Below are 137,366 nucleotides of genomic sequence, written 5' to 3'. Positions count from 1 at the left end.
ATCCAAGCTGAAGCCAATCAGGGGCATGGAGAAGGCAATGGCAAGCCACTCCAGTACTCTTGCCTAGAAAATCCCATGGATGGAGGAGCCTGGTGGGCTACAGTCCATGGGGTCACCACGAGTCAGTCGTGACTGAGCGACTTCACTTTCACTTTTCACTTTCATGCAAAGGAGAAGGAAATGGCAACCTACTCCAGGGTTCTTGCCTGGAGAATCCCAGGGACCGCAGAGCCTGGTGGGCTGCTGTCTATGGGGTCGCACAGAGTCGGACACGACTGAAGCGACTTAGCAGTAGCAGCAGCAGAACTGGAATAAAGTTTGTAGACTCTGAGGGAGAAATTTTGATTTAAGGTCAGTGAACAGCGGGCACCCCAGGAGGAGGTGGGAGGGAGGTGCGGTGTCACAGGGCCTGTGGGCGTGCTGGACACTGCTTGACCTCTTTCTCTAGTCCTGGCTTTGAGTCCTGCTTCCTCCAGGGCTCGAGGAAGAAAAGGCAATTGCTGTTTATTTTTTTGTTGTTGTTTTTTAGACTGCACCATGTACTCCAGTAGCTTCCCTAGTAGCTCAGATGGTAAAGAATCTGCCTGCAGTGCAAGAGACCTGTGTTTGATCCCTGGGTTGGGAAGATCCTCTAGAGAAGGGAATGACCACCCACTGCAGTATTCTTACCTGGGAAATTCCATGGACAGAGGAGCCTGGCAGGCTACAGTTCATGGGGTCACTGAGTCGGACACAACTGAAGCGGCTTAACATACACATACATGCAGCATGTGGGATCTTGTCCCTCCACCAGGGAAGAATCCCCCAACCAACGCACTGGGAGCATAGACTCCTAACCAGTGGACTGCCAGGGAAATCCCAGAAGAGATGCTGCCCAGCACCCTGAGCTACAGCTGAGACGCCCGTGCAGGGAGTTCTCTAGGGAAAGCTCAGTATTAATGTTATGCCTCAGATAACAGAGGAGCATGTAGAAAATGGCAATAATGTGGTTTACTCTGAACCAACTGAATCAGGTGATTCAAGGCCAGCAATATTTCTCAGAGGCCCTCAGCACCTGGATCTTCTCAGATCCAGGAAAAGAGTGTGACAGGATATGTGACCAGTGCAAGTTCAATGCGTGAAGCAGGGCACCCAAGGCTGGTGCTCTGGAACAACTCAAAGGGACAGGGTAGGGAGAGAGGGAGGGGGGTTCAGGATGTGGGGGACACATGTATACCTGTGGCCGATTCATGTTGATGTACGGCAAAAACCATCACAATATTGTAAAGTATTTATCTTCCAATTAAAAAAAAAGAAAAGAGTGTGACAGGGAGCCATGCACAAGAGCCAGAACCTGGACCAGCACGAAGTCTAGAACTTGGCGCCGTGCAGCCCCGAGCAGCCCTGAGCAGGTCTGACCACACCCGCTGTGCTGGTTGTCGTTGACTCTGAGCCTAAATTTTCCCAGTTATTAAGCGCCTATCATAATAGAGGCTGTTAGACCCAAGGGCTGCTTTGAAGAAGCAGACAGACAAGATCTCGATCCAGAGGAGGAATAAGGAAAAGGATCCGCTCTCCACACTTTCTGTTGGATTAATTTCTCAACTTCCCATCAAGCCTGTGGGAGGACACGTGGGAATGTGTCCAGAGAAGCACCCAGGACACCATAACAGGCACAGTAGGGCAGCACTTCCAGGTCCCAGAAGATCCTCCCAAGAGGTGGGGTTGGGGGGCAGGGAGAGGCATTTATGCTGGGACCTGGTTGCCTGTCTTAGGTCTGGGTGGCTTTAAGAAAGAAAGCTGAGTGGGTCTCAGCTTTGATCTGTGGCCCTCAGGACTGGAAATTCCCAACAGTGAAGCCCTTTCTACCTCCCTCCACTCCGCCCCCACTCAGACCAAGTGTCCACAGTCACCCACAGGACCCAACCCACTGCCAGACCAGTTTGCCCAGTTTTAAGATGAGGTGGTTGGACAGCATCACCGACTTGATGGACATGAGTCTGAGCAAGCTTTGGGAGTTGGTGATGGACAGAGAAGTTGGTGACGGACAGTGCTGCAGTCCATGGGGTCGCAAAGAGTCGGACACGACTGAGTGACTGAACTGCAGGAGACGCTCACTTCCGGTTGTCAGATGACATCCAGTCCAGAAGTTAATAGACAAGACCAAACCATTAAAGTCTGTGGTCAGCTTTGGGGGGAAACTGCAGAGCTTTATGTTGAGAAGAGTCATGCTAGAGAATTCGAGGCCTTGGCCTTCTTAGCAGGTCCGTGGGGTTGGGGGTGGGGATGGGGTGGGGTGGGATGGGGGCGTCATCTCTTCAGAGCCGGGCCTTCGGCTTGCCCTCGGACGGCAATGTGGGCGGGTGTGGTGGAGCTTGGCCCAGACAGGCGGAGAAGTCAAGTCCTTGCGTCCGGCGACCAGCGCGGGGTTTTGGGTTTTGACTGCAGAACCGCGGGCAGCGGAGCGGCAGCACGGCCACCCCCGCTCCGCTCACCGCCCACCCAGCCTAGGTGGGCGAGGCGCAGGCCTGAGGGTTTTGGAAGGAGCTGCGCGTGTTGGGGGGAGGTATCTCGTCCGGTGGAAGGTGGAGGCTTCTGAGGCGCTGGGACCCTCGTCACCCCGAACCTGCTCCCGGGGACCGTGACCCAACAAATAGCCGACCTCCAACTTTTCCCAGGGCGGAGGTCCTGCCGCGCCCGTCAGTCCGCAGGCTTCTGGCCGGCAGCTGGAGGCCGCGTCCACGCGGGTCTTTCGCCTGGGTCGCCTCCGGACAGACGCGCGGAGGGACCGTTTGTGGTCGGCAAGGGCAGTGGCGACCGGACGGGGCGTGCCAGACCCCCCGGGGGACCGCGGCCCTCGGGTAGGGGCTGGCAGAGGGGGCGGGGCGCGGCAGGCGGGGCTGCCCGAGCTGGGGGGCGGGGCGGCCGGCGCGGGGGGCGCGGCCCGGTTCGGGGCGGGGCGGCTCCGGGCTCCGCGCTCCGTCCGCCCTCGCTCCCGCGCCGCGCGCCCTCCCTCTTCACCCGCCTGTGCCGCCGCCGCGGCAGCCGGCGAAGCAACTTCCGAGCGCCCGCGACCGCCGGACCCCGGCGCCGCCCCCGGCCCAGCGCACCGCCAGCCGAGGCCATGGACGAGCTGGCCTGGCTGCTGCCCCCGCTCCTGCTGTTCTGCGCGCAGCACCGCGGCGCCAGGTGAGCGAGAGCCGGTCCGCCCTGCGGCCGCCCTCGGTGCGGATCCCGCGCCGCCGCGCCCGGGCTGCGAGATGGAGCCCCGCGCGAACCCTGGTCTTCAGGGCCCCGGTCTGTCCCCCGCCCACCGGTTCCCACCGTGTCTGCCCCCATCCCCTCCTCCACGACTCTCCCAGCGCCGGCCCTCCTCTCTCCAAACTCGCCGCGACGATGCCCTTGGGCGCGGGCAGCGGCGTGTTCTAGGTTCCGGCTGCCCCGGTGCTGTCCGCCGTCCCGGTGCTGAACCCGGCCGCGGGGCCGGTCGAGGGCGTCACAGCAGCTCTCCGTTCCTCCCCAGCCGGGGCTCTTCTGCTGAGCTCGGGTTCCTCGGCCCCGGCCGCCACTTGGCCGGTCCCTGGCTGGCTGGTGTCCTTCCAGGCGCGGCTTGAGCGCTCAGCATGGAAGAAAGGAGGGGTCCTGAGAACACGGGGAGCGGGTTGTGCCCCTTCCCCTGACAGCATCGCTCCCCGCAGCAGCTTCCGTGCAGCTAGCAGTCTGGGGTGGACACGAAGGCGCGTCCTCATAGCGGGTCTGGTTGTGGGTCTCCCTTCTGGGGCCATTTCAAATGCCACCCAACTCTAGAGAATGCGAATGGGGGAGCCAGGTGCCCCTGGCAGGAGAGAGACTCCAGATTTCTCCTTAATTCTGTCAGGAGAGCGGATGAGGAGCCCTGTCTGCCCTAGAGAGGGAAGAGGCTAAGAAGAAAGGTCCCAGTGCTGGGGCTCCCTCGCTGGCTCCCAGGGCCAGTGCAGTCCCAGCTCGCTTTTTGCATCTCTGCAGGCTGGACTTGATGTGGGCCCCAGGTCACCCAGTGTCCTGAGCACTGAGTCTGGTCACCTTTGAGGGGCCCTTTTGAAAATCAGCTGGGTGCAAGGACTGCAGAAAAAGCAGAGCAAAACCAGCTCTCCCCACCCCTTTCCCCAGCATTCCAGACTTCGTGGTCAACCAGCTGATGCCCCAGACTTTAAAAGCTAGAAATGGTTGAATGCTGACCTGTGTTTTGGCTGTAGGTGCTCGGTCAACATGTAGCATGGCTCTGTGTGTGTGTGTGGTCACACCTTCCTTGTTGCTGGGTTGGTGTAGAGTCAGGAAGGCCTGGGTCTGGCTGGAGAGGCGGACATCCCGCTGAGGTCACAGGCAGTGTTGATGTGGCCCCCGTCCCATTCCTTGTTTTTATCAAGCCCGATGGGCCGTTCTCCTCTCTCTTCTTCTGTTTCATGGTCCCAGGAAGGACAAAGTGTCCTGGTGTGGCCATAGGCAGATATGCTGGGAGCTGGGGGTGGGGGTGGGGGAGGGGTCAGCTGCTGGCTCATGCCCTCAGTCTTGTAGCCCCAGTTCTGAAATACAAGCTGCTCTGAACTCCCAAGTCTTTACCCAAGTTTGACACCGAAACTCACCTGGCAGCAAAGCCTGCCCTGCTCATTTTGTCTTTATTCATGCTACTCATGGGGCATATTTACATGTTTGCTGCTGGAAAATTCTCCAAACACCTCTTTCCCCCAACCAAGTCCATAAGTGCCTCATATCACCCTTCTCCAGTCTACAGTGTTCTGAACTCTGGCCCCATCTGGATCCTAGGTTGTGGGGTGAGGGGGACCTGTCTGCCTGCAGGAAGGCTGAGGCCCCAGTTGGGACAAGAACCTCCAGGCTTTCGGGGCCTTCATCCATTCAGGCCTCCTTTCCCATCTGCTCTGTGTCCCTCCACTCGAAAACAAGAGGAACAGTGTCCTCACTTCCGTCATCACCTCCCTCCACCGGGGCACTGTGGGGGTGGACCGTGGGGCTGAGGGAAGGGCCTCTCTGCTGCAACTACTAAGCGAGATCCCAGGGTTTCTGGTGGGATGAGAGGGGGGTGAGCCTCACAGACTTTGTGTGTTGGGTCAAGGCCATGCATCCCTGAGTTTGAAGGTCCGCTCACACAGCGGCCTCCTAAGCTTGCCGGCTGCACACCTGAGTGGGTGGCCTCCCCAGCTGCTGGCACCTCCGTCTCCCTGGAGAAGCTGCGCCTGCGGCTCCCGCCCGCCTTCACCTCCCGTGCGAGCATCGTGGTGTTTGCCTTGGTAACTGAGGTGCCAGCACGGTGGTGGCTGCTCTAGAAGCAGAGCTGTCAGGGATCTGTGGACTCGTGTGTGCACAGGGGAGGCTCCTGGGGGGCGCCTGCTGCCTCGTTCAGCTACGCCCACCTTCCCTTCCAGTCCTCAGGGGCACAGGCAAGTGATGGGCTGGGCTCTCTCTCAGGAGAGAAGAGAGGAAAGTGAAGCCAGGAGAGGGCGGGGCCTGGCTACACCAGGGGTAGCCAGGGTGGAAGCTGCCTGTGATTTCAAGGCACCTGCTTCGTTCAGGAGCTTGAGCCTAGTGTGTCTCTGAGCTCTAGGCCAGCGCCGGCCAGACCTCTTCTCAGGACAAGGTCGATGTCCCTGCTTTCTAACTCCATGCAGAGCTCCCAGCAGTGGAGCTGGTTCCCGGCCCACCCCCACTGACTGCCTGAACCAGTGGAGGTGGGCGGGGTCCTCCAGGACTCAGAGTAGCACAGTCCTCGGGCAGCCCCAGCCCCCACATTCCTTGATGGCTGCAGAAATACCCATCCTCATCCCAAGTGAGATGTGACCCAGGGCAGCCTGCTCCCTTCTCATCCCTGGAGATGGCAGAGGCTGACTGGGGTCCTGACACTTTCTGGTGAGTTTCAGGGGGGTGCTGCCCTTGACCTTGCCTCTGTGCCCCTGAGTGGATGTGGGGGCCCTGGCCAAGGGCAGGTGTATCCACCTGTGTGCCAGCCTGAGCTCAGGAATGATGGCGTCTCCTAACAGCCTGGCTGCAGGTAGGCCAGCCGCTACACAAGACGGCATCTGGGCCGGTCCAAAAATAAAGCCTTGTTCAATCCCTTCATATCCGACCTTCAGGGTGACCTCCATTTGCATTTTTAATTGTGCTTTACTAGGGATCAGGGCTTCAGTTAATTCTGTCTTTTACTTTGTCACCAAAGAACCTGCCCTGTGCACATGTCCCACCCAGCCTTGCCTGGAGGGACCCTGTGGGCCTGCAGGGTGGGGCAGGCTTCGCGGGGCTCACTAGCTGAGGACCTCCTGTCATAGTCAGCCTCCCCACAGGCACCCGGCCTGGTGCTTCCCAAGCCCCCGGCAGCCCCCAGGGCTTCTTGAGCCCACCTCTGTGGATGGCTTCAGGGCTGGTCCAGTGGGTTGCTCAGCCCCACGGACTGCATCCGAGTTTGCTCCTGGCCCCTCTCTTCCCCCACTCCCCCACCGTTGGTCTGGACTAGGCCCCTTCCCGTCTCCACGGCCTGGCCAACTCAGCCCAGCTTCCCCCACCTCCACAATGGGCCCCCAGTTTATCCCCAGGACACTCCCCAGCCCCTCCCTCACCAGTACCAGTCCCCCCCGTCCCCCGTCCACCCCTTTCCACTCTCTGCCCAATGCCTCCTGCCACCCTCCAGGCCCCTCCCAGGGCCCCCCATGCGGAGTCCTCGCCTGCCTCCCACCTCTTCCCATCCCTGAGACTCCCATTCTCTCTCTTTGAGCTCTAATGTCACTTTCCCCAGGGGGCCGGTGTGGGGTGGCTGTCCCTGTGTCCCCAGTCAGAGGACTCCTGACCTCACCTTTCAGTGACTCTGTTCACACTCACAGCCCTCGAGTTGCCACCCCTCATGGACACTGACCATGCTGGGCTTGGCCCACAACTGCCCTTGCCTGGCTCAGCCACATCCCTGGAGTAGGGCGGCACTGAGGGTCTCGCCTGCCAGATGAAGGGTGGATGAATACAGGAGTAACCAGGCAGCTTCCTGCAGGGCCAAGAGCAGGACCAGGAGAGGGATGGGGTCAGTGAAAGTGGGGGGAATCAGCTTGAAGATATGGGTATGGTCAGAGTTAGGGCTGGAGAAAGGAGTCGGGGCAGAGGGCAAGGTCTGGAGGGTGAAGCAGGCTTCTAAGGGGAGATGGGAGAGGAGAGTCAGGAAGCACTGGCAGCCTGGGGGTGCTGGGGTGAGGGCAGAGCTGGGAGGGGTGGGCAGCAGCCCTGAGGGGGCCCAGCGGGGCCAGGGGTCTTCTCAAGGTTGCTAGAAGGGCCCAGAGTGGGGACCCAGGCATGCGGCCACACCTGACTCGGGGACAGGGAGGAACAGCCTCAAGGCTCCTTGCAACCTTCATCCAGACCTGGCCAGTCATGTTCCTGTCCCCTGGGCTGTGGCCAGGCTCTGGCCAAGGTGACCAAGAGGCCTTCTCTGCTCAAGGGGAGGGAAGTGACTCAGACGGAAACTCGAGGGTTGCTCCTAAATGTCCCTCCTCCTTCTGGCTGTCCAGTTTAGGAGAAATACCACTCCCTCACGGTGGGCCAGAATAAGAAGAGGGTCTGAGGGTCCCATGGCTGCTGTAACAGTGGCTGCAAGCTGGAGGATGTAACAGGAATTTATCCTCCAGTAATTCTGGGGCCAGGAGTCTGAAGCCAAGGTGTTGGCAGGGCTGGGAGAGTCTGTCCATGCCTCTGTCCAGTCCCTGGGAATGCTGGAGTCCCCCATGTCCCTGGGCTTGTGGCCTCATCACTCAGACACCCGCCTCTTTGGGCACATGGCTTCTCCCTGGACGTCCATTTCCTCTTCTTGTAAGGATATTCATCCTGGATTTAGAGCCCACCTAGTCTAGCATGACCTTATCATAATTAATAATGTCTGTTAAGTCCCTATTTCCCGTTAGGGTTCCATTCTGGAGCTCTGGGTAAATATGAATCTGGGGGGCACTGTTCCCAAGAGGATGGGTAAGCAGAGGAGAGGTGGGCCAGCAGAGCCACTGGGACATCTGGCAGTCAGCGTGTCCAGGCCACAAGATGCCTGTGTGTGTGGGTCCCTGTCTGGCATCCCTAAGGACAGATATCACCAGCACCGGCTGACGGTAGGGTTCACCTGAACCAGCGGACACGGCCTACATCTGCTCCGGGGTCAGGCTGAGTCCCAGAGGCACATGGTAATTTAGGGACTTCTGGGGCCTGCCTAGGAGGGGACAGAGCTGGAAGCCAGACTATGGCCTCCCCACAGGCCCCAGCCTGGCCCTGGATCTCCCTCTCCTGAGCCCTTAGCCTCCTTGTCACATGTTTTTTTTTCTCCCATCACCTCCTACAGGACACTTGGCCCTCAGAGCTGAATGAGAGGCCATGTGCTCTTTGTGGGGTCCCCCAAGGCCAACTTGTTGAGGAACCCCAGAAGTGGAGGTGCAGGCTGGTTATGGAGGGAGGCTGGGGCCTCTGCTTGACCTGGCATCCACCCTCAGGGCCGGGGTGAGGGGGTGGGGGAAGAGGTCAAAGAGTCCCGGGTCCTGCACCTCCAGGGGTCCCTGTGTCCCCGGAGGGCCTTCTCCCTGTCCACTCCTAGCCTAGCTGCCCAGAACAGGCTCTGTCCCTGGTGCCCTGCCTGTGAGGAGCGGACCTTGCGTTTCCAGGGCAATGAATGACATTGGCGACTATGTTGGCTCCAACCTGGAGATATCCTGGCTCCCCAACCTGGACGGCCTGATAGAAGGCTACGCTCGCAACTTTCGGCCCGGCATTGGAGGTGAGAGTGGCTGCCGGACTCGGGCAGACCCTGGGTCTGGCCATGATGTGAACCCCACTGGGCTCTGGGCTGGGGCAGACCCTGGGTCCCCAATAGTGCATCAGAGCACCAGTGCCCAGGAAGCCAGCTGGGAAGGTGAGTCTGCTCAGGCCTGGGCAGATCTGCACCAAGACAGCCTCCCTGCCAAGCTCCCAGCTGTCCCCTGTCCTGCCTGTGGGGGCATTTGCTGGCCTGGTCGAGTTCTCGGGGATGCTGGGGCCTGGGCTCAGCCCAACCTGCCTCCAACCCTGCTGTTTCCTTGCAGGCCCCGCTGTGAACGTGGCGCTCGCCATCGAGGTGGCCAGCATTGACCACATCTCAGAGGTGAACATGGTAGGTCCCGTCGGCACCCCAGACCTGCCCCGGCTGCGTGCCCCCGGGAGCGGAGGGGCTGACGGCCGGGCCTCTGTGCCCCCAGGAGTACACCATGACAGTGTTCCTGCACCAGAGCTGGCGCGACAGCAGGCTGTCCTACAACCACACCAATGAGACCCTGGGCTTGGACAGCCGCTTCGTGGACAAGCTGTGGCTCCCGGACACCTTCATCGTGAACGCCAAGTCTGCCTGGTTCCACGATGTGACAGTGGAGAACAAGCTCATCCGGCTGCAGCCTGACGGGGTGATTCTCTACAGCATCCGGTGGGCTGCCTGCGAGCGCCGCTGGGAGCTGGGGGTGGGGTTGGGGGGACGGGGTGGTATTTATATCCCCAACAAACAGCAGCTGTGCAGGAAGCAGAGGTTGCTGGCCAGCAGCCAGCACAGGCTGCTTTTTGGCTAACACGTGCCCTTTTCTTTTTAAATTGAGGTGAAGTTCACATAACACCAAATCAAGCATTTAAAAGTGAACAATTCTGTGATTTTAGTACACTCCCCACGGAGTGCAAACACCACCTCCAGCCAGTTCTAACACACTTCACCCTCAAAAGGAGACCCTGTCCCCATCAGCAGTCACCCCCTTCCCTCCTCCTGGCTCCAGAAACCGCCAATCTGCTTTTCAGCTCATAGATTTGCCAATTCTGCACATTTCACACAAAATTAATCCTATGCCATGTGACCTATTGTGTTTGCTTTTTCCCACTTAGTGTAGTGTTTTTGGGGTTCATCTGTACTGTAACATTTATCAGAATTTCCTAACTCTTTATGGCAGAGCCACATTCCGTTGTGTGGACACCAGTTTGTGTATCCACTCCTCCATCAATGGACAGCTGTGGGGCTGTGGACACACGTGTACGTGTGTTTGTTTGTTTTCTGATACACGCCATTTAAAAGTGGACTTAATCGCCCACATTTTAAAAATCAGATTTACACAAAAACCTGAATTCTCTTGGAAAATCAGCCTTTTTACAGGCTGCAGGGTCAGTGGAGACACCTTGAGGCCATTCCAGTGATAGGCGGGGGGAGGACGCTCAGGGTGGACCTGCCTTCTTGGCTCCTGACTTAGGTGTTCTGAAGGATGAGTAAAGTGAACAAAATCCAGTTATTGATCCCTGAAGCGAGACTCACAAATATCTGTAAAGTGGCCACAGTTTCTGCCCAGATGTCAGCAGCTTGCTGACAAAACCAGAGGCAGCCTGGCCACTGCCCCCGCAGCAAGGTCCCACTGGCCGTATGCAGGGGCGTCTCTGCCGTGGGAGGCAGGGGAGCCGCCGGTGGCCCTAGGCTGGCCTCAACCCGGCAGACTGGTGTTGTCTGGGCAGAATCACGTCCACGGTGGCCTGCGACATGGACCTGGCCAAGTATCCCATGGATGAACAGGAGTGCATGCTGCACCTGGAGAGTTGTGAGTGTGGCTGGCCTGCCAGTGGGAGGGAGAGGTTGCAGGGGGTCGGGGGGTGGGGGGCAGAAGGCAATGGGGAGGCGGGGCACTGGAGGTGGGGGAAGGGGGCTAGGTGGGGAGATGGGGGAAGGGGGCTGGGTGGGGAGGTGGGCAGGGGGTGCTGGTGGGATGGGGTGGGGTGCATGTGGGGGATGGGGGTAGGGCACTGGAGTTGGGGCACTGGAGTTGGGGGTGGGGGCAAGGGGGCAGGGGGCACTGGGGGAGGGGTGGGCTGGCCTTGGGGTGCGTGGGGGAGAGGAGGGGGCATGGGAGAGGGGCAGTGGGGTGGAGATGGGCAGCAGAAGCATAAGGAAGAGAAAGGAGCAGGCTGGCCCTCCTCCCTTGGGTCAGCGTCCTGCCTGTGACAGCTGGCCCCAGAGCCCAGATGAGACAGATACCTATGTCATTGTCCAGTATGGCAGCCCCTGTGGGCCACCTGGCAAGGGTGGCCTGCACTTTTGCCAGCTCCTCTGGACTTGCCTACCTTTCCAAGGCCCCAGGTGTGGCCCCAGGCTCCTTGTTCCCTGTCTCTGTGTATCGAACCCTGGTATAGTCAGGGCAGTCCTGTAGGAGCCACCAGGGGCTGAGGAGGGGAGCTGCAGGGGCTGGGGAGGGGGTGCCAGGCCCTGCAGCCCATCCTCGGCCTCTCCTGCAGACGGCTACTCATCCGAGGACATCGTCTACTACTGGTCCGAGAACCAGGAGCAGATCCACGGGCTGGACAAGCTGCAGCTGGCCCAGTTCACCATCACCAGCTACCGCTTCACCACAGAGCTGATGAACTTCAAGTCGGGTAATGTGGTCACTTCCTGTGAGCCCTGCTGCTGGTTTTCTAGTGTTTTCCGTGGGGCCCCTAGTCAGCTCTGAGGGCCCCGAGGTTGCAACTAGAAAATTGCTGGTCAGTGCAGGCCGTACCCAGCCTAGCTGCTCGGGACAGGCCACAGTGCAAGCCCAGATCAAGTTTCCTCCATCTTGCTCCTCGGCCCTTCATTACTTCCCAGAGTTTGGGGGATATCTGGTGGGGTTGGGGGTACCTTGGGGGTACATTGTCTTCTGGCCTCTCCTGCCCCTTCCCACTCCTGCTGCCCATTCATTGGAGCCAGTGAGCCCAGACTGGCTCTTTCTTGCCGCTCAGCTATGCATGGGGAGGGTGGGGAGAAAGGGGTGGGGGACCATACCCTGGGAGGGTCCTGGTGGGCCAGCAGCCACACTAGGCTCTCCTCTCCTTTCTCTGGTGGCCCTGCAGCAAGGCTGGCCCTTTCCTGACCCATCAGGCTATTGGGAGGTGGGGACGAGGGCCCTCCTTCCTTTGGAGGCTGGCAGTGGCCCGGCCGCTCCCCCAGCCCTCCTCTCCCGGTGCTGTTGAGGGTGGTGGGCCTGGTGCTGATGCTGTTGGGGGTGCTCTCCGGCAGCCGGCCAGTTCCCCCGACTCAGCTTGCACTTCCACCTGCGGAGGAACCGCGGCGTCTACATCATCCAGTCCTACATGCCCTCCGTCCTCCTGGTCGCCATGTCCTGGGTCTCCTTCTGGATCAGTCAGGCAGCAGTGCCCGCCAGGGTGTCTCTAGGTAGGGGCCCTGGCCTGTCCTCCGAGGGAGCAGGTGGGAGGGTGGGGGTCGGGCCTGGACCTGTCCTAAACACTGGCCCATGTCCTGGGGCAGAGGCCAGCTAGGCCAGCCCCGGTAAGAGGAGCCTGACCTGCACTCAGGTTGGGTGGGGTGGCAGGGCTCCAGGGACGGCACCCTCTGCGCCCCCAGGCATCACCACAGTGCTGACCATGACCACGCTGATGGTCAGTGCCCGCTCCTCCCTCCCACGGGCATCGGCCATCAAGGCATTGGATGTGTACTTCTGGATCTGCTATGTCTTTGTGTTCGCCGCCCTGGTGGAGTATGCCTTTGCCCACTTCAATGCTGACTACCGGAAGAAACAGAAGGCCAAGGCCAAGGCCAAGGTCAAGGTTAAGGAGCAGAGGGCTGAGGTGAGGCTGGGCAGGGCAAAGGACAGCCCCTCCCCCAGCACCGCCAAGGGCCAGCATTGCTGGCAGGGTGGGGGGCATTTTGTCCTGCGCTCAGCCCGGCCCCCCTCTCTCCTGCTATGTGGATGGAGCCACTGGTTGGGTTGGGGTCCCCCGTGCTGGCTGGGTCAGGGGTCCCCCTGCTGGTCAGGTTTGGGGTCCCTCTAGCTGTCTGAGTTGGGTTCCTGCCCTTGCTGTCAGGGTCTGGGTCCCCCCTGCTGGCTGGGTTGGGGTCCCTGCCCCCCGCTTTCTGGTGCTCAGCCTGCCCCCTCCCCATGCAGATGGACGTGAAGAATGCCATTGTGCTCTTCTCTCTCTCCGCTGCGGGCGTTACTCAGGAGCTAGCTGTGTCCCGCCGGCCATGCCGCTTGCCCGGGAACCTCATGGGCTCCTACAGGTCTGTGGAGGTGGAGACAGGGGAGACAAAGAAGCAGGGGAGCCAGGGGGGCCTCCGTGGGCTTCTCAAGCCCATCGACGCGGACACCATTGACATCTATGCCCGTGCTGTGTTCCCCGCGGCCTTTGCTGCCGTCAACGTCATCTACTGGGCCGCATACACCATGTGAGGCCCACGGGGGGCTTCACTGGCCCAGGACCTCCTGGGGGAAGGATCCTGGGCAGCTCTGAGTGTTTCAGAGGAGGCAGGACCATGGGCCAGATGAGATGAGAGGAAAGCTTCGGTCTCGCTCAGCGCTCCCAGGCTCTGACTCCACATTTGCCAGGACCCCATCTGCAGACACCTCCTCTCCAGCAGCCCAAACGCCTGACCCAGTAGCCAGGCAGGCACGGCCCTGGGAGCTTCACGTCAACTTGGAGACAGATCCTGACTCAGGGACTGGCTCTGTGGGTCTGGACCAGGGAGGGGGAGGAGGCCGGGTGAGGATGGTGCTCAAGTCTCGCGAGACCATGGGAAGGGCATTCCCGGGCATTGGGTCCCAGCATGAAATAAAACGGAGCCTTTGGCCATCACTCACACTGTGGCTGTGGCCTCCTCTCCTGGGGCCTGCACGGCCCTCCTCCACTGTGGGCTCCACAGGTTTGGGACAGAGGGGCTCCGGGTTGGGATGTAGGGGCTGAAGGTGTCCCTGGGGTTCATGGCGAGGTGCCACCATAGTGCCTTCTGAATGTGGTGATGGGACAACAGTGGCCACCGAGTCCCCACAAATGCCCAGCCCCTCCCACCTCTGCTGCCACCAGGGACTCAGGGTGACAGGGCCACTGCTCTTAGAAGGGCTCCAGGTGCTCCCACACCAGAGCAGAGCAGGCTGTCACACTGGAGGGAACAGAGGCAACCATGGGGCAGCTGTGGGTGAGCTGTCTACTGCGAGGTCAGGAATGCCAGGCCCAGGGCCCTGCTGTGATCAGGTGGCAGCCAGGCCATGACCCCACTGGCCTGAGGTCCTCCCCAAGCCACCTTGAGGGGTGGCAGTGACTTTGTGGGAATCAGAAAGGGTGCCTGCTGGGCCACCTGCCCTCAGCCAGCACACATGCCCAGGATGTGCAGTGTTCCCAAGCTCTGGGGGCAGGTGCTGGGGACCCTCACCATGGGCAGGCTGAGCTGGCTGAGTGACCCAAGGGCAGCTGAGCCCACAGCGGGCTCCCACAGAAGCAGCCGTGTCTGAGGCCTGTACCTTCCCAGGGTCCACACCTTCAGCTTGAAGACCTTACCTCCTGAAGACGCCTTCCTGAAGGGCTGCCCTCCGGGCCTCTGCTCTAAAGGACTGGCCTGCAGGGCTGGGCAGGGTCATCCCAGGGGCGGGATCGGCCAGGGAGTGGGACCCCCAGACCCCATCGTGACCCACATGAGAGCAGGAGAAAGCAGGAGGCAAAGTCTGGACACACAGGCCCCGGGCCAACTCCGGACAGTGGGGGTGGCAGGCCATACCCGGCCAGTTCTGAGAATGAGGACAGCGAGACCTTTTTCTCCACCTCCCAGATGGGTACCTTCTGGCCTGCATGCCCAGCAGGGTCACCACGCCCTCCTCCTGGAAGGTGGAGCATGGCCTGGGGGTGAGATGTCCAGGCCCAGCTGGCACCCTGAAGCTACTGAGCTGGATCACAGCACCCCTGGCACCTAGGGTCCTGCCCCAAGGCCTGCCTTCCCCGGGACCTCTGGTGGCCACACAGGTGGGTCCAAGATATCTGGAACTTCTGTCCTTACCTGGTTCCAGAAGCTGGTGAGCCAACCCCCCTCTGCTGCCAGGACCCTGCCCACCCGGCGCCACCTCTCCACACTGTCCCCACCACTCCCAGGCTGCCCTCCTTCTGCTGCGCGTACCCACAGGAGCTATTTAAAGCCGGCTTTGTGACTGCCTTGGGCACCCACGCAGTGAGGCCCGCCCGGGCAGGAGACTTCTCCTGATTCCAAAGCCAGCAATCACTCCCTCTAGCCTGCAGGCTGCTATTTCTGCCCACGTGTTTACAGGGCTGGAAAGAGGGATGGGAAGGGTTGATGCTCTTTAAATGCAGTTCTGTGCTGGTGCTGTTGACTCGAGCAGATTGAAGGCCAGGGGTGGATGGAGATTTGCAGTTGAGAGGAGCCAAGTCGGGCAGGGGGGCAGTGTTCCCTGCAGGGGCACCCAGGCTGGGAGTAGGGTGGGGTGGCAGGGAGTGGGCCTGGACTCTGTCTATGGGGACTGGTGACTTTCTTTGTGACCCCAAGAGCTGTAGCCCACCAGGCTCCTCTGTCCATGGAATTTTCCAGGCAAGAATACTAGAGCAGGTTGTCATTTCCTACTCCACGGGATCTTCCCCATCCAGGGATTGAATCCACATCTCCTGTGTCTCCTGCATTGGCCGGCAGGTTCTTTACCACTAGCACCACCTGGGCTTCCTTGTCTGTGGTCTCCTGTGGAGGCTGGGACACCTGTGTTATCTGGGTAGATGCCCAAATGCTTCCCTGAGAGCTGGACCAGCTCTTCCCCAAGGCTGGAGGGGCCGCAGTGTCAGGGGACAGGGCCTCAGCTTCCCTCTGCCCCCACTTACCCTTCCTTCTCCCTCCCTGTGAGGCTGACAGCCTGCCCACTGGGCGGAGCCCACACCTGGGAGGCATGGCTTGAGACAAGGACCTGGTGCAGGGAGTTTATTTGGGGGAAGATGTTTCCTCAGGCAGCTATTACAGAGTACCACAGACTGGTGGGCTTAAAATTCAGAAATTCAGGGACTTCCCTGGTTGGCCCAGCGATCAGCACTCTGAACTTGCGGTGCCTTAGCCTGGGTTTGACTCCTGGTTGATGAGGAAGTAAGATCCCACAAGCTGCAAGGCACAGCCGAAAAATAGAAAAAGAAAAAAGAAGAAAACCTGGTGCTTTCAGAGTTCTGGGGACCAGGTGTCCAGGACCCAGAGGCGGGCAGGCTGGGCTCCTGAAGGCTGATGGCAAGCCTGCCCCAGGCCTCTCCCCAGCTCCCCGTGCTGCTGGCCATTGCCGGCACCCCTGGATGCATCACCCTGTCTCCGCCTCCGTCATCATGTGACCTCTCTGTGTGTCCCTCCTCTCCTTGTAAAGGCAGCTCTCATTGGACTTGGAGCCTTGTAATCCAGTGTCCTTCATCTTAAGTCATCACAGCCGTGAAGACCCTATTTCCAAATATGGTCACATTCTGAGGTTCTGGTTAGAAGTGAATTTGGGGGTCACTGTTCAACCCAGTACAGAGGGTGACACCCCAAACACAGGAGCAGGGGTGGGGGACACAGAGGTAGAAGGCAAGTGCACAGGTGCTGGACTGGCCTGGGGACCCCTGCAAAGCCCTGGGGAGTGGGCCCCAAATTGTCCTTTTGAAGGAGAGGCTAGGGCTTCACCGACTCCCACCCTCAGGCTGCCTGCCTGCCAGCTGAGCAGCACTCTGGATGCTCCAGAGGGTGCTTGGGGCGGCAGCGGGGGTGCTGCCCTTACAGCGGGACAGTGGCAGGCAGTCACCCCCATGGCGCTCATGTCTGCCAGGATGGCACTGGTCCTCCAAGGTGGTGTCTGTCACAGCAGCAGCAGCAAAAAAAGCGAAATTTAGTGGAAGAAGCCACGGTCAGTGCCGTAGTGCCTCCAACCGGGGCTGTGATCAGCCATTCCCACCCCCCTCTCCTGTCCCCAGCCAGCACTTCTGCTTGCTCAGGGCACCTCCTGGAGCAGGGGCCACCCTGATCCCGGGAAGCCTCGGTCCTTTTGCCCTCACCAGGCGCCTGTCTCTGTGGCCCACTCTGCGCCCACAGGCCACGGGAGCCCGAGAGGTGACTCCTGTAAAACTGAAAGGGTGCCACTCAGATTTCCACCTGGGGTGGGGGAGAGGGACTCTCCACCTGCCGCTGTCACCACTGTTCTGTGATGGCACCCTTGGGCAGGGCTAGCGGCCACCACAGGCCACTGGCACCTTTGATGGATGTGGAGCTGGCACCTCTGTGAACCAGGTTGCCTTCTCTGTCACTTGGTTTAGGGGCTCAGCCCCCCATGAGGCCACCAAATCAAGCTGAGCCAAGGTGTCTGTGCCATGGTGTCCAAGTACCTCTTAACATAACTTCTTCACCCTTGAGAATCACTTGGTGCTAAGCTGCAGTACCGGTGGTTCCCCCTGTTGCTGGACAGGGCCATGCCCATGTGGCAACCCCATCTGGCAGAGGGCAGCTCCTGGTGTGATGGCACCCACATTCCGAGGTTAGGCACCCAGCCCCCCACCATGAGGGCCTGGTCGCACTCTGGGAGCCACTTTCATATGTGAACCAGTCTTCATGCCAGAGGTTCTGCTCACCCCAGAGCCCTAGGGAACCCCCAGACATTCCCCAGCTGGGCTTTAGCCCCAGGTCAGAGGGTCCAGGGGCAGGATGCCCTCACCTCAGCCCAGACCACAAGGTCTAAGAGCCAGGGCTGTGGTTTCCTTGAGGCCCCTCCTCCCATTGCCATAACTATGCTCTCGTTGCCTGGATGGCTACAGGCTGCAGGTCTCTGCTCTCTTAGGACCCGGGAGCGTGTCCTCCCATCCACATGGCCACTCGGGCCAGCGCACCTTGTGCTCCTTGGCAGTCCTGCACCCTCTTGCCTATACTTTCTTGTTGTTTCAGCGAAGGCCTGTCTCCTAAACCCTCCTGGGGACCCAGCAGGTGGTGGTTCCAGTGGATTCATCCTCACAGTGCCCCCTGCTCCCCACTCCCGAGTCTTCAAGCTCCTCACACACAGCCCAGGGTCTCCACCATCACACCCCAGCTTCAGGGAGCTGCCCCAACTGTACGAGGTGCCACCTCCTTCGGATGGTCCACCCCACTCAAAGGTGAGCACTCACATCAATAAACTGTCCCCTTTCCAGCCTTATGTCCACCCTGCCCCCATTCCAACATCCTGGAGAGCCACCCCCACGCGGCCAAGCACGGGCAAGCCAGGGGTTGTAGGTTCCCCATGTCCGTGCTCAGGCCACTGAGACTCAGTCCTCGCTGTCGGTCTGGACACTGAGAGGGAAGGCGGGGGGAGGCGGGCAGATTCTGAACAGCATGAGATAGTGGGGTGAATCGTGTCCCCCAGAAGATGCCTTAGGACCTCTTCATGGCGCCTGTGAGAGTGACATTGGGAAAAGGGTCTCGGAAGATGCGGTTAAGATGCAGGTTTAGATGAAATGGGTCTCGGGCCCACCCCCCGCATCCTCAGTTAAGGAGCGGACACAGTGAGACGGGACAGAGGCAGGGAGGCATCCACAGGCCACGGAGCCTGAGGCAGGGGCTGGCAGGGGTCCTCCCTGGAGAAGCCTCCAGCCTGCCCCGCTCTCGCCGCAGGCTTCTGCCCTCGACCGTGGGAACGGATTTCTGCTGTTTTCAAGACTCCCTAGTCTGTGGCCCTTTGTTACAGCAGCAGTCCCCAACCTTTCTGGCACCAGGGACTGGTTTTGTGGAAGACGATTTCTTCCATAGAGAAGGAGCTGGTCTCAGGCAGATTCTCATGAGGAGCAGGCAAACTAGATCCCTCACGTGAACGAGTCTCAGTTCACAGTAGCGTTCTGCTCTTCCAGGGTCTGATGCTGCCACGGATCTGACGGGAGGCAGCGCTCCCCATGAGAGAGCGATGGGGAGCGGCTGTGAACACAAAGCTTCACTCCCTCCCCTGCCTGCTACTCACCTCCCTCTGCGCAACCTGGCTCCTGACAGGACCAGTACCAGTCTAGGGGTCTAGGGATTGGGAACCCCGGATTACAGCATCCATAGGAATCTCATATGGCAAGTGCCCTTCGACAAAGGTATTGTTGCTGAGTCACTCATTTGTGTCTGACTCTTTGGGACCCCATGGACTGTAGCCCCCCTAGCTCCTCTCTCCATGGGATTTCCCAGGCAAGAATATTGGAGTGGGTTTTCAGTCCCTTCTCCAGGTGATCTTCCCGACCCAGGGATGAAACCCGCATTTCCTGCACTGGCAGGTGGGTTCTTTACTGCTGAGCCACCTGGGAAGCCCACGTGTATTTTTAGGGACTCCCAAACAAGTGCAATACGACTAAGATTACAAGACCCTCAGGTGGACTCGCTTACATGGACCGTGAACCTCAGGCCTATGCCTCCCAGTCCAGGTCCGGATCTTAGCACAAGGTCTGGCAAGGGCTCAGGTCAGCCCTCTCGAGGGTCTAGGATTGGACCCGGGGCCTGATGTGACATCAGTACCCCCTGCCCTCCAACTGCAGGAGATGGGGTGACCTGGAGAACTTGCCGGCTCTCCCTGCCCCCAAGGCCGCAGCTGGCTCTGGACACAGTGGCAGGAGGTGTGCAGGCCTCTTCTCACCTCTCACATCCAACAGCAGAGCTGGGCCCTTGGTGTCACTCTCGAGCAGCAACCCCAGGTCTCTTCCAGGACCCAGCAGTGCATCGGCCTCAAGGACCTCAGCGTGTGCAGTGACCTTGGGAAGTGACCCCAGGAGGCAGGAGCAAGCTGGGGCTGGGTGGGGGAGATGGAGGGAAAGCTGGGGGAGTGTGGTCTCCATCCCCGGAGCCCCTGAAAGGCCCCTTGCCACTGCCCTCTGAGGGTGATCAGCTGGGTCTCTTACTCCTGGCCGAGGGCAGCCCCTAGGGATGTTAACCCCCACTCTTTCAGGCTGCCCCATCCTGGGTCGAGCAGGTCAGAGGAAGTCCCAGGTGGGACAGTTGTGGAGACAGGGCACTGGCCGTGTGCTCAGGAACTGTCCACCTGCTGCTGAGGATGGAGGTGAGCTGAGGGGCCCTGGCTGAGAGCCGAGAGCCCCCACAACTAGGAGGTTCTGGATTTCCTGTGTCACAGGTAAGGCTTGCAGGGAAAATGAACGCGTTGTCTCCTGTGCCCACCCTCTACTCCCTGCCCAGTGTGGCTCCTGGGTTGAGAAGTCCTAGAACATGGTGGCTATGGTGTGGGCTCCTGACCCAGTGCCTCTCATGTAAACTTGGGAGGTGACTCACCCACCAGGGGACCCTCAGCTGCTAAGTAGGAGGTGATGGTGTGTGGTCGTTGTGAACGTGAACTGCTGTGAATAATAAAAAGAACCTGCAACAGGGCTTGCAGTCTGCTTCACTCAGTTGTTGAGTCGCTGAGTCGTGCCCGACTCTTATGCAACCCTGTGGACGGCAGCCCACCAGGCTCCACTCAGGAGGTGCTACTTAACAGCTGTTGTTGCCCAAGGTACCCATCTGCCCAGCTGGGAGACGATTAGCCAGGTGGCGGAGACCTGCAGGAGAGCCTGGTTAGTGTTTGGGTTTGTTGTTGTTGTTCAGTTATGCCCAACTCTTTGCGGCCCCATAGACTGCAGCATGCCAGGCTTCCCTGGAATGCTTCACTATCTCCTGGAGTTGGCTCAAACTCATGTCCATTCAGTCGGTGATGCCATCCAACCATCTCATCCTCTGTCACCCCCTTCTCCTCCTGCCTTCAATCTTTCCCAGCATCAGTGTCTTTTCTAACAAGTTGGCTCTTTGCATCAGGTGGTCAAAGTGCTGGAGCTTCAGCTACAGCCTGTCCTTCCAATGAATATTCAGGGTAGATTTTCTTTAGGACTGATTGGTTTGATCTCCTTGCTGTCCAAGGGACTCTCAAGAGTCTTCTCCAACACCACAGTTCAAAAGTATCAATTCTTGGGCGTTCAGCCTTCTTTATGGTCCAACTTTTACATCCGTACATGGCTACTGGAAAAACTATAGCCTTGACTGTTCTTCACTTTGTGACTAGTCACTTTGTGACTACTACTTCATTTCACAAAGTGACTATTCATCACTTTGTCAGCAAAGGGATGTTTCTGCTTTTTAATACTCTAAGTTTGTCATAGCTTTTCTTCCAAGAAGCAAGTGTCTTTTAATTTCATGGCTGCAGTCACCATCCACAGTGATTTGGGTTTAGACACTCGAAATAGGGTTTGCAGTGATGACAGTGGACTTGCAATCTGGGATGTCTTGAAAATTCCCTGAAGACGTCTAGCAGAGCAAGGGCAACTCCAGGAGACGTTGGCCTCTTCCTCAGAGGGGGCTGCACTGCCCTCTAAAGAAGGATCGGTCCTGAGAAATGGAGGAGCCCCCTTTCCCAGCCTGGGAAGCTCTGCTCCCATTTCCCGCTGGGATGCTGCTCCCCTTGGGCCTCAGGTCTCTGCACCTCTTAGGAGCAAGGTGCCACCTGCCTGTCACCCTGCACTGTCTCTCCAAGGAGGCCTGTGCCCACTCAGCATGGACCAACCCCTTGGGAGAAGGAGCAGGTTGTCTGCCTAGTATAAATACCTGGGTTCCTGGAGCTCAGGTTCATCTCCTGTAAGGGACCAACTGTGCATGCAGTGCCCACCAGGGCTGCCTTCCTCAGGTGCCCACCAGGGGGCCGAGGTGCCCGAGTTCCTGGTTGGGGTGGCCGTGGGTTTCATGTCCTCAGCCTGGGGCACCAGCAGCCCCACTCTCCTGGGTACAAGGGCCCCAGGCCTGGCCTTCATGGGTCCTGGGAACTCTCCGGCCAGGCTGGTGGCTTCCTCTCGGAGTTACCCTGAGGTACTGTGCTGGGGGGTAAGGGGGGGCATGGAGGGGCCTGCCTTCAATCTGTGCTAGACCCTCTCAGGGCCGAAGAGCCCCACTCGCCCACCTGGTGGGAGCTGCGGAGGTGAAGTGCCATGCATCCTGAGGGCATCTGTCAACTCCAGCTGCTCTGCCTGGTGAGCGCCGTCAGGGGTCCGTGAGGGCTGAGGGTGCAGCTGGCTGTCCCGAGGGGACAGTAGTGAATCAATTCCTAGGTAGGTTGATAAGAAGTTCGGGGTTCCTGAGGAGGAGAGAGGGGTCTGGAGTTCTCAAGGAAGAGGAAAGAACATTTTTTTGTGCATTGCTTTGTCTTAGTCAATATAACAGTGTATTTCTCCTTAACAAGAACCTTCTGACTAATCCTATCGTCTTAAAATGTATGTTGTGGGAGTGGGTCTGGTAAAACCTGTCTATTGTTAGTTCTAATCTTGTTAATTTAAGATGTTGTGAGAGTGGGTCTGGTAAAAGTATATAAGGCCTTGATAAGGGTAGTAAGTGGGGGCACTCTCTGTCCCCCTTCTGATGTCTATGTCAGAAGCTTTCTCTGTCCCTTTTTCACTTTAATAAAACTCTGCTACACAAAAGCTCTTGAGTGATCAAGCCTGGTCCCTGGTCCTGAAGCTAAATTTTCTTTGGAGATCATGAATCCAACATCATTTCCTGTAAGCCAGGTCCACGCCCAGAGGAGGCTGCTGACCCTGGGTGACGATGAGACTCCAGAGGGTCTTCTCCCTGTGTGGGAAAACTTTCTTCAGACTGATGCCTGCACACAGCCGGGCTGGAGCTCCCTGCTGGACAGTGTCCTGCTTATCCATCTGCTGGTCTGCCTGGGCTACTTGGCAGGGGTGCTGGCAGTGCTGCTCCTGCCTGGCCGCGTGTGCTGCATTGCATGTGTGTGTGCGTGCCTGAGTGTGCACCTGTCTATCACAGGGTCACGTGGAGCCTGTGGCCAGGCGGGTCACCATCCACCTTGGACCCTGCAGCTGACATGGGGATGTCTGGTTTGGAACTGTTGGCACTTGTGGTTCTTTCCGTAAAGCAGATCCCCAGGAGCAGAATGACGGGACCTGCCGATGCAGGCATGCTCTGTGCACCGGTCTCCCCGGAAGGCAGGCCCTGCTGCGCCTTCCCTGCTGGACAGGGGCCTTCTGCCTGCCCCCACCCCCACCCCCACCCCCAGGGTTAAGGACAGCAGTTCAGAAGCAATGATGGGCTTCTAGCCTTGCTCACCCACCTTGGGCCACAGCCTCGGGCTCCCATGGGCAGGGCTCAGTGATGTGGGGGCAGTGCAGCCAGGTGGGTCCTGATGCAGGTGGCCCACTGAGGACAGGCAAGGGGCTCAGGCGGAGAGCTGGGGACCTGTCCCAGCTCCACCACCATGTTTCCCTGTGATGCCTTGTGGCTAAAATAGCCCTGGCTCAGTATTGCCATGGCGACCGTGCTGGGTGCTGCCTCCCCAGCTTGCTTTGGGTTTTAAATATAATCCCAGGCAGCTGAGGGGATGGGGGAGCGGCTGTTTCCCGCAGGAGGGGGAGCACCCCTCCCCCACGGTGCTCTGACGGCTCATCTTAGGCCCCGTCCAGTGGGCACGTCCAGCCTGAAGGGAGAGATGTGTGTGTGTGTCCCCACTGTCCTGGGTAGGGCTGGTCTCAGCCCTAGAACCTGGACAAAGCACTGGCCAACCTGACCTCGGTGTCCCCCTCCGGAGAGAGGTCATGTCCTAGGTAGGTGCCCGGGGCTGAGGCTGGCACAGGGCCTGCCCTGGGGTGCCTTGCCCGGTGATCTTCAGCTGGGTAATGGACGTGAGGTCAGCCATGAGCGTGTGGGATGTGCCTGCTCTGCAGCGACCAGCCCTTGCCAGCAAAGCAGTCGGTGTCCTGCCAGTCCCCCTCCAGCCTGGACACTCACCCCCCCGCCGGCTCCGCTGTCCTGCATCTGTGGACACGGCCTCTCCTAGAACCTCCAGCAGCACATGCATGTGGAAACACATGCAGGCCCACAATCACGTGCCGTAGCACACACACACACACACACACACACAGACTGTCTGGGTCCACAGACAAGCTTTGTGGTGCCTTCAGACAGGGAGCATCAGTGTAACTGATGGCTGAGATGAACGCGTTGCTGTCGGGGGAAGACAGGGCTTATGCCATCGGAGAGATGAACTTGGAGGGGCCCCTCCCAGGTGGACTCCTGGTCTGAGCATATGGTGAACATCCTTAGCCCCGGGCCCAAGACTCCCACCGTGTCCAGCTGCGCCCTCTGCTGGGAACTTGCAGCACTGCGCCTGAGGGAATGCGCTGGGGGTGAGGCAGGCCCAGATGCTCCTCCACACCCGCAAGATACTGGGTCACTGCGGTGACCCACCTGATCCAAGTGCCAGCGGTGCTGGGGGAGAGACCCTCAGGATCACCTGGAAGGAAGCCCGTCTAGGGTTACAGGTAGAAAACGGTGCCTGAAAAAAAAAAAAAAAACTGTGCCTGAGTCTGATAGACACACGGCTGCCCAGACATACACACACCGACGTGCCTGCGTGGACACAGGCACCCTCCCAACCTCCCTGCTCCCCAGGACCCAGGGCCTTCCACAGGCTCCTCCACCCACCACTCCTCACATCCTCAGGTCCCCTGGGCAGGGTCCCTTCCAAGGCCGTGGGCACACCCCACTGTCTCCTGTCTCTCTGCCAGGTCTGACCTGCCCCGTGCCACCTGGGTGTAGGCTCTCATCTGCACAGTCAACGGAATGAAGGAGCAGGTAAAGCGAATGTTGTCACTGAGCCAGTCTCTCCAGACCGCGAGGTCCCAGACGAGGAAAGGAAGCACCTTCAGTCGTCCCCCGACAGCTGTGTGCCCAACGCCTGTCAGCGGGTGCCTGGGCTTTCTAGTGACCTGTGTGGTCCTCACCTGGCCCTGCGTGGGTCAGTGTCACACCTGAAAGGATGACCAGTCCCCACCCCCTACCTTCCAGGCTCAGGGAGATGCCAGCTCCGCCAGTCATCTCTTCCTGGGCTGCCCCAGGGCTGGCCTGGCACAAATGTAGCCCGTGAACCTTCCTGGCCGGGGCCTCGCAGTCTGGAGAGACTGGCTCAGTGACAACATTTGTTTCACCTGCTCCTTCATTCTGTTGACCGTGCAGATGAGAGCCTGCACCCAGGTGGCACGGGGCAGGTCAGACCTGGCAGAGAGACAGTGGGGTCTGCCCACGGCCTTGGAAGGGACCCTGCCCAGGGGACCTGAGGATGTGAGGAGGTGGGTGCTGAGACCAGCCCCTCAGGCAGGACCACTGACCCCCAGCGGAGGCCTTTGCTTCTGTCTGATGGGGCTCACTGAGCATAAATTCCACCTGACTTTTACCTTTCACCTATAAGGGCTCAGTTGTTGATATTATTTCATAAAGAACATTTATCAAAGAAAGTAAGGGGGCCAGCCATGCACCAGGGGTGGGGGCACTCTGTCTTGCCCACCTCCTCCCAAAGGGCCCACAGCGGGTGGGACGCACATGCAGCAGCCCCGCCCTGGGTCCCAGGTGACTGGAAGGGCAGAAGGCCCAGTTGGGTTTGGGAGGGGCGTCAGCGCAGGAGGAGGTCTTCTCTGCCTGCACCCACTGCTGTCAGAGCTCTACAATGAGCCTCTGTCACTTTTATAAGCAGCTAAAAACAACACACCTTTGTACTTTCCACTTTGGAGATAATAGGTGTTTGTGATCATGAAAGTTTATGAGATCTTTGTGGAAAACTGGGAAATAGAGAAACTGCCCAGAGGTGGAAAGGACTGGCCCTCAGCGGCCAGGCTGTCCTCAGGTCTGTCTCTGCTGTTCCGCACCCAGGCGCCGGGCGAGTCCTCTCATGACCTCATCACACTGCAGCCTGCTGGCAGGTGAGCCCCAGAACAGGCCCAGGGTCCAGGGGGACAACTGGCCCCAGCGTTTCCAAGGGGTCTCCACCCTCTCACTCATCGTTCACGCCAGCCGTGCCAGACGCTGGACACAGCGGTGACTCAGGCTGATAGAGTCCCAGCCTGCCAACCACTGGAACACCCTGTGCCTGTGGCCGGGATGCAGGGTGAACGGTGGACACCAGACAGGCACACCTGCCTGTCACTCACTGGGGACCAGCCCTATGCCCTCGAGGCCCCGGGGTGTGGGAGACTCAGCGGCCTCACCCTCTGGAGCTGGGTCCATTGGCCTGAGCTGCCTGGGGTTGTTTTGCAAAGCTTGTTGGGGAGTGGGGGAGGGGCTCAGGGAAGTGTTCTGGGCATTCTGGACAACCATGTACCCTCACCAGGGCCTGGGGCTGGTTATGGTCGGAGACCCCAGTCCCAGAATAGGCTTTTCCCCTCCCCCAGCCCTCTTGGAGAACAGAGGCTCCACCCTCCAAACCCACCTGACCCCGAGTGGGCAGCAACAGCCCCCTTTGGACTTCCTCACTAAGACTGGTGGCCCCAGCTTCCAGCCTCCTGGATGGAGGGTCCCACGTGGCCCTCAGGTTTTCAGGCAAAGGCCAGTATCCATGGGGCCACTTGGATGTGGAGGCTCCCATTGCGGCCAGGGCTTCCTTCCTTAGAAAGGGCTCTTGTGTTTGGTAGGGCCTTGGATGGAGCAGGTCCAGGAGATGGTGCCCAGGGAAAGGCTCTGGTTGGCCAGTGCTGCCTTCAGTGGGCATCAAGGACTGGACCCACTGACCCTTCCTCCTCTGTCTCCACCCCACTCTGGGGCAGGAACGTGGGGAGAGGGCGCAGTGGGGCATCTTGCCTAAGGCCACATGCCAGGCTGGGCTGCCGATAGCCCAGGGGACACAGCCCCAGTGCTGGCCATGGGGCCAAGAGAGGGGGACTGGGGACTGTATCCCACACTCTCACCCCTGGACTGCAAGTTCCTGCGCCCTCCTGTGGTGGGCGTGGAGGGATGTCCATGGGGTGGGGCTGAGAGCAGACTCACACGGGCGTCAGAAATGTTGAGTGGGCGCTGTAAGTAAGTGTGGGTCTGGGCAAAAGTGCCACCACACACACAAAGGCCCGGAGGCAGAAGGCAGCCGGGGGCTGGTGGGGATGAACCAGAATGAGGCCGGCGGGAGGCAGGGCAGGAAGGCCTGGGGTCCCTTAAGATGATGGGAACCACTGCAACTCTTACGTCCAGAGAGATGGACATGGATGGACTGAGGTTTTAGGGAAACAGAAGGCTGATGCAAAAATCCCAGCTGGACCAGGTGGCAGCAGTGGATGTAATCACCAAATGGAGGTGACCACCCCACACCAGAGAACTCTGAGCCGAGAGTGGAAAAAGGAGGGGTGGGCACCCTGAGATGGAGAAGGGCCTGTCTGAGGGAGGCCTGGTGGGATGAGAGATGGTGGAGGGTGAGGGGGATGGTCAGCCCAGTGGGGCCATCGAGCTTGGGAACGAATCTTGAGCCCTAAGTGGACATGAGCAGCTCAAGGGTCTGAGAAGCATCAAAGACTGAGGCGGATGTGGTGGGGGCGCATTTCCAGGCTGAGCAGCTCAAGGGTCTGAGAAGCACCGAAGACTGAGGCGGAGAGGGTGGGGGTGCATTTCCAGGCTGCCGGAGGAAGCAGCAGAGGGAGGTGCAGGAGAGGTGGGAGATGGCAGCGTTCAGGGGTGAGTATGCTGCCAGGGGTCAGTTCAGAAAAAAGCAGAGAATTGGCCAGTGTATGTAAAACACAGGAGTTGGTGGTGACAGTGGGGGACGAGGAGGGCTGAGAAAGTGGAGATGAGGCTGCAGATAGTTGGGAGGGGGGGCAGGCGGGTATTATGTTGTAAAGAAGAGCAGAGAAGTGGGCAGGCGGGTGTGGTATAGAGAGGGCTTTGTTTTTTTAGGATGGGGAGTTCAAACCACCCTAAGTAGGAGAGAGGTGGGCTGTCAACAGATTTGTGTGTCCATCTCTAGGGAGGACAAAGGTTCTATGACCATAGGGACATGGTTCTTCAGGAACACCCAGCACCCTGTGCTGGGAGGCGCCAGGAAATGTCTGTGGAATGAAAGGTGAATGAGAAAGCCTCACACTATGCAGGTGAGGAGTTGTGAGGGCTTAGCCAGGACTGGAGGCGAGGGTCAGAGGTTGCCAACGGGGTAGCGGTGGGGGAGGGGAGGGAGGCAGGCAACAGGGGTGTGGCCCAGCGGAGGACCGGGCTTGGTCGGGAAGGCAGGAATGCTGGGTCTGCAGATCCCCGAGCCCCGGTGGGCACCCGGTGCCCGGCTGAGGTGCTACAAATTGCAGATTTGGGTCCCTGTGGATGCAACCAGTTAAGGACGTGCTCCTTGGAAAAACCCCATCCCAAGGTTAAGGGGAATGGGCCCAGGATAGAGGCACCTGGGGGGTGGCGGCGTGGAGAGTGTTCCAAAGAGACAGTCCCGGACAAACGCCCGGTGTTAGTAAGACCCAGAGAGGATGTGGATTCAGAAGTGAAGGTTTCAGGCGGCCTGGACAAACGCAGTCCTTTTGTCCCGGACCGAGGAGTGAACTGGAGCAGAGGGAGCAAGCCAGCGAGTGTAGACAAACCTTCTGCACGGAGAGGAGGGCCGCTGAGTCCGGACCTGACGGCTGTGACCTTCGCCGGGTTCTAGGCTCTTTGCAGTCTGTCTCCGCATCTCTAAGCTGGTAGAACGCGTGTCACTCATTTCGAGCGCCGTTCGGAATCCAGGGTCGAAGGGGCGACCCGTTGCCGCTGTCCCCTAGCCCGGGAGCTCGCAGACTCGCGCTCACCTGAATTACCCGGACTGTGAGCTCAGACTGCTGGAGTTTCAATGCAGCGAGTCTGGGCTGGAACCTGTATTTCCAAAAGTTCTCGAGACGCTCAGTGCGGGAGCCCACCTGGGAACAGCGGCCCCGGGAGCCCACTGCACCCGGGGACAGACGTGCCGGGCGGGCAGGGGGCGCGCGTTGCCGGGCAGAGCCGGGCCACGCACGCTCCCATTGGCCGCAGGTGGGGCCGCACCCCGCCCGACAGGTAGTCCGCCCCGCGCCCCGCCATTGGGCTGCAGCTGCGGGGTCCCCCGGGGATTGGCCCAGGTGGCGGCCCCGCCTCGCCCTCATTGGCCGCAGGTGCCACCGCCCCCGCCCCGGGACCGCCCGCCCCGCCGATTGGCCGCCGGCGGGGCCTCGGGTCGGCCATGTTCGGACACCCCCCGCCCCCGCGAGGCCTGACGCTGGACTCCGTGCGCGCGCCCCCCGCGCGCGCCCGCCGGCCGCGCCCCCGCCCCTCCCCGCCCCGCCCGCCGCCAAGTTTCTAGAGTTGGACCCGTGTCCCTCGGTCCGTGCGCCGCGCGCTCCCTTCCGCGTTCCGCCGTCGGCCCCACCTGCGGCCCGGCTCGGCCGCTGGGGCCCCGCGCCATGGCCCGAGTGTCCGGGGCGCGGCGCTGACGGCGACCGGCGGAGCGCGCAATGCCCAGCAGGACGGGCCCCAAGATGGACGGGAGCGGCGGCCGCGGCCGCGTCCGCCTAAAGGCGCACTATAGCGGGTGAGCGCGAGCGCCCGACGGCGGGGCTCGGCCGGGGCGGGGGCTGTGCGAGTCGAGGCGGCGCTGCCGAGTGCAGAGCCGGACGCAGGAAGCTGCCCCCGACCGCGCTGGCCGTCGGGGACTGTACTGCCTCCGCTCGGGAGGCCGAGGTTTGGGGGCAGCGGGCGGTGGCGCGGGAGGGCGGGGACAACGAGGCCCCTCCGGGCCCAGGGGGTCCCAGGAGCTTTGGACGCGCCCGCGCTTAGAGACTGCCCCAGGCGATGCGGGCGCACCGGCCTCACTAGGACTTCACAGACGGGAAAGCTTGCGGGCAGGGCTGGATCAGCGTGCACCCGCCCTCCCGTCCCGACCCCGGCTCGGAGTCGCCGGCCCAGCTCCGAGCGCCGCTGCCTCTCGGGTCAGCGGGTCTCTCCCCGCTCCGACGGGGTTGTCCTGGGCTGGAAGTTGCCCGGAGGGGGCCCGTGGCGCGGAAGACGGGCACCTTGAGGCTCTCCGCGTCTCCGAGCCCCGTGTTGACATTCTCCCTGGGAAGTTGGCCGGTATGTTAAGGCCACAATCTGTAAGGAAGAAAGTTTTCGTCAAATTGTGAAGACTGCTGGCAGGTTTTAAAAGCAGAGGTTTTCTAAACTTTTCCCAATTTACCCGACCGGATATCTCAGTTTAAGACCAGTTTATGTGCGGGAGAAGGGCAGGTGCGGTGAGCCGTGGGGGTCGCGCGAATGGAGGGCACCTGGAGGGCCTGGGGCCCTGCGACTGTCCACACTCGGTGCTCTGGATTTGACCTGCCTCCCTGTGAAATGGGCGAACCGGCGTCCACAGGGGTCAGTGGCCAGACCCCTGGACCGGCCCCGGCGCTCGCTGGATTCTTGGCCGCTGGACAGTCCTGGTGGGGGTGGAGAAGCCTGCGGCCCCCAGCACTGTGCACGCAGATACTGGGGGAGAATGAGGGTATTTGGCTTTTGCAGCCTTCTGCTCCTGTTGGTCTCCAAGAGCCCCCAAATCGGGCGGCTGCCCCCAGGGTCGCCTCTGAGGGGTTGGGGGGTGGGGAAGCTGAATGCCACCTGCAGTTGAACTTGGTGGTTGGGTATAGGGCCTGGAAACCCCAGCTCTTGACCTGGAGAGCACACCTTGTTTGGGGTGTCAGTCAGGACGCACCTGCCCTCTCTGCTGTCCGCAGCCTGACTGCCTTGGGAGTGTGGGTGTGGGGTGAGGTGGTGGGAAGGGAATTGGTGGTGGTGCCCTAGAGAATAAGGATTTGTGGGGGGGATGACTGGCCATCCCACCTGAAGAGGATGAGGGATCGTATCTTCTGGCCTGTCAAGGTGGACTGCAGACTGAAGCTGGTGAGGTGTCAGCTGGGTCCCGGCTTGTCCGAGAGGGACGAGTGGCAGTCATACATCAGACAGTCCTCTTTTCTGTCTGGAACCGTGGGATTGAGCAACTAGTGACTGACTGTGGAAATCAGAGCTGATCCTTAGCCAGAGGAAGTCCACACCCGGAGAGGCAGAGGGCAGGTGGGAACCAGACCCCCAGCCCTCCACCCAGGGACGAGTTCCAGTCGGCACTGCGCCCAGGGAGGGGAGGGGGAGGTGGACTCGGCCGGTGTCCGGGCAGTGCTCTGGGAGTCCCTGGGAGTGCTGGCCGAGCAGCCTGTTTAGCCGCCCCTCGCCATCCCCACCCCCTAAGCTTGGGCCCCTGGAGAGCGCTTTGGTTACCTTGGGAAATGTGACCTGTTGAGTCCGGTTTCCTGGAGATGAGGCCACACCCTACACTCTTCCCTCTTCTTCCCCTTCCAACCTGTGCCCCTTCCTCTCTCCTCCCCAGCCCCCTCCTTTCCTCCCCTCCCCCTCTTGGTTCCTCTTCTTTCCTCCCCACTGAGGCTCCCACCTCTTTATGCCTCCTCCCTCCTTCTGCATCCACCCTCCTTGTTTCTGCCCCAGGCTAACTGTCCCTTCCCTGTCTGAGCTCCTCTTCTCTTCCCAGTGCTTTTCCTAAAGGCTTTGCACTGTTGCCTGGGGAGGGGCCTGGGTTGGGAAACTTAGTCCTCAGGGATGGTAGACCTGACGCAGGCTCCAGAAAGTGTCCGCCAGAATCCTCGCTCACTTATCCAAACCCCAAGGTCCAAGTGAAATTTTGTCCCTGCCCTGTGGCCCGTGGAGGGAGGTTCTGTTTAAGCACCTGGGCGAGGAGCTGAGGGTCAGATACACTGGAGACACTATTGTTAAAAATAGGGGTCTTCAGGGCCCCCCCCGCCCCGGAATGGCTTCTGCAATCACCCTTTCCCATCCCCTCTCCTCCCCAGGCCCTCCGGAGGCTTGAGATTAGGGTCACCCCCTCGCCAGTGGGGCTTTTTGAGGGTGTGGTCACTGGAGTCTCAGGCGTGTCCTGTGTTTTGGGGGGTTTCCGGGTGAAGTGTGCTGGGTTTGGAGACCCTGCTCTGCCTGGTTTTCTGAGATGACAGAAAGACCTGGCTGGATCTTCTTCTCTCCAGCTCAAGCCTGGTTTCCAGAACTCAAAGCCTGGGCTGCATATGAGGCTTGGGTGGCCTCGTGGGTGCTGCCCCTGCCCAGGGCTCTGTCTGAGCTGTTTGCTCAGAGAGGCTGCCTGATTCCGGTTTGGGGTGATGCTCGGGGTGGTGGTCAGAGACCTGGTCAGGGAGTGGGACGACCTTTCCCCGCTGTGCTCAGGTTGTGGGGTGGAGGGAAGAGCTAAAGTGCTGTCACTGGGTGATGACCTCAGCCTGGTGTCGGTTGCCTCCAGACCACTGGGGAGCCATCCACCTGACCTCTAGGCCCTGAAGCACCGGGCAGGGGGACTAGCTACCACCTGGGGGTGGAACTGTGGGGGAGGATCGTGGGGCAGGGATAGATAGTTTGCCACCCAGGGATAGATGGGTGGCAAACTCAGTTCCAGAGCTCCCTGTGACAGGGGGACTGATGGGTGTGCCGGGTGGCACAGGTACAAGGTCTGGGAGATGTGGGAGTGGGGGGGCTTGGTCTCTGGGGCCCCCACTGATAAGCCGTGAGACCCCTCTATGCCTCAGTCTCCCCATTTGCCAAGATGCCACAGGCTTTGGTGAGCTTGGCGCCCTGGGGTGGGCGCTGAGGGTCTGAGCAGATGGGGTGGGTTCCAACTGTGTCCCCCCACCCCCTAGGGAGCGAGCCATGGGCTGGACACGGGCTGCCACGGGCATCCAGCAGATGGATCCTGGATCCTGGTGGCCCTGGGTCTGTTACCTGGTGGACCGAGACGCTCTGTCAACACGCGTTTGATAGAATTCAGAAGCCATTGGTGTTAATGCTCAGTGGACCCTGTGTTTCTCTTGTTGGGGGTGTTTCAAAACTTTTTTCAGAGGCTCCCACCCTTGTGGTGTCAGATGTGGATAAACTTCCCCCAACTTCAGTGTATCCTGTGTGATTCCTGCTCAGAGTCTCAGCAGACGTACGTTTACCCATGTCAACACCAGCCCTGCTTTGGGTGGTAGGTGATGTGGGGACAGTGCATGGGGGTGGTGAACACCCCTCCCTCCCTGTCCTAGGGAGTCGAGTGTTCCCTGGTGCTGGCTTGCCTTACCTCTAAGGGCCATTCTCAAAGACTGACCATGAATCCCTGGGCTGTCTTCAACCATCCAGCTTTTATATCCCAAGTGTGGATGAAAAGATAAAAGGCAGTGGCATTCTGGGACTTGGTTTTCCCAACAGACTGGGTCTGGAATTATGTTGTGGCCCTACCAAAGGCAGTTGTCGAATGGTGCCTCCAGGGTTTCAAGAGGCTGTGGCATTGGGATGATAAGTTAGTCCCCCTCCCCATACCCCCCACCACTTCCCACCTCTCAAAGGTCTCACACCCTGGATACCATGTGGCCCTGTTGGCACCATCGAGGTAGTGGGACGATGTAATGAGGCCTGCGGGCTTGAACTGAACAGTCTGTCCAGCTGCGCCCACCCCTCCTGGGTGACTCCCCCTTACCCTGTCCTTCTGCCCCTCGGAGGCACGTTCAGGTGCCAGGATGCGTGTTTCTGCACCAGGGTACTCATGGTGTAATTCACATGGCCTGTGGGCAGTGGTTCCGGGGTGCGGGGGGAGCTATCATACCCTTGGGGACAACACAGCTTCCTGTATTTGATCAACAACTTGGTTAGTTGATCATCAGTATCTTATGTGACTTAAATGTGCTCCCTGGTGAGACCTGTGTGTCCTCTGCGCCCAGGGACCTCCTCATCACCAGCCTGGACTCCGCCACCACCTTCGACGAGCTCTGCGCAGAGGTGCGGGAGATGTGCTGGCTGCACCCGGGCCACCCGCTCACCCTTAAGTGGGTGGACAATGAAGGTGGGCCTGGGGGGTGTGGTGGTCGGGCAGTGGCTTTCTAAACCTGGGCGCAGCCCCTTCCCTGTGGAGGTGGACAGCCCTGGGGTTAAGCGATTCAAATTAACTAGCTTCTTGTTTCCAGGGAAGAGGCTGTGGCAGGTCATGGAGGGACTAGGGGGCGAGGGTGAGGGTCCCTCGGGGGTGGTCATCCCCGTCAAGGCCAGCTCTGGTGCTGGGCCCCAGGGAGAGGCTGCAGGAGTCCCCCCCACCTTGTGTGGGTCCTAACCTTCCTGACCCCGTTCCTCATGTTCTGGATTTTTCTGGCGGGTGATTTGCTAGCTGAATTGTGGTTTCTCAGGGAAATGGGGAGGGGAGGGTGGCCAGCTCCCTAGGGTCCACCTCTCTTTTCCTTTCCCTCCCTCCTTTCCTGTAGCCAGACACACGTCTGAGATAGTGGAGGGTTTGGAAAACAGTTCAGAAGGGCCTGCCCAGCAGCTCTCAGCCTGGATATGGGAGTGGGGCAGGGTAGGGGCAGGCAGACCTCTGGTCACGTGCCTTTCCGCTGAAGCCAGGCCACGTTGTCCTGGCTCTGGCTGTCCAAGCATCTGTGCTCCTGTCCAGCCTCAGTAGACAAGGAGCCCTTCCTTCCGGTCTAGGACTGGATAGGAAGGGTGCTCATTCTCTCTCAGGCCAGGAAACCTGCCCAGCTTGGCACCCCATGTGGAGCTGTGGGTGAATTCATTGCCATTCTGGGGCTCGTTGGTTCTGACCTGGGCCTTTGGGTTGAGGGGGTGACTCACTCTGGGACCGGCCAACTCTGCCCTGAGCGGCTGGTCACTAGCAGCTGCACTTTGCCCTCCCAAGGTTGGGTGCTCACCACCGTGAAGCCCTTTGCCTCGGGCCTGCAGTGGCCTCAGCTGTGTCTCTCGTCTGCCTAGGTGACCCCTGCACTGTGTCCTCCCAGATGGAGCTGGAGGAGGCCTTCCGCCTGTCCTGTCAGCACAAGGATGAAGGGCTCACCCTTCACGGTCAGTGCCGGCCAGTGGACGCTCTGGGGGTGGGGGTGGGCACTTGGGCGCTTTGTTAGACCGGAAGCCACACAGATCACGGTTTAAGATCTTAGGATGCAGAGGATTTAAGAATGTGGAACAGGAAGCAATCTGGTTTCATTTTTTGCTCTTAGGTCTTATTATCCCAGATAAAAACCGCTCTTACTTGTCAGGAGTCAGTCAGGTGTCATCTCACTGGACACGGAAGCCTGGGTTCTGGTGATCGGCCCTCACTCCCTGTCCATGTGCAGGGTTTCCAAGGTTTTGCCTTAATAATTATCTGGCAAGAGCAGGCCATGGGGCTCCATGGGCAGTCAAACTCAGTGCAGGGCTCCTTGCGAGGCCACAGTGGTCACTGACCTTCACTCTTTTTCTGGCTCTCTCTGCATGCAGTTTTCCCCAGCATCCCCAAGGAACCAGGCATGCCCTGTCCGGGAGAAGACAGTGAGTACCGTCCTCCTGCCACGCGTGTTCTGGTTGTGGGTTGACGTGTCTGTTACGCCAGGGAGGGGAGAATGGGAGCCGGATGGCCTGGGGCTCAGTGCTCCTCGTGAAGTGTGTGAGGACAGAGTGGGCAGCTGGTGTGGCCTCACAAGGGGTTCTTACTGGTGCCCCTGCCCTTGGCTGTGTGTGTTCAGGCACCAGTGCCACCACTGGACAGGGCATCGGCTTGGCCAGCGGTGCCATGAGGAAACATCCCGGAAACACCCTGACCTCCCCAGGCAGGCAGGACCCTGGCTGGGATGGCTGGATGCGGCTCCCGTGTGTCTGTCCCAACTCCTACTGGCCCCATTCTCCTTCGCGGAGGGTCTGTGGGTTGAAGGTGAGGTCCCAGGAGCAGTGGGTCGGAGAAGAGCTTCTGACCACACCCCAAAGGCCCCTGACCCTGGGCAGTTTGGTCCACCTTGTCCTTCAGGGCAGCCTCTACTGACTGGAGCACAGAGAAGCTTATAGGACTGTGCTTGGCCCCTGGCATGGGGCTGAGGGCATGCCATGGTGCTGGAGGACCTAGCTCAGCCCCTTTCCTGGCAGGGGTCCTCAAGGGTGGGAGCAGATTCCAGCAGAGGCCGGGCTGAGTTTGTGTGCACCCCCCAGGGGTGTTCAGTGGGCCCTTGTGTTTGTGAGTCCTGGATTTAGGGGAGAAATCAGGGCTGAAGAGAAGTTTGGGGGTCTTTGAGACCGAGGGTCGGAGTGGCCAGTGAGCAGGGCTGGCCTGGGGTCCCACGAGGAGAACAGGGGACCCTGAAGGAGCACCAGCAAGGCGGGGAAACATCTTGATTGTGGAATCCTGGCAGGAGGGGAGCAGGCAGCCTGAAGAGGTTGGAGCAGCCCAGGGGTGGCAGAAGGTGCTGCCCCAGTGGTGGTCGTGGGGGTAGACGTGAAGGGCAGTTTTGGGGGAGCAATGTGAGGAGCCCAGGAGGTCCCAGCTGGTGTCAGACTATGGTAAATAAAGTTAAAGGCGGCAAGGGGAGGGGCCTGGAGATTCTGAGGCCTGGAAGTCGCCTAGAGAAGTGGGGGTGGGCGGCAGTAGCCAGTCCTGCAGGTGAGACTTTCTGGCCAGAGTGGGAGGAGCTGATGGGAGGCGCCTGTGCGCATGTGCAGTTTTGCTATGCGTGTACTTGAACCTGCAAGGATGTGGTCAAAGCAGGACCTTGGGGGGTGGGGTGGGTAGACAGAGAGGAGCCTGTCAGTGGGGGGCTCAGAGATGGGTGGGCTGCACAGGGGCTTCGGGGTCCTCATCCCCATGTGGCTGCCCCCACCTGACCTCCTGCCTGGGTGCCCACGTCTCCTGGAAGGGGCAGCATCACACTTGGTACATCTCACCTGTGTTTTCAGACACACGGAAAGGTAAAATGAGAGAGGTGTTCCTGTTGGAGACGAGGCCCTTTCTACTGTGCTCTGTGGGCAACTCTCAGCCAGAGTGACAGGCTGGCTCACTGTCTGCCCAGAGCCGTCTCTAGCAGCCAGAGCTGACCTGGGGCACAAGGGACATCCAGCACCTCCGCGTCTCAGCATCCCCGGGGCAGGAGCCAGCCATTGGCTTAGCCCAGGGCCCTGGCTGTGCTGCCTGAGGGCTCAAGTCTGCCCTTTCTGTCCCTGCCTTGGTGCCCTCCTGGCTTGATCCTCATGTGGATGTTGCCCCATCCGGGGTCTCACATAGGGGATGGCAGTGGGGGCTGCACTCAAGCACCCCGGTGACCTCCTGGTGTCATGGGGTCTCTACTGGAGGTTGACATGGGATAACGTGTGGGAAGGGCCGTGTCCCTGTGTGGGAATTCGGGGAATGTGGTGCCGTCTCTGCTCGCCAGCAGGCCCTTGAGATGCTCACCCGGGGCGTCTCCGAGGCTCCAGGCCCCTTGGTGTTGTTGGAACATTCCAGCAGTGCTGTGGGGGGTGGGGTGGGGGTGGGCAGAGAGGAGAGTGGACAGAGTGTGAGAGGTGGCATCTCCTCCGAGTTCTGCTTGTCCGGCTTCTTTGTGACGGTGCCCTTGGGCAGTCAGGACGGCCGCACTGTTCCCTTCAGGCAGTCAGGACAACTCCCACTGGTCCCACCATGGCCCAGCTACAGGTGTGATTCTAGCACCTGCATCTGTGTTCCCTGCCAAGGCCGTGGTCAGTGAGAAGGGATCAGTGGCAGCCATGATCCGGGTCAGGACCCCACGCGGAGGGCTGACGGTGTGACAAGCCGTGGCTGGAGAAGGACGTGCTGTAGAGATGCCGATGCAGGGGTGCCTGGGTGCGTCTGGCCGGAAGGGCCGTGCCACACCTGCCAAGCCTGCGTTCCTGGCAGCAGAGCCCCTTCTGTGCAAGTCCACAGCCTGAATTTAATCGGTTCTCTCGGGTTTTTAAAAAGTTGTGTAAAGACACCTAACATAAAACCATTTTAACCACTTTGAACAAATTCAGTGGCGTTTAGTAAGTCCATCACCTCTGCCTGCTTCTGAAACAATTTGGGAAGAAAAACCTGAGCCCCCGAGCAGTTGTGGCTCCTCCATGCAGCCCCTGACGGCAGCAGACTGTGCCATCTCTACGGAGTCACCCTGTGTAGACATTGCCTGGAACGGAATGTACAATATGTGGTCTTTTGTGGTAGCTTCTTTCACTTAGCGTGATGTTTCTGAAGTTCATCCATGTTGTAACATGTATCAGAACTTCATTCCTTTTTTTTCCTCCAGTTTTTATTACCATGGTGAAGTACACGTAAATTCACTATCTTAACTATTTTTAAGTATACAGTTTGTTGATACTAACTAAATTCACATTGTTGTGCAACCATCCCCACCATCATCTCCAGAACTTTCTCATTTTCCCAAACCGAAGCTCTGTCCCCATGAAACTCTCCCCACCCGGCCCCCAACCCCTGGCCCCCACCCTCCCACTCTCTGTTTCTATGATTTTGACGCCAGGGACCTCCTAGAAGTGGGATCACACAGGATTTTTTTCTTTTGTGTCTGGCTTGTTTCATTCAGCATCATGTCCTCAGGGTTTATTTGTGCTGGAGCAGGTGTTAGATTCTCCTCACTTTTTAATGCTGAGACATATTCCGTTGTATGGACAGACTGCAGTCTGTTTATCTGTCATCTGATCACGGACAGCTGGGTTACTTCGTGTTTTAGCTACTCTGAATAATGCTGCTATGAACACAGGTGTGCAAATATCTCCTTGAAACTCTGCTCTCAGTTCTTTTGGGTATATATGCGCAAATGGAATTCCTAGGTTGGAGGATGAAATGGTTGGATGGCATCACTGATGCAATGGACATGAGTTGGAACAAACTCTGGGAGATGGTGAAGGACAGAGAAGCCTGGCATGCTCTACTCCACAGGGTCGCAAAGAATCGGACATGACTTAGCGACTGAACAACAGCAATGCTGGCTCTGTTTGTAATTTCTCGAGCAACTGCTGTGCTGTTGTCTCCAGTGGCAGCACCGTCTTCCGTCCCACCGGTAGTGTGCGCAGTGGCTCTCCTCGCCCCCTGCGTTCACCAGTGCTCATCTCCTGTTTCTGACACTGGTCTCTCTGGGCTGTGCGGGATCTTCGTTGCTGCCCTTGCAACCTTCCTTGTGCAACATGGGATCTCTCGTTATAATTGGGGTGTGCAAACCCTTTACTGCGGCCTGTGGGATCCAGTTCCCTGACGGGAGATGGAATCTGGGCCTCCCGCGTTGGGATCGTGAAGTCTAAGCCACTGGACCACCAGCGTAGTTCCTCCCTGGTGCTGCTTGTTTTCTGTTTTGTTGATGGTACCCTTCCTGACGGATGTTAGGTGGTGTCTCATTGTGGTTTTGATTTTTGTTCCCGTGATGGTCAGTGATGTTCAGCATCTTTTTAGTTCTTGTTGGCCATTTCTTTGGAGAAATGTCTACTCAAGTTTTTCACCCACTTTGAACTGGGTTGTTTTGTTGTTGAGTTTTAGAAGTTCTCTACCTACTCAGCATATCAGATACACAATTTGCAAGTATTTTCTCATATTCTGAGGTTTTTTTCCTATTTCGTTTGTGGTGACAAAATTATAAAATTTTCATGAACTCCAATTTGTTTCTTCTTTTGTTGCATGTTTTGCTGTTGTTCAGTCGATAAGTTGTGCTGGACTCTTTGCAACCCTGTGGACTGAGGCACACCAGGCTTCCCTGTCCTTCACTATCTCCCAGAGTTTGCTCAGACTCACGTCCGTTGAATCGGTGATGCTATCCAACCATCTCATTCTCTTTCACCCCCCTTCTCCTCCGGCCCTCAATCTTTCCCAGCATCAGGGTCTTTGCTAATGAGTCAGTTCTTTGCATCAGATGGCCAAAGTACTGGAGCTTTAGCTTCAGTCCTTCCAATGAACATTTAGTGTTGATTTCCTTGAGTTTTGACTGATTTGATCTCCTTGCTGTCCAAGGGACTCTCAAGAGTCTTCCCCAACACCACAGTTCAAAAGTGTCAATTTTTTGGTGCTCAGCTTTCTTTATGGTCCAACTCTCACATCCGTGCATGACTACTGGAAAACCAGAGCTTTGACTCTATGGACCTTGGTCAGTAAAGAGATGTCTCTGTTTTTTAATATGCTGTCTAGGTTTTTCACAGCTTTCCTTCCAAGAAATCATTGCCAAATCCCCTGTGGGGAGGCTTTGGTCCTTTGTTTTCTTCTTAGGGTCTTTGGTACATTTTGAGTTGACTTTTGCACATGATGTTAGATAAAGCTCTGGCTTTGTTCTGTTACATGTGTATGTCCAGTTTTCTCAGCACCATTTGTTGAAGACTGTCCTTTCCCCATTGAATGGTCCTGGCACCCTTGTTGGAAATCATTTGACCAAACTTGTGAGGTTCATTTCTGGGCTTTCTGTTCTGGCCCATATGTCTTGTCTGTATGCAGCACCGCAGTATAGATCACTGTAGCTTTGCAGTAATGTTTGAAACCAGAGAGTGTGCATCTTCCAGCTTTGTTCTTTTTCAAGAGTGTTTTGGCTATTCTCGATCCCTTGTGATACCATATGAATTTTAGGACGTTTTTCTGCAAAAAAATTGGAATTTTGGTAGGGAATACACTGACTCTTTACTGTGAGTAGTATTGGGACTTCCTTGGTGGCTCAGACTGTAAAGAATCCGCCTGCAATGCACCACCCCACCTGAGTAGGGAAGATCCTCTGGAGGAGGAAATGGCAACCCACTCCAGTATTCTTGCCTAGAGAACCCCAAAGACAAAGAATCCCAAAGAACCCCAGGACAAAGGAGCCTGGCAGGTTATAGTCCATGAGGTCACAAAGAGTGGGACATGACTGAGCGACTAACACTTTTTTGATGTCTCAACAATATTAAATCTTCTGGTCCATAGACATGAGATCTCTTTTTGCTTATTTTTGTCATTTAATGTCTTTCAGCACTGTCTTATAGTTTTCAGTGTACAAGTCTATCACCTCCTTGTTAGATAATATTGTGAAGTATTTTATTCTTTTTTAAAAATTATTTTTGGCTGTGCTGGGTCTTCATTGCTGCATGGGCTTTTCTCTAGTTGTGACAAGCTGTTAAGCTGTTTTGGTGAATTTGTTTATTAGTTCTAACATTGTTTGGAATTTTAGGGTTTTCTATATTACCTGTGAAGAGACGTAATTTTACTTTTCAGTTGATAATGCTTTTTATCTCTTTTACTTGCCTAATTGCTCTGGTTAGAACCTCTAGTACTTTGTTGAATAGAATGGTGATACTGGGCATCCCTGTCTTGTTCTTGGAGGAAGAGCTTTCAGCCTTTCTCCATTGAGTGTGGTGTTTCCTGTGGGTTTTTTGCGTATAGTTTTTCTTGTGTTGAGGTGGTTTCCTCCTGTGTATAAGAAGTGTTTATGGTCTTCCTCCCTGGTTTATGGCAGGGAGGTCCTGAAACCCTTGGAATCTCCTGAGTGATAGGTGTGTCTTGTCATTCATTAGCAGTGGATTCTGGGTAGGGCCCCTGATAGCCTCAGGATGGGGCTGGTCACTGGAAACACCCAGAGATTAGAGGGTTGGAACCTGACCTCCAGGGAGAGGCAGGGGGCAGGATGAACTAATCTCTGATGGCCAGTGATTTAATCTATCATGCCTCTGTGATGAAGCCTCCATAAAACCCCAAAAGGATGGGGTGCCGAGGCTCTCTAGTTGGTGAACACATGGAGATTTGCGGGGAGTGACTCCTGGAGAGCCTCACACTTCCCTGGTGCATCTTGCTTCTGCCTGTTCCTGAATTAATCTGAGTTCTGTGCTGTGCCCTAGCAAATTAATCTGAGGAGGGGGTTGTGAGCCTGTAGCCTGTGGGTCAAACCTAGACAGCATATTAAAAAGCAGAGATGTTGCTTTGCTGACAAAGGTTCATCTCGTCAAAGGTATGGTTTTTCCAGTTGTTATGTATGTATGTGAGAGTAAAACCATAAAGAAAGCTGAGCACCAAAGAATTGATGCTTGTCAACTGTAGTGAAGACTCTTGAGAGGCCCTTGGACTGCAAGGAGATCAAACCAGTCAGTCCTACAGGAAATAAGTCCTGAGTATTCATTGGAAGGACCGATGCTGAAGCTCCAATACTTTGGCCACCGGATGCGAAGAACTGACTCATTGGAAAAGACCCCAATGCTGGGAAAGATTGAAGGCAGGAGGAGAAGGGGACGACAGAGGATGAGATGGTTGGATGGCATCACCAACTCGATGGACTTGAGTTTGAGCAAGCTCTGGGAGTTGGTGATGGACAGGGAAACCTGGTGTGCTGCAGTCCATAGGGTCGCAAAGAGTTGGACACAACTGAGTGACTGAATTGAACTGATCTGTGGGTCAGAAGCCCAGGCGTTAGCCTGGACTGGCGGTTGGTGTCTGCAGTTGGGTTGGAGGGCAGTCTTGTAGAACTGAGCCCTTAACGTATGGGGTCGGCCACTGCCTGCAGATAGATGGTGTCAGAATTGGTAGTATGAGTAAAAACCAGATCAGGTACCTGCTGTGCCTAGTTTGTTGAATATTTTTATCATGAAAGGATTTTCAGCTTGTCAAGTGCCTTTTCTGCATCAATTGAAATTATCATTTTTTTCCCTTTGTTCTATTAATGTGGTTTGTCGCATTGATTGTTCATCTTTTTATTCCAGGAATAAATCTGACTTGGTCATGGTGTATAGTTCTTTTAATATGCTGCTGGGTTTGGTTTGCTAGTATTTTGTTGAGGATTTTTCATAAGGCATGTTGGTCCTTGGTCTTCTTTTTCTTGTAGTGTCTTTGTCCGACTCTAGCATTAGGGTAAATCCACCTTCTGGAATAAGTTAGGAAGTGTTCCTTGCTCTTAAGTTTTTTGGAAGAGGAAGATTGGTGTTAGTTCTTCTTTAAATGTTTGGTAGAATTCACCAGCATAGCTCTCAGGTCCAGGACTGTCCTTTGTCAGGAGATTATTATTATTTTTAAATTACTGATTCACTTTACTAGTTATTTGTTCTTATTCAGTTGCTCAGTTGTGTCCAGCTCTTTGCAACCCCATGGACTGCAGCACACCAGGCTTCCTTTTCCTTCAGTCTCCTGCAGTTTGCTCAAACTCCTCCTGTCCATTGAGTCAATGATGGCATCTAACCATCTCATCCTCTGTCACCCCCTTCTCTTCCTACCCTCAATCTTTCTCAGCATCAGGGTCTTTTCCAATGAGTCGGCCCGGCAACTAACCTAACTGGTTACAGGTCTATTCAGATTGTCTGTTTCTTAATGACTTAATCTTGGTAGGTCCTATGTTTCTAGGAAACACAGAATTTGTGCATTTCATCTCAGTTATCCAGTTTGTTGGTATACAATTGTTTACAGCGCTCCCTTACAGTCCTTTTTATTTCTGTGAAATCACGAGTAATGTTCCCATTTTCATTTCTGATTTTAGTAATTTGAGCCTTTCTTTTTTCTGGGGCATCACTGGTTAAGCCTGCACTTCCACTGTGTGGGCTTCCCAGGTGGCTCAGAGGCTAAAGCATCTGCCTGCAATGCAGGAGGCCTGGGTTTGATCCCTTGGTCAGGAAGATCCCCTGGAGAAGGAAATGGCAACCCACTCCAGTATTCTTGCCTGGAGAATCCCATGGACGGAGGAGCCTGGTGGGCTACAGTCCACCGGGTCGCAAAGAGTCAGACACGACTTCACTTTCACTTTTTTTCCATCTAGCTGAAAGGTGATCAGTTTTGTTGATCTTTTCAGCAAAAATGGTTTCACTGATTTTCCTTTGTTTTTCTATTCTGTTTTGTTTATCTCTGCTCTGGTCTTTATTATTTCCTTCTGCTAACTGGGAGATGGTGAAGGACAGAGAAGCCTGGCGCGCTGCAGTCTATGGGGTTGCAAAGAGTCAGACACAACTTAGCCACTGAACAACAACAAAGTTTCGGATCTTAAGGTGTATAGTTAGACTGTTGATTTAAGATCTTTCTTGCTTTTAAAAGAAAGGGTTTATAGCTGTCAATTTCCCACTTAGCTTTGCTTTCTCTGTATCCTTTGGGTTTTGGTATGCTGTGTTTTTGTTTGTCTCTGAGTATTTTCTTATTTCCCTTGTAATTTCTTCTTTGATCCACTGGTTGTTTGAATGTGTTGTTCAATTTCCACACATTTGTGATTTTTCCAGGTTTCTTTCCTGTTGTTAATTTCTAACTTGATTCTGCTGTGGTCAGAGATTATAGTTTGTATGATATCTGTCCTTTAAAACTTGATTGAGACTTACTGTGTGGCCTGACATGGTCTGTTCTGGAGATGTCCCTTTGTACCCGAGGACGTGTGCTGCTCTTGGGGGTGGTTCTGTGTGTGTGTCCATCACGTCTCCTTGGCTTCTTATGTTGTTCAAGCCCTTGGTCTCATTGTTTGTTTCCAGTCTGACTGCACCGTCATTGCTTCTTATGGCTGAGTAGTATTCCGCTGGGTGTTTTGTTATATCTTACGTATCCATTCACTCACTGATGGACATTTGGGTTGTTTCTGCATCTCGGGTATTGTGGACATTCATGCAGAGATTATAGGTTTTTGAAACAGTGGATTGGTAATTTTGTTCTGGCCACAGCACAAAGAATTTTTCGAGTCTGTGTGTGTAGAAGCATCATAAGAATAAACTGTCAGCAGAGCCCATGAGGTGCCCACTTTAAAGGGGTCTGGCTCCCGCCCAGTTCCTGGGTGAATAGAGCCCTGTATTGCCTGGGGGCTACAGGCAATGGAGGTGAACAGGCCAGTGGCTCAGCCAGAGAGCCGTGCTCCCTGGTGTGGCAGCTAGGGGCTTGGTGGCTCCCTGCCACCAAGTGGAAGCACGTTTCTAGGGCTTTTGGGTTGGGCGCCTGACAGGATAAGGGGGTCTTAGTGGTTGGTGGGCTGGGTCTTTGTGGGGAGAGGTGAGCTTGCTGGTGACATCCCTGGGCCAGGCAGAACCCCTGGCCAGTAGTGGCTCTGGGTGGCTTGTTGGAGCCCAGGAATGACGTGGCAGTGCAGGGGCCTGAGGGGGCCACCTGCTGGCTCTGGGCAGGGGTGGCTGCAGCACAGAGGGGCTTTGTGACCTCATGGTCCCCAGCAGGCTTATGTCAGCCCCTCTGTGCATTGTCCGTCCTGCGCTGGTGGGTGGGGGGGCTCCTCTGTTGTGTGGGTCATCCTGCCTCTGTTCACATGGAGACGTTCATGTTTGATTTTTGTGTTAAGTATGGTCAGATCTGTTTAACATTTTCACATTGCCTGTGCTGGTCACTTGTGCACAGACTGTGGGTCCTCCAGCAGGGAGCAGGCCCAGCAGGGGATAAGCATGGCTGAGGCCTTCAGCCCTGCTTCCAAGGACACTGGGGTCCTGCTGCCCACTGCCCCCTTGGCCCCTCTGATGGCTGCTGTCCTTATCATCCGGCCACACTCCCCACAATGTGACTGGAGCCCCATCGGCCACTTCTGCCAGCCCTGGGGCCTCTTTCTAGGGACCTGACTCCAGCCTAGGGGTGGAGTGGAGTGGCCTCCCTTGGTAGGTATGGGCTGCATGTGTGCGGCTGGGAATCAGGCAAGTGCCCAGGTGGCAGCCAGGGCTCCACCAGTGAGCAGATGATGGACCCACTGTTATCCATAAAATGGGGTCATGGGGCTGTGAATCAGACACATGGGGTTGTGAGAGCGCTAACACCTCTGTGGAGGGAGCGGTCATTCAGTGTGTCTTGAAAGACAGCTGGGGGCACTTACAAAGCAGAATAGATATAGTAAAGAAGCCCTTTCTGTCAACTTGAGGATTTCCCTGGGGGTAGTGAGCGTTGGCCCCAGGAAGGCTTCCTGGAGGAGGAGTCATGCCAGAGGCCCTGTCACATGGAGCTAGCCATGGACACTGCTAGCACTCAGGTGACCCCCTGGGAAGGGGTACAGAAAGGAAAGCTTCTCAGTCCTTAATGGTCTCAGAGAAAAGCTGAGCCTGGGGGTGTGTGGCGCGGCAGCCTGTCTTAAAGCCGGGGGTGTCCCTCGAGGCCATGGGAACCAGGCACTGGCACCCTGACTGCTTCATGTCCTTGGCCCCACCCTGTCCATGCGCTCAAGTGAGGAGGTGTCCCTGGATGGCGGGTGGACTGGCTGGTGTAGGACGGCCCTTCTCCAGCCTGCTCCCTGGAGGCAGGCAGCCCTGCAGAGGACCCTGCTTGTCACCCGGGTGGCTGGCCTGTGGGACTGGTGCCCAGGGCAAGGAGACTGTACCTGGTCAGACCCTGAGGAGCCAGGACCCTGTCCAGCCCTACCCCTCTGGTCCGGAGGTGCAGTCTGAGGGGGTCAGGGGCTGTTTGATACATGGCTTTGCCCGCAGCTGTGCCCCTGCCAGCCCCCGTGGCCCAGGACTGAGCTGGGCTTTCTGGCCTGTCAGGAGTCCTGGCCTTTGGAGCTTTTGAAGCCCTCTAGCCCCTCATCAGTGAGGTTGGGGAGGTGACAGGCTTGCCCCTGCTGTCCCTGCATCTGGGCCCCAAGCCATTCCTTTTTCTACTCCAGCCACAAGGAAGCTTTCACAACCCAAGGTGTTAAAGAAGGTACATGCCAGTCAGCCTCTGGAGGGGGAGCTGAAGGGACATTCAATTCGGCTCACCTGGACAGGTTCCTCCAGAAGCCCGGAGGAGTGGTGACCATGGAGTGGCGCCAGGTTGGGGCTAGTGGGGTCAGCCACAGGCTGCAGGAGCCATAGTGAGGTGCAGAGGAAGGGGTGGCCTTGCCAGGGGTTGTGGAGGAGGATGGAGCTTGTGCTAGGGCCCACCCTTCTCCCTCACATCCCCGCCCGGTGGGCCCAGAACTGCTGTCTGTCTCTTTATTGGCTCTGAAGCTTTGTGTGCTTCCCAGTCATGCTGGATACCCACCCAGGAGCAGAGCTGTGCAGGAGAGGCCGTGCTGAGGCGCATCTCCCATGGCCACAACCCACCCAGGCAAGCAGGGGCAGTTCTGTGGACTCAGGTGTGTTTGTAAGACCACAAAAGGGGTTGCTTCTGTGCTGTTAGGGCCAGACCCCGGCTCTGGGCAGGCGGGGGTGGCTTTCTGTGCCTCAGCTCCCCCTGCTGTGGAAAGGATCTGGAGTGACCACCCCCTCGGACGCCATGTGAGCAATAAGAGAGCTAGAAGGGCTCCGAGAACGGGCTGGTGCCTGGTGAGATCAGCTCTCTGCCTCCCCTGCCCCCACTGGTGGGTTAGGGGGAGCAAGTTGCCCTGCCATCGTGTGCTCAAGGCCACCCAGCATCCTCAGATGAGAGGACAAGAGCCAGACCCAGCCTGAGTGAGGGGCTCAGGGGGCACTCAGAGTGGGGGGTCAAGCTGGCAGGGCTGGACTAGTTACCACTGAATCCTTCCAAGGTAACAGACGCTTGTTATTCCCTGGTATTTATATGTGTGTGTATTGCTTTATTAAAAGTCCAGTTTCATTCAGCTTTGTCTCAGGTTATCTGTAACCTAGAAAAGCTACTTTTCTATCTAAAATGGACTGCCATTAAAATGAACAGTCCCCCAGTTTAGCCTGGGTTTTCTAGAGCTCTGCAAAGCTGCACGTTTGGAATGACTGGAGGAGAGTGGGCTGAAAGGTGGTAACTGATGTCCAGCTCAACTTACTTGGGTTTGCCTGTTGGACTCAGGGTAGATGCGTTTCCCACTGAAGCCCCCAGTAGAGGTGGTGGGTCTGTGATTTTGTGGTTTGATAGCCTGAGGGTGATGCAGACCTTTCCAGTAGAGGTCCAGTAATGAATATGTTGGGCCCTCACGTGTCATGTCGTGTGAAATTGGCCACCATGCAGAAACGGGGGGTGAATGGGGAACAGGGCTGTGCCCTCACGAGGTGTCATCAATGGACAGTTTCTTGTGTCTTCTGGGAACCTTCTGTTCCACTGGTTCTTCCAAAGTCACATGAGTTTCAGACACCATCACTTGACGACTCAACTCTCCCAGGTGACTTTAGGCCAGAGTGAGGGAAGGAGCTGGGTTTCGAACCCAGAGCTTTGGTCAGATTCTGTGTTGGGAACACAGAGAAGTGTAGACTCCTGAGCTGGCCACCTGCCTAGAACCCATTGCAGAAGGGTTGCTCCCCTTCCCAGCCCTGGTGTTGCCTGGAGGTTAGGGGGAGAAGCTTCACAGACCTCTTGGGCTCCCAGCGTGGAGCCTGGATGCACAGGTCAGCTCAGGCAGTTGGGGGTCTAGGCAGGGTCGGCATAGGCTTCTGGGGGTCCAGGGAGGTCGGCTGAGTCCCCTCGTGATTTTGGAATTGGAAGGAGAAGCTGGCAAGGACCAGATGTCACGTGGGGGAGCCCAGAGTGACCGTCGGGGCCCAGAGGTCTGCTCTGGCCGTAGCCGGCACAACAAAGGCCACCTGCTGGGGCCCACCTCTTGCCTGAGGCTGGAGTGGGTGTGACTCCAGGCTGGTCACCCCAGTGCTCGTCTCTCTGGGACCTTGGTTCCCTCATCTCTGCCCTTCCTGCTCCCCCCACCCCCACCCCTCAGAGCAGCAGCAGCACCCAGACACCTCCCGACCCTGGTCCCGTTCACCTCACTGGCCAGAACCAGGCCTCCCTCTTGCCCTCCTCCCAGCTCTGGCACCCGGGAGCCCGGGACCTGTGAGCATTTGTGTTGGACCCATTCTTGGCCTCTGCAGAGCCAGGTCAGAAGTCACCCACAATCCGGGGCTACTGTCACTCGGCCAGCGAGCCTGGCGTGTGACAGGCTGGGGCCCCACTGGGTCTGTTCCCCACAGACGCCGCTTCTGGGAGGCTCAGAGGCCGAGCTGCTGCCCCGGCTCCTGAGGTCCGTCTCCACGCAGAGACGCTGTGCTCCCGTGACGTCAGCTCCTCGGCATCCAGGCCATGTTTTAGTCGGTGCCTCAGCTGCCGGCTCCAGCTTCCCCGGGGAGCCGGGTACCACCCGGGCCTGGAGACATGAGGAGGCAGGGATGTGAGAGGCGGGGGTCGGGCCGGCCAGCCTTCCTTTAAATATCCATCTGCCCTGGTGTGTGAACCCCTCCGCCTATTGTCAGGGCCCACGGGGAGCAGAGGGCAGCGTCCGCGCGTTCACGGAAGGAGGATGCCTTCTTTCACGCCCACCGCTCCGTAGAGCATAAAGAATCTGCCGAGGAGGCAGGAGAAGAAAGCCCGGTGAGTAACGTGCATCGCCCGGCGGCGTGCAGGCAGCGGTTGTGTCCGGACGCAGCCTCCCCGCTGCATGGATGCTCCAGACATGGGCGCGCTGGTGCTGCTGGCCCGGGCAGGGATGTGGCTGCTGCAGCTCCAAGCTGAGCCGCGGGGGGAGCAGCACTGTGGGGTGACAGGTTTTAGAAAAACAAGCCCCAGGAGAGCCTGCCCAGCGAGGGATGCGGCTGATGCGGGGGCGGGGGAGGAAAGGTGCCCCTGAGATGGACGGTGTGTGCCCGAGGCCTGGCGGCTGGTTGGCTCCGGAGCAGCCTCGTTTTCATCCGACACCCTCGCCCGGGGGCCCTGCTCACTCGCTCCTGGGAGTCCTGCTGCTGGGCTCCTCCATGGAGGGCCTGGGCGCAAGTGTGCATGTGCGTTGCCTGCTCTGCGCTCCGCGTCGCTGCCGCCCGAGTGTGGGCAGCTACCGAGATGGGGCCGCCCAGGCTGGCCGTGGCCGGCACCTGTTTCCCCGCCCTGAGCCCTGTCCACAGAGTAGCTGCGCTCCTGCGGCCCTGGCAGTCCCGTGGACAGCGGGTCGTGTCAGTGTGGCTCTTCCACCCGGCCCTGGGCTGTTGGCAGCGAGTGCGGCTGGGTCTCAGCTTCTTCGTCCTGACATGGTGGGAGGTACACGCGGATGCTGGGGCTGCGAGTCGCTGGTGGGGACAGGGGGATGTGGGTGCTCCTCTGACGTCCATTTTGCAAGATGTTTTTGCAAAAAACAAAAGAAGCAGGAGGCAGCCCCCCACTAGGCCGGCGGGGAGCATGTCCCCCCATGTGGACAGTGCTGGGGTGACAGGAGGCTGTTCAGGCAGGGCCGCCCCTCCCCCAGAAGCAGGACCCTTGAAATCTGGCCGCTCTGCAGCCAGTCCAGGGTGTGGGGGTGACTCGGATAAATCATAGAATTTGGGATGCACTGGAGGGGTGCATGGCAGGGGAGATGGAGCGGGAGTTGCTCGCATGTGTGTGGCCACGGAGCAGAAATTAGCTGTGTCATAGTTTCTCTGGGCCGTCTCGGCCTGTTCCCATTCATGATCACGCGCCGCCTGTGCAGGGCTGGTGGGACCCTTGGTACAGGCAGGCTGCCCGGGGGCTCAGGACGTGGCCTTGGGGCCCAATGCCTCGGCTGGGTCTAGTCAAAGCCATGAATGGGGGACCGGTTGGAAGAGTGAGCCCGCCAGAACCTGCGTTGGCACTGCCAGGTGGGGTTGTAGTGGGGCCCACCTGTATCCGTGTCCTGGTCCCATCTGTGTGGCTTTCTCACTCCTGTCTCCACTGCGTCAGCCACCGATAGACCGCCTTCACAGAGTTGAGAGCCGCTGACACTTACGTAAGGAGCGTGAGCTGTGTAACCTACCTGACTTTACCTCCAGGCTGCCTGCTGTTCAGTCGGTCACACGGAGCAGCGAGGAGCCCTCCTGGGCAGATGCCACCCTCAGGCCCCCTCCCTGGGCGCTGGCCTGGGGCCCCACAGAGACAGCCTGCTTCAGAAGATCCCCATCTTCCTGTCTTGTCCCTTTTCACATTTGTGCAGTGAGTTTGGGGGATGTGTCTATGCCCTAGAATGAAGCGGGGCCCACGGCAGTCCGTCCGTTGTGAGGTCTGTCCTTCTCAGTGCTCCAGCTGGCAGGTGCCTGGCTCAGGCCCCAAGCCCCACTGAGCATCCTAAGGCCCGGGGGCACCTGTCTCCTGCTGCTGTGGGGCGGCCCAGGGTGAGGGGACTGTCCTAAGTGCTGCCCTTGGAGCCAAGGCCTGGTGACGCCAGTCCTTGGAGGACAGACCCTCCTTCCAGGTGTCGTGTCACTGTGTCTACAGCCAAGAACAGAGATCAGTTCCTTTCTGTATTTCCTTGCCTAGATCTTGGGAATGGCACGTTTGGGGTGAGGGACCAGTAGGTCTGGCCCCCCCCCTCTTAGTAGATGCCTCGTGCTGCTGGGCCTCTGCTTCTGGGGGGCAAGTAGCACTTGGGGCCACAGCTCCAGAAGGGTCAGATGTGTGTTTCATGCTGGGGTGGGGGTGGGGCCCCAGGCAGGCTTTCTGACCATAAAAGCTGGCTGTTCTGTGCAAAGGGCAGGAACAGCTTTGTCTAAGATCAGCCACCTGAACCGGCTACTCATCCAGCTTTCGAGTTGTTTTGGTCCCCAAATCATGGCTGTTATCTTTCACTCAGGAGGTGGCACTGCAGAATCCCCGCCATGCATGTGGACGTGGCGGTTTATTTTTAGGATCATCCTAAAATGTGGAGTAGGCCACCTTGTTCATTCTGCCTGGGCCCAGTCGGGTTCCACACCCCCTCATCCCCAGCCCCAGTTGCTGAACCACGAGCCTGCAAGTCTCCGTTTCCTCCAAGAGGCCCCCGATCAGGAGGGGTGAGGATCCAGGTTGACGACTAACCAGCCTTCTTGGAGATTATCTCAGAGGCTGTGATCTGATGGCCATGGAGGCTGCTTCATCTTCATTTTACTCCATGATGGTTTATGGGGTGAACAAGAGATTGTGCACGGGATGCTGGGGCTGGGGGGACCCTGAATTTGTGTTTTACTGTTTAATTTGGTAGTTATGTGTGTGGTCTTTTTAAAGGTTGCTCTTTTTCATGTGCTTTCTCCGGGAAGTTGAAGAGTTGATTTGCAGCAGCAAGGAGTGTCTCTGTGTGTGGGCACCCTGAGGGGAACTGCAGTCAGCACCCCAGGGCTGCCCTGGTCACCTGCCCCATGGCCCTCCTGCCCTGTGCCTTGGTTTCTTTTTCTTTGACATGGGATTGTCAGGAGGCTGGAACGAGGTCATGTCAAACAGGGTGGACATCTCGTCCTGGTCGGGACGTGCTCGTGTGTACGGTTTGTGTGATGTATTGTTTTCACATCTTGAATTTAAATTTGAGTTTTATGTATTTCTGTTTTAAGGTGCTGAATAGTCCATGTGGCTTAAAGAGAGAAAACTGGTATCACTGCCTCTCCCCCACCCTTGGCACATGTTTCTGCATTTCTGAATCTTGCATTTCCGTCAGAGGTGTTTCTTGTTCTGTCATGTCTCTGGACGCGGCAGTGCAGCACTCCTTCCCTCTGCCCCCAGTGGGATTGTTTAGTCACTGACTGTTTATGTCTACGTGACATAAACATTCACGTAGATCGTTCATGGGGCTTCCCTGGTGGCTCAGTGGTAAAGAATTTGCCTGCCAATGCAGGAGATACAGGTTCAGTCCCTGGGTCAGGAAGATCCCCTGCAGACGGATTTGGAAACCCACTCCGGAATTCTTGCCTGGGAAATCCCAGTGACAGAGGAGCCTGGCAGGCTACAGTCCATGGCATTGCAAAAGAGATAGACATAATTTAGTGACTAAACATAATTCAGTGACTAAACAACAACTTAATGCACAAGTAAATGTTTAAGAGCCACCAGCATCATATTTCCTGTCTTGCACAGCTTGTAGTTTCTCTTGCTGTTGATACTTGTCTTGATTTTCTTCCTTAGAATTTTCTAGAAGTCCTGCCTGAAATATTCCCACAATCTTCTCAGTACATGGGCAACACTCCTGGGCACCCCCAGGCCCCACACAGCATACCCAGGACCTCTCTTTGCTTTCATCCCTGGATCTCCCACTGCTCTGCTTTATCTGCCTCTTTCATCCCTGGTCCATCCTCCATCCTGTGATTTGGGAAAATGACCTGACCTTTCTGGGCCTTGCCCCCTGTCCTCTTTCTTGGCCTGGTCTCCGGTTAAGATGTTCTCCAGATACGTTCTGAGAAAGGGGTCTGGAGGGAAAGGAGAGTAAGTCTTTTGATACCTGGAGTGGATGTGCGTTTACCTGAGTAGAACACTTGGTGATAGTTTAGCTGGGTATGGAAGCCTATGTTAGAATCACCCCCATTGGCACATTGAAGGGACTGACCATGGCCCACTGGTTTCTGGTCTGATCATGAAGTCAGAGGCCAGTTTGATTGTTGTGGGATCTTTTTTCTGCTGAAGGTTTCTAGGATCTTTCGTTTCCTATATCCTCAAGTTTCATGACAACGTGACTCGATGAGAGGTGCTTTGTTTCCTGTGCTGGAACTTTCAGCATGGACGCACCAGGCATTCCTGGTGGGACACTTCTGTTCAGTTATTCCTTTGACGGTTCACTCCCCTCTGGTACCCTTTTCTAGAATGCCCACCAGTGGTTTGTTGGAACTCTTGGACTGGTTCTATGATTTTCTGTTTTCCACTTCTGTTTTATTTTCTAGGTGATACCTTTAATTTTTCTCATCCAAACCATCTATTAAGTGTGTTGTCTTACCCTTATTTTTTAAGAGTTCTGTTTTGTTCTCTGAAGGTTCATTCCTGGAATAGACTGTTCTGCCCTTGTTTCAGAGCTGGACGATCGTAGTGTTGCTTTGAGGTTATTAATTGTGGCGAGAGGCGCCGTCATACACAGTGAGTCACTGAGCACTTTGATGGCTTTAAGGCTTCACACACATGAACGCTTTAGTCCTCACGATCCTCTCTGGGCACCTGCTGCTGTTGTCTGTGTTCTGTGGAGAGAATGCCACCCACGGCACAGAGAGGTCAGATCATTTTCCCAAATCACACAGCTGTGCCTGGCAGAGCTGGGATTCATCTTCCGCAGGCTGGGTCCAAGTCTAGGCTCTCTGCTGAGAGTTTGGCTCCCACTCAGACCCTCTTAAATGGAGTGTGATTGTGAGCTCAAGTCCCCACTACTTCGAGGACCTAGTTCGTGAATGAGATACTGGCACCCATAGCCAGTGGGAGCAGAGGGGGGTGGGTGAAAGAGGAGCTGGTGTCTTCATTCTAAACATGTTCTTCATCCCTTCCCATGGTTCCATGTCCACCTAGGTTCTTTTTCGCAGCTTATTTTGCCGGGAGGTTTCCATCGGCCCCTGTGACCCACGATCACCAGCCCATAGGGATGGCCAGTTTGGTATCCCCACTGGGCTACTCCCAGGAGGCTGGGGTCTCATACTGTGTGACCAGGCTGCCACCATCCCCCTGGGTCAGGCCCTCATTCCATCTGCTGCCCAGGTGAGGATGGGGGTCTTCTCCTTAGAGTCTAGGAGTCTCCGAGTCAGGCCTCAGGGGCTCCTCCCTGTCTCGTCTCCTGTGACCACAGTTGGGGGGCTGCCTTCCGGGGTTCCACATGGTGTCATCACCCACCTCCTCTTTGCTGTGATGGGTTTATCGGTGTTTCTTTTCCTTTGACTGTGGTCTTGGAGGGAACATAGTAAGTGACTGTGTTCCTGCTGCTGTTTGCCTGGACACCTTCTATTAATAGATGGTTAAAACTGTGCAGAAGAACCTTGGCTGGTCAGGCCATCATGGGTGAACCTGGGTGGGTGTGGATGTTGGGAATCAGTGCGTCCTAGGGCCCAAGTGCCCATGGGACAAGGACTGGTGCTGCCAGAGGGGTGAGGGTGAGCAGGGGAGCCCCAGCGGCTGGGGACAGCAGAGCTGGCGCACTGTGGCTCTTCCCAGCCCAGCTCTGTGTGGGTTGATAGACACCATGTTTCAGAGCAGGCTTGGGTTTAGGGCAGGTCGGGGTGGTCCCGCAGCACCACCAGTGTGTGTGCCAGTCATGGCCGCTGATCCCGTGTTGGCCCGTTTCCATGGGCTCCTGTCCCACCTCACCCGGTGTCCTCATTTCCCACCCAGGCCCCCATGTGACGTCAGTCGTCATGTGTGCTTGGGCTCCTCTGGCTGCGACAGGCCCCAGACCCCCTTGTTTCTGTGACCTTGGCCTGTGAAGGAGGTCTGGCCAGATGTCCGTCAGGTGCCCTGCTGCTGGGCTTTGTCTGATGTTTTTCTCATGCTTAGACTGGGGCAGGGCCTCCAGAGGAACCGCAGGACCACCACCCTGCTCAGCACATTGCACCAGGCCCTGCTGTCTCGCCTGTGCTCACGGCACCAGGTGACGTGGCCTTGCACCCCTGGCTGAGGTGTCTCTGCCAGGGGTCCCCTTGTAGAGCCCCTCTTTCCCCTTCTCACCCTGTTTTCTGAGGAAGGTAGCCAGCCCAGCCCACCTTGAGGGGAGGGGGTATCCACGTGGATTATCTGGACTTTTCTACTCAAGGTGTTTGATGTCACGCCATTTCCTTCTTTATGTTGGTCTGGACTCTCAGATGGTAATTTCATGCTCCTATTTTGTTTCTTGTCCACATTATTCCAACTTTGGCCACTGGGAGCTTGTGATGGGCCTGGGGAGCAAAAGGGCCAGACCCTGGCCAGTAGGGTGATGCTGGGTGCTCAGTGGTGGGTGGTAGGCCTGGAGCCCCCATGGTGGGGCAAGGCAGGGGCTCTCCGACCCCCACAGGCAGGGACACAGACTTCCCTTCAGTCCCATCATCCGGGAGAGGTGGCCAGGGCTAGAGGGTGTGGAGGGCAGCACAGCTACGGCTGTGGACACGAGGTTTTCCCAGGGAGCATGGTCAGTTCTCTGCCACCCGTCCTCCTGTTAAGTGGTGGTGGTGACAGGCTGATCTGGCCGTCACAACTCCAGGCGAGTCCCCAGGTCAGACGCTGCAGTGCTGCCCCAGGAGAGCCCAGGCATATTCTGGCTGCTCTCCTGACCGACCTGAGCCGGAGTGGCTGCATGTGGTTCCCTTCAACCCTGGCTGCCTCCCCCACCTCCATCTCTGGTGTTGTCTGGGGAGGGAACCCTGAGTGGGTGGGGAGCTGGGGCTGCCGAGCAGTCATCCAGGATCAACCAGGCAGGGGCACCTTTCCACTGGTGCCGTGTGTCCCTTGGCTGGTGTGAGGTGAGTTTGCAGGAGACTCGGGGTAGCTGACTAAGCATCAGTGACTGTTTTGCCCTGGAGGCGGCTGAACACTTGGAACGTGTAAGCTTGCTCTCCCATGTCGCTCCTGCCCATTTCCCTGGTGCAAATGCTGCTGCTGCGGCCGACCTGGAGCTGCCCGGTGACCTGACTGCAGGCAGGAGATGCACAGTCATCAGAGAAGGTCAGAGGGCGACTCGGACACCGGGTCTCAGCTGGTTGATCCCCACAGCTCAGAAATGCCACTTCCCCAGGCTGCCCCCTTCAGAGCCGTACCCATTGCTATTCAAAGTCGATGGGCGAGCCTAGTGGTGGGTGGCTCCCTGGAGCAGCCCTGAGGACGTGGGCAGGGGCAGAGCGGCTGCACGGTGACAGGACTGATTGAAGCCGTGGTGAGGGTTGTCACACTGCAGAGACCAGCTTTAAACACCCCGTTCCCAGGTTTGCGTTCCACGTGTTGCTCTCCTGAAAGCACTGAGTCGTCTCAGAACAGACCGTGTGGACCACGTACTCCTCCTCCTCTTGCCACACTGTGCTGTTTATCACACTTTTTCCAAATCCTTTGTTGTCTGGAGCAACCTTTCCAAGCCGGTGCCACCCACTCCGTGGTCCTGCTTCTAGCACTGGTGTCCCAGGTTCATGGAATGAGGGGAGGTCTGGGATGGAGGCTGAGGGTGTGTGTCTGCTGCACGTGGTGTGGGCCTCTGTGGGAGGGTTGTTGTTGTTGGGGCACTCATGTAGCCAGTTTCTCTTGCCGTCACTCCCTATCCTGGTGGTGGTGTTGTTTAGTGGCTCAGTGTGTTCTACTCTTTCGCAAGCCCATGGACTGTATAGCTCCCAGGCTCCTCTGTTCATGGGATTTCCCGGGCAAGAATACTGGAGTGGGTTGCCATTTCCTCCTCCAGGGATCTTTCCTGACCCAGGGATTGAACCCGTGTCTCCTGCATTGACAGGCAGATTTTTTATTGCATTGTATCCATGTGGACTGGGATTTTTCTGAATCGTGAGTTTATTAAAATTCATTTTTATCATTCCTTTTGAGGCTCCAATTTGCTGCATTTGGCTGGCAGGGCCTGCAGAAGCGGTTTCTGCTGATGTGGGGCACGTTCCCCCAGCATTTAAGGGGGTCCCCACTTTCTGGCACAGTTGCTTCTGGGACTAGCAGGCACGGTCCTTGTCCAGCCTGGAGCTGCTCCGGGGACCTGGCCTCCTTGGGGTGGAGGGGACTTTTGGAGGCAGGTCTGGGCTCTGTGTGCCCCTCACACCCAGGAGTGGGGCCTAGGCTTATGCTCTGACCCTCGAGCTCCCACCTGGACTGGAGCTGCCCTGGCTCCAGACGCCTGCCTCAGGCCTCCTGGGCTCCTCAGCCCCAGTCCACTGCATCAGGACACGTGTGCCCTGCCTACGTGCCAACATGCCTCCCTTGCAGCCTTGGTCCTTGGACTCTGCTACCCTGACATGGGTTCAGTTCAAGTGTGACTCCTGGGGGGTCACCTGGGCCCCATGGCCCCCTGGGTGTTGTCAATGCAATGGTCAGCTGGGTTTATTTCTTTCTGTCTGCACTCACTTTTAGGGTATGTCCCCATCTTTGTTTGTTTATTGAGGAATTCTGTGATATTACATGAATTGAATCAAAAATAAAAACTCTGCACAAAGATTCCTAATCATGTACCTTCAGCCCATATGCAGCCAATTTCATTCATCTTTTGTGCTTATTCTTCCTGTGTTTCTTTTTGGAAAAATAGGGGTGTGTGTGTGTGTGTCTTGTGATGGTGGTGGTTTAGTCACTAAGTCGTGTCTGACTCTTTAGACCCCATGGACTGTAGCCCTCCAGGCTCCTCTGTCCATGGGATTCTCCAGGCAGGAATCCTGGGGTGGGTTGCCTTTTCCTTCTCCAGGAGGAAATGTGTGTTTTGTTCACCCTTTTCTGCTGCATGAAGAGTAGCCTGGTACATGTGCATGTGTTTGCTTGTACTTTCTGCACTTGTCTGCTTTTACACATGTGTGTGCATTTGTATTTAGTATGAGAAGTAAAGCTAAATGATAACTTTTAAAATACAAACAGCATTCCAAAATCTTGAAAAATCACCTTAATTACACTTATCATTAAATATCTGCTTGGCATGATCCTATAATACATTTCTTTAATTTTCTTCTTAAATGACAGTTTTGCAATGTTTCCTGTAGAGAAACCTCAAAGATAATTACCTCAGTCTTTCCCATTGTATACGGTTTCCCTTGTGGCTCAGACAGTAAAGAATCCGCCTACAATGCGGGAGACCCTGGTCCGATTACTGGGTCAGAAGATCCACTGGAGAAGGGATTGACCCACTCCAGTATTCTTGGGCTTCCCTGGTGGCTCAGACGGTGGAAGAATCTGCCTGCAGTGTGGGAAACCTGGGTTCCATCCCTGGGTTGGGGAGACCTGGAGGAGGGCCTGGCAAGCTACAGTCCGTGGGGTCACAAAGAGACACGACTTTCACTTTCCTGTTGTATAGTTGACAAAAGTTTACTTTGGGGCCATTTAGAAAAAAATTTTTTTTCACCCCCACAAACTACTATTGGAGGGCCTTCCCTGGTGTCCAGTGGCTAAGACTCCACACTCCCAATTCAGGGGGCCTGGGTTCAATCCCTGGTCAGGGAACTAGATCCCACATAAGGAAGAGTTTGCATGCTGGAGCTAAAAGACCAAAAAGAACCCATAAACAAAAAGTTATTATTGGAAATGTCACATCTATTTTTAGGATTATTTTCTAATTTTGGAAAAACCTCAGTTTCTTTCATTTTTGACTTGTAAGACTTCATAATATTTCAAATTTTCTCATGCAGTGACTCATCTTAAATATTCTTTGAGATGATAATCATGCATTTACCATTTTGCTGTCCAGGTCCTCATAGATGCACACTGCATGAATTTTGTGTTACCTTCATTCACATTGCAGTTTTTAGAGATGCTTGCAGTGTGTGACTTAACTCAGTATTTCTGTAAGTGTGTGAAGCACAGTGAGTCACACAGAAGCACCAGCAGCCCCTGGCCCTGCTGGAGGCTGGTGCCCTCAAATAAAGTGATGCTGCGTCAGAGCTGGGATGGAGGTGCCGGTCTCTGTCCTGCAGAGCAGCTGGGACCAGCCAACTCCGGAGCATCCACGACCCTCCACGGCCCCCTCGTCCCTCATACATCTTCTTCAGTCAGCCATCGCCGCTTAACACAGGACATAAAAATCACCGTCTCAACCCTGCTTAGGATTCTCTTTTAAAATTAAGGTTTTATTTTCTAGGACAAGTTTAGATTCGCAGCAAAATTGAAAGAAAGATACAGAGAGTTCCCACACATGTCCCACCACACACACAACCTGCCCATTATCGACACCCCCGCCAGAGGGTACCTTGTTACGTCTCCCAGATCCCACAGTTTACGCTGGGGGTCCCTCTTGGTGTTACGCGTTCCGTGTGTTTGGACAAATGTACAGTGATGTGCACCCACCACTGTTGCATCACACACAGCATTTCACTGCCCTGAAAGCCTTCTGTGCTCCCCCTGGTCACCCCGCCCACGGCAGCCACTCATCTTTTACCGTCTCCAGCATTTTGCCTTTTCCAGATTGTTTTATGTTGGAATTATACAGTATGTAGCCTTTTCAGATTGGCATCTTTCACTTAAGTCATATGCATTTAAGTTTCCTCCATGTCTTTTCATGACTTGATGGCTCATTTCCTTTTTAAAAAAAAATTTATTTTTATTTTTGGCTGCCCTGGGTCTTCGCTGCTGCACATGGGCCTTCTCTCGTCGCGGCAAGCGGGGGCTGCTCTCTAATCGTGGTGCACCGGCTTCTCTTTGTTGTGGAGCATGGGCTTAGTAGTTGCCACTGTCAGACTCTAGAGCACAGACTCAGCAGCTGTGGTGCACCGGCTTAGGTGCTCTGTGGCATGTGGGATCTTCCCAGACCAGGGCTTGAACCAACATCTCCTGCATTGGCAGGTGGATTCTTTACTACTACACCACCAGGGAAACCTGGCTCATTTCTTTTTAGCTGGGTAATATTTCCATTGTCTGGCTAGAACAGTTTATTTGTCCATCACCCACTGAAAGGTACCTTCATTGCTTCCGAGTTTTGACGGATATGAATAAAGCTGTTGTAAACATCTATGGGCACGTTTTTGTACAGACATGGTCTTCAGCTCCTTTGGGTAAACACCAAGGAGTGTGGCTGCTGGCTTGTCTGGTAAGACTGTGTGTAGTTTCATAAGAAAACTCTGAACTGTGTTCCCAAGTGGCTGCACCATCTGCATCCCCATCAGTGGCCACCGAAGAGTTTCTGTTGCTCCAGTCCTCAGCAGCATTTGGTGCCGTTGTGTTCTGGGTTTTGGTCGTTCTAACAGGGCATCCTAACCACTTTTAATGTGTGGTTCAGGGGTGTTAACCATATTCCCATGTTGTACAGCAGAGCCTGAGAATTCTTTCATCTTCTCATCTGCTTTTAAACAGAGTTCTGTGAGAAACACAATAAAAGACAGGTTTGCTGCCTCATAGCTTAGAGTCATGGTGTTGTCACAGGCTGACCGTGCCCACAGTGGGGCAGAGCCCTGCTGACCATGCCCACAGCCAGGCAGAGCCCTGCCTCCCAGAAAGCAGTGGTGGTAGTACCGTTGACAGGGAACTGAGATGCCAGGTGGTCCTTGCACTTACGAGCCACTGGTAAGACCTTGCTCAAAAGCATTTTAATGATTCCCTTATTCTTGCATAATATGGGGTTTTTGGAGGGGAGGGGACATTTTTTTGGTCTTATCTCATCATCCAGAAATTCTTATTGTTGTTAGCACAGGGCTGTGATAAGGTATCTGAGCAATGTGTGTGTTGTCATCAAGAAGACTTGTGGGAAGAATAAATTAATAAGCCGAGGTGGTTTTTCTTCTGAAGCCGGCATTTAGGGGGTTAGGGTGCCATCTTTCTGCCCCTGTGTGTGGAGAAGTGACCCCCCAAGGAAGGATGTGTGTCCTAATGGGGCAGGCACGTCCCATCCGGCTGGCCTCCAGGGAGCTCGTGCCCCCAGGGAGCTCGTGCCTGGTGTGGAGGCCCTGGGGGCAGCAGTGGAGGCAGTGTCCAGGCAGCCATGGGGGGAGCCCTGGCTTCGAGGTGGGGCTGCAGGTGGGCTGTGGGGACGGCACAAGGGGCTGGCTGCCTGGTGACTGGCACGTGTTGGCAGCCTGGACACGTGGCCTGAAGGCATCCTTTGTTCTGCTGAGGCAGAGCCATGGCTGAATAGCGGCTTTCTCTGCGCCCTCCATTTCTCTGTGGCCTTTACTACCTCCATCCTGCTCTTTCCCTCTCATGTGACCTGAGGACAGTCACAGCCTCTCCAGGTCTACCTGGCCCAGGCTCCGCCCCCTTACCTGATGACCCTGCCCCTGCAGCCTGACAGAGCCTGTAAATGGGCTCTCCCTGGGCTGACTCCCCATGACCCCCAATCTCCATCTCGCCAGAGTCGGGGGCCCTCTCTGCCCCAGCCCCCACCTCCCTCTGCAAAGGCAGCTGTGTCGGGGGGGTGGGGCAGGCCCTCCACCCTTGTCTCTCTCCCCATCACCTTCCACCCCATCTCCCTCCCCACCACTTCCCATCCCTGTCTCCTTCCTGCCCCTCTTCATCCCCACCCCCACCTCCCCCATCTCCCCATCTGCTCCCAGCCCTGTATCCCTCCCTACCTCTTCTATACTGTCCTTCTCTCCATGAAGACCACCCCCCCACAGCCTTTCCTCTCCCCCCAGTACACAGGACTCTTGTGCTGGAGGTTGGAGTTGGCCTGCTTTGATCTCAGGTGCAGTCTCCATGGGCATTTATCAGATGGGCTTCTGTGAAGATGTCCCCTCCTTAACACCAAAGGTCCCCCAACCCCAGGACTGGTCAGCAATGGGCTGCACATGCTGCCCGCTGCCCGGGAGGACTGGCAGCCCTGCTATGTGGGTCAGCCTGCCAGGGCCTCAAGCCAGCCAGGGCTGGATCATGTGTGCCGCTCCCTGAAGCTTCCGCCACCGCAGCATCTTCACTCGCCATCTTGGGGGGAACAATGGTGACCAGGAGTGGACAAAAAGGCCAAATCAGACAGACAGGACTTTCCAGTTTGTATTTAGACAGCATTTCTGGTTGAAACCACAAGCACATGTTGACTGCAGAAAATCTGAAACAGGCAATAAAACAGAAAGGAAAAATTTTAATTGCCCTTTCTGGAGCTACCCAGTGAGTGGATCCTTTTAAATTCTAATCTAGTCTCACGTGCTTACTAATGTTATGGTGCTGTGGAGGCATCACGTTAGTTAAAATTCCTCCCCATCTTCAGCTTGGCTGCAGGCGGGTAGCAGCTGCTAGTTGCCCCGGGGGCGGCAGGGTTCCCTGGGCTGCGCTGTGTCAGCCCCTCTGGTCGACTCATCATTGCCTTGGCGCAGAATCCCAGACCAGCAATCACTCTGGCCAGGAACATCAATGTATTTTAATCATTTAGAATCATTTTATAAAGCCACCAGTCATTCGGATCAGGGGCCACCCTGTGACCTCATTCTAACTTCAGACATCTGCAGCGACCCTATTTCCAAATGAGGGCACGGTCTGAGGTACTGGGGGTCAGGACTTAGCATTTGGGTTTGGGGGAATGCAATTTGGCCAGAATGGGACCTGCAGAAATTGAATCCTGGGGTCCACACAAGTTCACAGCCTGGCAGGTCTGCAATCCTTGTGGTCAGCTGTCCTTGGCGTCCTCTCCCAATTGGGAACAAGAAAAATGCGTGAGGATTTATAGTGAATGGTGTGTGACTGACCACAGAGGACCCTGCTAATCAGGACCCCAAGCCCAGTGTCCCCACAGGGTCCATCACACCACCTGGAGGACGTGGTGAGGCTCTGACGTCCTACTCTGCAGCTGCCCCTTCCTGGACAGGAGGGCCCGGTCACTGGGGAGTCCTGAGCTCATGTGGTCGTGAAGAAACCTCTGACACTTCTCCAGAGAGGCCATCACACATGTAGGAATGAAGGGTTGCGCCTCGTTTCCTGTGTCCAGCATGCGGTTTGCTCTTCAGATCTCATGTGGCTGAAGTGTCAGAGAGAGCCTGTCCAGATATTTCCACCATGTTAGTTTAGTTTTCTGTATAATATGCAGAACTTCGTTTTTCTTGACATTGTGATCTAAGCAGATCATTGAATACACTTTGTAAAGACTACTTATGAAGACCAGCCAATATACATGGACACACTTTAAAAAAAGGGTTAGAAAACTATGGCCAACGCACCAAATCCAGCCCACCTTTGTTTTTTGTTTTAAAAAATGGTGATGAAAATATACTTGATCCCATGATCCATGGCATCCCATCATTTCATGGCAAATAGAAGGGGAAAAAGTGGAAACAGTGACAGACTTTATTTTCTTGGGCTTCAAAATCACTGTGGATGTTGACTGCAGCCATGAAATTAAAAAACACTTGCTCCTTGGAAGAAAAGCTATGACAAACCTAGACAGCATATTAAAAATCAGAGACAGACCTCACTTTGCCGACAAAGGTCCATATGGCCAAAGCTATGATTTTTCCAGTAGTCATGCAGAGATGTGAGAGTTGAACCACATTGAAGGCTGAGTGCTGAAGAATTGATGCTTTCGAAATGTGCTGGAGAAGACTCTGGAGGGTCCCTTGGACTGCACGGAGATCAAAGCAGTCAATCCTAAAGGAAATCAACCCTGACTGTACATTGGAAGGACTGATGCTGAAGCTGAAGCTCCAATACTTTGACCACCTGATGTGAAGAGCTGACTCAGTGGAAAAGACCCTGATGCTGGGAAAGATTGAGGGCAGAAGGAGAAGGGGACGACAGAGGATGAGATGGTTGGATGGCATTAGTGACTGAATGGACATGAGTTTGAGCAAACTCCAGGAGATAGTCAAGGACAGGGGAGCCTGGTATGCCGTGGTCCATGGGGTTGCAAAGAGTCAGACATGACTAAGTGACTGAACAACAAGAAAAAAAATAGGCTTCATATAAAACTTGCCACTTTAGCCGTTTTTAAGTGCACAGGTCAGCAGTTAACGTGTACTCACATAGTTGTGGAGCCATCACTGTGATCGTCTCCAGAACTTTCTCCTCTTCCCAAATTGAAACTCCATCCCGTTAAACACTCCGCACCCCTCCCCTCTGACACCCACCTTCCAGGTCCTTCCGGAAGTGCCATCTTACATTGTTCTTTCACGTCTGCTTGTGTCACTTGGCACCGTGTCCTCGAGGTTCACCCATGTTGCAGTGGGTGTCAGACTCTCCTTTTTATGGCTGAATCATCATCCATCGTGTGGATGGACCACACTTCACTTATCCATCACCCACCGATGGACACTGGTTTGCTTCTGTCTTTTGGCTGTTGTGAATAACTCTGCTCTGAACATGGGTGTACAAATACATTTTCAGGGCCCTGCTTTCAGTTCTTTTGGGAATATACACACAATTGGAATTGCTGGATCGTAGGATAAGTCCATTTTTAATTCTTTGAGGAACCACCAGACTGTTTTCCGAAGGAGCCACGCTAATTTACATTCCTACCAACAGTGCACAGGCTTCCAGTTTCTTCACTTTCTCATCAACAGTTGGTTTCTGGTCTTGTTTTCTGGGAGCCACCCTATTGGGTGTGAGGTGGTGTCTCATGGTGGTTTTGATTGGCGTTTCCCTAGTGGTCAGTAATGTTGAGCATCTTTTCTCGTTCATCGGCTGCCAGTATGTTGTCTTTGAGAAACATCTGTTCAGGTCCTTTGCCCAGTTTAGAATGGGATTGTGTGCCTGTGTATTTGTCGATTGTCCTGGTCGGTGTATAATGACTGACCCACTGCTGTGCACGTTGGGCTCAGCTTTCTCTACTTGAACCCACTGGTTGGCACCTCAGAGCAAGGTTGTCCAAGGAGCTGACTTCAGGTGGAGAACAGACGGGCATCTGTGATGTCAGTGTGAAGATGGACCAGTTTTCCTTCTCTTTTCGTTCTTCTGATATTTTCCATGTCTCTTACCACCTATTTTTATAGCATAAAAATTCATTACGAAGGAGAAAGGCTCATGTGGAGGAGGGACTCTTGAATCAGAAGGTACTTGGGGGCCCGTGAGTCAGTCAGTCTGTCCCCATGAGAACATCCTTCCCCGTGCTCCTGTGGGGTCTGCCCAGTGGCGGCTACCCTGTCTGTCCAGAACCCCTAGATGCTTGGTCACATCAGCAACACGCCCCCCAACCCCCAGCATGTTTTGCTACATGAAGCGACCCTGCGGGATAACAGAACGAGATGGAATGAGTCCAGGGCTCTGGGCCATCTGTGGGGTGATGGGCACACCTGGTGTTGAGGAAGAAAGCCCTGCACCCGGTAGGCCGCTCCGCTGGGAGGAGGGCAGGCGGCGGGGTCCCACCTCGGGACAGCCCGGGGGAACAGAGCCCAGAGCAGGCGCCTCCCTCCGCTCTGGCCCCCCCGGGAGCACCTGCTGGTGAATGCAGACCACCTTCGCTTTCTCGGCTTTGGGGCCGTGGAGACTCACCAGGGTCCTGTGGATCTGAAGGCCTTGGGTCCATTTAGAACAGAGACTTCGCTGAGCTCCACGGCGACATTCTTGGGAGTGAACAGAACAAGCATAAATTATTCATGGATTTTAGCTGATCTGTTTTTGTACAAAGGGAGCTTTTAAAGTTAATTATTTTTAAGCAGTAGAGGATGGTTTATCTGAGAAAGCTGGAGGCTTGGTTTTCAAGGTGAGCAGATGGCAGTGGGGTGGGGCATGGGGTGGGGGTCTGGGCCCTGTGCTCAGAAAGGAGAGAGGCCCAGATGTCGGGAAGGGTTTGGGGGTGGCTCTGACTTCAGTCCCGGCCAAGACTTTAAACTCAGCTCCACCATCTTAAACCTTGCAGGGCTGTGACGCGCCGGCCCCCAGGGTCAGGGAAGGCCCTGCCGCTCTCCAGGCACTGCCCTGTGGTCCAGGTGTAGGCGCAGCCCCAGTGCACCGGGACGCCCTGTAGCGGGTCTCGGGAAGCAGATCCACAGACATGTTGCAACGCCTGCGAGGGTCTCCCGCCAGGAGGGAGGCTGAAGCCAGAGTCTCTGCAATCCCTGCCCAGTAGGGAGGAGGCGGGCAGCCCATGGGCTGAGCTGGCAGCTGCTGTTCCTTTGAAAAGTGCTTCCTCCTGGGTTTAGACAGGGGTGGGCGGGTGCAGACACCGTGTGGACGTGATGTGGGCGGGCGTGGGTGCTGTGCAGACAGGTGTGGACACGCTGGACGTGGACGGTGTGGACAGAGGGCCTGCAGCACTTGGTCCCCTCTATTCCGGCGCCTGCTCACACTTGGATGGCCTTGGAGGGGGTGCACCAAGTAACCACAGGTATGGACACAGATGCTTGCATGCGGGCACAGGTAGGGGCCTCAGTGCTAGGTCCAGTCCACACCCCTCATCAGTCTGACCTGGGGGCCACGTCTCCTGCCAGACACCCCTTGTCGCACCTGCTGTGGGTGATTTCCCAGTTTGTCACATCAGAGGCTTCCCAGTGACTTCCTGGTTTGTCATGTCGGAGCAGCCACCTTCCAAGAGAGCCCACATGTCCTTCCATTTTGATGCACAGTTTCGGGGTTCTCCTTTGCCATCACCTCTCCACCCCTGGGGGACAGCCCCCTTCTGTCCCTAGATCCCATCTTTGGCGTGAGATGAAAGAAACCTGGTTCCAGCCTGAACTGCATGTCCCAGGGCCTGTGGCCTCCCTGTGGTCTCCGCATGTGGCCGTGTTCTTACGTGTGCTGTGCTGGCCCACAGCATGGACAGTGGTCACCAAGGGGTGATCAGGTCTTTTCTGAGGCTCCTGCTGCGGCCCTCCCCCAGCCACCCCACCGCAGCCCATCTCCCACCTCCCATATTGGCTGTTTTTGGCCTTGAATTAATTTCTTGTTCCCCAGTCATTTTTCTTAAAGCTCAGTTTCGGTCTCTTTCAGTCTCTTGTCTGTAACAAGCTCTGCCCAGTTTCCCAGGCTCGCTGCTATTCTTGTGGTCTCCCACAAGCCCCTTGGTACTGTTGATGGTGACCAGGAAGGAGCTGCTCCTTCCTTTCTGTGACCCTGGGGCTTCGTCCCTCTGATGGGGCAGGGGTTTCCATGTGTCTGGGACACTCAGGCTGACTGCCAAGGGGTCAGAGCTCGGGTCTCAGTGTCTGGCAGCTCCTGTTTCCCCCTCTGGTCTTGAGTCTCCTCTGGGCCTCCTCAGAAGGCAGGTGTGGGCACAGGGAATGGAATCACGTGGATTTTGTGAAGCTTGTCTTTTTTTTTTTTTTTTTGCAGTAGAACCTTTTTTATTCAGAAAAGCAAAAATGTTTTCCAACCACACACAGGAGGGTATGGGTTGGGGTCAGAGGTGTCTGTCCATCCAGTGTGGGCCCCCCACCCATGTGGTTTTGGCAGCAATAAGGTGTGGGGTAATGGCCCCAAAATAAAAATGGTGTGTGTGGCGGGGAGTGTGGTGGGGAGCAGAGGGGTGCAGAAGCACTGGGGAGTGGTGAGGGGAGGGCTAGACGAGGTCAGTACTGGGAACGCCGCAGGTGAGAGGCCATTTCATAACATTTCTTATTGATCATACCGCCGTGGACACCTTCTTTGCCCATCAGCAGTAGTAGTGTCTTGACAGTCATGGTGACGGTGGTAAAAAATATGGAATGCTTCACGAATTTGTGTGTCATTCTTGCGCAGGGGCCATGCTAACCTTCTCTGTACCGTAGGTGAGGCTTGTCTCCAGTGGGCGCTCAAAAGCAGCACTAGTGTGTTAGAGCTGGTGACGTATTTCTGAGCTGTGGGTGACAATTCTGGGGGAAGTGGCTTCCGTGCTGCTCCCTCGGTGTTTCCATGGGAATTAGAAATGGTCCTGGGCTGCAAGTTGGGAGTCAGAAAACGTGGAGGCAGCAAGACCCCAGGTCTACTTCTGACTCCTGGCTTCTCCTCTTGCAGAGCCAGGGGTCCACTCTGGCCTCAGTCTCTGCTGTGTCCTCAGCCCGAGTGTTAGCAGCACATGCATGCACACACACAGACACACATCACACACACTCACACATATATACATACACACATACCACACACAGGCACACACACACACACGTACACACCACACAAGACACAAATGACACCACACACAGACACATACATACATACACACACGCCACATGCACACACAGAGACACATGCACACAGACATACACACACCCCACATACCACATACACATACATACACACAGAGACACAACACACATACAGAATACATACACATTCAGACACGGAGACACACACATACATACATATTACACAGAGACAGATGCACACAGATAGAATCACAGACACCACATAGACACACACGCACACCACACATAGACCCACCACATGCATATACACACCACACACACACATACCCACACACCCAGGAATGGGAATCCCTGCACAGAGGGCTCTGCTGCTGGTGGTGCAGGGAAGCTGTGACTCTCCCTTGTGTTGTGTTTTGCAGTGTTTAGGGAAGAGGACTGTCAGGAAGACTGATCAGCTGATGTCCACGAGTACTTGGTTTGTGTCAGCTGTCACCACAGAGGCAGGTCCTGCTAGCTTGTCACTGAGGGCATCCTTTGATGTCACCACTGATCAGGTCCCCGTGTCCCTGAGGAGGCTTGGGCAGCAACCTGGCTCTGAGCTCTGCCTGCTGTATGCACATGGGGAAAGGGAGGCTTCAGGGCCTAGCTGGGGAGCAGTGGAGGATCAGCAAGATGCTGTGGATCCACCAGGGGTTGAGGCGGCGAGCAGGGCAGGCTGACTCCGTCTAGGCTTTGCCCTCTGGCCCTCCATTGTTCATGGAGGAGGGCAGGTCTCTCTAGCATTTTGACAGAGGTCCAGAGCCCTGCCTGGTCCTGGGCCCAGCCTTGACCCTTTGGTGTGGCAGGAGCGTGGCACTCTGACCAGCCTTGGCCCCTGGCCCTGGATGGACCCATCTATTCCTGCTGCCTGGTGTGTGGTGGGGGAGCTGTCAGGTGGACACTGTCGGGGTGCAGGGCTGACAGGCTGCACCCCCCCAGGAGCTGGTAGACTTGGATCCCCCTCCCAGGTATTGGTGGACTTGGACACACACACCCCCGCAGGAGCTGGTGGACTTGGATCCCCGGCCCCAGGAGCTGGTGGACTTGGCACCCACCCCCACCCCCACCCCCAGCCCCAGCCCCAGGAGCTGGGAGGAATGCGATTTCACTTCTCAGGATGGTGGGGACACACCCGCAGCCTGTGTGTGAAACACTATGTGGCCTTCCAGGAGGAGCGGTTGTTCTGGGTCCTGGGGGCCTCTCTTGGGGACCAGGGAGGGATCAGAAACAATTCAGCTGATGAGCATGAGGGAGGGTGGTGAGTCCCTGCTCTCTGCCCCCATGCCTGGGGGCCCTGATGAGAAGGCAGTGCTGCCGCCGCCAGGTTGAGCCCAGGAGCCCTGGCAGCTTCTCCCTGGAATGCAGCCTGCAAGACCCAGGTTTTCAGGCCATTTCTCTAAACTCAGGAGATTCTTTACTTAAACACCCCGAGAAACATGAATGTGGGGTGCACTAGGTTCCCATGGGTGCTGCGCCCCTGCCTGAAGCCCCCATCATGAGGACAGCAGTGGTCTAAGGAGCTGATTGCCATCTGGGGTTCTCTCAGAGGATGGGCTGGGTGGGTGGCTTGTGATTCTACTTCCAAACAACCCCTCATGCCTGTCCTCGAAGCTGCAGGGTCAGGTTTAAACTTTGGATTTCCCGGTGCCTGGACTCACAGATACATCTAATAAGGCTCCTGCTGCCTAGGACCAGCTCGGCGCCGCCTCTGGGGGTTGGGGGGGATCTGTTCTGGGACCAAAGACTCCTCTCCCTCTGCACGCCCCGCCACACCCTCCTTCCCACACAGAACAGCAGGGACGCGCCGTCCCCAGGAGTTGCGAGAATGAATTAGGAGATCTATGTGGAATTACAGTGCATGGAGCCCGAGCAGGTGTTTTGCTGATATGAGCCTGGGTTTTCCTCTCTCCCTCCCGCCCTCCCTCCATCCCTTCCTTCCCTCCTCCCTCCCTCCTTTCCCTCCTCCCTCTTTTCCCTCCACCCTCCTTTCCCTCCTCCCTCTTTTCCCTCCACCCTCCTTTCCCTCCTCCCTCTTTTCCCTCCACCCTCCTCTCCCTCCTCCCTCCCTCCCTCCTGTCCCTCCACCCTCTTCTCCCTCCTCCCTCCCTCCTGTCCCTCCACCCTCTTCTCCCTCCTCCCTCCCTCCTTTCCCTCCTTTCCCTTCTCTCCCTCCTCCCTCCCTCCTTTCCCTCCTCTCTCTCCTCCCTCCACCCTCCCTCCTTCCTTTCCCTCCTCCCACCTTTCCCTCCTCCCTCCTCTCCCTCCTCCCTCCCTCTTTTCCCTCCACCCTCCTCTCCTTCCTCCCTCCCTCCTTTCCCTCCTCCCTCCTCTCCTCCCTCCCTCCTGTCCCTCCTCCCTCCTTCTTCCTTCCTTTCCCTTCTCCTTTCCCACATCTGAGTGGTATGGCCCCAGATTCCAGGCCAGGCAGATACTGAGAGAACCATGATATAGAGGACGTGCTCCTAGTCTCAGCTGGTTAGTGAGCACATGTGCAGAAACAGATAAAGTTGCAGCTTGTAGTGAATGTAAGTGGCACCAAGATGGAAAGGGCTGGTGCTGGGGGCCCAGGAAGGAGGGGTAACACCTGAGGTGAGGACTCGCTGACCTGGCAATGGAAGGGGACCGGCAAGGTTCTTGAGGGGTGGGGAGCGTGGCCCCTCAGAGGAACTGGGAGAACCTGCTGGCAGAACCCCTGGGGAGGCCAGGGAGGGGGCCACACAGGAGTCTCTGGTCACCCCTTAGTCCTGTGTTTTGTGAGCCTGTAAGGTGTTGGTTCAACAGCCCTGAATCCCGGTTATGACCTACTTGCTGTTCCAGTTAAGCTGAAAATCATTTGTCCACATCCAGCTAAATCAAATGACTTGCAAGGAGCAGAGAAGCCTTGAAATGCATTTTTAAAGCAGTGAAAGTGAGACGAGGATTTTTTCTGAGGGAAAATGCAACACTCGAGGGCTCCCCTGGTGGCCCAGTGGTTAAGAGTCCACCTGCCAATGCAGGGGACATGGGGTCGATCCCAGTCCAGGAAGACCCCACACGCCGCAGAGCAGCTAAGCCCATGCCCCACAGCTGCTGAGGCCCACACGCTTTAGAGGCTGTGCTCCGGAACAAGAGAAGCCACTGCAATGAGAAGCCCACAGCTAGAGAGCAGCTCCCGCTCCCACAGCTAGAGAAAGCCTGGGTGCAGCAACCAAGACCCAGCACAGCCAAAAATAAGTAAGTCTGGAAAAAGGAAAAGAGAACACTCGGATTCCGCACCCTGGTGGCAGCGAGCTGTATGCACCTGCTCTGAACCAGCTGGTTAAAAGCCTGTGTTACTTCTTGTCCCTGCAAAGCATGCAGGTACTCCAGAGTCTTCCCCTCCAGGGTCTTCCCCTTCAGGGTCTTCCCCCCCAACCCCTCCTTCCCGTGATCATGGCCCTGGGGCAGAGGAGGAGCTGGTCTCAGCCCCTTGACCTAACCCTTCACTCCAGGCTTTTCCTCGGTTTTATTTTGCAGTGATAGAGGCTCTCTTGCTAAAATTATTTCAAAATCTGCCACCTGGAAAAACAGACCCATTGTGGGACCATCCATCTGTGGCACCGAGGCTGCAGCTTTTGTGCTGGCATCTCGCTTTTTCACCCTGCTTGCTCCTGTCCCCACCCCCAAGGCCCTGAGCCACCCTTTCCTCCCAGCCCCTACCTGGTCCCCCGAGGGATGTGGTTTGCTCCCAAGGCTCTGTAGATCTGCAGGCTGCACACTGACCGTGGACAACCCCCCAGGGTCGCCATCATGAGGGTTAGCGCCTGTGGTCAAGGATGTCTGTGTGTCATGTTCTGGTAGTTCTCGCAGTATTTCAAGTTCATTATCACTACGTTAGTTGTGGTGATCTGCGATCTGTGTCATTGTTTCCGGGCCACGAACCACACCCGCTGAACTTCACCTGTCAACGTGCTGTGTTCTGCCTGCCCCACTGATTGGCCGTCCCCCCATCTTCCTCCCTCTCCTTGGGCCTTCCTGTTCCCTGACACACAATATTGAAATCAGGCCGATTAATAACCCTGCAATGGGGGGACTTCCTTCGTGGTCCAGTGGTTAAGATGCCACACTTGCACTGTTTCGGGCCCCAGCTCCATCCCTGGTCAGGGATTTAAGATCCTGCAAGCTGTGTGGCATGGCCCCAAAACACCCAAACCAGGACAAAACAATTCCTGCAGTGGCCTCTTAAGTGTTCAAGTAAAAGGAAGAGTCGCACGTCTCTCAGTTTTAATCAAAAGCTAGAAATGGTTAAGCTTAGGGAAGAAGACAGGTCAAAAACCAAGACAGACTGAAAGCTGGGTCCCCTGCACCAAACAATTAGCCAAGTCATGAATACCAAGAAAAGCCCTGAAGGAAGTTAAAAATGCTGCTGCTGTGAATGCAGAAATGGTAAGAGAGCGAAACAGCCTTACCACTGATACGGAGAAGGTTTTAATGGCCTCGATAGAAGATCAAACCAGCTACAGTATTCCCTTAAGGCAAAGCCTCATGCAGAGCAAGGCCCTGACTCTTCAGTTCTGTGAAGGCTGAGGGAGGAGAGGAAGCTGCAGAAGAAAAGTCTGAAGCCACAGGGGTTGGTTCATGAAGTTTAAGGAAAGAAGCCATTTTTACAGCGTCAAGTGCAAAGTGAAGCAGCAAGTGCTGATGAAGAAGCTGTAGCAAGTTTTCCAGAAGATCCAGCTCAGAGCATGAAGGGGCCACACAAGTGCGTGTATGCTCAGTTACTCAGTCGTGTCTGATTCTTTGCGATCCCATGGACTGTAGCCCACCAGGCTCCTCTGTCCATGAAATTTCCCAGGCAAGAATACTGGAGTGGGTTGCCATTTCTTCCTCCAGGGGATCTTCCTGACCCAGGGATCAAACTCGTGTCTCTTGAATTGGCAGGTGGATTCTTTACCACTGAGCCACCTGGGAGTCCTTGACACAAGCGAAGGGGCCCTGAAGAATTAAGCTGAATGCACTGTGCATGTGCTTTGGAAATGGAATAACAAAGCCTGAATGACAGCACATCTGTTTACCACATGGTTTCCTGCAAGATTTTAGGCCCATTGTTGAGACCTTCTGCTCAGAAAAATACTCCTTTCAAAATGTCAGTGCTCATTGACCACACACCTGGTCATGCTCTGATGCAGAAGGACAACGAGATTCGTGTTGTTTTCATGCTGCAAACACAGCATCCACTCCGCATCCGTGGACCAGGAAGGAATTTCAACATTCAAGTCATATTATTTAAGAAACCCATTGTATAAAGCTATAGCTCCCATAGGTGGTGATTCCTCTGTTGTTTCTAGGCAAAGTCAATTGAAAAGTACCTGGAAAGGATTCACCATTCTAGATGCCATTAAGAACATTCATGATTCATGGGAATATCAACAAAATACCAACATTCGCAGGAGTTTGGAAGGGCTTCCCAAGTGGCAGTGGTAAAGAATCTGCCTGCCAATACAGGAGACGCAGGAGACTCTGGTTCGATCCCTGGGTCAGGAAGATCCCCTAGAGGAGGAAGTGGCAACCTATTCCGGTATATTTGCCTGGGAAATCCCATGGACAGAGGAGCCTGGGGGCCACATTCCATGGGGTCACAAGAGAGTTGGATACAACTTAGTGACTAAACAACAACAGGAATTTGGAGGAAGTGGATTCCAATGCTCATGGATGACTTTGAGGAGTTCCAAACTTCAGTGGAGGAAGCAACTACAGATGTGGTGGAAACAGCGAGAGAGCTGGAATTAGAAGTGGGGCCTGCACTTCAGTGGGAAGCCTCCACACCGCACCAGAGCAGCTGCTGCTCGCCATAGCTAGAGAGAGCCTGAGTGCAGCAATAAAGACCCAGCACAGCCAAAAATAGTAATTAATTAATGCAACTACAAAATTAAAATACACTTGCTCCTTGGAAGAAAAGCTATGACAAACCTAGACAGCATATTAAAAAGCAGAGACATCACTTTGCCAATAAAGGTCCATATGATTAAAGCTATGGTGTTTCCAGTAGTCATGCACAGATGTGAGAGTTGGACCATAAAGAAGGCTGAACGCAAAGAACTGATACTTTCCAACTTTTTTGAAGAAGACTCTTGAGGGTCTCTTGGGCTGCAGGGAGATCAAACCAGTCAATCCTAAAGGAAATCAATCCTGAATATTCACTGAAGCTTCAGCTTCAGCTTCAGTACTTTGGCCATTGATTCAAAGAGCTAACTCATTGGAAAAGACCCTGAGGCTGGAAAAGACTGAGGGCAGGAGGAGAAAGGGGTGACAGAAGATAAGATGGCTAGATGGTGTCACTGAATCAATGGACATGAGTTTGAACAAACTCCAAGAGATAGCAAAGGATAGGGGAGCCTGCCGTGCTGCAGTCCCTGAGGTTGCAAGGAGTCAGACGTGACTTGGTGACTTGTTCAGTTCCTCAGTCATGACAGTCAAAGGTTTTAGCGTAGTCAGTGAAGCAGAAGTAGATGTTTTTCTGGAATTCTCTTTTTCTTTCTGTGATCCAGCAGATGTTGGCAATGTGATCTCTGGTTCCTATGCCTTTTCTAAATCCAGCTTATACATCTGGAAATTCTTGGTTCACGTACTGTTGAAGCCTAGCTTAGAGAATTTTGAGCATTACCTTGCTAGAATGTGAAATGAGTGCAATTGTGTGGTAGTTTAAACATTCTTACACACTGCCCTTCTTTGGGATTGAAATGAATACTGACCTTTTCCAGTCCTATGGCCACTGCTGAATTTTCCAAGTTTTCTGGCATATTGAGTGCAGAACTTCCACAGCATCATGGTTTAGGGTTTGAAATAGCTCAGCTGGAATTCTATCACCTCCATTAGCTTTGTTCATAGTGATGCTTCCTAAGGCCCACTTGACTTTGCACTCCAGGATGTCTGGCTCTAGGTGAGTGATTGTACCATTTTGGTTATCCAGGTCATTAAGATCTTTTTTGTATAGTTCTTCTGTGTATTCTTGCCACCTTTTCTTAATATCTTCTGTTTCTGTTAGGTCCATACTGTTTCTGTCCTTCATTGTGCCCATCTTTGCATGAAATGTTCCCTTGGTATTTCTGATTTTCTTGAAGAAATCTCTAGTGACTTAGTGACTAGACAACAACAAATTGATTGAAAAAAAAAGAAGTTGGGCTGAAGATGTGGCTGAATTGCTGCATCTCAGGATAAAACTCTAACAGATGAGGAGTTGTTTCTTGTGGACGACAAGGAAGGTGGTTTCTTGAGTTAGAATTTGCTCCTGGTGAAGATGCTGTGAAGATTGTTGACATGACAGCAGAGCTGAAAAAGCAGCATCAAGATTTGAGTTGCTTAACTCCAGTTTTGAAGGAAGTTCTCCCACGTGTAAGATACTGTCAGCCAGCATTACCGCTGTAGAGCAGTTGTTTGTGAATGAAGAATCCATTGATTTGGCAAACGTCATTGTTCTTATATTTTAAGAAATTGCCACAACCAGCCCAGCCTTCAGCAACCAGCACCCTGATCAATCAGCAGCCATCAGCATGGAGACTAGACCCTTCTCCAGTGGGGAAAATAAAAAGAGATTTGCTGAAGGCTAAGATGACGCTTACCATTTTTTAGCAATAAAATATTTTTTATCTGAGGTATGTACATTCTTTTTGGGCTTCCCTGGTGGCTCAGAGGGTAAAGCGTCTGCCTACAATGTGGGAGACCTGGATTCGATCCCTGGGTCGGGAAGATCCCCTGGAGAAGGAAATGGCAACCCACCCCAGTACTCTTGCCTGGAAAATCCCATGGACTGAGAAGCCTGGTAAGCTACAGTCCATGGGATCGCAAGGAGTCAGACACAACTGAGTGACTTCACTTTCATGTACATTCTTTTTAGGCATTCTTTTTAGACTTAATAGGCTATAGTTATAGTATAAACGTAACTTTGCACTGAGAAACCAAAACATTTGTGTGTATCACTTTATCATGATACTTGCTTTATGTTTGCTTGAGCCAAACCCATAGCATCCCTGAGGTGTGCCTATGCTGATACATGATCTTTACAACACGTTTTCCTGGCGTGCTGTCCCCGTGTGACATCCCGCCTCCTGGAAGCCCTGGGGTCCTGGCTTCCTTAGGTCTGACTTTCTAAAATGAGTAGGACAGGGAGGAAATACTTTAAAAAGACATTAAAAGGTTCTCTGTTGTGTGGGGGGAATTCCAAGGGGGCTCCTCTGGTGCCAGCCCCACCCCTCCTCTTTCCCTGACCCTTGACCCTCGAGTCCTCTCTTTCTCTGCTGCTGCTGCTAAGTCGCTTCAGTCGTGTCCGACTCTGTGCGACCCCATAGACAGCAGCCCACCAGGCTCTGCCGTCCCTGGGATTCTCCAGGCAAGAACACTGGAGTGGGTTGCCATTTCCTTCTCCAATGCATGAAAGTGAAAAGTGAAAGTGAAGTTGCTCAGTCACGAATATATATGCAAATCACACATCAAAATTTAGTTGTGACAGCTTGGGGCTTCCCCCCACCGCCTGCCCCTGATAAATTCTTAAAGCCTTTTAGAAGGCTTAATCTCAAGGAGAAGCCGGCCTCTTGTATGTGTTTAATCACCAAAGCAGTTTTCAATCTCAGATGTGATTTAAGAAACCTGGAAACTTGCAGCAGCTGAGTCCTCCAACCAGAGGGAGGCTGGTGGGCATCCTCTCTGCCCCTTCCCAGGTGGCCCAGGATTTCCCGGGCACTTGTCTCCCCCTCTGCCTCTCTCTCCTCTGACCTGGTCATGAGAGCCCAGGGACAGCCTCCGTGGGGGTCTGAGGCTGATTGCCTTGTTCTTTCTTCAGCTTGTGTGTGTCATTTACTCATTCATTCATTCCAGCTCAGCTGTCAAGACCACGGCCAGGCACCTTGGGCTGAGCTGGCCTGAGTCAGCTCTGGCTGCAGGAAGCAGGACAAGGCTCCCTGGGCCTCATTTTCCCTTAGGAGGGGCTGCCTCGCAGGGCAGGTGGGCGGGCCCAGCACTTGCCCCCGCTCTCACGAGCCCCTGCCCCGCTCTATGCCATTTCTCCCCAGCTGTAGTCACAGCTCCCTGACAGTTTGTCCCTCATCCCCTAGAATGAGGCGCTAGGATGAGAGCCAAGCACGGGGACACAGGCCTCGGCCAGGCCAGTGGACTTCTGCCGTTAGTGTATGTTTTCCTGTCCACTGTGTGTCCCTCACGTCTGTTGCTCTGTTACTTGAAGGTTAAGGATGAAACCGAGTTTGGAAATACTGGGCTGACCTGGAGTCCAGATGCTGTCCTGCAGGCCTGCCTGTGAAACAGATGTCAACGCTTGCCCCCCTCAGAGGCCTGTGAGGGGATCTAGGTTCAGTGTGTCTTTGGTCTAAATCAGCATCTGATACAGTAGAGTGGACACATCCCAGGTTATATGTAGCAGAGACACCGAGTCTCAGGCATATAGTCACAGGGTACGTCACAGGCATATAGTACATGCAGAGTAGATACATAATAGATACAGAGCAACTGTCGTCGATACAGAACAGATACTTCATAGTAAACTGTGGAAAATTCTTCAAGAGATAGGAATACCAGACCACCTGACCTGCCTCTTGAGAAACCTATATGCAGGTCAGGAGGCAACAGTTAGAACTGGACATGGAACAACAGACTGGTTCCAAATAGAAAAAGGAGTACGTCAAGGCTGTATATTGTCACCCTGCTTATTTAATTTATATGCAGAGTACATCATGAGAAACGCTGGACTGGAAGAAACACAAGCTGGAGTCAAGATTGCCGGGAGAAATATCAATAACCTCAGACATGCAGATGACACCACCCTTATGGCAGAAAGTGAAGAGGAACTAAAAAGCCTCTTGATGAAAGTGAAAGAGCAGAGTGAAAAAGTTGGCTTAAAGCTCAACATTCAGAAAACGAAGATCATGGCATCTGGTCCCATCACTTCATGGGAAATAGATGGGGAAACAGTGGAAACAATGTCAGACTTTATTTTTTTTGAGCTCCAAAATCACTGCAGATGTTGACTGCAGCCATGAAATTAAAAGACACTTACTCCTTGGAAGGAGAGTTATGACCAACCTAGATAGCATATTAAAAAGCAGAGACATTACTTTGCCAACAAAGGTCCATCTCGTCAAGGCTATGGTTTTTCCAGTGGTCATGTATGGATGTGAGAGTTGGACTGTGAAGAAAGCTGAGTGCCGAAGAATTGATGCTTTTGAACTGTGGTGTTGGAGAAGACTCTTGAGAGTCCCTTGGACTGCAAGGAGATCCAACCAGGCCATTCTGAAGGAGATCAGTCCTGGGTGTTCTTTGGAAGGAATGATGCTAAAGCTGAAACTCCAGTACTTTGGCCACCTCATGTGAAGAGTTGACTCATTGGAAAAGATCCTGATGCTGGGAGGGATTGGGGGCAGGAGGAGAAGGGGACGACAGGATGAGATGGCTGGATGGCATCAGCGACTGGACGGACGTGAGTCTGAGTGAACTCTGGGAGTTGGTGATGGACAGGGAGGCCTGGTGTGCTGTGATTCATGGGGTCACAAAGAGTCAGACAGGACTGAGCGACTGAACTGAACTGAGATACAAAATGGATACATCATAGATATATAGTAGATACAGTGTAGACATGTAGTACATAGTAGAGTATATACATCTTAGACACATGGTAGATACATGTTAGATATGTAATATATAGTAGATACAAAACAGATACATCACAGACATGCAGTACATACAGAGAAGATAGATATAAATAGATACAGATTAACTCCATCATAGATATAGAGCAGATACATCATAGATACATAGTAGATGCAGAATAGATATATAATGGATACATGGTAGACACAACAGATACATCATTGGCACATAGATGCAGTGTACATATAAGATATATAGTGGACCCAGAACAGATACGTCATAGGCACATAGCAGACGCAGTGTAGATATATAATAGATACAGAGGAGCCTGGTAGGCTGCAGTCCATGGGGTCGCAAAGAGTCGGACACGACTGAGGGACTTCACTTTCACTTTTCACTTTCATGCATTGGAGAAGGAAATGGCAGCCCACTCCAGTGTTCCTGCCTGGAGAATCCCAGGGACGGCGGAGCCTGGTGGGCTGCCGTCTCTGGGGTCGCACAGAGTCAGACGAGACTGAAGTGACTTAGCAGCAATAGCAGCAGACACAGAGCAGATACATCATAGGCACGTACAGCAGAAACGCGCCTATAGCAGACACATCACTGGTGCGCACACTGTAGGGTTAGTGTGTGCCAACAGTGGATCACGAATGCCCTGCGTGGGGTTCTCATCACTGTGGGATCCTTTTCCCTGGGGAGGACTGTGATGGGAGTTTGGGAAAACATCCAGTTTTCTCTCCCTCTCCCCCTTTTGTTTTTTATCAGACACAGCAGGGCTGTGCTTCGTGTCTGGTGGGTGGAGGCTCATCCTTCTGGGTTGGGTCCTAAGGTCAGAAGTGTGGTGGGCCAGGCTGGGGGGCTTGGGGGTGGTCCCAAAGCCAGTCCTCTCCCCACCCCACCCCTTGTCAAAAGACACCCCACAGGAGTCTTTTGAATTTACATTTTTTTCTTTCAGAGTCTGCTGTGGGCCTTTTGAGGTCTGCTTACAAGTTTTTGTTGGTTTGTTTCCAGATTCATAGGAACTGTTTGTATTTTGCTCTCTTCTTTACTACAGTTTTGCAGAAAAGAATCTAAAACACAGCCCCGCCTTGCCTTACTAAAGGGCTGCAAAACAAAGGTGTGCAGCCAACTGTGGGGTGAATAGCCCCACCATCACTTTTTCTGTTACTGTTTTTCTCATAAAGAGGCCTCTCCTCCTGGGGAGGGGGAGAGCTTTTCTTGACGGGGATGCATATGTATACACTGCTGGGAAGGTGTGGAGAAAAAGCAGGTGTGCCTGCGGGGCCTAGGAGATGCTCTCACGCCCGGTGGGGGAGTGCACCACCCCTCCCGAACACATGTGAGGTGGTCGTGGACACGTGGCCCTAGTGCTCTTTCTGTCTCTCAAATCAATTCACATCACATCGACATGACAAATCTTTAACATGACAGCTGAATAAGCTGTTTTCTGTGGGAAGCCGTCCCAGTGGGTGGGGCTGCAGTTTGCTCCGTAGTCCCTCTTGGGGTGGGGAGGGGGATTTGACTGGCAGCTGCTGCTTGTCTCTTTAGCCCTTGCTCCTGCTGCTCACCTGGAAGATACATGAACTCAGCTCCTGCTCGTGGGAAACCCACGGGCCAGGAGGAGAGTAATTCCTGGGGGTGCTCGGACGTGGGACTTGAGGGGCCAGTGTCTCCCAGGTTCCTGTTCAGGCAGCAGCGAGGGGCGGTGGTGGGGGCACTGTCACCCGCTGGGCCCCAGGCTCTACAGGGTGCCTTTCCTTCTCACGTCATGAGACATGGGAGAGCCATGGGCTCCCGAGCTGGTTCCAGACGACTTGGGGGGCAGCTTGGGTTTAAGTTTTGGGGAGGGGGTGAGCCAGGCTGGGGCATTCAGGGTGTGAACCTCCCCGCTCCCACCCGCTCCTCTAGGCTTTCTATCCTCCCCGCCCCAACCCCAAATGTGGCGGGAAAGGCAGGGGGTGGAGGCTGTCAACTGCTGAGTGTCACAGGTTACCTTCTCTGTGGCTGAAACCAGACTCGGGGCCTCAGAGCTGCAGGGGCTGGTGCAGTGGCCATGGATGCTGGGCACTCCCCCAGGGCAGCGAGGAGAGGGTGGGCCTCGCTGATCACAGGCTGCCCGTACCTCTCGGCTCCTGTGTGCAAGGCCCCTGTAACCCGTGTCTGGTTCAGGGACCCAGGTATGCCACCTGTCCACGTGGAGCCTGTGCTCTGGAGAGGGGAGGACACGCAGGTGCCAGAAGGTCACAGGGCTACTGCCACCCCCAAGGAGATGCTGTTTTAGCTGAGACAAGAGGTGGGGTGAGGCAGGCCTGGGCCCTGGTGTGGACAGAGTTAGGATACTGAGGGACCTGGTGTAGCTGGAGGAGGAGGAGAAGGAAGCCTGGTGTGGCTGTGAGGTGCAACTGTGTGGTTGGGGTGTGGACCAGGTGGGCACTCTGCGCTGGAGTGGGTTGGGGCCAGCAGACCTGTGGGGCCCCCTGCTGCCCACAAGGCCAAAGACAGTGGGGCAGAGGGTCAGGGAAGGGGAAAAGGGGCAGGAGTCCAGTGCTGAGAGGAGATTGGCAGGACCCGGGAGGACCAGGAAAGGGAGAACTGGAGCGTGGGTCCCATGTGAACCATGTGGGTAAGTGTGGGCTGGTGAGCATGGACAGGTGAGTGTGAGTAGGTGTGTGTGAGCAGGTGAATGTGGACAGCTGAGTGTGTTCAGGTGGGTGCAGGCAAGTTAACATGGGCATAGACAGGTGTGCAAGTCCCATCTCTCCAGTGAGGGGAGAAGCCACTGGGATTGGAGGTGTTGACTCTGCACGCATAGTCCCTGTTTGAGGACAGATGTGTCCAAGGCACTTATTCAGCCAGGGACACCGGCCTTGGCAGGAGCTGCTGGGCTGACCCTGGGGCTGACCCCGGGTCACTCCTGTCTCCTGCATAGCCGCCATGTGCATTATGGCACTGTTTTGGCGAGGATGCTGAGGACTCGGCATTGGTGGGAAGGTGGTCTTGTAACCGGGCCTGCAGATGACCAGGAGCCGACTTGTTCCTGGCAGGGGAGATGGGGCCCACAGGCCACCTGCACGAACAGCCTAAAAGGAGCTGGGGTTGTGGGGGGAACGGCAGCCATGGGTGCACTTGGGGCTCACAGTTGATGAAACGGGGCTTTTCCCCTGTGACCTGGGAGTGACCAAGTGCAGCGTGAATGGTGTGTGCAGTTCTCCCTAATGGTCATCTGAGCAAATGGATTTGGGATGAGGTGGTCATATGAGCCTAAGAGCTGCAAGGAGGAGCTGGCTGGCTGCTTTGAGATGTTGAGTGGGGATGGAGAGCTTTCCTTTGGGGTGAATAGGGCTGTCCACTAGGGCCCTGCGTGGCCCCCAGCATGGTTCCAGGACTGCAGCAGAAGGAAGGGAGTGGAGGCCAGTCATCTCTCTCTCTCGGAGGCCTCCTTCTTGTTCCTTGTTGGACCAGACGAGCCCCTGGGAGCCAGGTGAGTGAGGGGCACACCCTGAGGCTCTGTCCTCATGCCTTCCCTCTGACTTGACCCTCTTGCTTCCGCCTTATGGGGACCTTGTGACGACACTAACCCCCAGATAATCCAGGATCACCCCCTCCCAGGGTCCTTACCTTAACTGAGCAGAGTCCCTGCCCCATGTGAGGAGGCTCAGGCTGGGGATTAGGATGGGACGTCCCTGGGGGCAGATACTTAGCCAACCACAGATGCTTTCGGTTTCTGGCTTCCGAGGAGGGATTCCTGGGGTGAGACCCAGACAGAGGGCACCAACAGGGGTCCCAGGGGTGGTGGGGGCAGCCGGGACCCCTGGCCTTGGGTGGCCTCAGTTTGCTCATATGTAAAGTGAAGTCATAGTAGCCACCCCTTTTCCTCTGATAATGAACAGATGTCATCACAGGCATTCAAACATGCTGGGCTGAGCTGCCTCAGGACACCCATGGAAGGCCTGAGGAAGGGGATAATGTGACAGCAGCTGTGACTCGGTGGCTGACATAGGGGGTGCCAGGTCTGGGCTCTGCCACCCTGCAGCCCTGTCTTCAGACCATCTTACAGGCCCACCTCAGGGCAGGGGGAGCCCCCAGCATGGTCTGGGGGGCGTGTGGGTCCCTGAGATTTGATTGTGTCAGTACTAAGAACCACACGGGATAGCAATGGTCAGGCCGGGACCTGGGGCCCCAGATGCGGGGGTGAGTCTAGGGTCATCTGGAGGCAGAATCAGTGGATGTGGTTGCAGGCTGGGTACTCAGGGAGGGCAGGTTTCTGCCAGGGGAGCTGTGGCGGGGGAAGAGCTGGACAGGAGAGTGCTTTCATTAGGGCTCCTGTGAGTGACTGGAAACTGAAGACAGATCTCTAGTCTGGAAAGACTGGAAACACAATGGCCAGGAGTGAGCTGGCTCATCCTGGGGTGGCCAGACCTGCTTCTCTCTCTGCATGCTGACTTCCTCAGAGCAGTCACCCTCCATCAGGTGCCTCCTCAGGGTCCCCTCGCTACTGGGTCACACTGATGCCTCGTGCCCTTGGTCACTTGTCCACCCTCAAACCACTGGTGGAAAACCCCACAGGTGGCCTGGACTGAGCTGGTGGGAATGAAGCCTGCAGGGCCAGGGTGTCAGGAGAGGGACTCCCTCCTTCTGCGTGCTGTGCTCTGGCCTTTTTCTCTTCCAGGAAGGACGCTAATCCTTTTGTGAGAGCCCCACTTGCCTGACCTCATCTAAACCCAGTCACCTCCTAATATTATCACTGGAGTGGGGGTGGGGCTTCAATACAGGAATTTAGGGGGACGCAGACATTCAATCCATAACAGCGGGTAGGGTGGAAAAAGATTCGGAAGGTATTTTGGGACCACCTAACGGGTCAAGAGAGGACCACACATCAGCCAAAAAGTGGCAGTGGAGAGGAGAGCCAGGGAGCCAGACAGGGGAGATGGGAGCTGATGTGAGGGTCTTGGGTGAGGGAAGGGAGAGCAGGGGGATGCACCCTGAAGGCTGCAGATGCACTAGGGGTCTGTGGATAAGCTAGGGTCTGGGGGCCTGGGAGCGATGCGGAAGGGTGGAGGTTTAGAGATGAGATGTGACCAGTGAGGAGTCCAGGGCGGGAATGAGTGATGGCGAAGGACTTGGATTAGGGGAGGCAGCCCAGCCTGCTGGGTCAGTTCCAGTTAGGAGCCCCACCCACAACCACACCCCCGCCCCTTCATCTGGTTTTGGATCTGCTTCTACGGGCTGGTTCATGCCGCAGAACCGTCCTCCTCGCTGCTCGCTCGCTGCTGGCCCTGTGGGTGGCCCCAGCCTGCATTCTAGGGACACATGCTCTTGAGCACTGCTTCCCCTCTCCCCCCAACCTCCCCGGCTCAGCCTGGACCCAGCTTGGACCGCAGCCCTGCCTGGGATGAAGCCCACCCTTGCCAGACCCTTTCTGAGCTCCTGCGTCACGAGGTACAGATCCTCTCCCCAGACCTCATTCCTTATGATTTCATCCTCAGACTCAGGATTTACAAAACTTGGCATGTGCGTGTGTCCAACCTGCTGCCCAGCCATCTGTCCATCGAGGTTCCTAAATGTCCACCCAAGTGGAAGAGATCAGCACAGGGTGAAGGGCAGGCTGGCTTCCTTCCAAGGGGGGCTGGGAGTACCCCACACCTGGTTCATTCCATCAGGTCTAACGTGGCTGAAACTGAGGCATCCTGCAGCCTGGGGTTGCCGTTCAGTTGGCAGTGTCATTTTCTATCTTTCTGGTCCATAAGATCATGGTGTTCTGGTGAGTCATGGTCTCTGAGGTTGGATGAGGGCTGGCATCCAGGCAGAGCGAAGGTTGGGAGCAGCACAAATGGAGGCCTGGAAAGTGGGTGGCTCTGAGGGATGTAGGTCTGAGGTGTAGACGAAGACAGGGAAGGTCAAGGCCATTGATGTTGACAGATGGGGACCTGTGCCCAAATCTTTAAGGACAGACAGTGTTGAAAGTGTGGAGAGAGGGGAGGGACATGGCTGTATGGGCAGCTCACTGACCATCTGTGACCCAGAGTCAGGCATGACCTTCTGTCCCTTTCATCTCCCCAGAGGTCAGGCGTGGGGCTGAAAGTTCTGACCCTCTAATCATGCCTTGGACTTTGACGACCAGCCCCCAACCTGATGCCAGTCTCATCAGCTTACAAAGGATGCTCAGAGACTTCTGGGCTCTCAGGAGGCATGTGTTAGGAGCCCAACCTTGATGACCATCCACCCTCATCCCTGGGCTCTGCGGTCCCGCTCCCTGGCCTCCCCAGCCCTGGGCTTGTTAGAGCTCTCTGCCATCAGAGTAGACCTGAGAGTGGTCTGCGTGAGTGTCACATCGTGGCCATGGTCTGCGTTTCCTCTTTGCCCCCAAAGCTAAGTGTCTTCTTGCTTATAAGCTGTTTAGGACCCACTGCTGTCAGCTGCAGAAGGAAATGGCAACCCACTCCAGTGTTCTTGCCTGGAGAATCCCATGGACGGAGAAGCCTGGTAGGCTGCAGTCCATGGGGTCGCACAGAGTTGGACACGCTTGAAGTGACTTAGCAGCAGCAGCAGCTGTCAGCTGCTCCTCCAAGTCTTTTCCTCAGTTTCAGACTCAGGGTGTTGAAAAGCAACTTAATGGGCCATGCGCCTACGTTACTGATTTGTAGGAGCTCTGTGTGTTGTGTGTGTTTGTGACACTGCTAGCATCTCACTCGGCGGCTTGCCTTTCCACTCTTGGTGAACAAAAATGGACAGTGCCTTTACAGTGTGTGCCTTTTGTTAGAGAAGCTGCCCCTGAACCCCAGGCCCTGAATGTTTCCCTCCTGACAGAGTCATAACCCTCGTTAGTCCTGCCACACCTGGGAGTAAGCTGTGTATGGGGGGAGGTTTCCCACCCCTGCTCCCTGTGGTGATAGCCGGTTGAGCCAGGACCACTTATAGGAAAAGCATCCTCCTCTCACCACAATTCAGTGATGTCTTTATCATCGACTGTTGCGGGGTGGGGGAGGGGGCATTTCTGGACTTCTGTCCCTTTGGCCTTTTGCACAATATCACATGGTTTTAACTTGGCTTTATAATAACTCTTAATATCATGTATTTTTTGTTTTTCTTCAAGGGTATCTTTCTTGTGGTGGTTGTTAAGATTTTTTTTTTGGATGTTCAGTTCAGTTGCTCAGTTGTGTCCGACTCTTGGTGACCCCATGGACTGCAGCACTCCAGGCCTCCCTGTCCATCGCCAACTCCCAGAGTTTACTCAGACTCATGTCCATTGAGTCGGTGATGCCATCCAACCATCTCATCCTCTGTCGTCCCCTTCTCCTCCTGCCTTCAGTCTTTCCCAGCATCAGGGTCTTTTCCAATGAGTCAGTTCTTCACATCAGGTGGCCAGAGTATTGGAGTTTCGGCTTCAGCATCAGTCCTTCCAACAAATATTCAAGACTGATTTCCTTTAGGATGTTCTGGTTGGATCTCCTTGCAGTCCAAGGGACTCTCAAGGGTCTTTTCGAACACCACAGTTTTTGATGTGGACCATTTTTAAAGTCTTTATTGGATTTGTGACAACACTGCTTCTGGGTTTTTTTGTGGCTTTTTTTTTTTTTTTTGGCATGTGGAATCTTAGTTCCTTGACCAGGGATCAAACCCACACCCTCTGCATTGGATGGCAAAGTCTTAACCCCTGGACCACCAGGGAAGTCTGTCTTGGTTGTTTTTTGCTTTTCCATTTCTATACAAATTTTACAATTGGTTTTAAGTTTTCCAAAACCCAGTGAGATTTTTTTATTTGGATTACATTTGAGTTCATAGATCAGCATGGGAGAATCGACATCTTCGCAGCCTTGAGGTTTCTGAGCCTTGAACATGCACTCAATTCTTCTTCAGATTTTTTCGGTGACATCTGTGTCTTCTGTGGAGCAGTCCTGCACATTTTTTGCTGGAGCACTCCACTGTCATTTGGCTTTTTACGCTGCTTTAAATCGTGTTCCTTTTATAATTTTGTTTCCTATTTGTTTGCCTATAGAAATATATGGAGAAATACAGTTGACTGTTGATATTGAACCCTTGTCCAGCCACCATGTTAAATTCATGTATTCATCCTAGGACTTTATCTGTGGGTTCTTTTGGGTTTCCTGTGTACACTCCCAGTTCACCAGTGCATTTTATTTCTCTTTCCAAACCTTCATCTGTTACCTTGCATCACTGGCACTGTTTATCTTTCCAAAACACCATGGAACAGAAGTTCTGACCACAGGCATCCTCTTGTTCTAGATTTCAGTGGAAGGTTTTCAGAATTCTGCCATTAAGGATGTTGTTTGCTGAATGACTCTTCTTTCTCTTGTAAATTCCCATCGTCAAATTTAGGAGGTTCTATTCTGTTCCTTGTTGAGGATTTTTATCCTGAATGACATAGAATTTTATCAAAGCGTTTTTCCCCCTTCATCTGTTGACATGCTTTTCTCTTTTATTCTATTAATAAGGTGAATTATACTATTTGACTTTGTTAAACCAAACTTGCATTCCCTTAGTTCATCCTGTTTGGCTATAATGTGTTGTTTTTTCTATGTTTTGCTGGATTCAGTTTGCAAACATTTGTTGGTATTTTTGCAACTATTTATGAGAGAAGTTGACCTGCCACTTTCTTTCTTTCTTTTTTGGTAACTTTGTTTTCACAGTTAAACATGGAGGTTATTTTTGTTGTTCTTTGCAACCCCTTGGACTACAGCACTCCAGGCTTCCCTGTCCTTCACCATCTCCCGGAGCCTGCTCAAACTCATGTCTATCGAGTTGGTGATGCCATCCAACCATCTCATCCTCTGTCATCCCCTTCTCCTCCTGCCTTCAATCTTTCGCAACATCAGGGTCTTTTCCAATGAGTCAGCTTTTCACATCAGGTAGCCGAAGTATTGGAGCTTCAGCTTCAGCATCAGTCCTTCCAGTGAATATTCAGGACTGACTTCCTTTAGGATTGACTGCTTTGATCTCCTTGCTGCCCAAGGGATTCTCAAGAGTCATCTCCAGCATCACAATTAGAAAGCATCAATTCTTCAGTGCCCGGCCTTCTTTATGGTCCAGTTCTCACATCCATACATCACTGCTGGAAAAACTATAGCTTGGACCTTGGTTAGCAAAAGTGCTGTCTCTGCTTTTTAATACACTGTCTAAATTTTTCACGGTTTCCCTTCCAAGGAGCAAGCATTTTAATTTCATGGCTGCAGTTACTGTCTGCAGTTATTTTGCAGCCCAAGAAAATAAAATCTGTCATTGCTTTCACTTTTTCCCTTTCTTTTTGTTATGAAATGATAAGACTAGATGCCTTTCTTAGTTTTTTTTAATGTTGAAGTATATTGGCCTTAAAAAATTAATTGAGCTTTTTTATTCTTGGGAAGATTTATGTTAAGATTAATATTATTTCTAAATTAATTACTTGAAAGAATTCACAGCAAAGGTCTGTGAGCCTGGAGTTTCCTTTGTGGGAATGTTTTAAATTCTAGATTTAATTTTTAAAATACAAATTATTCAGATTTTTTATTTCTTCTTTTATCACCTTTAGTAAGTTGTGTTTTTAAGGATATTTTCAAGTCTGAAAGTGAAAAGAAAAAGTGAAAGTCACTCAGTCGTGTCCAGCTCTTTCCAACCCCATAGATTTTCAAGTCTAAACCATACTTATTTACATAGTGTGTATCTTTATTACCCTTTAGAATATCTTTAATATCTGTAGACATTAAATTATTACAGATTTGTCTTCTCTTTTTTTTTACCGTGCAGCTTCTCCATTTTATTTTCCCACTCCCACCATGTACAAGCCACCCAGTGTTTTAGTTTTCTGTGGTAACATTTTAAATTTAATTGTGTTTCACTTATTTTTTGGTTCACTAGTGTATTTCTTGAGCCTGGTGGGTTGCCGTCTATGGCGTCGCACAGAGTCAGACACGACTGATGCGACTTAGCAGCAGCAGCAGTGTATTTCTTACTGAGGTAACTTTGGTTTATAACATTATTACAAGTTTCATGTGTATAACATTATGTTTCTACTTTGTTATATTTCTACAACAGCATGCTGCTGCTGTTAAGTCGCTTCAGTTGTGTCCGACTCTGCGACCCCAGAGATGGCAGCCCACCAGGCTCCTCCATCCCTGGGATTCTCCAGGCAAGAACACTGCAGTGGGTTGCCATTTCCTTCTCCAGTTCGTAAAGGTGAAAAGTGAAAGTGAAGTTGCTGAGTCATGTCTGACTCCTAGCGACCCCATGGACTGCAGCCTACCAGGCTCCTCCGTCCATGGGATTTTCCAGGCAAGAGTACTGGAGTGGGTTGCCATTGCCTTCTCTGACAACAGCATGGTCACCACCAAAAATTTAGTTTTCATTTGTTATCATACAGTTGATCCCCTTTACCCATTTGCAGATGTGTCTTTTTCCTTTCGTTTTCCTTGATGTATTTTGTGCTTTATTCGGTGCATACAAATCTAGGATCATTATATCTTCCTTTAAAAGTGACATTTTATCATCACGAAATTTTGCTCTTTTAGATGAAGAACTATTATTGGCATTTGAGTCCCCTTTGTCTGACATCAGTACAACTATGCCTCTGTGTGTGTGTATGTGTGGCAGGGTGGGAGAGACATAGTGTTCATGTGATATATTTTTTCCATCCTATACTCTCAACTTCTCTGTATCATGTTTTGGAAATGGCTCTTATAAACAGAAGTTAATTGTTGTTTTTGACCTAGCATGAAATCTGTATCTTTTAACTGAAGCATTAGTTTATTTACAATTAATGTTATTCTGGTAAATTCCAATTTAAATCTATCATCTTACTGTTTATTTTGTAACTGGCCTATATGTTCTTTCTTTTGGCCTTCCTTTCTTGCCTCCTTTTGGTTTAATCAAGTGTTATTTTTCCACCCCCACCCCCACCTTTTATTATATTTGCTAAGTAATACTTTTTAAAAAATATTCCAGGTACCTTAGGAATTATACAAAACATTCTTGAAATGTACCTTAAGTTATTCCTTTTACTGTTCCAGGTAATGCAAGAACCTTACAATGCTTTAGTCTTATTTATCCTCTTATCAATTTTTATGCTGTTGTCATCTTATGTGTAAACTCTACTTATATTTTAAGCCCCACAACAACTATTAATGTTATTTTAAATGGCATTCATTCAGATTCCCCTCCTCATGCACCCATTTCCTCCTGAAGGACCGTGCTTACGTCCAAGACCATTTTCCTTCCTGAAGTACTCCTTTTAGTATTTCTCCTAACAGAAGTTTGCTGGGTTTTGGTTCTGTGCAGATGTCTTTCGCCTGCCTTCATTTTTGAGGCTGTTTTCTCTGGGTGTGTTGCCCAGAGGGCAGGGATGCTCTCTCTGCATGCCTGGGGCTTGGTCTCTTGGCCGCGGCTGTGTTGCTGTGTCTCTTAGAGACTCGCCTGACCACCCTGTTACTCTCTGGGAGTGGGTGCTTCTCTTTCTTCTCTGGCTGCCTGAAAAATGGTCTTTGGGCAAATTTGTCAAATTATATTAAAATTACTAAATTGCATTTAAATTTCTTGTATTTATAAATGCAAGAAAATCATATCCCATGACCTGTTCTTAACTTAATCTTCAGAGTATGTGAACTCATGTTTCATCTGTCAGACATGATACTTATTTTACATAATTGTCCTTCTTACACACATGAGCTTCAAAATCTTGGAAGCCAGACTGTATTTTTATAGCTTGAGTGCCTTGGTCAAGCAACTTAGTCTCTTTATCCTTTAGTTTCTGTGCATTTTAGAAAGATTGTAGGATATTTGAAATTTCATTGTAAGTGTGGGTTATGTTTAATGCGATATTTCTGTAAAAAGCTTGAAAGTGAACATCACTCAGTCTTGTCTGACTCTCTGTGATCCCATGGACTGTAGCCCTCCAGGCTCTTCTGTCCATGGAATTCTCCAGGCAAGAATATTGGAGTGGGTAGCCATCCCCTTCTCCAGGGGATCTTCCCAACCTAGGGATCGAACCTGACTTTCCTATGCTGCAGGCAGATTCTTGACTGACTGAACCATCAGGGAAGTCTAATAAAAAGCTTAGATGGATACTTTTACATAAATGCTTAATAAATATTATCAGTGATTTCAATGAAAAGAACAGCCTTCATTCTTCTGTTTCAACAGACTTGAGAAAGGGGGAGTATTGACTTTACTTTGAGACTGTGAGCGCCTCGTCTTGGGCAGAGTCTCTTATCTCCGCTGTAAGGTGTCAGCCCGGTCCTTTCAGGTGCTGCCCGGCCCCTCCCCGCTTACCGCTACCCCTCAGACTCCACGTCTGCATCCCTGTCTTCTCACCGGGTCCCACGGGCCCTTTTGCTCTCTTCTGCACTTCCTTCTATCCTGCTTTCCCCTCTCTGTGCTGCAGTCTGAATCTTCTCATCTGAAAGTGAAAGTCGCTCATTCACGTCCAACTCTTTGTGACCCCATGGACTATACAGTCCGTGGAATTCTCCAGGCCAGAATACTGGAGTGGGTAGCCTTTCCCTTCCCCAGGGGATCATCCCAAACCAGGAATCGAACTGGAGTCTCCTGCATTGCAGGCGGATTCTTTACCAGCTGAGCTACCAGGGACACTTCGGATCTTCTACTGTCTCTTATTTTATCTAACCTGTTCTTTTTAATTTTTATTTTTCCGTGCTTGGTCTTCCTTGCCTCGTGGGCTTTTCTCTACTTGCAGTGGGCAGGGGCTGCTATCTAGTTGCAGGGTCCTGGCTCCTCACTGCGATGGCTTCTCTTGTTGCGGAGCACAGGCTTAAGGGTGAGCAGGCTTCTGTAGTTGTGGCACATGGACTCAAATAGTTTTGGCTCCCAGGCTTAGTTGCTCCTCAGCATGTGGGATCTTCCTGGACTAAGGATCGAACCCGTGTCTCGTGCAATGTCAGGCAGATCCTTTACCACTGAGCCTCCAGGGAAGCCCTAGCCTATTCTTAAATCTGGCTCCTGAATTATTAATTTCAGATGCTGTATTTTCACTTTGAGAATTTCTAAAATCCTAGGGTCTTTAAAATTTGACTCCTTTTTCAATAGATCCAGTTCTTGGGAAAAATTCTGTCCTTTTGCCATCTTTTTCAATGTACGTTGAATATCTGGATCTCCTCTGAGTCCGTTTCTATTGACTGTTGGCCCAAATGCTCCTGCTTTTTGGCCAGCCTGGTGATTTCTGAATATCAGATCCTGTGTTTGCAAAGCGGCAGGAGCTCTGAGTGATGTTATTTCCTCATGAAGGGACTTGATCTCATCCCGGCAGATGGACTGTGGATGGGTCACCTGGACTCCGCTGATGCTGGTCTGTTCCTCATTTTCCTTTAATGTCTTGTAGTAATTGCAGCTGGAAAAGTCTGGGCGGTGACTAGGACCCCAGTCTCCATCTTTTGTCTCCCCGACACCATTAGTCAGCCAAAAATCTCGTATTGGGCTTTTTTGTTTTCCATTTAACAGCTGTGTAGCTTCGTTTTGTGGGCTTCTGCCCTGAACTTCACAGCGTAGGACTTGTAGTTCCCTTCCCTTGAAGGGAAGCTTGGATTTGAGGTTCATTTCTTCACATCCGCGTTTCCTCGGGGACCTTGAGAGAGCCCCATAGTGGGGGTCACCCCAATCCTCCGGTGAGGCTAGGGGACAGCATCAAACCAGGTGGGTCATTCTTGAGCCTCATAGAGCCAGTGGACTTGCCTTGGCAAGTGTGGGCTCCCTGGGGACCTGTCGCTTTCCCTGCTTTTCCGTTCCTCCATTTGGAGCGGGACTGGCTATCCACTTCCTGTCCAATGTTGATTTTTTTTTTTTTCTTGCCACGCTGCATGGCTTGTGGGAATCCTAGTTTCCCGACCAGGGATTGAACCTGGGCCCCAGCAGGAGGAGCACTGAGTCCTACCCACTGGACCACAAGGATGTTCCCCCAGCATTGCATTTTCGAAACACAGCTTGTCTGGTCTAACAGGTCTGAGCTGGGGCTGGGTGAGGGCAGGGGTGGGGTAGATTTCCTCAGGACAAATTACAGCTGAGTGTCACTCCTGCAGTTTAGATGATTTTTTATAAGACTGTGGATGTCAGAGTTGCTGCTGGAGAGGAGCCTTGGAGCTGTTGGATGGAGTGTTTTGTGTGCAAGAGAAGCATGAATCTGGGGGAACCAGGAACAGATTGTTTGGGACCAAATGTGACCCCTAAGTCCTGTGCAGAAGCCCCACCCCCAAATGTGTGTGAGGCCATGAGGACTTTGGGAGGAAATAGTTGGGGTTGGGGGGCTTATACCCTGTGAGAGGAGACCCTGGGGAGAGGCCATTGTCAGAACCCAGACCTTCAGTCCCCAGACCCTGCTGGAGACAGCCTGTGGGTCTGTCACATGTCTAGGAGGGCTGAGGTGACCCCTCAGGAGGCTTGTCTTTGCTGCTCTGAACCCCAGTTTTTTATTTTTTTTTTAATTTTTACTATAGTCAATTTACAATTTTATGTTAGTTTCTCATGTACAGCAAAGTGATTTGGTTATACACATATATATATTTTTCTTTTTCTATTTGGTTTATTATAGTATATTGAATGTAGTTCCTCATAAATCCCAGCCTTTATCTACAGTTGGTTCCCACGAGCTCCGGGCCTCCCTCTCTGCTTGGCCTCCCAGGAACCAGCCTCGTCTCCTGCTTTGACCCGCACATCTGGCTGTGATGCAGGCGCCGTTTTGACTGTGGCCCAGCCATTGCTGGCTGACCTTCAGAGGCCGGCATCCCCAGTCTCTGCCCGTCATTTCCCCGGGGACACGTGGGGCACATGTTCTCGGGCCAGAGCTGTGTCTCAGTCAGCCTGGCCCTGTGCTCCCAGCCGTGGACGCAGCAGGTAACACCGGCCCCGACAGCACAGGTGGGCTGTGAGCAGCTCCAGGACTTGTGCTGTTTTTAAAAGTGAATCCGCAAAGGAAAGCCTCCAAATAGAGATGGGTTGGTTCAGCGTGAGCTCAGTGGCAGTAGATGACTTGCAAGTCTCTGTGTTTTTCCAGAAACTCTTTGAGAAAACCCTGGTCTTGGTCCGCTATTTCATCAAAACTGAACTCACTTCGTGACAATTTGTCTCTTTGTGACGAAACTTGTTAGAAAGTGGAACTGTTACAATACCCCACCCCACCCCCACCCCCCAGAATGCCTTTTAGGTTGGGCTTCCTTGTTTTTGCTTGTGCTGGGTCTTCATTGCTGTGCGGGCTTTTCTCCAGTTGCGGTGAGCGGGAGCTACTCTCTAGTTGCGTCGCATGGGCTTCTCATTGCAGTGGCTTCTCTCATTGTGGAGCGTGGGCTCACTTGCTCCATGGCATGTGGGATCTTCCGGGACCAGGGCTCAAACCCCTGTCTCCTGCACTGGCAGACAGATTCTTTACCACTGAGCCACCAGGCAAGTCCAGGGTTGGGCTTCATAACGGTCACTAATGGGGCAGAGGGACAGATTGAGGAGCCCAGGTAGGTGGCCTGCACCTCCTGGGACCCCGAGGCTGTGACCCTGGTCTCCACTGCCTGAGCCTTATCAAGGTCTTGTTCTTTGATGGAGCATCTGGTCCTGTGACAGCAACTGAGCCAATGGGGACAGGCCTTGAGGTCTTGGTAGCTGGGCTCCCCAAACCCTGGTGTACGGTGCTGGCTGGGCCCTGGCTCCACATGGAGGTCCCGGCCTCAGGAAGCAGAAGGCTTTGTTTCACTGAAGCATTTCTCTTTACAAACATCAGAACCCTTGTCCTATGCTGGTCCCTCAACACTTTTGCGAGAGCGAACCCACTCTTCAGGGCCTCTGCTGTTGTCTTCCCTCAACGGAGACGTGAAGGCTTCCTGCCTCGAGGACCAACTTGCCCTCCTCCCCTCCCCACACTTGGCTGCTCCGTGGCTCCCACAGCCACTCTGCTGTCCACACAGCCACTCTGCTGTCCAGACCTTCAGCTGTTGTGTCCTCACAGGCACGACTCAGATGTCCATCTTGGCCACCGGGTGGGAAGAGTGTCAGGCAGGTGAACTCTGGGGACATGTCTCTGCCCCATTGCTCTGCACACAGGGTGTGGCATTGGGTGGGGCCCCCGTACCTCTTCTCTCTATTGCACGTGAGGCCCCAGGAGACAGGACACAGTCTGGTCCCAGGCTCCCGGGGGGAATTTCCGTTGTGCACCCCCCCAGTGCTGCTGGCCCCGCTGCTGGCAGGTGCTCCACAGACCTCTGGGCCCACAGCTGATGGAGGTTGTCCCCACAGCATGTGTCCAGAGGTGGTGGCGTGAGGTGGGTCCAGCTGAGCCCAGCCCCAGTCACTCTATCTTCCCATGGCTGTTGTGGGACTGACGTGCCTTATCCATGCAGCCAGCCATGCCAGGCCCCGTGTCCCTGCTCCTCTGGCCAGCCCGGGTGGCCAGCCTCAGGGAGGGGGGCGGAGCCTGCAGCCTGATTGGGTGGTTTTGGTTACGTGATGGCCCTGGGCCAGTCACATCCCAGGGTTGTCCTTCTTGGGTTGTGGTAGACCCAGATGAGATCACCTCCCCACCAGCAATGTCAAGGCTTAGGAACCGTGTCAGGACCACGTGAAGAGGGACAGGCTTCGTGGGAGCCAGCCTGCTGAGGGGACCAAACTGCCACCATCCCTATGTGGCTGGCTACCTGCCATAGCAGCTCCGAAACCCTTCCCAGTCTGCGTTTTTGGCCTTGGGCCCCTTCACTCACCTCTCAGGACAGCAGGACACAGTTCAGAGTGAGAAGCAGGAAGCCATGTGAGAGAGGACCCTGGAGGGGTGCCCCCCCTAGTCAGCCCAGCCATGTCCTGCTCACTGCTGCCCTGCCCCCATCATGACCTTCAGGGCTGCAGGTGGACATGGGTCTGGGTCGTATGGCTCTAGGGGCAGTGCCAGGTCCCTCTTGAGACAGGTCACTTGGTGTGCCTAGCAGTGGGTGGCCACGGTCAAGTGATTCCAGCCCTTAGGGAAAGGCCCACAAGCTGTATGGCTCCATGGGCTTCCTGGGGCTTGTGTCCAGTCTCACTGTGTCCCTCAGGGATGCCCAGCCTATGCGGCCACCAGGTTCCACAGCAGATCCAGACATGTCCCCCAGTTCAGGCCAGCATCCCACCTAAATCCCAGACTTCTTTTTCAGATGGTCACGTGCAGCCTGCAGTAGGAGGGTTTTGGTGGAATGTGTGGTTGGTGAGGACAGGGCAACCTGAGTAAATGCCCTGCCTCCTGGGGCCTGGATCCCAGGGGACACGACTCCCCTGCAGGAAGCCAGGTCTGGAGGAAACAGCACTGCTCTGCCAAGGACCCCACCCCCAGCCCAGCCCCAGGGCTGCGAGGACCTCCCAGCTCCCTGGCCTTGCCTTGGGCTGGTCACCAACCTAGAACTGCCAGGGACGCATTCTGCTGACCCAGGTGCCCTGCTGCAGGTGCGTTCCTGCTGTAGTTCTGAGGCTACAGGACTGGGGGCTGTGCTGGTTGGGCCAGTCACCTGGGCGGTGGGTCCATGTCTAGCAAAAAGCCAGAGAAGCCTCCGAGAGCATCATGACCTGCCCTGCAAATTCAGCACCTCCTCACGCACCACTCCCCCCGCCCCGCCCAATCTGGGGGCTGCCTGGTTTGTTTCGAGGTCTGTTGCTCTAAGCTCCCTTTTTAAAGTGTAGTTTCTTCACCTTGTCAGAGCCCTCATGATGCTAGATTGCCATAGAAACGGAGCTCATTAAAGTTCCCTGCAGCCACCCTAATTATAGAATTCCAAAGACAAGCAGCGAGCTTCTCTGGGGGTGTCGCTGAGGCTGAGCGAAGATACCAGAGTGGCCGAGCCCAGGGACCATGAGGACTGCAGTTGTTCCCACCCTGCACTCAGATTGCAGGCACCCCAGAGACCACTGGATGCTCCCAAGTGGACTGTGGCTTTGAGCAGCTCCAACTCTAAACTCAGCCGTGACACAGTGACTAAGGTGGAGCCTCCTGATCCCCAAGGACTCTGGGTGGAGCAGCCGCGAGGTCAGCTGGGGTCACCCACCAGTGCCTCTTCTTGTGCAAGTCTTGCCAGCTACCCCCACCCACCCCTGGCTGGTTTTCAGGACTGCTTACCACTGAGACCAGCTGCACAGGAAGGTGGACAGGCAGGGCCCACGGCCAGAGCGGTGGGAAGGGGCAGGTCATCCCCAGTGTGCCCGGCCCTTTGAAGCACTCTGCACACGTGCCCTTCTCCGTTTCTTGTTGTGTCGGGTGAGTCAGGATCTGCACAGACATGTGTTCTGCACATGCGTGTGCCTGCCTCCGTTGCCTGTTGTGTGAGATGAGTTGGGATCCGAATGTGCTTCCGTTCTTTGCTTTCTGCCATTAGACTGGTTCAGTTCAATCACTCAGTCGTGTCCGACTCTTTGCGACCCCATGGACTGCAGCACGCCAGGCTTCCCTGTCCATCACCAACTCTCAGAGCTTGCTCAAACTCATGTCCATCGAGTCGGTAATGCCATCCAACCATCTCATCTTCTGTTGTCCCCTTCTCCTCCTTCCTTCAGTCTTTCCCAGCATCAGGGCCTTTTCAGATGAGTCAGTTTTTTGCATCAAGTGGCCAAAGTATTGGAGCTTCAGCTTAGAGTGGTATCATCCGCATATCTGAGGTTGTTGATATTTCTCCCAGCCTGGCATTTCTCACATGTGCTCAGCGTATAGGTTAAACAAACAGGGTGACAGCAGACAGCCCTGTCACACTCCTTTCTTGACCTTGAACTAATCAGTTGTTCCATACAGGGTTCTAACTGTTGCTTCTTGACCCACATCCAGGTTTCTCAGAAAACAGGTAAGATGGTCTGGTATTCCCGTCTCTCTAAGAGCTTTCCACAGTTTGTCGTGATCCACACAGTCAAAGGCTTTAGCATAGTTGATGAAACAGATAGATGTTTTTCTCAAATTCCCTAGCTTTCTCTATAATCCAGCAAATGTTGGCAATTTGATCTCTATGTCCTCTTCCTTTTTGAAACCCTGCCTGGACATCTGGAAGTTCTTGGTTCGCATAATGCTGAAGCCTAGCATGCAAGATTTTAAGCATGACCTTCCTAGCACAGGAGATGAGTGCAATTGTCTGATGATTAACACATTCTTTAGTACTACCCTTCTTGGGAATTGGGATGAGGATTGACCTTTTCCAGTCCTGTGGCCACTGCTGGGTCTTCCAGATTTGCTGACATAATGAATGCAAAACCTTGATGGCATCATCCTTTAGGGATCTGAATAGTTCTGCTGGAATTTCATCGCATCCACTAGCTTTATTAACAGCATTGCTTCTTAAGGCCCACTTGACTTCGCACTCCAGAATGTAAGTGTGAAATGGGGACTTTCCTAGCAGTCCATTGGTTAAGACTGCTTTCCAGTGCAGGGGGCACAGGTTTGATCCCACATGCCATGCAGTGTCCCCCCCACCCCACCCCCCCCAAAAAAAGGTATGGGATTCCCTGCAGTCCTTCATGGTTCCTTATAAGTCCACAGGGCACTGCTTTCCAGGTGGCAATGTGGGTGTGGGTTGGACAACCAGGGGCTCCTGTGCCTCTGCTGGGATTGGGGCCAGGGTCTGCACTGCTGGGGCTCTGACATCTCCCCATCCCTGCCAGGGACGGGGGTGATGGATGGTACACCTGAGAGCCCATGTGAGTCAGGTTCTCCAGAGAAGCAGAACTGACAGAACATGTGGAGAGTCGTTATTGTAAGGATCCTGCTCACAGGGTCATGGAGGCCGCAAGTCAGGCCTGCAGGTTGGAGATGTGGGAGGAGCTGCTGCCATGGTCCAGGTCCAAAGCTGTCTGCCACAGTATCCCTCTCGCTGGGGGAAGGTGGCCTTTGGGTCTGTTCAGGGTGTCACCATGACAGAGGATGAGACGGTTGGATGGCATCACCAACTCAATAGACATGAATCTGAGCAAACGCCAAGAGATAGTGAGGGACAGGAAAGCCTGGCATGCTGCAGTTCATGGGATCACAAAGAGTCAGACATGGCTGAGTGACTGAACAAAGCCATCACCTGATCAGATGAAGCCCACCCGTGGGGGGCAATCTGCTCCACTCTGAGGCCATTGACTTAAATGTTCATCTCATCTGGAAGTGCCTTCATAGAAACATCCAAGATATTTTGACCACAGATCTGGGCACTGTGGTCCGCCTAGCTGACACATGAAATGAACCACCACATCCCCACCCCCCACTGCCAAGAGGTGCCTCCTGAATCCACACTCAGTCTCCCGCTAAAGACAACAGCATGGTCACACCTCTGTCCGACATGTGTCTGTCCTGCAACGTGCTGGACATACACTGACCCCTCCCCCAGGAGGGCTGGTTGTCTTCTGGAGCTTGGAGGACGCCACTTCCCTCCTGTCTGCTCAGCACTTCCTCTCTGCTTCTCCCTGAACTTACACACCTATAACCTCTGCCATCTGGGAGCCGTGTTGCATCTGTCCTGTGGCTCTCTGAGCCCACCCCTCTAGCCAGTGTCCTCCCATGGTATGGAGCGTGTGTCTGCAGGCACTACTCCCCACTGGTCAGGGCACAAGCAGCAGCGGCATGGACATGGTTCCTGCAGTGGGCTCACAGCAGCAGCTGGAGCCTCTGTGCAGAGACAGAGCTCAGTGTTTCTACTAAGATCTGAGATTCATTTATGACCATGTTGTTGTTGCCACCTCTGGCCCCTCGCTGTGTTTTTACAGTTCCTATTGTATATTGTTTACTGCAGCCTTTGAGGCACCCCAAGAACATGGGAATCACGCATGTTATGAAACATACAGTGGAGTGGATATGCACGCCCTCAGCAGCCAGCCTGCCCAGCACTGACGCACTGTCCCAGTCTACTTACTAGGATGATTTCCCTTTATGAACATGCATCCTGAAACATCACACTGTCCATTTTCTTGGTTTTTAATTTGACTCTGTGGACTGTAGACCTCCAGGCTCCTCTGTCCATGGAATTCTCCAGGCAAGAATACTGGAGTGGGTTGCCATTCCCTTCTCCATAGGATCTTCCCAATCCAGGGGTTGAAACCAGGTCTCCTGCATTGTGTGCAGATTCTTTACTCTCTGAGCCACCGGGCAAGCCATTTTAGTTTGATAACAGGCGTCATTTTACAGAGCCCATTTCATATACGTCAGTCTGCCATTTTATAACTTAAAATTTTTTATTTGTTTGTTTATCTTTGGCTGTGCTGGGTCTTTGTTGCTGCACAGGCTTTTCTCTGATGGTGGTGAGCGGGGTCTCCTCTCTAGTCGCGGTGCACAGGCTTCTCATTGCAGTGCTTCTCTTGTGGCACACAGGCTCTGGGACACTCGGGCTTCACCTGTGGCTCCTGGGCTCTAGAGCAAGGCTCAGCAGTTGTAGTGTACAGGCTTAGCTGCTCCACGGCACGTGGGATCTTCTTGGATCAGGTATCAAACCCATGTCTCCTGCATTGGCAGGCAGATTCTTTACCATTAAGCCGCTAGGGAAGCCCCTGTGATTTTGTACTGATTTTTTTATTTGATTTGATTTTGGAAGATGCATTTGTGTGGCCGAGGGTGGCTCAAGCTGGGTTATGACTGAGGGTCCTCCCAGACAGCCATGCCCCAGGTCACCTGTCCTCTTGGACCTGGGTGGCTGCAGACATCCTCCGGTGGCCGTGAGCCCACATGTGAGGCCTGTCAGGCGCTGACCTAGGAGCAGTGTGACTGCTGCGTCCCGGGGAAGCACACATGCCCTCGACCATTGATTCTGGCCGTGGTTGAACTCCCCCAGAAGGACAGGCGACTTCAGGTTACTCTGATCCTTGACAGTATTTGACGTTGCAGGAGACTCATCTTCTGTTTCCGTTTCTGTTTTCCCTCATTGACTTGTGGGCATGCCTCCTGTATCCTGAATCATTAGCCCATGTGGCACAGCTGATAATGAGACGGGGGTTTGTCTGGCCTCGTGTTGCCTTAGGGTGAACGTGTGTCCTTTCCTCCTTTTGTTTTCAGGGTTTTCCTCCACCTCCGATTAAGATCGTCAGGTTTCCTTCTAAGACTTGTCATTTTGCCCCTTAGTTTCAGTCCTTGTCTTTTTAGATGAGTGTATTTGTGTGGTGGCACCAGGTCTTGGTTGTGGCATGTGGGATCTAGTCCCCTGACCAGGAATCGAACTTGAGCCCTTGCATTGGGAGCACAGAGTCTTAGCCACTGGACCACCAGGGAAGTCCCTCAGTCCCTACATACTGAGGGGATGATTTGTGTGTGGAGTGAGGCAGGCGTCTGGTCTGCTCGAGTCACTGTCACAATACACCGTATGCAGCAGAGACTACAGGACCTCACTTCTCAGGGTCTGGGGGTGGACGGCTGAGCTCCGGGTGCCGGCAGGGTCGGGGTCTGATGAGCACCCTCTTCGTGGCTTACAGACACTGCCCCGGCTGGGTCCCCATGCAGTGGAGACAGAGGTCAGGTGTCTCCTCCTCCTCTTATGAGTGTACTGACCCCATCAGGGGGCCCCACGCATGACCGCTGAACTCAGTGACCTCCCCAGGGGCCCCGCCTCCGAATACAGCCATGCATGGAGCAGTGGAGAGGGGCTGAGGGGGGTGGTCAGAGCTTCCACAACAGCGGGGATCCCGGCTTCTCTCACTGTGGACAACAAGACATCGCCCATGTTCCCTCGGCCCTGCTCAACACATAGGAGTCCCGAAGGGCTCTGTTCTGTCCCCTAGCCTAGCTTTCTGGTCTGCTGGGGGCTGCTAGACATCTTTGAGTTCCTTATTTCGGGTGGCTTTACTGAAATGTGAAGGGCGTCCTGTGGATGCATTTTCAGGCTTTCGTGCTGTGTGTGTGTTGAACACTGGAAGGGCCAGAGCCTTGTGCCACCGCGTCCCTGCCTGACAACCCGGCTCCCTCTGTGTCTCGGGGTCTGTCACTCGGTGCCTCACCCCGCCACGTGCAGGCACGGCTGGGGGTTGTGAACGCCACACACAGGGCAGTCAGCCCTGTGGATGTCGGCAGGGACCTGCTGGGGGCCAGACTTCCCCCGGATCTGGCTGGGAGGGCTATGCCCTGTGATCAGGCAGGGACCCTGGGGCGTCAGCGGGAACCCCTGGAGCCCAGGGCAAGATAGGCGGGGGAGCCCCGTTCTGTTTGCGCGTTGGCGTCTTGGCTTCCCCCTTCACTTCTCAGTTGATGGGAGGGGAGCCGGTTTTGCAGTCACTGTGACCAGGTTTCACAGGTTCCAGCCAGAGCTGGTCATTTGCTTGTTTTAAAAACACTCCGTTACAGTTTCCACTTCTGTGTGTTCCTGGCAGCTCCCTGACTCTCATGAAAGTCGCCTTCACTACAGACCTCTGTAAAAGCACAAAGCTTCCCGTTGTAGCCCAAGTATTTTGTTTTCACATGCTTTCAAAGCGTTGGGAAGGAGCAAAGTTGGAAATGTTTTTGAGGAGGAATGAAACCGCCCGTCCTGGTCATACGTGTACCTCGGCGTGTTTCATGAGCCGCTGCTTCCACACAAGTCTGGTGCAGGTTGGGAATGTGATGTTTTTGGTGACTTTCAACTCAGCATAAGTGTGCGGTTGGTTTTGCTTTGTTTCTGCCCCTAGGTTTGTTCTTAAAGGGGAGCTGGGGGAGGGGGGCGGTGCTGGCTGGACGCCTGCCTTGGGCTGACCGTGGACTTCCCAGCGGCCAGGGTCCCTCCCTGGACAATTGAGTGTAAAGGTCTGGAGAACCCTTGGCTCCCATGGAGCCAGTCCCCATGTGGAACGGGACCTGGTTTTCACGCCCGGAGGGAAGGGAGTGGACAGGAAGCCCATGGGGGCACACAGGCCCCAGTGGCCTCACAGCCTGAGCTCCTGCAGACGGCCGTCCTTGTGGGTCGTCCGGGGCACCATCTCCCCACCCGGTGGTGTGGAATAGCTGCGAGGGTGCTGGCGTCTCAGCTCCTCGGCCACCGCCCCGGGCCGCCTTGACTGGCGGCCTGTCCCCACCACCCACCGTGTGGTAGAGCTGGGCTCGCAGCCCCAAGGCCATTTCTTTACGCTCTTCTCATGTTCTCTCCAGAATCCATCTACCGCCGTGGAGCCAGAAGATGGCGGAAGCTGTACCGCGCCAACGGCCACCTCTTCCAGGCCAAGCGCTTTAACAGGGTGAGTCCCCCCCAGGGGAAATGCTGGGCTCTGCTCCACACTCAGCCCTGGATGGCCACAAGCCCTTCATGAGCTACCTGAGCCGGCAAGGTGCCAGCTCAGGTCTTTTCTGACAAATGTGACCTGTGTGTCCCTGTCACATGACCCCCTTCCAGGTACCGTGTCCCATCACATGACCCCAGTCCTGGCACTGGGACTCCCTGGACATTCAGAAGGGACCCTGGATTTGTCCCCTAACCAGGATGCATGTGTTACCACAGAGTGTCCCCTGCTGGTCGCAAGGGTGTCCTGTGAAGCCCAGGGCCCGATAACGGCCCTCCAGCCCCTGGCCCCACTGCCCAGCTCACTCCAAAGGCTTTATAGCTACACGTATGGTGTTTCTCCTCACACTGCCCTGTGTCCTGTAGAGACCACGGGGCTCACGTGGTCATTGTCCTGTTGCCACGTGGAAAGGGAGGTACCTGCAGAGGCCCTGTGGCTGAAGACCACCTGCCTCAGGGCTCCCCACACAGAGCGCCCCAGGCTAGGTGCTTAGCAGGTCGGTCTGGTGTTTGAAGTCCAAAACGAGGACTGCTCTCAGGGCCCAGCTGCTCTCAGGGAGAGTCCCTCCTGCCTCTGTGTAGCTTCTAGGGTCACTGGCGTCCTCGGAGGCCCTGGGCTGGGAGCACAGCCCTCTTGCCTCTGCCACCTCCTGTCTCTGCACCCCACCCCCACCCCCGACTCCTCACCTCCGGGATGCCCATCATGACAAGGACCCAATCTGACCTCATTTATGGGTGGACATGAATTTGAGGGACACCACTGAGTCCCATACAGCAGCCGAGCACCTGCTGACCTGGGGCCCCGCTTGTGCCGGCACCCTGCCCTGGAGGCTGGCCCCTGCACCTGGCACTAGTAGGCACACACAGCGTGGCGGGTGCCGTTCACTGTGATGAAGGACTGGAGGGAAGTCAGCCAAGGGGCCCCGGGGCTGTGTCAGGAGTGAGTGAGGAACGAAGCGTGTCTGTCGGGAAGGAGGGGGCCCTGGTTCCTCCAACAATGACAAGAGGACACGAGGTCCTTGGGGCATCGGATAACGTGGAAAGGCTGGGCATCACTGAGCGTGGACAGAGGGCGGGGGCTGTAGGGATGATGGGCCACCCGATGGGTGTGGACGTGAGACTGCGGTGAAGCACCCAGACAGACAAGATGAAACCTGGAGAAATCGAAACTTCCAGCCCCGATGACACGAGGTACCGCTGCCTACCCTCCCATGTTAAGAAACAGATGACTGACCAGCCTGTGGTCAGACAGCTTCTCTCCTGTGCCTTTGGGCACCAGCTAGGTTCTGGCCATAGATGGTCTCAGGCAGATGGGCCAGGCCACCCTGAAGGACCTCAGGGAACTACTCACGCCCTTCTTGACAAAGTGACTCACTGGCCCATGATGAAGCCCACCCACTTGGCAAGACTGCTCGGAGGGGCCTGGCCTCTCCTGCCTACAGGTTCTAGGAGGAAAACTCATTTCTCTATTCATCAGGTGCAGAGCCTGGCACTCCTCCTGCCACACCCCCTCCCCAAAATTGTGGGCAAGGCTTTTCCTCTCCAAGGAAGAGCAGGAATTTGGGGTGAGGGTGGCCACTCTAGTCCTCTCCCATCTGCTCTCCCCCAAGCACCGACAAGCTTCTAACAAACACCAGGAGGCCAAGGGGGGAGCCAACCCTGATATCCCCAGCCTTTCGGGAGCTGGCTCTTCACAGGTGGGGAAGTGGGCGTGTTGCTGTTCATCCCCAGGCTGGTTTCCCACCTGAGGTCCCCAGACTCCACGTCTGGAGGCCATACCATCCACCTGTGTTCGCTGGGCGGTCACTCCACATGTCTCAGGAGCTGCACGCCTGGCTCTGCGGGGTCAACAGGGCTCACAAGGACAAGCCAACGAAGGAGGTCACGTTTCTCCATCTTTGCTGGTGACCTAAGGACGAAAGCAAGGGCTGTCAGCTTCCCAGGCCGGAGCTCCCTTCACTGGACACAACTGATCTCGAGCAGAGAGAGAGGCTCAGCCAGGGACTTGCAGAGAGAAGAGGTGGGGGCAGCATCCACCCCAGAACAGGGAGCACGAGGGGCCAACGGGGACCCCCAGTCTGGGACAGAACTGGCAGTCAGAGCCTGGCCTGGGACCCAGGGTGTGAGTGTCTCCTGTAAGGGTGGAGGGTCATCCAGTCCATCCCAGGGAGATACTGGTTGAGTGTGGGTCAGCAGGGAGGGGCTGTCCAGGGCTGGGTTCACGGCAGAGTGAGTCGGGGCAGATCATCAGGGAAGGTGTTCACTGGCGTGGCCTGGTTCAGAACTGAGATCCCACAAGCCTGGCAGTGCCACATACACACAGAAAAATAGAATCAAAACCTAGAAGCGCTGCAGGTCTCAAGAGAAACCTGGCAGGAGGGAACGGGGGGAGTGGTCTTCAGACTCAGCCATAATCGCTTGCCAGGCATCTGCAGCCCGCAAACGCTGAACACGAAACACACACAGGGAAGATGTTTGTAGCGAAACCTGGAATAAGAGATCAAGACAGTATATGTGTTTAGTACCAAAGAGTTCTGGCCTTTTGCTAAATGCCCAAGTCAGAAGTTGGGCAAGGGTGTGAGTGGTCAGTTAGAACAAGAGTGGTCACTGCACATGAATGCAGGCACCCTGACCTTGTTGGTGACCAGAGAAATGCAGGACGTTCAGACCTGCCAGTGCCCCGGGCTGCTGTTTACGCAGTGACAGTCCTCGTACTTCCGGGGGTGCAGACCCAGACCCCTGCTTTCTGGAAAGCAGTTGGGGAAAAGCTCAGTGGCTCTAAGGTGCCCTGTCCTGCTGTCCCTGCAGTGAGTCCATCCTAGAGGAGTGGCCACATCACTGTCACCCTCCCTGTGCTGAGAAACCCTGCCCTTAACCCCCCAGTGCAGGGGTTTGAGCCTCGGCACTGTAGATGCCTTCTTCCCATCCTGGGACAACTGGAGGGGCATCTGCTAATGGCACATGGGCCTCCTGTGCTGCAGGACTGGCTGGGTAGACGGTTCAGGAACTGCAGCTTTTATTATGAGGAGAGAGTCCTGCGGGGAGGGACAGTATGGAGTGAGAGGCAGGCGGGAGACCCGGGTAAAGACACCAGCAGGGCTGGCTGTGCTGGTCGAGGATTTCTCCTGGGCTTTTCGAACTGAGGAAACCTCCCCTGCAAAGGGCCAGAGAGTAAATGTTTCAGGCTTTGTGGGCCATGCAGTCTCTGTCGCAACTGCACAACTCTGCAGTCAATGTGACCACGTAAGAGCAGCCCCAGAGGTTGATGACAAAAACATGAGCAGGGGGCCAGCCGAGCAGCACGTGAGACAGACTGAAAAATACTTTCACCCATTAGTCTGTTAATTCACATGATTTTCTGAGAGATGAAGCTTCATTTTTGTTATTATTTTTATGATTTAATTAATCAATTATTTTTTTATGTTTTATACTTATTTTTATTTATTATTACTACTCCTTTTTGGCTATTCCACACAGCTTACGGGATCTTGGTTCCCTGACCAGGGATTGAACCTGCGTCCGCTGCATTGCAAGATAGATTCTTAGACTGCCAGGGAAGTCCCAAAGACTGACTTTTTTTAATGGTTCCATGAATGCTGATGGGCTGGAAACAGGGGTGAGAGCAGTCTCGGGCTTGACACTCCCTCCTTGAATCCTGGATTTGCTCATGAGCAGTCACTCTTCTGGGTGGAGGCGCCAGTGCCAGTATTAAACTGGACTGGCCAGAGTCAGAGCTCTCAGGAGGGGTGACCCTGTGGCTGGCCTCCCATCTGGCCTTCGCAGCCATCACTGTCTCTTGGGCCATGCCCAGAGGGAGCCCCATCACCTGTGGTTGCCTCCTTGGGTCGGGACAACTCCAGCAGCGTGGGGGACTTGGGTACATGCTTCTTTTCCTGAAGTTGTGAGCAATGGTGTGTGTGCATGTGTGTGTGTGCATGCATGGACTTGTCTTCAGCAGAGCTTTACTGGGCTCCCACTGTGTGCTGGGCACCATCCCAGGTGCTGGCCATGTGGCTGTGACTGAGATGTGTGTGCTCTGTGTGGGGGAGAGGCTCCTTCCTGGGGGGAAATGAGCTCCTTGTGCCCACTGGCTGCCAGTAGCTGGTCCTGCACCCTTGGCCCACTCTTGGGGAAGATTTGCTCTGGTCAGCGCGGGTACAGTGCATCCTTTCTGTTCTCCAGGAGTAATTTGAAACTTTCTTGAAGTAAAGAAATTTGTTAAATGTAACAAAAGAGGCTAAAACGTTTAAATGGGATATGGCTGCAACAGAAGTAAGTGGGAGCCTGCCAACGTACGGACACCGTGTAACCAAGGAGACGACTTGGGCTCCAAGTGGTAGGCGGGTGACCCCACTACTGGACACACTCATCTTTGCGTTTTATGACTTCCAAAAGTTACAAAATTCTCACCAAACGAGCCAATCATGATCATGAATCTCAAGCCTTTATAACCAAGAGGAACAAAGATTGACCATTTAAAGTCTTTTTAAAATGCTGAGAAAAATACAAGGGTGGAGCAGTACTAGAAGGGACACTCGGAGGCAAGTCTGGGTCAGTCTCTTGTGGGGTCACTGCTCCTTTCTCCTGGGTCCTGGAGTGCACAAGGTTTTGTTTGTGCCCTCCAAGAGTCTGTTTCCCCAGTCCTATGTAAGTTCTGACGGCTCTGTGGCGGGGTTAATGGCGACCTCCTCCAAGAGGGCTTATACCACACCCAGGTCTGCGGCACCCAGAGTCCCTGCCCCTGCCGCAGGCCACTGCTGACCTGTACTCTGCAGGAGACACTCAGACACTCAAAGGCACTGTGGTGTTAAAGACTCTTGAGAGTCCCTTGGACAGCAAGGAGATCCAACCAGTCAATCCTAAAGGAGATCCTTTAGGATTTCCTGAATATTCATTGGAAGGACTGATGCTGATACTCCAATACCTTGGCCACCTGATGCAAAGAACTGACTCATTGGAAAAGATCCTGATGCTGGGCAAGATTGAAGGCAGGAGAAGAAGGGGATGGCAGAGGATGAGATAGTTGGATGGCATCACTGATTTAATGGACATGAATTTGAGCAAGCTCCAGGAGTTTGTGATGGACAGGGAAGCCTGGGATGCTGCAGCCCATGGGGTCGCAAAGAGTTGGACACAACTGAACAACTGAACTGAACTGAATCGCATGGAGCCCTAGAGTGGTTCAGAATCCAGATGCATTCAGTTGCTAGGCATGGTCGCCTCTGTGTTCGTCATGCAGGGGTCATGTGGGTTTGGACGAGGGTCATGCAGTGGTCAGGCTCCCCCATGACCTTTTCACCTGGGTCACTTCACTCAGGCAGGGCCCCTCGGCTGTTCTGAGCACAGCCAGGCTGGATTTGCAACCCTGCTGCAGGTCCTGCAGGCAAGGAGGCCCTGCCCACGGAGAGGTCTCGTTATCTGCCCACAAGGTCCTATGGGAGCATAGCCCCAGCCCCTCAGGGCCTTGGTTCCCCCAACCTTGGGACAGACCCGAGTCAGGGCTACTAGGCCTGGGTGGGGCCTGGTACCAGGTGTGAAGAGGCCTCTTTCTGGCCTGGCTGCATGTCCCCTCTGTGGAGGGACCATGGGGGCACAGGCCCGGCTGCGTGTTGTTACAGGGCAGCATTTCCCTTGGTGTGGGGGAACCACGGGGCCACCGGGCCTGGCTGACGGTGCCTGATCTTGTCCACGCAGAGAGCGTACTGCGGCCAGTGCAGCGAGAGGATATGGGGCCTCGCGAGGCAGGGCTACAGGTGCATCCACTGCAAACTGCTGGTTCATAAGCGCTGCTACGTGCTCGTCCCACTGACCTGCAGCAGGCATATGGTGAGTGGACACCTCGGCCGGCTGGGGTGCAGTCCACACTGCTGCCCCTGGGGACCCTCGGCCTCCCCCTGCCCAGCTGGGATGCTAACCCCATCCCTGCTACCCACAAGACAAGAAGAGGGGGTGACATAGGGGCTGCAGAGTGACGGCCTGGGTCAGCAGTTGGGTCGGGGCCTGTTCTCAAGCCCCAGGAGTCCCCCAGCATTACTGGGGCCCCAGGGTCCACCAATAGGGAGCTGCCTCAATTGTGATGTCAGCCATGGAACCTGGAGCCAGGGCCTGACTGCGGCCGCCGTGTGATGAGGGCAGGGCTGACAGGACTAAGTGTTACTATGTGAAAAGACACATTTTATAAGCGCCTGCTAGAAGAGTGGAGCCTGAGGGCTAAGCGGCCACCTCCGCCTGTGGAAACGCAGGTAATTTCAGTACTCATCTTGCCATGTTCAGGGCGATGCTGTAACAGGTGAATGACGTGTGTTTTGACGTCACAGTGTATGTGACAGGTGAGTCCCGGTCATGCAGTGTCTCCAGAAGCCCCGTGTGGTGCTGCCTGGTCACTCGGCCTGTGTCTCTGCAGGATTCCGTCATGCCTTCCCAGGAGCCTGCAGTGGACGACAAGAGCGATGACGTGGACCTTCCCTCCGAGGAGAGCGATGGAAGTAGGGCTGCTGCTCCCACCCCCAGAACCCTTTCTAGATCCTCCTCTCTCCCAGGCCAGAGCCTGTGAGCCTGCTCTCCAGAGCAGGAGTGGGCAGGCTGGCCTGCCCTGGGCGCCCACATCTCTGTGCTGCTGCCCACGGGAGTCGGGGTGGGGGCTGGGGTTCCCTCTGTTCCAACCTCGGGAGTTCTATGAGGCTCTAATGCAGTGGCCACCACAGATACTCGTCTCTGGAAAGGTCTGCCGTGCCCAGTATTGCATAGTTCTTGGGTTTCAGTAGGTTTGTTTTTTTTTGGTTGTAGAGAATTTTTTTTTTTTTTTAATGCTAAGAAGCATTCAGAGAGCAATTTTGATTCCATTTTGACCGATGGCCCTGCTCTGAGCTTCTGCAGTTCTGTGCATAGTCACAAGGGTGTACGAGAGCCTAGGCCTCACTCGATAATCACTTGTTCCTTCCCCAGGGATGATGTGAGGCCACAGAGCACAAAGCAGTACAGCACCTTATGTAAAGGAGACTCCCACACACCACCCACCTGTCCACCCACATCCACACACGTCCACTCACTCTCCACCCACCCTCACCATCCACACACATCCACCCACCATCCACCCCCACCGTCCACACACATCCACTCACTCTCCACCCACCACCACCATCCACACACATCCACCCACCATCCGCCCCCACCATCCGCACACGTCTACTCACTGTCCACCCACCCACCATCCACATACTCCACCTGCCATCCACCCCCACATGTCCAACCACCACCCACCCCCACCATCCGCACACGTCCACCTACCATCCACCCCCACACGTCCACCTACCCACCATCCACACACATCCACCATCCACACACATCCACCCACCACCCATCCCCACCATCCCCACACACACTTCCACTCACTCTCCACCCACCCCCACCATCCACACACATCCACCCACCCACCATCCACACACATCCACCCACCCACCATCCACACACCATCCACCCACGATCCATCCACCTGCCCACCTGTCTACCCACCCATCTGCACACTCTGAGAACAGAGACTGGAAGGTTCGACATCAAACCCTTCTGCCCGCTAACTTCTAGAAGAACCATGAGGGAAAGTTGTCACAAATGCAGATTCCCAGGCCTCAGCCCCAGAAGCTGAGAGTCGGCAGGTGGGGGTGGGCTCTGGAAACTGTTCTCCCGAGTCTCTAGTTGAGGCAGAAGCAGCTGCTCCAGGCCTGCCCCCTGAGCAGCAGGGGGCCTGGCCTGGCCCGGCACTGCGTGTCCACAGAGGGCCAGAGGCCATGGGGTCCCTGGGTCCTGGGCCACATCCCTGATGATGCCTGTGACCCCCCGCCCCACCTTTTTCCTTCCTCTTCACCAGTTGCTTATATTTCTTCAACCCGGAAACATGACAACATTAAAGATGATGCTGAGGTGAGTAGAAAGTGGCTCGTCGGTGTCTGTCTCTGTTATAGAGGTCCGTCAGCTCATTTCTGGGGCCACTGTGGGAACTTAAAGGTGAACTACGAGTGTCCGGGGAGACGCAGCCTGGTGGGCATCAGGGATTGCATACACCAAGGCGTCAGGGTCACAGGTCTGCAAAGTCTTAAGAGACATTTAGCACAGAGGCAATTGCTACAAGTCCCACAGGAGGTGGGACTGACCCTCTAATCCCAGGACTGGTTCCCCTGGCAACCAGCCATACCCTCAGGTGACCTAGAGACTTCCCTCGAGGCGGTTCGTTAACATGACAAAGGGACATTTTGCTGGCTCTCTGCACCCGGAACCCCCTGGGGTTAGGAGCTCCGCGCCAGGAATGGGGCCCTTGAACAAGTAGGGACTTTATATTACCAACCACAACAGCACAGTTTGACTCTGGGTGATAAATGAGGCTCTGAGAAGTTTGGTCCCGTGCAAGGGCGGTTCCAGCTGGAGCTTCCATCCACTGAACCTCCTCGCAGCACCTGGGGAGGCCACACCTTTCCCAAGGTCCTTGTTCCCTCTGGACTTGAGCTCTTTCTCCTGGTCGTCTGTGTCTGGAATGAGTCAGGAGCACTCAGTTACCTTTCCTCCAGTACAGAACCCTCTTCAGAGAGTCCTCAGGAGGGGCGCACGTGGCCTTTCCCTGCCATCGACGGTCGCTTCTAGTGACGCTTGCTGTGGCGGGTCTCCCGAGGCATTAGCAGGTTATGCTTTGTGCCCCCTGGGGAGGGCCAGGTGAGCTGATCCCAGCACCAATGGCCCTGGGGTGTGTGAGCCCATGGTCACTTCCTCAGCAGTCAGGGCAGGCTGGCCCTGAGCATCCCTCCTGGCTCACAGAGGGGCCACCTGTGACTGGTGATGGCTCCTGGATCTCTGCTCCTTCCATCAGAAGCTCTAGGGGCCTGCTCCTGGGTGGGGAGGGCATGGGGGATGATGAGTCCCTTCCCGCTTCCTCGTATCTTGTCCACCCCCATCAGGACCTCAAGCCAGTCATCGACGGGATGGACGGGATCAAGATATCTCAGGGGCTCGGGCTGCAGGACTTCGACCTGATCAGGGTCATCGGGCGCGGGAGCTACGCCAAGGTCCTGCTGGTGCGGCTGAAGAAGAACGACCAGGTCTACGCCATGAAGGTGGTAAAGAAGGAGCTGGTCCATGACGATGAGGTGAGACTGCATCTGTTCCCACTTGTTCAGTTGCCAAGTTGTGTCCAGCTCTGAGACACACGGCTTGCAGCACGCCAGGCCTCCCTGTCTGCTCCTCTGCGTGCAAGTATGCGCACAGAACAGAATGTGCGCTTTTACCGCTTTCCAGTGTACAGTTTAGTGACTTTTAGCACATTCACGGTATTGGGTAACCATTGCTACCGCCCAGCCCGCGACGTTTCCTCCCGTGAGCAGTCTTTCCCCGGTCTCTTCCAGCCCCACAGCCGCCCGGCCACTTCTGTCTCTGTGCATTTGCCTGTTCTGGACGCTACATGTAAATGGATGTAAACCATGCGCTGTGGGACCTTCTGTGTCTGGCTTCTCTGACGGAGCATCTCGTTCTCATGGTCCACCCAAGTGTATCGAGGCGCGGCACACCTCCGTCTCTTCTAGGCCTCAGCTGTGTTCTGTTTTACGGACAGGCCCCGTTTGGCGTGTGTGTCCGTCCCTGATGAGCACATGGCTTGTCTCCATTTCCGGCTGCCGTAAACGTCTGTGCAGCTGAGTCCCTGTTTTTACTCCTCTGGGTGTTCACCTGGGAGGGGACTGCCAGGTCGTAGGGTCATCTTGTGTTTCGCTCTGAGGAACAGCTGAACCGCCTTCCCCTGTGTCATTTTACATTCCCACCAGCAATGCACGAGGGCCCGCTTCTGCCCGTTCTTGTCGATACTGGCTGTGTTCTGCCACGAGGGCCCACTTCTGCCCATTCTTGCCGATACTGGCTGTGTTCTCTTTTTTGATTATTGCTGTCCTAGCGGGTGTTTAGTGGCTTTGACAGGCATTCAGCACAATGCCTTTTCATGGGCTTCTTGGCTCTGTGTACTTTTGATCTATTCTTTGACCCCTGAATGGGGGTTACGTCCCTTAGAAGCAGAGTGACTTCAGAGGGAGCAATGATGATGTCACTGTGAGACGACTTGATACACGTGGAGTGGGGGCCACGGCAGGGCTGCCCAGGCTTGCAGCTCAGAGGGCAGAGCCAGGGCTTCACCATGTCCCCACCTGCCCTCCCAGCAAGTGCATTTGTGCAGTGCACACACCGCCCAGCTGGCCGCCAGCCCCTGGTGCTAAGCTCACAACTGAGCTGGTGCAACCTACCTCTCAGCTGAGGAAGCGGAGCCTCGGGGAGGTGTGGGGCCCAGCGTCTTCACTGCTGGTCACAGCCCTGCAAGGTGATTCCAAGTCCCCGCCCAGTGCACAGCTGGCTGGAGGATTGATGGTGTCTTTGGGGGTGGGGCACTTTCTAGAATGCTGAGAGGAGAGGTCTCCAGGGAGGGTTACTGCTGTGGTTGATCCTGGCATCATCACATAGCCAGGGCCAGGGCTGGAGCCTGGACTTTGACGTGGTCTCAGGAGAATGAAACACTAGGAGTTGGCAGAGGGGCCAGCTGTGTGCATTTGTGAGACTCTGCCATCCTGTGGCCCCGGGCCTGGGTCCTGGTCGATGGACTGAGGAGTGGCCCGCATCTGATCCCTGGAACCTGTGAGCAGGACCTTATTTGGCAAGAAGTGATTACGGATCCTGGGATGGTCATTCTAGATTATCTGGAGGGGCCCTAAATCCAGGGACAAGTGTCCTTTTAGAGAAAAGCAGGGGAAAATTTGAGACAGAAAGAAGGAAAGACACAGTGAAGCTGTTAAGAGGGAGGTAGAGAGGAGCCAGAGACCCCTGGAGGTGCAGGAACGACCCTCCGTGGGCACCTGGGAGAGAGCGTGGCCCTGCCCACACCTGAGCTCAGGCTTCTGCCTCAAAGCAACGAGAGGATGCAATCTGGAGTGTTAAAGCCCAGCCCTCTGTGGCATTTTGTTACAACAGCCTGGGGAGTCCAGCAGGCGGGAGGAAGGCAGACCAGGGGTGGGGGCGGTTTGGCCTCCATGTGGGGGAAGGGGTATCGTGCACCCACTGAGGTTTCCTTCCTGAGCACCTGGGTGGCCAGGTGCCTTAGAGAACAGACAGGGACGGTTGAGGGCTGTGTTTAAGGCTGGCTCTGCATTTGAGACTCTGAGTGGAGATGCCAGGTGGCCATCACATGAGCAAGCAGAGCTGGGCTGGGTAGGGCTGGTTAGATGAAGCCATTCCTCCCAGAGCATCTCTTCGGGGGGTATAGAGGTCAGAGGGATCAAGACCCAGCCTAGGATGAGGAACCCAGATGATCTTTGGCCCTCCAAATGTGTGCTCACTGAGAGTTTGCTAATTTTTCCCAAATTCCTTGGGGGAAGGCAGGCTACTCTGAACACATCTCATTCCCTCTCACTTTCCCTGAAAGAAGGGGTTTAACTTAGGGAATTTGGGGGCCTGGGCCTCATGCAGCTCTTTCTCCGGTTGGAATGGAACCAAAGCTGGGACTGTCAAGCTGACTTTTCTCCAGGTTTCAGCGTGGACTGTGAGGGAGACAGTCCGATTGTGGGAGCTGGTGCTTGGGAGATGAGTGTGGGGTGTGGGGAATCCTCCACTCTCTGTTCCTCCCGTCTTCAGTGGAGATGATAATACGAACCTTCCACGGCACCATGGGCAACACATGAGGCCAGCTCACAGCTGGTGATGGTGGCTTTAGTGGTGCTTTGGTAGAAATGGTGATAACTGATGAGTCATGATCCTGATGGTAATAGAGTTGGTGATTGTGGTGGTGATGCTGGTGGGGATAGAGATGGTGGTCAGGGCGGTGGTGGTGGTGGTGGTGGTGGTGAGGGTGATGGTGGTGGTGGTGGTGGTGGTGAGGATGATGGTGATGACAGTGAAGGTGGCAGATGGTAACGGGGACAGTGGTGGGGATGGAGAATGTCTCAGTGGGAGTTTTCTTTCCTCTCTGCGTTGTCTCCCCTCAAGCAGAGTTGGCAGAGTTCCTCTCTTGCCTCCCCTTCCCCAGGATGTCTGTGAAGTACTCACACTCCCTGGCTTCTATTTCAGGATATTGACTGGGTACAGACAGAGAAGCACGTGTTTGAGCAGGCATCCAGCAACCCTTTCTTGGTCGGCTTACACTCCTGCTTCCAGACAACAAGTCGGTAAGATAAGGGGTGTTTCTGGGATTCTGCTGCTCTCTAGTCTGAACTGCAGAGAGGCTAAGTTGGCGTGAGGTTTCCACTCTTATCTGCGGGGCCCTCCCGTTTGCAAGTGTCGAGGCTTTTTGGTTCATCACTTAACTTTGTTCTCAGCTGGTGTCATATGACTTGAATTTCATACAAATGAAGCTAAATTCTTTGATTCTATTTGCAAAATATTTATTGAGCACATCCCACTGTATGGGATACAAGTGTGGGATTGGATGCTGGTATGGCCCTGTGAGTGGGAGGTCTGTCTCTGTACTTGTGGGTCTCACTGATAGTGCAGTAAAGTAATAAACACCAGGAGCTTCACTTAAAAGCTTTGTATGTGTTAGATTTCTGCTTTAAAATGGTTGGAACTACTGGTCTATGACATTCAGCATATACTCAATTTGGAATTTTCTTGGCCAGATGACTTGAACTTACACAATTTGTTTTATTTGAAAAAGTACTGTGTTCTGGGTCAGAGTCCTCAGGGCCCACGCACAGGTTCAGTGACTTAGGAGAACTCACAGGACTTAACACAATGTTGAATTCAAGACTGAGACTTACTTCCGGGAAAGGGTATAAAGCAAAATTGGCAAAAGGCAAAGATGCTCGAGGTAAAGTTGGGAGAAACCCAAGCGTGCACTGGCCGGAGTCCCTCCGCATGGGGTCCCACGGGACTCCTTGAATTCCTCTGAAAGGAATCGTGAAACCTGGGGTGAGTCATGTAGGCACCTCTACCTAACACATGCCAAATCCCAGGCTCCCAGTAAGCAGCAGGTGTCCAGGGCAGATGCAGCGTGATCGCGTGAGGCAAGCTCACCATTTGGGGAGGGTTCGCATCAGCGCAGGGAGCCAGTGACTCCACTGGAGTCGGCGTGTAGCAGGGCGGTCTCAGCCCCACTGTGCTCACTGTCTCTGCTCAGGGTCCCCTGTAACGAGCAGTGAGTCACCCCCGCCCCCGTGTGCCCCCTCACCTCCCCCATCTCCAACCCCCTGTTCCCACAGAACTGGCCTTTCCCCGGGTCTGCAGATGTCCCCCAGCCCTGTCCCCAAGCTCAGTGATTCTGCCTCCTGAGAGGGTCTCAGCCACCTCTGTTTCCTCCCCTTGAATCCTGGCCACAGCCTCTCGGGGCATCCGGTCCCTGGGGCACCAGGTTGTCACTTCCCCCATGCAGAAACCGAGCCGTGTTTGAAAACACGGATCTGAGACTTCTGACCACTTTCCCAGTTGCTTCTGGGAAACATCCAGGCTCCTAGGCGTGTGGATGAGGCCCTGCGACCAGGCTCCATCCCAGTCTGTCCATCTTTGCCGCGCAGCCCTTTCCTCACCTCTTCTTCCCCAGCCCAGGGTGCATGGAGAGCCTGGGACTTGTGTCTGGTGTACTCTCCATGCCTCTGTTTGGCCCTGACCGGTCTCTGGGATATGGGACAGACCCTAGAGAGGGAGTGCTCCTGACTTCACTCTTTCTAAATGGATTCTAAAACGGGTTTCACTGTGATGTTCTGTTAACTTTACTACATGGAACATGAAGAGTGTGGACAGACAGGGGTCAGATATTTCAGCCTCACTTACAGCTTTGTTGCTGGGAGCACGGCACCCTCTGAGCTCACGCCCTGGCAACCCTCCAGTTCACATGCTCCCAGGTGCATTAAAGTTAGGATCACTCCTGTGTGATCCCCACGATACAGGCACGCATGATACTGCCTTTCCAGACCGCCGTGAGAAGACTCACATAGAGCCTTCAGCACCATAGCTGGGAGGCACCCTGGAGCAGTTATCGTCTGTATCTAGTTTCCTTGCCTCTAACATTACAGAAAGTGAAAGTGAAGTTGCTCAGTTGTGCCCGACTCTTTACGACCCCGTGGACTGTAGCCTACCAGGCTCTTCTGTCCATGGGATTCTCCAGGCAAGAATACTGGAGTGGGTTGCCATTTCCTTCTCTAGGGGATTTTCCCGACCCAGGGATCGAACCCAGATCTCCCGCATTGCAGACAGACGCTTTGACCTCTGAGCCACCAGGGAAGCCCAACGGTACAGAGCCCGGCAGTAACCTCTAGAAGCACCTGAAACCTGGATGGTTGGGGCAGGTGTCTTTCCCAGGCTGTTTCTCGGTGCCTTCTTGGACCCAGCCCCTCAGTATGAACTCCCTAAGAACTGGGCCAGGCATGCTTTGAGCAGTTGGTTGATCCTGGCACCTCATGGGCAGTCATAGTGTTAAAGGATGATTCTCTAACTGCAGCCATATTCTCGGTAAAGAGGCACAGTGAGCGTATGTCAGAGTTTGCTTGACTGTCTGATTAATGAGAAAATAGTAAGAGGTCATGACGTGCCCACAGGAGTTCCAGGTCCTGCACGTGTTGGCTGACGGGGACCTTGGGATGGACAGATGCCCAGTGCAGAGCTGGCTGGGGGGCCGGGAGGGGTCTGCACGGGGCAGACCTCCTTTGCAAGTCTGTGGATGGCATTGTTGACATAGAACCCCCCATGAGTTGGAAAGCATCTGACAAGTGCAGCCACCAGGACCCCCACACAGACCAGAGTGGACACTGCAGGGGGCAGCAAGGCCTACGGCATTCAGCACGGCTGTGGGGATGTGGCCGGGGCACCTGCTGGCTGCTGCACCACCTCCTCCAGGCTCCTCATGAGTTGTCTGCCCCCGAGCGCCTGCTGTGGAGCCAGGGGCCCACTGAGTCCTTGCAGTGCTGCCAAACGGTGGACACCTGCTCAAGCAGAGCTGTGCCTGTGGGCTCCCAGCAGCAAAAACCTGGCGAATAAGACCCAGCTTCTTATGAGCAGTTATCAGAAGAGGAGCAGGTGGGTCTGCAGTGAGCAGACACAGGGTCCAGCCTGATCACCTACTCCTGATGGGGGTTGGGGAGAACTGGTTCCTGGGGGCCCTGGAGATGGCGGAAGCACTCACAGGACACACCAGCGGCTGCGATGCAAGAACCTGCACAAGAGGCTGTGACCCCGAGAGGAATCAGCTTTGACCTTGAGAGGCCAGGTGCCCCCTCCCTAGGAGCATGAGTCATAGTACTTTCAAAAGGTAGAGCATTTGTTCCTGTCATAATTTAAACTCAGAATAGAAAGCGGGGTGCTGAGTGACAGCGGGTGTGGGCGGAGCCACGTCAGCCTCTGTTCTCCATGCAGATCCCCTGAAATGGTCCACGTGCAGCCCCGACCCCATGGGCTAGGGTCTCAGCATGAGGGCGCACGTGGGGAGAAGGGCATTTCAGAAGGTGGCTTCCCTGCTGCCCAGTTTTGCTCGCTGTACTTTTCACATTTTCTAGGTAGTGATATCCTCAGTGTCCTTCTGCAGCTGCTCCGCTGTTTTGGTCTCTCCTACTTTGCCTGATTTCATCATCAGGCATGTCTCCTGTGAACGTGCGGTTCATGTTCCAGGCATCCTTCACATGTGAGGGCACCTGCATTTGAGCTGGACTCAGCCCAGTCGCACTCGCCCTGGAACTCGGACATGTGTTGGGTGGTGTGGTGGGCACACGTCCTTTACGGGGAGCTGGAGGCTTGTTTGTCCTCTCATCCAGAAGGAGGTTTCTCTGGGCTGGTGTCATCAATTTCCTGTCAGTATCTGTCCCTGAGCTGTGGTCTCTGTCTGGTCTGCTTGCTCACAGTGAGCAAGCAGGATCATGTGAGCATCCTTCTGAGTCAGGGACCAGGTTCTGACCATGTGGGTCCAGGGGTTGCCTAGCGTTTCTGATCTGTGTTTTCTTTGGGAACAAGCCTGGTCCATCCTGAGATGCCCCTTTGGCTTTTGACCTCCTTTTTTATCTGTCCTTCATTATCAGAAGCCCAGGCCCTTGTCTGCTTCCTCTGTTCCTTTCTTCTGTCCCCTAGCTTCAGGGGGACGGGGGTGGCCACCCTGTGGTTGGGGGGTTTATACCTGGAAGTGGGGCTCCAGGTGTGGGTTCTGGATTCCTCCAAGCCACCCAGTATCGGATCTCATAGACAGTACCTGTAGTCCTGGGAAAATTACTTGACCTCCCAGCATCTCAATGTACCTGTCTAAAATAAGAAAACCCCTAGAACCTACCATGAAGTTCTTGGGTTAAGTTTCATACACAGGTGTGCTTAGAACAGCACCTGACATTTTGTGAGAGTTGTGAGAACTGTGTTCTTATTATTTTTTTATACCGGGGGTCAGCACTTTTTCTCAGAAGACCAGATAGTAGCATCACCTTTGAGGGCCACATGGTCTCTATGACAGCTACTCACTGGGGTGCAGACGGACGCAGGCAGTGTTCCAGTAAAGCCTTATCGACAGACACGGGTTGGGGAGTGGGTGTGGTCAGATGCTGGTGGCATTACTCTTGATCTCAGCACTGTCCCGTGTCATCTGGGTCCCCTCTGAGTGAGGCTGGTGATCTACCCCATAGGGGAGGGAGGCTGGGCTGACTTGGCCCTGAGATGAGGAAAGCGCTCAGGTGGTCCCTCCTGCCCCCTGGCACCTCAGCCCTCAGAGGGGCCGGCTTTCCAGGTTTATCCTGGGTGAGGGGTCAGGTGGGTAGCATCTCTGGCCCCCACTCTGCAGCCTGGCTCCTGCCCTGGTCTCTGGCCCAGGAGTGGACTGTGGTGTTTACGCCCCTTTCTGTCTCCAGCTCTTGATTAATCCTGTTTTGTGAGTTTTTACTATATTCTGTACATTTAGTTAAGTACTAAGGAAACGTGACCTGCTGTCTCGGCCCTGGGGGAGACTTCTTTCCTGTCCTGGCATCACACACGTGCCAACCAAGCCATGCAATCTGGGGCTCACTGGCAGAGCCAGTTGAGCCCGGAGACGGGCCCTTGGCTGTGCTCGGCCATGGACATTGGGGTGTTTGTCACAGCAGCCAGCTTATCGGAGTCACTTGAAGTGTCATCATCGGAGTGAATCAGCCCCTGGTGGCTCCTGAGGGGTTTGCTCCACAGAAATGTTGAAGGTAGTACACCTAAACTAAGACGACATCGTAAGTCAACTAGACTCCAGGATACATTTTTTTTTAAATGTCAAAAGTAGTGTTAATGTTTATCTGTAAAAGGAAAAAAATATTAGAGAACTGGGGACCCATGTGCCACATGGCATGGCAAAAAAAATAAGAAAAACAAAAAACCCACTCTGCCCTGTTGTTACAGCTGATCAGTGTTGCGGATTAAATGAATTTCTTGATCAGCGACTTACCTGAGCCCCGGGGCCCCAGGTGGCAGTCACAGACCAGCCAAGTGTGCCTCCGTGTCCACTGCAGTCACATGGCTTCTGTGAAACCCCTGTTATAGGCTTTCCTCCAGATCCAGAGAAGAAGCCACCATTGCTGCTACTTTTCTCGGGTTTTAAACATCTCTTCTGCTCCCCGAGGCCTCATGTTGGTGTCTGTCACCAGCTCCAAGATGGCACTTCTTTCTGTCCATGTGGGCGGCCACCGTCCATTCCCTGGGGAATATCCACGTAGGGTGGACACGTCTCCTGGGGCAGCGCCATCCCTGATCACCGTGGCAAATCTCGTCCTGTTCTTTGAAGTCACAGCGTTCTGAATAAACGCTCTTGTTTTTTAGTGGCGAGGCCTTGGGCCTCTCCCCAGGGCTTGAGCACCTGCACGTTTCCCCCAGGGTGGCTGCCAGGGTTCAACGTGCACACATGTTGGAACAGCGCGCGAAGGTCTGTGGGGGCTGTGCAGCCATCCTTGTCCTGTTTGTGCCACATCGGCAAGCCTTTTCCGTCTCTCACCTCTGTTGTAGCGTGAAAGCAGCCACAGGCAAACGTGTGAGTAAAACTTAGCTACAGTGCAGACCGCCCAGTGTCAGGGTCAGGGTCACTGGGCCCTCTCCAAGCATGAGAGCCGTCCCGCCCTGCAGGACCACATGGAAAGCTCTGGCTGCTCCCCCAGTACTCAGTCCTCAGTCTCCATGTCTGCTGTGTGCGTTTAGGAATTGTTTCTTGTGTAAATATGTGATCACAGGCTTGGTAGGCGGTCTGTAGCTTGTTCACATGCTCCACGTGTTGGGCATCGCCATCATCGCACCGGTGATGCAGACGGGCTGCCAGTGCTCAGAAGGGCTCCCTCTGTGCTCTCGACTCTCTGAAAGCTGCCCCTCTCCATACCCAGAGGAACTGTTACCTAAAAATCCACAAGCTGGCCTCAGCAGGGCATTTCAGGGAATTCGTGTGTGAATTTAATTTTGAAAATAGAACCTTATTAAATGTGAGGAGGATCCTATCAAGGAAAGAAACCACAAGGTAAATTGTTTAGGGACCTGAAGAGCCCTGCCTGCCTCCAGAGAATGGGCCTATCAATCACAGGCCTCTCCCACCAGCACCCCCACCCTCCTAGAGGCCTGTCAATCACAGGGCCCTCCCACCAGCACCCCCACCCACCCTGCTGCCCCACCCTCCTAGAGGCCTGTCAATCACAGGCCCCTCCAGCCAGCAGCCCCACCCTCCTCTGGGAGGCCCGTAGCATTGCAGATTCCCAGTGGCCAAGTCAGCGTGTTGGACCCTCTTACTCTGGACCCGCATCTTGGGGTGGGTCCCACAGGAGGGGTGCATGGGACCCTCCCATGGTTCCACCCAGCCCTTCCCCTCCTGACTGCTTACCCCACTGGCCATTTTGTGGGCTCTGCCTCAGGCCCTCCAGGCCAGCTACACCAGGAGGCTGAGCACCTCGTCTCCTTCAGCCTACCCATCTCCCTGCCCCAGGTCCACCCAGACAGTGGCCAGAGGGTCACTGATGTCCCCCAGCTGGTGCACCCGCCCTTCTGGCTTCTCCAGCTGAGCTGGGCCCCTCTCCTTGCAGGGTGGTCCCTCAGCTTTGCCCTCCTCCACCTCTTCCTACGCACCATCCAGGCCTCTGCTCCCTGGGGAGGCCTTCCATAGCAACCAGCCACATAGTGCCCTCCCAGCCCCAGTGAGCCCCCGGCCACCAGCCCTGCTTTATTTTTACATTTTTACCCCAAAGGCAGGCCAGGCATCATTGAAAGTGAAAAGTGAAAGTCACTCAGTCGTGTCTGACTCTTTGCAGCCCCGTGGACTGTAGCTTGCCAGGCTCTTCTGTCCGTGGAATTCTCCAGGTCAGAATACTAGAGTGGGAAACAGTTCTTTTCTCCAGGAGATCTTCCCAACCCAGGGATCGAACCCAGGTCACCCACATTGCAGGTGGATTCTTTACCATCTAAGCCACCAGGGAAGCCCTCTAAAGGCATCATTGGGAGAGTAAATAACTGTGTTGAATGACATGAGTGGTCGACAAGAGTTTCTCTCCCAAGTTTTATTTCATCAGGATCAGAGCTGAGGGGCTCCTGCCACTGACCCCAGAGTTGGATGGTCTGGTCGCCGCCTGCCTGGGCCTCTCAGGACAAGGGTAACCCTAGCCTGTGTATCCTGCAGGTTGTTCCTGGTCATCGAGTACGTCAACGGGGGCGACCTCATGTTCCACATGCAGAGGCAGAGGAAGCTGCCCGAGGAGCACGCCAGGTGGGTGCAGCTGGGGCAGGCACGGGGGTGGGGGGAGGGGCAGGGGAGGCCAGGCCACAGCCTGGAGGGTCCTGGGAGTGACCCGGCCTTGGTCCTGACCCTCGGCACTCAGTGTACGCAGTGATGCCATCCGGCCTCAGCAGGATGATCTTTGTTATTAAATGATTCTCAGGGACACTGACCACATTGGCTACCCCCTCCCCCCTGCAGCCTCGACCTCACAGGTGGGTGGGGCATTTATTTCCACCCCATACACATCTCTTTCCTGTTTTCCCATACTTTTTTCCCTTTTCCTCATTTCCTCACTTAAAAATAATTCCATGTGGCACTGTGAGTCACCATAGGTCCTTTTTGGGGAGAGGTAAGTAATAAATCAAGAACCCCACATGCTCATGTTCTCCTTTTTTAATTGTGGAAAAATACGCATAACATAAAATTCCCACCTCAACCATTTTTAAGTGCACAGCCAGTGGCATCAGGCACATTCACATTGCTGTGCAGCCATGCCCAACACCATCTCCAGGACTTTCGTCTCCAGGACTTTCATTGCCAGGACTTTCTCCTCTTCCTGGACCGAAGCTCTGTCCCCATAAAACACTCGTTCCACATCCCCTCCCTCAACCCACACACTCCTACTTTGTCTCTGTGACTCTGACTCCTCCAGGGACCTCAGAGAAGTGGAATCACATAGGATGCATCCTCCTGCATCTGGTTTGTTTCACTCCGTGTCATGTCCTAAGGTCCATCTACATTGGAGCAGGTGTCAGTGTCGGCACCTCCTCCCTTTCCAAGGCTGGATCCTATTCTATCACAGGAATGGACCACATTTTATCCTCATCTTTTGACGAACACTTGGGTTGCTTCCATGATTCAGCTACTGTGAATAGTACTGCTGTGAACAAGGGGGTACAAATACCCATTTGAGCCCCTGTTTTCAATTCTTTCGAGTTATTCACAGAAGTGGAATTGCTGGGTCACATGATAATTCTATTTTTAATGTTCTGAGGACCTTCCAAGCTATTTTCCACAGCAGCTGCACCATTTTACATCCCAACCAGCAGTGCATGAGGGTTGCAGTTTCTCCACATCCTTGCCAGCACTTGTCATTTTCTGTTCGAGGGGATGGGGGGCCTGTTGTATAGTGGCTGTCTTGGTAGGTGTGAGGTGGTGTCTCATGGTAGGTTTGGGTTGTGTCTCCCTGACCATAGGGATGCTGCCTGTCTTTCCCGGTCCTGTGGGCCCACGTGTGTCTTGCCCAGTCCTATTGGCCCATGAGCTCATCAGTAGAGAATTCCAAGGTCTTGTGTCCTCCTGTCCAGGTTCCTGGTTGGGTTATCTCTGCTGATGACAGGTGTTGCCCCTTCCCCAGGTTCTATGCTGCTGAAATTTGTATCGCACTCAACTTCCTACACGAGAGAGGGATTATCTACCGGGACCTGAAGCTGGACAATGTCCTCCTTGATGCCGATGGCCACATCAAGCTGACGGACTATGGCATGTGCAAGGTGAGCATCCCGCCCACTGCTCCTACCCGCCCGCCTCCCAGGGTCATGGCCAGCCTGGCGTCCGCACCATCTCACCCATGCCTGGTCTCCGGCACCTCCACATGACCACAGTCCTCTGCATTCTCCCACTAGTGGGGGCGTGTCTGGGGGTGCCCTCCCTCCTGGTAATTGGCTTTGTCCCCACAGGAAGGCCTGGGCCCTGGTGATACAACAAGCACTTTCTGCGGAACCCCGAACTACATCGCCCCTGAAATCCTGCGCGGAGAAGAGTATGGTGAGCACGGGTGGGACAGGCACTCAGCTCTGAGGCTGGAGTGGACCAGGACACCCAGACACCCCAAGCCCTGAGACCCTCCTTTGCCCAGGGACTTGGATCTGAGTCGGAAGTGGACCAGGACACCCTGAGCCCTGGGAGCTGCCTCTGCCGGAGACTCTGTGATGGAGCACAGAGGGAAGGAGGCAATCCTAGTGGGGCTAACCCTGCCGGGGTCCTAACCAGGGTCTCTGGGGAGCGGGCCCAGCTGCCAGGAAGAGGGTTTCCTGACCAAATTCCACTAAAACACACACCCTTACTTTGTCCAGCCCCAGGTCATCACCTGGCCTCAGTCCCAGCTGTTGTCCCATGTGTCCACCTGAGTGTCCCCTGGGGAGGTCACTGGACAGGATCCCTCTGGTCATGGAGCCCAAAAGGCTTGGGAAGAAGACAATGCAAAGACAGGCCCCAAGCAGGGGTCCCAAGCCACTGGTGCCGCCCACGAGTGTGGGTTCCCCAAACCCACCAGAACCACCCACAGCCCCTGTGACACTGGAGTGCATCCACACCCTCCTCTGGGTGTGAAATGAAAATGAGATTAGAACATATGTACATACGTGTCTGTGTGTGCACACCCCTTGCATTTTTGGGTTCTGCTGTTTTCCCATCACAAGTACTCTTTCCAATAGTTCCACATATTTTCTTTGCCATTGAAATTGGGGGGTAGCAGGGTGGGCAGGTTCTCTTCCCCCTCAGATCCCTGGGCACCCGGGAGGCCAGTACAATTGAAGTCACTTAATAACCAAACAAGGAGGATGGACAGCAGCCATGGTCCAGAGCAGAGTCTATAGCCCTCCCAGGATGGGGGTCCTCTGTGTGACAGAGCTTCACACCTTTGGACATCGGGGGCGGCTGGCTGTCCCTGGGCTTCCTTCACATGAAGACAGCTTTACAACCGCCAAGACGGTGGACAGAGTGGAGGCCAGGCCACCTGGAGATGCTGGGGACACCCAGCCTCAGCTGTGGTCCAGGCCCAGGTCACAGCTGTTGCCTGTGACTGGATAGCACAAATGGAGAATCCTGGCCTGACCAGCCTGGCTCTCCCTCAGGGTTCAGCGTGGACTGGTGGGCGCTGGGCGTGCTGATGTTCGAGATGATGGCAGGCCGCTCCCCCTTCGACATCATCACTGACAACCCCGACATGAACACTGAAGACTACCTTTTCCAAGGTGCGTGGGCCATATGTCCTATTCCCTCCGTGCCCTGTGTGTTTTCCCCTTTTAGAAGTGGGGGTGAAAGAGTCTCCTGACTGGTTGCTGTGGCTGCCATAGACTAGGTGGGGCCACCTGTCCACTACTGGCTCTCAGGGAGCAAAGCATGGTGGGCAGGAGGATACTGCTTTTTCACATCCATGAGAAAGAATCTGTCCTGATTTAGTCCAGGCCCCCTTCTCCCCACCTCCGGTGTGCACCTGAGTCCCAGCGGGGGCTGTGCTCAGCCTCAGCTCCTTGCCATCTGGGCCCCTGGAGCAGAACTGACTGCCCCCAGGATGTTGACCCAGGCTGTCCCCACAGTGCCCTCCTGCGCCTGTGGACGTGGGGAGGCTGTCCCCACAGTGCCCTCCTGCGCCTGTGGACGTGGGGAGGCTGTCCCATAGTGCCCTCTTGTGCCTGTGGACGTGGGGAGGCTGTCCCACAGTGCCCTCTTGTGCCTGTGGACGTGGGGAGGCTGTCCCACAGTGCCCTCTTGTGCCTGTGGACGTGGGGAGGCTGTCCCACAGTGCCCTCTTGTGCCTGTGGATGGGGAAGGTGTCCCAGTGTTGTCTTGCACCTGTGGACGTGGGAAGACAGGACCAGCTGAGCTGCCGTTGGTTCATCCCTGATCATGAGCATGCCTGATTATGGGCACCAGGGCCTCTGAGGCTTAGAGACCCTGCTGGGGTGCAGGAAGAGGCCCAGGCCACCGTGACTGCTGCGACCCTCTCTCCTGGAAAAGGTTCCCAGTACCTTGCAGGCTGCTGGGAAGAGCTGACAGGCTGGGGGTGGGGAGGGGGAGCTGGAGGAGGGGCAGCAGAAGGAACAACTCTCTCCTCCGGTCCTGCAGTCATCCTGGAGAAGCCCATCCGGATCCCCCGGTTCCTGTCCGTCAAGGCCTCCCACGTGTTGAAAGGATTTTTAAACAAGGTATGCCCCTGTGGCACCCCAGCGGCCATGGCTGCAGCCCTTCCTCAGCTACTGGGGTTGAGGCTTTACCACCTGGTCTGCTAGTTCAGTGCTGGACGTGGGTGTGACTCTGCTTCCTTCCTTGGTGGTCCTATGGCTGCTTATTCACACTTGACAAAAGATAATGAGGAGATACTATGCCAAGGAGGCATTTCCTGAAGGAGCTTAACCTGTTGGGAGGAAGCAGTTTCACCTGGGTCGGGGGCTGGCCATGGATGGTTTGCTGATGCTGTTTAACACCCGCTACTGAGTAGGGCTGCCGTACTCTGTGCTGACTTGTCCTCATTTGAACTCTGACCCCCCAGGACCCCAAGGAGAGGCTTGGCTGCCGGCCGCAGACTGGATTTTCTGATATCAAGTCTCACGCCTTCTTCCGCAGTATAGACTGGGACCTGGTAAAGTGGTTGGAACCTGATACCCACCTCCCTGGGGGGCAGGGGCCTCCAGGGGGCAGGATGGGTGGAAATGGGGGTGCATTGGGAAACACTGATTGAGAACAAGGAGGCGGGCTGTGACAAGGCCCTGGTGGCAGTGCTTCCTGAAGGTCCTGAGAGCAGCCTTGCTGGGGTGTCCAATTCATGCTGTGCTGGGTGTCCTGTGGGGGTGTGTTTGGGTGGATGAGCACAGCCATACACCCATTGATTGAGCTCCATGTCCACGCCCTGAGTCAGCTCACAGATACTTCCACTTAACCATCTAGCTAGTCCCAACTAGACACCTAGGTGCGCTGTGGCCCCTCCCCCTACAGTGGCCCTTGACCCACCCAGTCCTGGGGACTCAACCTTCTGGGTCTGGGCCTTCTCCCACCCCCAGTGCTGCCACCCGGGGCCCTGGGATCGCAGTGTGCACATGGGTGTGTGGGCACCTGCATGCATGCACATACACACACTGGTAGCCCCCTTCTGCCAGTGGGGTCCACCCATCCCCTCTGTTCCGCACCCCCCTCCTGCATCCCCTGGGTGAGAGAGATAGGTGTGCCTCTCCAGGTGGCCTGGGTGTGCTGGCCTCAGCCCTGACACTACCGGGCGGGACTGGGGGATTCATCTCTGTGACATTCTCATTTCCTGCACCAACTTCATTAGCAGAACTTGTGTGTTCAGCTTCCCAAATCCCCCAAACTTACAGAACCTGTTTCAACCTTCCAGGCCCAGTTTGCTTTTGTTGCCATAAGTGGTGTTCCTAAGGGCCCTGGCCCCACAATGCAAAGACAGGGTGAGCTGAAGTGGACTGGAGGCTTATTTCTGACTTGGCTGGAGCTCTCTCCCTACAGGGACCTTGGGACAGTTCCATGTCTCCAACCTGGTCACGTGGAGGCCCCACCCAGGCAGGGGTTTTCAGGCTGGCTCACTCAGGACCCTCCAAGGGAAGGCAGCAGCCAGTCCTGAAAGGCCGGGGTCATCCACCCCCTGAATCAAGCTGTCCCGGCTGTGAGAGTACAGTGGTCCAACTGGAGGACTGGCTCCTGCCTGTCCTCTGGCTCCAGCTTCCCTTCTGACTGGGACGGTCCCTCCGGGCAGGGATCTCCATGCCTCAGTGTGGCTCTATCTGAGGTCTGAGGAGCAGGCCTGGCCCAGCACCTGTGTGCAGCACACACTTGGTGGAGGGAGGGGAGAAGAGGTAAAGAGTATATGAACCTGGGGGCCCATGCCCGCCCCCCTCGGTGATTGGAACCACTCTTGAGTTGCTCTACCTCCTCCACGTGACTCTACCCTCTCCAGACACCACTATGTCTCAACCCCCAAGATGAGACGTGCATCCCTTTGGGATTAGGAATACTAGTCTAGAATACTAGAAATGGCCGTTTAAGGCTTCTCGGGAGGAGGGGTCCCAGTGGAACATAGGTATCCCTACCAAGCCCCAGCTCTCTTACCACCGGGGTTCCAAGATTAAAACTCCCTAAACCAGCCTCCTTTGGTTTAAGGAGTGGGGTTGCAGGCCCTCGATGGCATGGGGTATGTCTCTCATGGTCTGTGCTGCCAGCACTTTTCAGCTCAAGTAGAGTTTTTCTGACTTTGGCAGAAATTTCTGCTACACTTTAGAGAAAAACAAAAGGCCATCAAACGAGCCGTATATACTTAAGCACCCTTTCTTCTGTTTGATTCTGTGGTTTGAGTTTGCAAAGCGCCAAGACGGCGCAAGTGGCTCTGACCGTATATCTTCCTGCAGCTGGGAAAGAAGCAGGCCCTCCCGCCCTTCCAGCCGCAGATCACAGACGACTATGGCCTGGACAACTTCGATACGCAGTTCACCAGCGAGCCGGTGCAGCTGACCCCTGACGACGAGTAAGGCCTGCACCACGGTGGGGCAGGGTGTCGAGCTGCAGGGGCGGGGAGGAAGTATCCCAGGTGGAGGCAGGGCGTCCTGAACTTTGTTGGGGAGGAGTCCCATGCAGGGGTGGGGCGTCCTTAGCTGCGGGGCGAGACAGGGCCAGGTCTCGAACACGCCCACCAAGCCTCCTCTGTCCTGCGCCACAGGGACGTAATCAAGAGGATCGACCAGTCGGAGTTTGAAGGGTTCGAGTACATCAACCCACTGCTGCTGTCCACTGAGGAGTCCGTATGAGGCGCCGCGCTCTCGTTGTGGACACGTGGACGGCCCTGGCCCTGGCCCTGACCCCTGCGCATGCATGCGGGGCCGGGCGTGGGCCGGTGCCCAGGGCAGAACAGCCTCCCCGTGCGGCCCATGGGCCTCAGGCCCAGAGGAACTTGCTTCTCGCGCCTGCGCCGCAGGGGCCACGGTGACCGTGTCCGAAGGAGAAACTGCCCCCAACTTCGAAGGTGCACACTTTCCACAGAAGCAGAACTGACCTGCTCCACCTGGAGTTGGCCTGTAATGTCCCGAGGAATAAAGTGTCCCTCTGATGCTGGCGCTTCCCTCTGATGCCTTTTTTCCGCGGGGGGCACCCGCCCAGAGTCGCAGGCGCGGCCCACGCGGAGGAGGCATGGCCGGAGTGTAAGTGCCTGCGCAGTGGAGTTTATACAAATTCCGAACATTTTCTAAATCCTGGTAAGTTCCTGTTAATATTTAACAAGTATTTTCATACCGAGCATGTCAGCAGTTCCTGTGGTCTGACGCCCAGGTTACACCTTCACCAGGTGGGCTCCATCGGTCCCAACCCGGGCCTTAGACTGACCAGGAAAATTGGGTCATAGAGGTTCTAAAACAAGGCTCACCAAAGCACCCGCAAACCAAAAAAAAAAAAACCCACAAAGTTGAAAAAGAAATCTGCACAAAATATATTTCTGGAAACACTAAGCAGTGCCTACATTATGTCTTGTGTTATGTATCAGATTTTTGGAGAGTATTTTTATCAGGAGTAATAATGCTCAGAATTAGACATATTAAAAGGGTATGTGTATGATGGGCCCTAGCCTTAAAGGAATAAGATTTAAAATATTTAGAAGGATGCACCTCCCGGCAGGGCTCACCTCCTCCTTCCCATGACCTGCAGGGGGCACGGTGGGGCCACCAGGCCACCCTCCTTCTTAGGTAAAAGGCTGAACCCAAGGTTTTTTAGAAAGAGGTAAATCATGTGGGTTTTTTAAGTCCCTGATATTGTCAAGTGTGGCTCAGGCCAGGCAGAGTGGGGAGGAGGGCCTTGTGCACCCTCAGGACACTGGTCCCTGGATGTCCCTTGTGGGTGTGGGTCCCACATCGCCATGCACCCTTGGGCCTCGCTTCTCTCAGTGTGGCAGCGGCCTGGAGCAGATAACAGCAGTTGAAAATAAAGAAGCTGCTGGCTTGGCCTGACCCTGCGCAGACACACCAGCCTCCCCTGGTGCCCCCAGACTCCCTGGGCATCCCAGCCAGGCCCCAGTGGCAGGCCAGCACCTCTAGAACGTGGAGACTTGCACCTCCCCACCCCCACCCCCCAAAATGGAAGTGAGGGCCCTGGGCCAGAGTCAGGGCTGCCCGGGCCTGGTGGGTGTGGTAACCCTGTGGTGACATCATAGGAGGGCTATGCAGTCACCTGGGGAGACCCCAATGTGCCCACAAACGGGGTCACGTGCCACCTCAGGGACAGTGACACCTCTGCTCAGACAGTACAGGGGCCGCAGATTTGTTCACACTTACGGCATTGATGTCAACGCTGCGGTGGTGCCAGATACAGCCTCCTAGTCGCCAGTGTGGTTGCTGGTGTACAGACCTATGTGTAACCTGGGCTCCTGGCCAGGGTGATTTTGTGCATGGTCCCATGCTTTTATAAATTTAGAAGGCAAAGGATGTGCCCAGGTGGGTCCAGCGGTTCCAGTCACAACACGGCATGTCCTCTGATATGTTTCTTGGAAACGGGCGCCTTCAGGACTGTGAAGCAGGAGACACGTTCTGTGGTTTTGTACAGTGAGTGGTGGGCCGTGGCCTTGGCCTTCCTTTTGCAGAGGGCATGCCCACCAGGGCCACAGCTGCTCAAGTCTTGCACGTTATTAAAGACTTTAATGACAACGCGTGCTGTCGTCATTTTCATTAAAAGTAGGTGTCTCCAGGAACAAAGGCTTCTGAAGATGCTTTTTAAAAACAAGTTTTATTTTTCAGAGCAGTTTTAGGTCCCTCACTTCCATTTCTGGTGGGGAGGAAGACAGAGACCCCTTCTCCCCAGCCCCTGCCTTCACATCCCCAGGGGGTGCACTTGTTGCAAATGAGAGGCTGCACTGACACGTCAAGTCATAAAGTGTTTTTCTGCCCTAAAAATCCTCTGTGCTCTGCCTGTTTATACCCTCTCCCCACTAATCCCTGATAACTGCTGATCTTTTCGCTGTCTCCATGCGTTCTGCCTTTTCCAGAACAGCCTAGAGTTGGAATTGCTCAGCTTGTAGCCTTTCACTGTACCGTGTGCACGGAGTTTTCCTCCGTGTCTTTTCATGGCTTGCCTGAAGCCTTTCTTGAAAATACTGACTTCTGGACGGTAACCTTAGACTTTTGCAGCCATGGCTGAGCTGAAGATGAGGCTTTTCCAGAACCTGTGGACTGACGGCACAGGAGAGAAGACCCCCTGCACAGGGCCTCCAAGACAAAGCTCACACAGGACGTCAGCAGGCTGACCTGATCCCTCTCTGCAAATTCCAGGGGCTGCTCTGCCTCCCCGCAGCTGCAGGAGCAGGTTCACCTGGGGATTCAAATTCAAACATGGTCATGAAGCCCGAGTCAAGTTCATGGAGTCAGCAAAGCATCCATTCCCAAGCCACCCTGAGTTCAAATACTCTCACTGCTGGTGACACTGTCCCTGTCACCCACCTGGGGTTGGTCCGTCTGCTGGGTGGCCCTGTCCACCTCAGTCATCACATCGCTCAGCATCAGCAGAAAAGGAAAAAGGACTCAGTGTTTCGGTATCAACACAAAGAGATAGGACACGAGCGCTTCACGCCGACGTGCTTTAATATGCAGCTTTTGGGGACAGAGCAGAGAGGAGGTGGCCCAGCCAGGGCGGGGGAGGCACTGGCCAGGCTGCTCACCACTCTATGTCATCCGTGCTGTCTGCCAGGCACTGGGCCAGGTGGCCGTCGATGTCCAGCTGCGCCAGCCTGTGAGCAGAGGAGAGGGGAGGGTCATGGGCAGGGAGGGTACCCAGCCAGAGTATGTGTCTCTCACTTTCACACCCCTCCTGGGAGCTGATAACAAAAACCCAGGATGGTCCCCTCAGCTGGCAGAACAGGGGGCAGGGGTCCCCCAATGAGAAAGGGCCTTTCCAGACCCTGTTCCTGGGTCCAAGGTCCCCAGGGCACCAGACTCCTCAAGCGCCTGCATCTGAGGGCCGGGACCCTGTGTCTGAAAAACCCCGAGAACCCACCTGCGGGTGAAGGGTGTAGGTGGGCTCAGCAGAATCGGACCCTGAGATGGAGGGCGGGGTCTTCCCCACCCCTTCTCAGGCAGAAGCTCTTATCACATGTGCCCCGGGCGACCCTTCCCTCCTCTGACAACCACTGGGAAAAGACAGGGAGTAAAGGGTGGCACCTCACCCTAGAGAGCAGTCACTATGAGGGTGGGCATGCACCTCGGGCCAGACTTGGCCCTGCTGGGGAGGGGATGGCCCATGAGGGTCTGGGCGCTGCCTGTGCTGTCCCTCAGTGGGGAGCATTGTCTGGGGTTTCCTCAGAACCCCCTCAACGAGAGCTCTGAGGCAGATCCCACTCGAGCCCAAAGCCTGCTGTGTGGACTGATGGCCCAGACCTTCCAGGACACCCAGCAGTACAAGGGGCCTAGGGGCCAGTGAGACCCCACGGGCCAACCTGGGTCTCGTGCAAATGCAGGGACTCATCTTCCTGTCAAGTGGCAGGTGGAGCCAGTCTTCCTGACTACCCCAGAGCTTGTGGTACAGGGACCTGGAGGGGTGTTCGCATGCAGTCTGTGGAATCCACCATTGTGACAGCCCTCGGTGTCAGAGAGGAAGCTCGGAGAACCACCGGTTCTGAGTGACCTGTAAGCACTAGGTTGCCCAAAGCACCCAGGCTGTCCGTGCCTCCTGCAGACCAGCAGCCACCTCCCATCCCCCAGCCCCCATCCCTCCGCTGCTCAGAGGGTGGCAGGGCTTCCCCCTCTGGTCATAAACATTACCCAGAATCCTGAAAGCAAACGTGTTTCTAGACACAAGACTCATTTCTGCTCCCTCATGCCCTGGCCTGTCCCCAGGGAGGGGGGTCCCCAAGTCACTGCAGCCTTGGGGTGGGGCCTGGCCAGGGTACACTCTCCTTAATCAAAGGGAAGAACGTATAAGAAGCACTCCAGGCGCATGGAGACCTGGACCGTCCACACCAACACCTACGCTGAGGCACTCTGCCAAGCCTTAGCGGACTGCTCAAAGAGCTCAGACTGGAACTTTCTTTCCAACATCCTTCCAAAGTCTTAGGAACTCCCTTCTTAGACTGTTTAGAAAAGCAAGCGATCCAAAAACAAAAGCTGCTCCTACAACAGAGAGGCAGGGCTGGGGTGCCCTGACAGTGTCAGAAAGCTTCAAAGGCATCTTCTGCCAAGAAAATGAATTTCCCTCCAGGGCTTCCGATGATATTTCTGTCCCTGGGTTTCTCTAAACTGGTACGAATCAAGAGGACTTAGTATTTCCAAAAGTGTTCACGGCTTCCTCAGGACTGGCAAGGGAGCTGGTGTCTTCAGCCCGCAACCATCCAAGAGCCTCAATATGGGGTAAGAGGTGTGTTCAGTGAAACGCTGGGTCTGAGGACATTTTACAAATTCTCCAGAGCACAGGCATCTCAGCGAAGCCGCCACACCTGCCCTGCTGCCACGGCAGACCTGTGCCTACTGGGGGGCTTCACCACAGGTCCTCCTGGGAACAGCTACCCCCTCGCCCTCGCTCCCTGCACAGTGAACTGTCCAAGCTCTCAAAGGCTTGGTTCCTGTGAAACATCACCATTGGAGGAGCCTGGATATCTGAATGCAGATCATGTTTCTTCTCCTTTCTGCAGTCTGTGCTGCACATTTTGGTAACTGTTGTGATAACTTTTTGTCATCAGCTGCCATTTCCTTCACCCCTAGGGCTGGTTTTGTTTCCAAAAAACCAGGGACGAGGCATGTAATTCAACACAGTCTCCAGGCCACAGGCCACACAGAGTAAGACCAGCTACCAAAACCTGCCATCTATCCCCTACATCCGACCAAGCTCCTTCCTGCTGTCCTGACCCCCACGCCTGTGTCCTTAGCTATGTGACACATGGCTCAAAAGCTGGACAGGTGGGACTTAGCAAAGTCAAATTCCATTACCTTACTTTAAAAAATGCATATATGTCAGATTTCTAAAACAAAAAAAGGCATCTCTAGACACTGAAACAGAGTCTTCATTTTTAAAACCGGCAGTCCACCCATGGGGAAGGTTGTCCGAGGGACCATAACAAAAAACTGCTATGTGACCCACAGCCCAGACTGGCCCTGGAGGCAGTCTCACCGGCGGGTGTCAGTGTGGACCCCAATAAAGCCAGAGCCTCCCTGCCTTCACACTGCAGGGGGTGTGTCTGGGAGGCTGCAGCCTGTCAGCAGGGTCTCAGGCCAGTGTACCTGCAGGGGGACTTTCAGACCCCCAGCCCTGTGCCCTCCGGCTGATCAGCACCGCCTCTGCACTTGGCCAACTTTCTATGCATGAAATTTCACTTTAAAAAGCCAGAGTTGAGCTAAGGTACCCTAGCCTTCAGAAACTGCCTGTGGTTTCCAAACAGGGCAGGGGCCACGGGGGTGGCAGTGGAGGAGAGGGAGGCCTAGGGGGCCACTCACCCGGGGGCGAAGTCGACTTGGCACATGGGACAGCTCTGCAAGGTCATCGCACCGTCCACTGACGACTGTCGCTGGGAGGGCTGCTCCTCCGAAGGCTGCTCCTCGGCGCTGGGGGTTCCGCGGAGCTCGGGCGCTGCATATTGTTGGGGGGACCCCGTGCGCCCCCGGACCGCGCTGAGCACAAGGTCGGAGCCGCCCGAGTTCCCGCCTCGCCCCGGCGGGGGCGCGGGGAAGGGCGTCCAGAAGAAGGTCTCGGTTCCCACGGTGAATGTTTCCGGGGGCGGAAGCTCAGGACTGCGCCTGGGCTCCTGCAAAAAGGAGTCGTCGGACCGCGCCCGCCTGCCCGCCCCGGCACAGCTGGAGACCCGGGGCCACGCGGGGACCACTTCACACGCACCTGGCCGGGGAACGCGGGCAGCGGCGGCAGCTCGCCGTCCACGTTCAGGTCTGCGCTCGCGGTGCGCAGCAACTCAGTCCACAGCTTCGCGCACTCGCCGCCGTCCGGGAGGGACCCGGCGGTATTGCTCCGAGGCCTGGGGCGGCGAGGGTGGGCATAATCACAGCACAGGGGAAGCGGGGAGCGGGGCCCTCGGGGAACAGGAAGGAGGACTCAACGGGGAGAGACTGGGGGTGCAGCTCTGCAGTGGGGAGGGAGTGGGGCGGAAGGAGGGCTGGCGGGGCGGGATCGAGGCGGGTTCCAGGGAGCACGTGGGGGCGTGACACCCGGCTACCGCTGGGCCGGGGACACTAGGCCCCACCCAGGACGCTTCCCGCCCCCCGCTTCCCGCTGCCCCCAGCCCCCAACCTCACCGGACCCCCAAGGGCGGCCTCCGGCGGCTCAGACTCAGCCGCGACCTCCGCGTAGCCTCCATCCACCCAGACGCCCCACGTCCGGCGGAAATGAGCGGCCGGCGGGCCAGGCCCCGCCCCTGGCACAGACCCCGCCCACAACAAGACACACCCCCAGGAGCCCGCCCTGGGTAGCCCGGCCCAGACAAGAGCGGGCCCAGGGTCCCCTCCTCAATGCCCCAGCACCGCGCGGAGAGCTCTGTGGACCCGAAATCGCACTCCCATCTGGGCGCTGGACTCGACCCCCAGACCGTGGGATGACCTCCCTCTTGTGGCAGTATCGGAGGGAGGGAGACGGAGGCCAGAGTTGCTCCCTCCCCCGTGGAGGCAGGACTGAGGTCGCGAGGCTGCCTTGCCCTGAGGGAGCCATTTTCCAGCTGAGCTGGGAGGTGCCGCCCTCAACCCTCAGACCTGGGGTCTGCAGGGACCTCCGAGGAGGTGGAACTGGGCGAGAAGGCGGCCGGGGGCCCTGACGTCCCCACCCACCGCTGGTCCTGGTTCTGCCCCCTTCCTCTGCCTGGACAATCCTGAGCCTGGGAGATCCTTCTCAGAATGTCCGCGTTTCCTTACAGGAGGGAGGAGCCTAGTTTTCTTAATTAAGAGACGAAGTGAGAAGACCAGGGCCCGGGTGCTCGGAGGTCCTGCGAGGAGTTTCCTGGACACACTGGGCCCCAGGCGCTCTCGCTGAGCCAGCGACCTTGCAATCCGCCACTTGGTGGCAGCAGATGCCCAGCCACCCTTGTCCGTTCTGCTGGTGCAGTCGGTGCCCTGGGGTCCCACCAGGGCTGAGGGGTGCCGGGGGTACTGGGTGGCGGCCAGCTCCTCTCCAGGCCACAGGCAGATGCCGCCGGGGTCATGGGCTCTCCCTGGCTCCTCCCCAGCCCCACAGCTTTGGGGACTCTGTTCTGCACACCCTTCTGCAGGAACTCCCATAGCCTCCTCACCTCTGCCCCTCTTCACATCACAGACTGCCTCTTCCAACTCGGGTCTGTGGCACCCACCATGTGGCACACTCCAGCCCCCAGGCGCCCCAATCCCCAAGTTGAGGCCACCCAAGTGACCTCCATCCAGCTGCTACACAGACCTCCAGAGCAGAGTGGACTCTCCTGGGCCAGGGACTGGTCTAGAGGCTGAAGACGCTTGGGGGAGCGAATGAGACAGAGCTCTCACCTGGAGCCTGCCAGTTCCTGGGAGACAGCCTGTGCATGTCTAAACAAGGGAGCTGCTACAGTGGATGGTCTCAGGGCCCCAGAGGAGGTGACCTACCACTTTCCCAGGTGAGAGAAGCCCACGTGAGAGGACTCACAGGCGGGCCTGGAATGTTGCAGGGGCTGGTTGACTGAGGACCCCCGAATGGCTCGCATCTGTGGTCCCCAGCCACAGTCCCCCTACCCTCACCCTGGCTTCAGTCTCCACTGCTTCAGAGCTGTTCCTGGAAGTGTCACTGCATATCTGCATGCCTGCCTGGAGACTCTCAGGAGGAACACCAGTCCTCCTCAAGGCAAGCAGGACCTACCAGGCCTCCAACAGCCAGCCTGTGCCCAGATCTCAGGGCATGCTGAGAAGCTGTGTGGGGACATTTTGTGAGTTACTGATCCCTGCAACAGGAGCCCTGGGGTCTTCAGCATCCCGGCCACTTCCTCTAAGGACCTCACACCGCCAGCTCCCAGACCCAGGAAGGGTAGCTTGAGGCAGGAGCCAGGAAGGTCTCAGGTGGACCCAGGACAATAGGGAGGCCTGAGGGCAGGTGCCCCAAGGAGGTCCAGGTCCCGGGGGCTGCCAGGGGCTGGCTGAGCCCGGGTCCAGCCTTCAGCATGAGGTGAGCGGGCACCTACTCTCCTATGGCCTTAACCACCCCAGGGGTCTCCTCTACCCTGGGCTGCTGGTGGGGGCAGAACGGAGGCCCTCAGGGCCTGCATGTGGGGTTGGCAGAACCAGAGTGACAAGTCGAAGCTGTCTCCGGGGTCTTCTCCTCTCTGATTTCATCCGGCTGCTGGGGATTAACTCCCCCATCATCACCAGGACCTCCAGCCTGGGACACTTCCACCAAGAATGGAGCCGGGGTGACCCCTGTGCCAAGCACACAGCAGGTGCTGGCCCCAGCAGGAGTCCTAGCCCCTCGGCCGGCACTCTCCCAACAGCTGCCCGCCGCCTGCCCAGCCCGCGCGGGGACCTTCTGGAGGTGGAAGGAGACTACCTTGTCCCAGCTGTCCCGGCGCTATAAGCAAGATGGAGTGCCAGGAGGGGGTGCTGGAGGAAGTTTAAAAGTTGAACTTGATTAAAAGGCTCCCGTTTTCTGAACCATCTGCTGCAGTGAGGGGCCATGGGCTTTACTGGGAAATAATTTCTGATTGGGACTGACGCTGCACTACGGAAATGAGATTTTTACAAGCCAAATTCATGTTTACAGAGAATGTTTCAGCGTTCTGAAGGAGGCACCCCTCCAATGAAGCAGAAAGGGCTCCAGTGGGTGGGGGTGAGGGGGTGACAAC

At 55.1% G+C, this 137,366-nt stretch overlaps 2 protein-coding genes, 1 long non-coding RNA gene and 1 pseudogene across 7 annotated transcripts; 2 read left to right on the top strand and 2 right to left on the bottom strand.

Moving 5' to 3' along the window:
* The first annotated feature begins 2,959 nt into the window (after positions 1-2,959).
* GABRD (gamma-aminobutyric acid type A receptor subunit delta) lies at positions 2,960-13,599 on the top strand. Of its 2 annotated transcripts, none has more exons than XM_061383003.1 (9): positions 2,960-3,168; positions 8,646-8,758; positions 9,063-9,130; positions 9,246-9,436; positions 10,495-10,577; positions 11,269-11,406; positions 12,026-12,181; positions 12,371-12,594; positions 12,912-13,599. In XM_061383003.1, exons 1-9 carry the CDS (start codon positions 3,104-3,106, stop codon positions 13,194-13,196), a joined length of 1,323 nt encoding a protein of 440 aa, XP_061238987.1. In that variant the 5' UTR covers positions 2,960-3,103; the 3' UTR covers positions 13,197-13,599. The 2 variants fall into 2 exon arrangements, with proteins under 2 accessions (XP_061238987.1, XP_061238986.1); XM_061383002.1 differs by having other exon boundaries at positions 2,964-3,168; positions 9,216-9,436.
* A 2,098-nt stretch (positions 13,600-15,697) lies between these two features.
* LOC133227923 (uncharacterized) lies at positions 15,698-28,744 on the bottom strand. Its single transcript, XR_009730007.1, has 3 exons — positions 28,114-28,744; positions 23,969-24,056; positions 15,698-22,333 (listed from the first exon to the last, which is right to left on the bottom strand). It is a non-coding gene; the product is annotated as an uncharacterized LOC133227923 (long non-coding RNA).
* Positions 28,745-28,824: 80 nt separating this feature from the next.
* On the top strand, positions 28,825-128,674 carry PRKCZ (protein kinase C zeta). 4 transcript variants are annotated; one of them, XM_061382992.1, is made up of 18 exons: positions 28,825-29,072; positions 33,283-33,404; positions 34,322-34,411; positions 34,826-34,876; positions 102,039-102,124; positions 107,860-107,991; positions 108,569-108,650; positions 110,030-110,082; positions 111,108-111,296; positions 114,244-114,341; positions 121,745-121,831; positions 123,201-123,336; positions 123,523-123,610; positions 124,699-124,818; positions 125,693-125,772; positions 126,117-126,206; positions 127,978-128,093; positions 128,286-128,674. In XM_061382992.1, the coding sequence occupies exons 1-18, from the start codon at positions 28,996-28,998 to the stop codon at positions 128,371-128,373; spliced, it is 1,785 nt and encodes a 594-aa protein (XP_061238976.1). In that variant the 5' UTR covers positions 28,825-28,995; the 3' UTR covers positions 128,374-128,674. The 4 variants fall into 4 exon arrangements, with proteins under 4 accessions (XP_061238976.1, XP_061238977.1, XP_061238975.1 ...); XM_061382993.1 differs by lacking the exons at positions 28,825-29,072; positions 33,283-33,404; positions 34,322-34,411; positions 34,826-34,876 and adding an exon at positions 48,186-48,488; XM_061382991.1 differs by lacking the exons at positions 28,825-29,072; positions 33,283-33,404; positions 34,322-34,411; positions 34,826-34,876 and adding an exon at positions 49,047-49,148.
* On the bottom strand, positions 66,963-67,035 carry LOC133228330 (U6 spliceosomal RNA; annotated as a pseudogene).
* Positions 128,675-137,366: the final 8,692 nt, after the last annotated feature.

Source organism: Bos javanicus, chromosome 16 (assembly GCF_032452875.1).
Source record: "Bos javanicus breed banteng chromosome 16, ARS-OSU_banteng_1.0, whole genome shotgun sequence".
Taxonomy (NCBI): domain Eukaryota; kingdom Metazoa; phylum Chordata; class Mammalia; order Artiodactyla; family Bovidae; genus Bos; species Bos javanicus.
This window is presented reverse-complemented; position numbering and strand designations above follow the sequence as displayed.

Excerpts from the sequence above, each read along its gene's own strand:
- GABRD (XM_061383002.1), top strand. The coding sequence starts at position 3,104 with ATGGACGAGCTGGCCTGGCTGCTGCCCCCGCTCCTGCTGTTCTGCGCG. Across the intron at positions 10,578-11,268 it reads CATGCTGCACCTGGAGAGTT|ACGGCTACTCATCCGAGGAC; the intron begins GTGAGTGTGGCT and ends CCTCTCCTGCAG. Across the intron at positions 12,595-12,911 it reads TTAAGGAGCAGAGGGCTGAG|ATGGACGTGAAGAATGCCAT; the intron begins GTGAGGCTGGGC and ends CTCCCCATGCAG.
- PRKCZ (XM_061382992.1), top strand. The coding sequence starts at position 28,996 with ATGCCCAGCAGGACGGGCCCCAAGATGGACGGGAGCGGCGGCCGCGGC. Across the intron at positions 102,125-107,859 it reads AGGCCAAGCGCTTTAACAGG|AGAGCGTACTGCGGCCAGTG; the intron begins GTGAGTCCCCCC and ends TTGTCCACGCAG. Across the intron at positions 110,083-111,107 it reads ACATTAAAGATGATGCTGAG|GACCTCAAGCCAGTCATCGA; the intron begins GTGAGTAGAAAG and ends CACCCCCATCAG.